Source organism: Saimiri boliviensis, chromosome 4 (assembly GCF_048565385.1).
Source record: "Saimiri boliviensis isolate mSaiBol1 chromosome 4, mSaiBol1.pri, whole genome shotgun sequence".
Lineage (NCBI taxonomy): Eukaryota > Metazoa > Chordata > Mammalia > Primates > Cebidae > Saimiri > Saimiri boliviensis.
Genome location: NC_133452.1, coordinates 83011401 through 83134881, shown reverse-complemented (window position 1 = coordinate 83134881; position 123481 = coordinate 83011401). Strand labels below are relative to the sequence as shown.

General features: G+C 37.9%; 1 protein-coding gene across 5 annotated transcripts; it reads right to left on the bottom strand.

Annotated features, from left to right (window-relative positions):
• Window positions 1-7887: 7887 nt before the first annotated feature.
• Window positions 7888-107662, bottom strand: SNX14 (sorting nexin 14). 5 transcript variants are annotated; one of them, XM_039467664.2, is made up of 29 exons: window positions 107110-107662; window positions 85563-85683; window positions 83710-83783; window positions 83540-83618; window positions 79344-79387; window positions 77098-77185; window positions 67393-67477; window positions 63325-63481; window positions 60928-61003; window positions 60108-60152; window positions 59919-59999; window positions 59714-59828; window positions 56157-56312; window positions 55688-55812; window positions 54402-54460; window positions 51174-51200; window positions 48791-48923; window positions 42882-43083; window positions 39503-39586; window positions 37923-38023; window positions 35475-35586; window positions 20195-20235; window positions 19950-20069; window positions 13807-13930; window positions 13389-13553; window positions 13116-13211; window positions 11090-11181; window positions 10373-10429; window positions 7888-9140 (listed from the first exon to the last, which is right to left on the bottom strand). In XM_039467664.2, the coding sequence occupies exons 1-29, from the start codon at window positions 107247-107249 to the stop codon at window positions 9102-9104; spliced, it is 2838 nt and encodes a 945-aa protein (XP_039323598.1). In that variant the 5' UTR covers window positions 107250-107662; the 3' UTR covers window positions 7888-9101. The 5 variants fall into 5 exon arrangements, with proteins under 5 accessions (XP_039323598.1, XP_003923008.2, XP_074253823.1 ...); XM_003922959.4 differs by having other exon boundaries at window positions 83710-83786; window positions 107110-107661; XM_074397722.1 differs by lacking the exon at window positions 107110-107662 and adding an exon at window positions 102718-107042 and having other exon boundaries at window positions 83710-83786.
• Window positions 107663-123481: the final 15819 nt, after the last annotated feature.

Sequence of the window (123481 nt, the reverse complement as noted above, 5' to 3'; positions counted from 1 at the left end):
GCCTATGAGCCTATAAAATCAAAAGCAAGCTAGTTACTTCCTAGATACAATGGGGGTACAGTCATTGGGTAAATACAGCCATTCCAAATGGAAGAAATTGGCCAAAACAAAGGGGATACAGGCCCCATGCAAGTCCAAAATCCAGCAGGGCAGTCAAATCTGAAAGCTCCAAAATGAATTCCTTTGACCCCACATCTCACATCCAGGTCATGCTGTAAGAGGTGGGTTCCCATGGTCTTGGGCAGCTATGTCCCTATGGCTTTGCAGGGTACAGCCCCCTCCTGGTTGCTTTCACAAGCTGATGTTAAGTGCCTGCAGCTTTTCCAGACACATGGTGCAAGCTGTAGGTCAAGCTACTATTTTCACAGCCCCCTTCTCACAGCTCCTCTTCTCACACCTCCATTAGGCAGTGCCCCAGTGGGCCCTCTTCTCACAGCTCCATTAAGCAGTGCCCTAGTACGGATTCTGCATGGGTGGGGTCCAACCCCACATTCCCCTTCTGCACTGCCCTAGCAGAGGTTCTCCATGAGGGCCCTGCCCCTGCAGTAAACTTCTGCCTAGACATCCAGGCATTTCCATACATCCTCCAAAATCTAGCAGGAGGTTCCCAAATCTCAATTCTTGATTTCTGTGCAACTGCAGGCTCAACACCACATGGAAGCTGCCAAGGCGTCAGGTTTGCACCATCTGAAGGCATGGTCTGAGCTGTACCTTTGCCCCCTTTAGCCACTAGAGCTGAAGCAGATGCAGGGCACCAAGTCCCTAGGCTGGCCACAGCAAGTAAGGGTGTGGTGCCTGGGGGTTTCCCTCCTAAGCCTCTGGGCTTGTTATGGGAGGGGCTACTATGAAGGTCTCTGACACGCCCTGGAGATATTTTCCCCATTGTCTTGATGATCAGCATTTGGCTCCTCCTTACTTATGTGCATTTCTGTAGCAGGCCTGAATTTCTCCCAGAAAATGGGTGTATCTTTTCTATTAGATCAGCAGGCTGCAAATTTCCCAAACTTTTTATCCCCCCTATTATTTGCTGCTGAAGCAAGTACAAATCTTTCAAACTTTTATGTTCTGCTTCTTCTTAAATGTTTTGCCACTTAGAAATTTCTTCTGTCCAATAACCTAAATCGTCTCTCTTAAGTTAAAAGTTCCACAGATCTTTAGGGCAGGGGCAAAAGGCCACCAGTCTCTCTGCTAAAGCATAGCAAGAATCACCTTTACTCTAGTTCCCAATAAGTTCCTCATCTCCATCTGAGACCACCTCAGCCTGGACTTTTTGGTCAAAACCATTCAACAAGTCTCTAGAAAGCTCCAAACTTTCCCACATCTTCCTGTCTTCTAAGCCCTCCAAACTGTCCCAACTTCTGCCAGTTCCAAAATCACTTCCACATTTTCAGGTATCTTAATAGCGGTACCCTATTCTATTGGTAACAATTTACTGTATTAGTCCATTCTCACAGTGCTAATAAAGACATATCCAAGACTGGGTAATATAAAAAGAGGTTTAATGGACTCACAGTTCTACATGACTGGGGAGGCATATCATGGCAGAAGGTGAGGGAGAAGCAAAGGCACATCTTACATAGCGGTGGACAAGAGAGCAAGTGCAGGGGAACTGCCCTTTATAAAATGGTCAGATCTTGTGAGACTTTCACTATCACAAGAGAAACATGGAAAAAACCCATCCTCATGATTCAATTACCTCCCACTGGGTCCCTCCCATGACACACAAGGGTTATGGGAGCTACAATTAAAGATGAGATTTGGGTGGGGACACAGCCTTCTGATATCAGGCTGCTAAAGTAAAATACAATAGGATGGGTGGCTTATAAACAGGCTGCTAAAGTAAAATACAATAGGATGAGTGGCTTATAAACAACAGAAATTTATTTCTGACAGTTTTGGAGGCTGGGGAATCCAAAAGCAAGGCACTAGCAGATTTAGTGTCTGGTGAGGGCCTGCCTCCTGGTTCATAGATGGCACGAACGGACTGTGTCATCACACAATGGAAGAGGCCAGGCAACTTTGGGGCCTCTTTTATGGGAAACACTAATCCCATTCAAACCCTCATAACCCAATTACCTCTCATAGGCCCAAACTCCAACATCATCACATGGGTGATCAAGTTTCAACACAGGAAGTTTGGGGGAAAACAAACTTTCAGACCATAGCAGTAGCTGCCTTCAGCAGTCTGCCAGAAGAGTAGGCTGGGTTTCTTAGAGGAAAATTTAGGCTGCTAATAGGTGTCCTTCAGAAGACGTTGTTACCTCTGTGAGTATGTAGTCAAATGGATGTTTGGTTTGGCAAATAGGTGTCCTTCAGAATTTTCTACCTCTGTGAATATGTAGTCCCATGGTTGTTTTGGTTTGGCAAGAAGCCATAACTGCTTGCCAAGATTAGGTAAAAGTTCCTGTATTAGTATTAGTTTCCTGGGGCCACCACAACAAAATACCACAAACTGGGTGGCTTAAATAACAGAAATGTATCATCTAACAGTTCTGGAGGCTAAAAGTCCAAGGTCAAGGTGGCAGTGTTGGTTTCTTCTGAGGGCTGTGGGGGAGAATCTGTTAAATGCCTCTTTCCCAGCACCAGGTAGCCTCTAGCCTCAGGCATCCTTGGCTTATATACTGGATTAGTGGCTACTCTATAATGACTTCATCTTAATTGTCTGCAAAATCCTATTTCTAGATAAGGTCACATTCATAGTTACTGGGGGATTAGGATGGAAGTCCCGTCACAGGCTTCAAGATCTTTTTGGAGGACACAATTCAGCAGATGAACAGTCCTCAGTACAACTCCATCATCAGCTGTGGCAGCCCTGGAGCAACCTACAGCTCTGTGTCCTATATACTTTGTAAATGAGTGCTTATCATTCATATGGGGTTTTGTTTTTTTTTTTTTGACCAGCAAAATCAAAGACATTTTAAGTTCCTTTAGCTCCTGACCAGCAAAAGGAACCAGTTTTGTTATCCAATGCAGTGAGAAGAGGAGCTTTGGAGTTTAATAATAAAATGGGAGGATCTCAAATCTCTAGTGAGTAGTACCTCTGAGGCCTCCAAGAACAATACTTCATGAAAGACATTGTTAACAAATAAGCTAGCTAGGGTATAAAAACAATTAACTCTAGTCCATGACAAGGATGGCTGGCATATTATTTTCAACTGTGAAAACTATACTATACACATTATTCATTAGGATACTTGGTTGGAAAAAAGTATATTCTGTTAACAGAGACATTATCAGAAGGGTATCAGCCTGTTCTCCAAATCAAGCAACTTGGAAAGCTAGCCTAGAAAATGGACAGCAAGCAAGAAAAGCGAGGCATGGCTAAAATCCCACCACAAGAAGAGTCTTAGTATCCCTGGTGCTGCACGTCCCAAACTAAGACTGGAGAGCTGCTGGGTTCACCTTCACCACAGCTAAAACGCAGAAAGATCTTTGACTATTCTTTTGCGTTGGTATGTTGCCTACATAGAGATGGGAACATCTAAATAGCTGAGCCTGGTTCAAGCCCAAGTTTATAAAGATAGAAGGCTGACTGAGGAATGAACTCTAGCCTTCTGGTTTCTGATATAGTTTGGATATGCATCCCCACCCAAATCTCATGTCTAATTATAATCCCAAGTGTTGGAGGTGGGGCCTAGTGGGAGGTGACTGGATTAGGGAGGTCAATTTCTCACAAATCGTTTAGTACCATCCCCTTGGTACTGTTCTTATGACAGTGAGTTCTCATAAAACCTGGTCATTTCAAAGTGTGTGGCATCTTCCTGCTCTCTTTCTCTTGCTCCTGCTCTGACCATGTGACGTGTCTGCTCCCACTTTGCCTTCCGTCATAATTTTAAGTTTCTTGAGACCTCCCCAGAAGCAAAGCAGATGCCAGCACCACACTTCCTGTACCACCTGTATGACTGTGAGCCAACTAAAGCCCTTTCCTTTATAAATTACCCAGAAATGGCCCCATGAAAATGAATATGAATTCATATACAAAAATATGTAAAAAATAACATTAAAAACAAATAAAATTACCTTCTAAGTCTTTCTTAAAAACTACATTTTAACTTTCCCTCCAACAATGTATATTCACATGTGAGATATCCAGATTTGTATGAAAGTCAAAAATGCCAGATAAGTAAACAAAATAACCTTTTTTAGTAAGACAATCATTAAATAATTTGTAAGCATGTGAGTAATAAAATGAACCCCTAAGATATTTCAAAGCATTACTTTATAACAATAAATAAATATGGCTAATCAATTTTTTTTTTTTTTTTTGAGACGGAGTTTCACTCTTGTTACCCAGGCTGGAGTGCAATGGCACGATCTCGGCTCACCGCAACCTCTGCCTCCTGGGTTCAGGCAATTCTCCTGCCTCAGCCTCCTGAGTAGCTGGGATTACAGACATGCGCCACCATGCCCAGCTAATTTTTTGTATTTTTAGTAGAGACGGGGTTTCACCATGTCGACCAGGATGGTCTCGATCTCTTGACCTCATGATCCACCCGCCTCGGCCTCCCAAAGTGCTGGGATTACAGGTTTGAGCCACCACGCCTGGCGGCTAATCAAATTTTTAATTTGATTAAGAACATCAGCACTGCGCTTGATGTTCTTAATTGGATGTTGATTCTTTGTTCACTTCTAAACTCCACAGATGAAGGAAGGAAGACTATAAATTTGAAAGCTAAACATGTTTTATTTTACTAGTAAAATCACAATGCATAGACTTTATATATTAGCATTAATACAGTGTTCCTGAAAATTTCACTAACTCATCACATTGTGAAACGTTGATTATATGATCACAAATTTTGTTTCATCACTAAGAAATATTAATAGCATCATGCCTGCTCATTTACAACATAGATGTATCACTACTCTGCTTAAATCTTTATCTAGCCTTGCCTTATTCCTCATTGAAAATCTATCTCTGGGTAAAACTGAAAAGAGATCCCACATACTACTGGAGAATAAAAGTCATAATGAACAAATTAGTATTGTAACCTTAGTAAGTGCTGTTCTCTAGAACTACAGTACTGATAACATAGGCTTCTGGTCCCTTGATTATCTATCACTGCTTAAAATTCTACACATCCCCATCCCATTCAGGAAAGCCCACAACATGCAAATAAGTGAGAGTAGCATTAACTCTTTATAATAATACCTAGCCTGAAACACAAACACATTGTACAGCTGTAAAAAAAGTATTTTCTTTTATTATATTTTTATTCTATAAGCTTTTTTCCTATTTTTAAATTTTTTTAAAGACAGGGTCTCACTCTGTCACTCAGGGTAGAGTACAATGGCATAATCACTGCTCACTGAAGCCTTGACCTCCTGGGCTCAAGCAATCCTCTCACCTCAGCCTCATGAGTAGCTGGGACTACAGGGATATGTCACCATGTCCTGCTAATTTTCCTATTTTTTTGTAGAGACAGGGTCTCACTATGTTGCCCAGGCTGGTCTCAAACTCCTGGGCTCAAGGGATCCTCCTGCCTCAGCCTCACATCTGTATTCCCACCTACTTGGGAGGCTGAGGCAGGAGGATTCCTTGAGCTCAGGATTTCAAGACTGCAGTGAGCCGCAATCACGCCACTGCACTCCAGCCTGGGTGACAAAGTGAGATTCCATCTCATAAAAGTTTAAAAAACAAAATCTAAGACACACACACAGTAGTGTAAGCCTACACAGAGACAGAATCATCAACAGCACTGTCTTCCACCTCCACATCTTGTGCCACTGGAAGGTATTCAGGGGCAATAACATGCATGGGGCTGTCCTCTCTTAAGATAATGATGCTTTCTTCTGGAATTCCTGCTGAAAAATCTCTCAAGTTGTTTTATAGTCAACTCTTTTTTTATAAGTAGACGGAGTACACTCTAAAGTAATGCTAAATAGTATAGTAAATATACAATCTAGTAACATAGTGGTTTATTATCCATTTTATATGACTAGAAATACTGCAGGCTTACTTCACACTAGCATCACCACAAACATTGTGCTATGACATTAAGATGGCTACATCACCAGGTGACAGGAAATTTTCAGCTCCATTACAATCTTGCAGGGCCACTGTCATATATGCAATCCATCACTGACCAAAACATCATTATGCAGCACATGATAGTACTGATTTTCCTATACATACATACCTATGATAAGATTTAACATAAAATTAGGCACAGTAAGAGATTAACAATAGCTAACAATAAAACAGAACAATTATCGTAACATATTGTAACAAAAGTTATGTGAGTGTGCTCTCTCAAAATATCTTCTTGTACTATACTCACCTATTTTCAGATCTTGGTTGATCTTGGGTAACCGAAACCTTGGAAATCAAAACTGCAGATAAAGGAGTACTACTGTATAGTGGACTAAGAAGACATACTCATTTGTTTCTTCCTTTGGTCAGTCATTTGTTATTTTAATGTTGATTGTATCTGAAATTATATCTTGTACATACATCATTATACAGTCTGCTAAGAACAACAGTGGGCAAATTAGACTTCTGTTTATACTTTTTTTGTAAAAACATAAATTTTTTAGGAAGTCAATAAATGGCAATTTAAATGTTACCTTTCACCATTTTGCAAAATCGTCTAATATATATATAACTATTATCCTCAGCAAATTAACACAGCAACAGAAAACCGAATACTGCAAGATCTTACTTACAAGCGGGAGCTGAACAAGGAAAATACATAAACACACTGAGGGGAACAACACACACTGGGGCCTGTGGCAGGGGACCAGGAGGTAACAGAGGAAGGAAGAGCATCAGGAAGAATAGCTAATGGATGCTGGGCTTAACACCTAGGTGATGGGTTGATCTGTGCAGCAAACCACCATGGGGCACACGCTTACCTATGTAACAAACCCATACATCCTGTACATGTACCCCAGAACTTAAAAGTTGCAGGAAAAAAAAGTAATACTTTTAACACAATCTTACAATGTCCTTTATAAATTTCAAAGTGTTTTCACCTCTGTTTAACTTCACTGTATCTCCCCCAACCAGAAAAACTGACAGACAGCTCTGTTTACGTAAACAAATTTAAAAATGTGTTCTTTATGAAGCTCATACACTAGACACATACAAAAATAAATAGAAAGAAATATGCAAAGCAAAGGGATCCAGAAAGTGACTACATATAAAAACAAATTCCTTTCATGGTGCAACAGTGACAAGAACATGAAGACTAGAGAGATTTAAGTCAAACTCTAACTTTACCATTCTTTCAGGCCCCAATATCCTCACCTATAAAATAGAAGAAACACCATCTCAGAGTTGTTGTGACGATGTCTATAAAATGCCTGGCAAATTAAATAGGGATTGCATTTTAGTTCCTTTCCCCTTTCACAATATGATTAATTTTAAATGTTCAGACATGTATACATAACATCTTCTTTAAATAGAGCTCACCTACTGTTATGAATTGAACTGTATCCTCCTAAAACTCATACGTTGAAACCATAAATCCCAATTTGACTATATTTGAAGAGAGAGCCTTTAGGAGCTAATTTAGGTTAAATGAAGTCCTAAGAGTCAGATCCTAATTCAATAGGATTGGTGGCCTTTTAAGAAAAGGAAGAAAGAATGAGATTTCTTTTTACCTCTCCACATGTGTACAAGAGGTCATGTAAGCACATAGCGAGAAGCCAGCTACCTACAAGCCAAGAAAATAGTCCTCAGCATAGAACCTAATTTGCAGGCACCTTGATCTTAGACTTCCCAGCCTCCATAACTGTGAGAATTACATATCTGTGGTGTAAGTCACCCAGTGTCTGGTGTTTTATTATGGTAACTTGAGCAGACATGATACATCCACAGCTTTTTTCTTATCTAAACAAAGAGAATACCACAGTTTAAAGAAGAACAGGTAAGGATGACATAAAAAAGGCTGTAAAATATTTTATTTTTCCAGTTCACCTATTACATTTTAAATAATAAAAGGGCTATGGATTTAAATGTGAATTGTTTGTTTGATCAATTTTCCACCTGCCCCTGAGAAATAACTTTTTATTAAAGCTTGGTATTAAACCATTGATTCATGGAACCTCACACATATTCTAGAACTTTCAAGTATTTAAAAACTATAATAGAACTGCTAACAAAATCTTTTCAAAAATCTGTAACACCTATCATTTTTTGAAATCTTGAGAAAAATTAATGAATGGTAAAATTAAATTTATTTTTCTAAATCAAATTCAGCATTCTCACGTTACCTAGCTTAGTGTCTAATACATGAATGAAGCTCAATAAATATTCTGAATAAACATTACAGCCAATAATCTAACGCAAAATGCTCAATCCTGACAAACCTGTTTCAAGGATAACTGCATAACATGGGAAGGAATTGCAAGAATTTTGAAATATTGATTCTTTAAAAAGAAATCTTTTAACTTTCAAAAAGTATAAGCAATTCTACATTTTTCTTTTAAAGAGATAAGAGACAACATAAACCAAAAATCTACTTGCCTAAATTGTTTATATGAGCTTTGGGAATATATTATTAATTACAGACAATTCAGTGAAACTTAGTGGCAACCACACAATCACTAATATCTGTAAGTATTCGGTTTTTACACAAAATAGGGCTACAAACCTGTCAGACACCCAGCAAGAATAAGGAGAAATCCCTTGTTTATTATGCAAAACTCATATAGGACATATTATTTATAGGTACAACATTAAAAAAAAGGAAAATCAATCTACTTAAATATGTTAACTCTAAATAAGAAAATCAGATCTAACTCCTGTTTCTCCATACCAGGCACAATTATTTTCAAAGTTATACAATATGAAGGTTATCAGTCTTAACTGTTTGCCCTAACATCATTATGTATTTTCTCTTTTAAAAATGGCAATAACAAGTGACACATGCTCTAATAAAATCTAGATCACAGATAGCAAATGACAGGCTATGAGATTCAATCACTTTTAATTATTATTAAGTTTGTGTTAGTCTTTATTAAAAACAAAAAAATAATTAAAATTTAAGACAGTGATGTACATGATATATATAAAAGAATATAACCAAAAAAGTACATTTCTACCACCCTACCACAGCAGAAATTTCAATGGGTTATCCTATACCAAATCCAAGTGTTTACATCCAAGGTGTCACAGAGGTAGCTTCCTTTTGTACCTAAAGTAAAAATAAATCCATTTAATAGAAGATAATAAGATACGAGTTCATTTGTGAATTGCCTAACAGCTCTAGTGTATTAAAATTCTAACCTAAGACATACATATACTGTACACCAAAAGAAACTGGCTGGCATATAGAGCAGGTAATGTCTACTTTGTAAATGAGAAAAAAAAGGCAACATTTAACGACAGACCTTATGAAGTCTCAAATAGAGCTAAAGGTTTCCTGCTTTTGATTTTTTTATATCTTTATAAAGATATAAAGTCTGTAACTGCCACTCTGTTTTAATAGGCACTTAATACCATGATAACTTGAAAGTTTATAATAGGTAGAGTAGTCCAAATCTGGTTTCCTCTACTCTACAAAAGTGACACTTCATTGCAATACCACAGCACTGAACAACAGTTGTTTCACCCAACCAAAAGGATTAGTCAAAAAGTAAGATAGAAAATAATGAATTTGCCAGGCATGGTGGCTCATGTCTGTAATTCCAGCACTTTGGGAGGCCGAGGTGGACGGATCACGAGGTCAGGAGATCCAGACCATCCTGACCAACATGGTGGAACCCTATCCGACTAAAAAATACACAAATTAGCTGACATGGTGGCATACGCCTGAAATCCCAGCTACTTGGGAGGTTAAGGCAGAAGAATCACTTGAACTAGGGAATCGGAGGTTGCAGTGAGCCGAAATCACACCACTGCACTCCAGCCTGGCGACAGAGAGAGATCTGTCTCAAAAAAAAAAAAAGAAAAGAAAAGAATGACTTAAACCATTGCTCAAAAGTCAAAATCCTCAAGATTCAATACAGTAATAATATAACTATGCTCTAATTTTAGTTTATTTTGTGCTTGGGTTTATATAAAAATTGCTTCAAAAAATATTCAAGTTTCTACTTACACAGCATACAATATTACAGATGACAACTTTGAGGTTGGCCTTTTCTAGGACTTAAACTCACTTCTTTCCGTGGAAAGACTGTAAAGGGTCCCTATCTGCTTGTAATTAAAAAGGGATGAAGTCAAAGCAGAAGCTATTCAATAGCTGTCCCTCAGAACTGTTGGGGCATTTTTAATAAAGAAAATATAAATAGCAATTTGCTGAGGTTAATTTTTTAAATAATCACAGAGAACAGAGTCAAGGGTTTTCTTACATTTATGTACCTAATTAAAATAAATGTCAGCATACCATTAAGAAAACAATGAATAAAATTACTGCTTTTCAGTTACCTTATTGAGCTCTGGAAACAGCTCCTGTATCACAATGTCCAATAAAACATAAGTAAGCTAAAGCACCAAAAATAATAATAAATGTTAAGGCACTGAACATAAAAACCATAAAAATGATGAACACAAAATTAAAGATTGTGGTGACATCTAAGTGCAAAGGCAGGGAACAGCACTGATAATATAATACAAGCACAAAAGTAGCCTCAGTAGTATCAATAATGTTCCATTCCCAAAACAGGTAATAAGTACACATGCATTTGCATGAGGACACTTCATCATGCCTCACTAATTCATTTTTATGTTAAATATTTTATATGTAATAAAAATTTTTAGGTAAACAAGAACACAAAATTACAACTGCATTAAGATCTCAACAGAATATATAAAGTTTATATATAGTTTATATAAACCATAAACATAAAAATGTTAACTGGTTATTCCATGTGACTTGAATAATGGAATTACCAATTTTTAATTTTTTACTGTATTTCATGAATTTTCTACATATTCCAAATTTTCTGCAATGACTATGTATTGATTTTAAATCAAAGTAAGAAAAAGGTAACTGACATAAAAAGAGTAACAAATAAAACTTTTTTATCTGAATATTTAAATTATATTGCCTTGATTTAGTGTAGTGTCATTTATAGAGCTAATAATTTACCAGAAACCCTACTATGTCATTCACCAAACTTAGCTAACACAAATGAGTTTTACCTGCTTGTTGAGTACTGGCTGCTGTAAGCCATCAAACAGAAGTCTGATGCTTTCATACTTGGTTTCTTCACCAATACACTTGACTAACAGATCTAAAAAAAAAGGCACACGTGAAATTATTTTATTTTTATAAAGTGACTCACCATTAACTGGATCATAAAGCAAAATCCCCACCCTGTTTCCAGATATTAGGCAAAATCTGACAATCAGTACTCCCCAAACCAATGTTTCTGTTAAGAGGCTCCTGGACAAGAGGTTTCTACGGTCAAGTTGACAAATACAGTATCATGTATCCCATTTTTGGAGATTTACAATACACAAAGCCTAATGCAAACTCTGAGAAATGCCGCAGCAAAAAAAAAAAAAAAAAAAAAAAAAAATCTGCTTATACTATTAAATGATAAACGAGAGTTGGAAACTAATACTTATTATATTACCCCACTAAGGGAAAACCAAACAAATTAAACCCTAAAACGATGTTTGCACATTTGTACATACATGTATAGAAAGGCATGGAAAAATGTTTGTAAGGATTGACATTCAATTGAGCATAAGCCTACTCCTATACAGTGGGCAGAAGATGGCTTCTGATTTTTATTCTATATATTTTCAGAGTGCTTAATGTCAGAAAAAAAAAGTTTAATTTTTAAGGCAGACTTTTCTCAGTGAATATGAACACCTAATTTCTGGACTTTTGCATAAGTTACTATTAACCATCTTACAGACCAATCATTTTGGGAAATGTAACAAATATTTAAACAATTTTTCAGGGTCCAACAAATTCAGACTTGTGTCTGACTGTATAGATGTCATGTACCACTGATACCAATTCTGTTACCAAGGAAAGTCAATCCTTATTAAGATCTCCACTGACTGTTTTCCCAAGCAGAAAAAAGGTATTCTTAAGCAAACAGCGTGCTCAAATATTTATCCTTTCCCCCGATCATAACTAAACTCCTAGTGTTAGTCATAAAAAATTCCAACACTAGGAGGCAAAGGCCAAATTTAATTTACAATAGGCATAGGACATCCTGGGTATTTTCAAGATATGTGGCCCAATACAAATCTTTGCTAATCCTCAAATTCACCAATACTACATGGAATTTCCCAATTAATATGCATGAAACTAATGAATGAATATAACTGATTCTTTCAGATTCTTCAAGTGTCACCAAGAGTTGAGGAGTAGAGGATAATGGAAAAGCATGCCAAGCTTACTCAAGAGCTAAGTTACTCTCCCAAATAGGAGTCTTAAAGTGAATGTGGTTTGAAAATAAAAAATTATTGTATTCTCTGGCTCTCCATGTTGTTTCTGAGTAACAAAGCTGAGACTGTTTAAGGTATGAATGCTAAGGGTCACTATATCAGAGAACAGGTAAAAAAAAAATTATTTCATCATTTGCCTACAGAAAACTTACTCAAAAACAGCTTATGTTTACTTTTACATTCAGAACAGATATTTAACTTATTTTCACAAGGAACAGCAGAACTATTCTAAGACTAGTTCTTCAAAGTTAAGAATTCTCTAAGGTTCTGTCCTAAGTTCTCTTTTCTTTTTAAAATAGACTTTATGCTTTAAAGTAGTTTTGTGCTCACAATGAAACTGAGCCTGTCCCAAAATATGCTGTCTCCCCCACTATCAACATCTCCAACAAGAGTGCACATTTGTTACAACTGATTAGCATGCATTGTTACCCAGCATCCGTAATTGACACTGGAGTTTGTTCTTAGTGTTGCACATTCTGTGGGTTTGGAAAATAGATCATGTAACCACAATTACAGTATCATAGAGTAGCTTCATTGCCAAAAAATCCTCTTTGCTCTGCATATTCATTCCTCCCTCCCCTCCAATCCATGGTCTTCTTAGTTTTGCCTTTTCCAAAATATCAGATAGTTGAAATTATACAGTACACAGTCTTGTGTACATTTTGTAAAATGAAAACTCACAGTAAATATCAGCTTCAATAATTACTATACATTGTGACCTCAAAGGACTGCTAATCTGTATGAAATTGAGTTATTACACCTGGAATGTAATTCATCATTTCTTCAAAAGTCTGTTTTGCTCCTTTCTGCTTATCTTGGAGAGAGCGAGGTTCAGTGTTTTCACAGAATATAGCATCTAAAAAAAAAAGTAAAAAGAAATACTTCTGGAATTTTCATCTACTTATACACAAAGGATTTCCTCATAGTAGAAATACTAATAAACCAAAGCAAAACAAGATTTCTTTCTCTTTTAGATTCAATTAAAATCATAGAGTACACAAAACATGAAACAAACACATGAGAAAATACAAACCTCGAAGAAGTGTTATGAGTGAGACCAAACGGTGTTCCTGAAACAGCTGTTCTAGTTTACACTGAAGATAGTAATCAGTATACATATCCAGGGTGTTTTTAAAGAGGATTCGAGTTCCCATTAAGAGATGATGAAGCCAGTCAGGAACCTGGAAAACTACACGTCCTGAGAAAGGATAAAATGGGATATCTCATTGTTCCAGATAACATGTAGAAAACACAAAAGACAATGGTCAATATTTTATTTGTAAACACTAGCAACTTTAATATGACCAAGGCCAATTATACTGAATTTTTATATACGGTATCTTCAATTAAAAAAAGAGTTATGATGGGGCAATACTCAAGATGATTATTTGCATCACAGAAGAAGTAAGATGAATGAAAAAAAGTCTTAAAATAAACCACTTAAATCTTACCTACGTACATCAGGTAGTCATAGACTCCTTCTACAGCCATCACCTCCATAAAATAATTCTGATTTTGCTTTCTTTCTGTGTTTTCAGCACGGTTTGCATTATTTTTAAACAGATCATTGAAAAGCTAAAATAAAAGTTGAAATAATAAAGAGATATATAGTTCATTATATCTGCTGACAATAATCACTAAGGATGAAGTGATACACAGCAAAGGCATTTAAACCTTTTCCAATCAAAATAGAATATTAGGTTAATAATGCTTCTAAAATTCCCCATTTATGCCCCAAATTGGACTAAAAAATACATGTTCCCCAAAAATATTACATAAAAACAAAAATATTCATTTTAATTACAGCAGATAATTCATTATCCATAAAAGACCCCCTCCTTTGTTTTTATATACCACAAAAGCAAAGTAACGTAAAAAGATGTACAAATATATTATTGATAGCTAACTTTAAAACTAACATGATTTAGTCCAGGCGCGGTGGCTCACACCTGTAATTTCAGCACTTTGGAAGGCCAAGGAAGGTAGATCATCTGAGGTCAGCAGTTCAAGACCAGCCTAGTCAACATGGTGAAATCCCATCAATACTAAAAACACAAAAAAATTAGCCGGCTGTGGTAGTGCACACCTGTAGTCTCAGCTATTCAGGAGGCTGAGGTAGGAGAATAGCTTGAAAGTGGGAGGTGGAGGTCACAGAGAGCTGAAATCATGCCACTGCACTCCAGCCTGGGGGACAAAGCAAGACTCTGTCTCAAAAAAAAAAATCACCAAACATGATTCAAAGATTATAAATCACTATGAGCAGAGGTAAAAATCCAGCTTTAGGCAAAATTTATTTGGACAATATTCAAAGCCCAGAAAGGCCTAATCAATGTGAAAAAAAAAGACATAAAGAATCAATCATAGTAAAAACGATAAAATGTCACTAAATCTTATACCTACTTACTCCAAAAAGAATCCACTATCAATAATAATAATATATCCTAGGTAACTAATTTTAACAAAAACATTACTTCATTCATTTAAACATCCATTTAATAAATGTACTAAGCACTTTCTATGTGCAGGATGGTATGCCAAGAGCAGGGAATACAAAGATAGATCACTGTTCTCCAAAAAATTTAACATCTAATAGAAACAGGTCAAGAAACAAAATAATGCAAAACAGACACTATGAAACAAGTAAAGGAGGCCAGGCACGGTGGCTCATGCCTGCAACCCAGAACTTTGGGAGGCTGAGGAGGGTGGATCACTTGAGGTCAGGAGTTCAAGACCAGCCTGGGCAACATGGAGAAACTCCATCTCTACAAAAAATACAAAAATGAGCCTGGCATGGTGGCACATGTCTGTAGTCCCAGATACTCAGGAGGCTGAGGCAGGAGCATCATGAACCCAGGAGGTAGAGGTTGCAGTGAGCCAGAGATTGCACCACTGCACTCCAGCCTGGGTGAAAGAGCAAGACTCTGCCTCAAAAAACAAAAAAGAAAGAAAGAAAAGAAGAGTAAAAAGACTGTGAAGGAAAGGGTATTCAATTTTACCTGAAGATGAGTTTTTTAAAAGCTTTCTAGAAAACGATCCTGAGAACAAAGACTATATATTCTATCGGTTCTTATGTCAGATATATTAATGCAAAGGCATAAACTTAAAACATTTCCCAACCCAAAAAATAGGAAAAGGGCTCTTCCTTCTAATATATTATTTCCTCTACTCTTTTAAATTTTCAGTGTAATTTTTTTCATTAAAAAATAGTAATATTATATAATAATAAAGGGGAAAAACAACTGAATTTTGTTTTCCCTCTGTATTTTCAGCATGGTTTACATTATTTTTAAACAGATCACTGAAAATCTAAAAAGTCAGAATAATTATGAGATATATAGTATATTATATTTGTTGATAATAATCACTGAGTCTAAAGTGACACAGAGCAAAGGGGCATTTAAACTTTTAAATTAAAACTCAACCACCTAAGGGTATAACTATTAAACTTCTGTGTATTAACTTCTAGACTCTATGTACATAGCCACAAATCAATGAGATTCAAAAAATATCACATTCTACTTTTTCACTTAGCACATCATTTTATTAAACATGTTATAAGGTCTTTTATTATCTTCTCCCTGACAAATTCCTAGCATTCAGGTCAGGAGGTCAAAGAGCATAAACACCTGACTTATTTCATTCAATTTATTTCCCCCAAAATTGGGCCCATTTATAAGTCACCAGAAAAGTAAATATCCAGTTTGACCAACCTTTCATAAATTATTTTGCAAACATATCTCCTATATACTAAAATCCACACTCCAGTATAATTCTTCTTTCCCTATATTTAGCCTGGTTAATCCTCTGAAATCTTACCCATTAGGTCTTTCATATTCTATCATTCACAAAAGTATGCATATATAGTAAAGGCCACCTAGTCAAGAATTTCCTAAGAAACTCTCACATCTTTTCAAGTAGTTTTGAATGTAAGTCTCAAGGTGCATTTACAATAATCCTGAGAGAAAAGACAAATATTACTAAGACTGATGAATGAAACTATGTCTGTTTCTTAGGAGACAGAGCTATTACCGAGGAGGACTGAAGACTTACTCTAAGAGCCACTTATCATGCTTGAGCAGAGGAGAGGAAAAAGTTAGGGCCCATATCTCCATTTCTCCTCTCGAACATTTTAACGTTTTTACTTTATAATGATGTTTAATGGAATTTTTGTATTCAATAAAGATAAACATAAAGGATCCATTAAGGAAAGCAAAATACATATTAATATTGACAAACCACAAACAAAATTAACTTAAGCCAAGTTTTAAGTCACTATACTCTTCAGAACACTAGATAGGTTCTCTTCTCCTGCTCTTCCCAACCTGTGTGTGCATTTACTGCTCAAGAATACCAACCAGGGTTTTATAATGCAATAAATTTGTTTTGCCGGAAAACATCTGCAGCTAATAGTAAACCACATTTAAAATGATAATAGACCTGGGGGGAATACCAAACAAATTCTAAAAATAAAAAATGCAGTAACAATTTTTTTTTAGGTTTAGATAGGTTTATACAGAAGATCAGACAACACTGAAGAGGCAGAGCTGGAAGACAGATCAGAAAAAATAAACAAAGCAGCAAAAATGAAGACAGAAAATATGGAGGACGGCTTAAGAGATACAGAAAACAGAATGAGAAATAAATCTGTATTCCAGAAGAAGACAAGAGAGGGAACAAAGACAAGGCAATATCTAAGGAACAGCTGATAATTTTTCAAAACTGGTAAACTGAAGTAGACTGTTAAAGCAACAGCACCCAGTGATCATGATTCTCTACACCCACACTCTTGTGTAGTCCCCTCCCACATCAACTCTGGGCTTGGTTACATGACTTGCTTTGGGATAAATGTTGAGCAAAATGATGAACATAGTCCTGGAAAGTTGTGTGCTGGGGTGAGCCCTAGCAGAATGCTGGTACCATGAGAGCCCAGAATTGCTTGCTGAAGACATATGGCCCAGCCAAAAGGAAACATACACAGTCAGACGCATGAATGAGGCCATCTTTGGCCATCCAGTTCAAGAAGCTCTAAGACTGCAGCCCAAGTGAGACCAGAAGTAAGAGGCAGCTAAGCCAAGTCCGAATTGCTGACCCACAGTATCATGAGCAAATAAAAGCAGTTGTTTTAAACCGTTCACTTTTGGAATGGTTTATAATGCAACAATGTTTAAGTGATTTGTACCTAAAAGTAGGGTGTTGCCATAACATAAACCTAAAATACACAGTATTAGCTTTAGAAGCCAGGAGTGGGTGGAGGCTGGAAAAATGGAAGAAGTCTGTTATAAAACTTGGAAAAATGACAAGCTGTTAGTTAAGTCAGAAAGCAATGCGGTAGTTTTTCTTGAAAATGGAAAACTTACATCACATGGAATGTGTTCTTTGACTACAATGTAATTAAACTAGGATCAGTATCAATAAAGAAACAATTTGAAAATTCAAAAATGTTTGTAAACTAAAAAATTATAAATAACCCATAGGTCAAAAAAGAAATCATAATAAAAAATTCTGAACTGAATAACAAAAATACCACATATCGAAATCTACAAGCCACTGTTAAAAACAGATTTAAAGAAAAATGTATACATTTTAATGCTTATATTAGAAAAGAAAGGCTAAATTAGGCAATAACTCCACAACAAGAAGTTAAAACTATAATACAAAAAAAATCCCAAGGAAATACAAAAAAATTTTCAAAATAACAGAAATTAAGGTAATTTTAAAAGTCTGATAGAAAAGCTCAACAAGGCAAAAGATAAAACAGAATCTTTTTTTTTTTTTTGAGACGGAGTTTCACTCTTGTTACCCAGGCTGGAGTGCAATGGCACGATCTCGGCTCACCGTAACCTCTGCCTCCTGGGTTCAGGCAATTCTCCTGCCTCAGCCTCCTGAGTAGCTGGGATTACAGGCACGCGCCACCATGCCCAGCTAATTTTTTGTATTTTTAGTAGAGACGGGGTTTCACCATGTTGATCAGGATGGTCTCGATTTCTCAACCTCGTGATCCGCCCGCCTCGGCCTCCCAAAGTGCTAAGATTACAGGCTTAGCCACCGCGCCCGGCCGATAAAACAGAATCTTGTCAAGACTGATCAAATTTGAAAAAGAAAGAAGTTGTAAACAATGTCAAGAATAAAGAGACATAGCTACAGACATCAGAAATTACAAAAGAAAAATTATTGACAACTTCACACCAATAACATTACAAATTTAGATACAATACAAAGTTTGTCCAAAAATATTGAAAATGATTCATGAAGAATTTTGTAACTGTTAAAGAAATTAAATGAGTTATAAAAAATCTTCCTACAAACAAAACTGGAGGCCTAGATGACTTTACCAACTCTACCAAATATTTATAAAAAGTCTACCAAAAATAAAAAATGCTAATAAAACTTTGATATCAAACCTAACAAGAACAGAATAAGAAATTGCAGGCTATTTTTACCAATAAACATGAATGTAAACTTCCTTAATCTTTTTTTTTTTTTTTTTTTTTTTTTTAGCCAGAGTCTTGGCCAGGATGGAATACAACGGCACGATCTCAGCTCACTGCAACCTCCACCTCCTGGGTTCAAGTGACTCCCCTGCCTCAGCCTCCCAAGTAGCTGGGATTACAGGCACCCACCACAACACCTGGCTGAGTTTTGTATTTTTAGAAGAGGTCGGGTTTTACCACGGTGGCCAGGCTGGTCTCGAACTCCTGACCTCAAATGATCCACCTACCTCAGCCTCCCAAAGTGCTGGGATTACAGGTTCAAGTGAGCCACCAAGCCTGGCAACTTCCTTAATCTTATAAAGGTTATCTGGTAATACAAAAAGAGCTACACTATTCTATTCAGTGGTGAAATAATGAAACAATTTCCTTTGCATATAGCAGTCCTAGTCAGAAATAAAACAAAACTGCAATCATTTGCAGACAATTGTGTAAATATAAAATAATTAACAGAAATTACTAAAACTAATATAAGTCTAGCAAGATTACTGAATAAAGATTAATTGTATTTCTGTCTATATATAAAGTAATAAAATGAAAATAATATTAAAAATATTGCAGAGAATAATAACAAAAATAAAGATGGAGGTCTTCTGAGCTCCCATAGCTCCCAATGCTAGGCACTACACTTTGGCACTAAACAGCTTCAAGACAAGGAATTACATTCCCAATGCCCAGCATGCAATGGTAGGCACACAGTAAAATGTTTGTTTAATGAATGGATAAAATACTTTATAAGCCATTAAAATTAGGTAATGCCAACCAATAAACATAAATACAATATAGCAATTAATTTATTATTATTGGAAGTCAGTGACATATAAGCTAAGAAAATCACTTTTAAAAATCCCCCAAATACAGAAGTGGCATAAGTTTGCAAATATAGTATCCAAAGAAACATTTCCCACAGTAAAGCAAGTAAGAACCAAGTAATTCAAGTAATCACACACAATACCCTCTGTATACTGTGCAACTGATTTCCACATGAAGGAAATGTATAGCTCAATCCATTTCATTAAAAAAGGATTCATTGTCCCGATAATAAAAACGTCATCTCAAGTAGGGCAACTTAAAACTTAATAGTTCTTTAGTGCAATGTGCAATACCTTCTTGTTGTTTTCTGAAGTAGGGCTGAGAATGGTCAGTTCTGGTCTACTTGGTTTAGGCTTTGGAGATTCACAAGAATTAATGAAATTCATGATAAAAGGTTCCAAATGCTGACCTTTCTGTGGTGATAATTTTAAGAAAATAACAAATAAGGATGACTTTTTAGTAAATAATCCATCAAAATTCATCAATATTTAAATATTTATGATTATCATGTTATAGAACACATAAATCAGTTATTCACCTCTTTCATTAGTTTTCCAGGAACAGACTTTATAATTTTCCCTGCAATTGAAAGTAAAACGTTATTTTAGAAGACTCTTCATAATTGCTCATATGAATACTTCACCAGGTAATTTTAAACACAAAATAGCCAACTTAAAACTATAAAAAGTATTTATGATTGACCATTTCATACTCCACAGAAATTTTCAATAAATATGGTATTCTGAAATATTTATAGATATAATAGTTGGAATTTATTTTAAAATAATCCATTGAGATAGGTGGTGGGACAAGAGACAGAAAAGTCAAGTGTTCATAAGTCGAGTGAGAAGTTTATTATACAATTTTGTCTAATTTGTGTTGATTTGAAAATTTCTGTAGGAAACGTTTTCAAAAGATTTTTGGTAGCAGTGAATATATAACAGTATCTAAAGATATGCAAAGGCCAGTCAAAAAAAAAAGTTTTAAGAATTGCCTCAGTTTCTTGAACCAAGATGGCCGATTAGGAGCAGCTCAGGATTGCAGCTTCTAGCCAAAGTGTGGAGGATGAGTGGACGCCGGATTTCCAGACGAATTTTTATTGCCCACAGACCAGGAGATTCCCAGGCAGAGGAGCCCCACAGGTCGCCAGAATGGCTGGTTTGGCCGGCCAGCTGTTTTTACCCAGTGGCGCCACTGTTACAGCCGGTGCGGCTATTTTGCTAGCGCCCTGGCACAGCGGTTCTCCATACAAAATACATGGGTCCAGGTGCCATTTTAGCTGGTGATTGGAGCTCTGGGAAGGCAGACTTACCCATTCATCGGATTAAAAAGGGGACTGAAACAGGGGGCAAGGCCAGCAGATTGCCGGACAAAAGTGTCACAAATCTCAGTGCAGCTATTTCAGCCAGAGCAGTGGGTTCCCACACGGGAAATCACACAGATACCGGCACCTTTTCAACAGGCGACTGGAACACCTGGGAGACAGCTGACTGTTCAACTTAAAAAAAAAAAAAAAAAAAAAAGAGGGCTCTGAAGCACGGAGCCAGGTGATCAGGCTCAGCAGTCTGATCCCCACAAAAAAAACAGCAATCGGAAACGCTCTGGATTGAGAGTTTCACAGCAAGCACAGCTGAACCCGGGATGGTCCAGCTCTGTGGGGGAGAGGCATCTACCATTACCGAGGCAATCCACCATTACGGAGGTAGTTTGCCATTGCTGAGGCAGCCCGTCATTGCCGAGGCAGCCCATCATTAAAGAGAGAGTCCGCCATTATAGAGGTGGGCTGCCATTGCTGGGGCAGTTCTAACTATACCTGTATAAACAGGACTGCAGGGACACAGCAGCTGGGCGGAGCCCACAGCAGCTCAGTAAAGCCTCTGGAGGCAGACAGTGACTAGGCTACCTCCTCGCTGGGCAGGGCAGCCCTGAAAAAAGGCAGCAGCACAACAGAAACTCATAAATAAAGCCCTAACTTCCCAGGACAGAGCAACTGGGGGAAAAAAAGGGAGGCATCTAAGAGTTCTGCTGCAGCAGACCTAAAGGTACCTGCCTAGCAGCTCTGAATGAACAACGGAGCTCACAGCTCAGCACTTGAGCTCCTATAAAGGACAGACTGTCTCCTCAAGCAGTCCCCTGACCCCCATATATACAAAGAGTCACCCCATAAAAGACAGCTCAGACTGACATCTGGCAGGTATACTTCTGGGACAAAGATAGCAGAAGAAGAAACTGGCAGCAACGCTTACTGTTCTGCAGCTACTGCAGGTGACCCCCAGGCAAGCAGGGCCTGGAGTGGACCTCAGCAGTCCTACAGCAGAGGGGCCAGACTGTTAGAAGGAAAACTAAGAAACAGAAAGAAATAACTTCATCATCAACAAACTGGACGTCCACTGAGAGACCCAATCTGAAAGTCAACAAATACAAAGCCGACAGGTGGATAAATCCACAAAGATGGGAAGAAACCAGCACAAAAAGGATGAAAGCACCCGAAACCAGAATGCCTCTACTCCTACAAGGGATCACAACTCCCCACCAGCAAGGGAACAAGGCTGGATGGAGAATGAGTGTGATGAACTGAAAGAATCAGGCTTCAGAAGATGAGTAATAAGAAACTTCTGTGAGCTAAAAGAACATGTTCTAACCCAATGCAAAGAACTAAGAATCTTAAAATAAACAACTTAGGAATATAAGTGAATTAATGGAGCTGAAAAACACAACATGAGAACTTCGCAAAGCATACACAAGTTTCAACAGCCAAATTGACCAAGCAGAAGAAAGGATATCAGAGGTGGAAGATCAACTCAATGAAAAAAACAAGAAGGCAAGATTAGAGAAAAATGGGTAAAAAGGAATGAACAAAGTCTCCAAGAAATACAGGACTATGTGAAAAGACCTAATCTACGTTTGAGAGGTGTACCTGAATGTGATAGAGAAAATGAATCCAAGCTGGAAAATACTCTTCAGGATATTATCCAGGAAAACTTTCACAACCTAGCAATGCAGGCCAATATTCAAGTCCAGGAAATACAGAGACCACCATAAAGATACTCCTCAAGAAGAGCAACCCCAAGGCACATAATCGTCAGATTCACCAGGGTTGAAATGAAGGAGAAAATACTAAGGGCAGCCAGAGAGAAAGGTCGGGTTACCCACAAAGGAAAGCCCATCAGACCCACAGCAGATCTCTCAGCAGAAGCCCTACAAGCCAGAAGAGAGTGAGGGCCAATATTCAACATCCTTAAAGAAAATAACTTTCAATCCAGAATTTCATATCCAGCCAAACTAAGCTTCTTAAGTGAAGTAAAAATAAAATCCTTTGTGAACAAGTAAGTACTCAGATTTCATCACCACCAGGCCTGCTTTATAAGAGCTCCTGAAAGAGGCACTAAACATAGAAAGGAACAACCAGTATTAGCCACTCCAAAAACATACCAAATGGTAAAGTACATCAACGCAACAAAGAAACTGCATCAACTAACAGGCAAAACTGCCAGCTAGCATCAAAATGGCAGGATCAAATTCACACATAACAATATTAACCCTAAACGTAAATGGGCTAAATGCCACAATCAAAAGACACAGACTTGCAAATTGGATAAAAAGCCAAAACCCATCGCTGTGCTGTATCCAGGAAACCCATCTCACATGCAAGGATACACAAAGGCTCAAAATAAAGATATGGAGGAAGATTTACCAAGCAAATGGAGAGCAAAAAAAGCAGAAGTTACAATTCTCATCTCTGATAAAATAGACGTTAAAACAACACAGATCAAAGGAGACAAAGAAAGACATTACATAACGGTAAAAGGATCAATGCAACAAGAAGAGCTAACGATCCTAAATATATACGCACACAATACAGGAGCACCCAGATATATAAGGCAACTTCTTAATGAGTTACAAAGAGACCTAAGATTCACGCACAGTAATAGTGGGAGACTTTAACACCCCATTGTCAATATTAGACAGATCAACGAGACAGAAAATTAACAAGGATATCCAGGACTTGAACTCAGACCTGGATCAAACAAATCTAATAGACATTTACAGAACTCTCCACCCCAAATCCACAGAATATACATTCTTCTCAGCACCACATCACACCTACTCTAAAATTGACCACAGAATTGGAAGTAAATCACTCCTCAGCAAATGCAAAAGAATGGAAATCATAACAGTCTCTCAGACCACAGTGCAATCAAGTTAGAACTCAGAATTGGGAAACTAACTCAGAATCGCACAGCTTCATGGAAACTGAACAACTGGCTCTTGAAGGTTGACTGGATAAACGAAGGCATTAATATAGATTTTCTTTGAAACCAACGAGAACAAAGACACAACATGCCAGAATCTCTGGGACACATTTAAAGCGTCTCTAGGGGAAAATATATAGCAATAAATGCCCACATGAGAAGCAAGGAGAGATCTAAAATTGACACCCTATCATCAGAATTGAAAGATCTAGAGGAGCAAGATAAAAAAAACTCAAAACCTAGCAGAAGACAAGAAATAACTAAGATCAGAGCAGAACTGAAGGAGACAGAGACACAAAAAAAAATTCAAAAAATCAATAAATCCAGGAGCTGGTTTTTCGAAAAGATTAACAAAATAGACCACTAGCCAGATTAATAAAAAAGAAAAGAGAGAAGAATCAAATAGATGCAATAAAAAATGATAAAGGGGATATCACCACAGATTCCACAGAAATACAAACCATCATCATAGATTATCACAAACAACTCTATGCACATAAACTAGTAAACCTGGCAGAAATGGATAAATTCCTGGACACTTGCATCCTCCCAAGCCTAAACCAGGAAGAAGTCGAAACCCTGAATAGACCACTAACAAGCTCTGAAGTTGAGGCAGCAATTAAGAGCCTACCATCCAAAGAAAGCCCAGGTCCAGATGGGTTCACAGCTGAATTCTCCCAGACATACAAAGAGGAGCTGGTACCATTCCTTCTGAAACTATTCCAAATAATCCAAAAAGAGGGAATCCTTTCCAAATCATTTTATGAGACCAACATCATCCTGATACCAAAACCCAGCAGAGACTCAGCAAGAAAAGAAAACTTCAGGCCAATATCGATGATGAACACAGATGTAAAAATCTTCAATAAAATACTGGCAAACCGATGGCAACAGCACATCAAAAAGCTTATCCACCATGATCAAGTAGGATTCATCCTGGGAATGCAAGGCTGGTTCAACATACGCAAGTCTATAAACATAATTCACCACATAAACAGAACCAAAGACAAAAACCACATGATTATTTCAGTTGATGCAAAGAAGGCCTTTGACAAAATTCAACAGCCCTATATGCTAAAAACTCTCAATAAACTAGGTATTGACAGAACATATCTCAAAATAGTAAAAGCTATTCACAACAAACCAACAGCCATTATCATACTGAATGGGCAAAAACTGGAAGCATTCCCTTTGAAATCTGGCACTAAACAAGGATGCTCTCTCTCACCACTCCTATTCAATAAATTATTGGAATTTGTAGCCAGAGTAATCAGGCAAGAAAAAGAAATAGAGGGTATTCAAATAGAAAAGGAGGAAGTCAAATTGTCTCTATTTGCAGACAACATGATTGTATATCTAGAACACCCCATCGTCTCAGCCCAAAATCTCCTGAAACTGATAAGCAACTTCAGCAAAGACTCAGGATACAAAATCAACGTGCAAAAATCATAAGCATTCCTATATACCAATAAGAGACTTAAAGAGAGCCAAATCAAGAACGAACTGGCAGTCACAATTGCTACAAAGAAAATAAAATACCTAGAAATACCACTAACAAGGAACTTAAAGGACCTCTTCAAGGAGAACTACAAACCCCTGCTCAACGAAATAAGAGAGGATACAAACAGATGGAGAAACATTCCATGTTCATGGTTAGGAAGAATCAATATTGTGAAAATGGCCATACTGCCCAAAGTAATTTACAGATTCAACGCTATCTCCGTCAAGCTACCAATGACCTTCTTGACAGAACTGGAAAAAGCAACCTTAAACTTCATATGGAACCAAAAGAGAGCCCGCATAGCCAAGTCAATTCTAAGCAAAAAGAACAAAGTGGGAAGCATCACGCTACCGGACTTCAAACTATACTACAAGGCTACAGTAATCAAGACAGCATGATACTGATACCAAAACAGAGATATAGACCAATGGAACAGAAAAGAGGCTTCAGAGGCAACACAACACATCTATAACCATCCAATCTTTGACAAACCTGACAAAAACAAGCAATGGGGAAAGGAGTATCTGTTTAATAAATGGTGTTGGGAAAACTGACTAGCCACGTGCAGAAAGCAGAAATTGGACCCCTTCCTGACACGTTACACTAAAATTAACTCCAGATGTATTAAACACTTAAACATAAGACCTAACACCATAAAAACCCTAGAAGAAAATCTATGCAACACCATTCAGGACATTGGCGTAGGCAAGGATTTCATGACCAAAACACCAAGGGCATTGGCAACAAAAGCCAAAATAGACAAATGGGACCTAATCAAACTCCACAGCTTCTGCATAGCAAAAGAAACAGTCATTAGAGTGAATCGGCAATCAACACAATGGGCAAAAATTTTTGCAGTATACCCATCTGACAAAGGGCTGATATCCGGAATCTACCAAGAACTACAACAGATTTACAAGAAAAAACAAACAAGCCCATTCAAAAGTAGGCAAAGGATATGAACAGATACTTTACAAAAGGAGACATACATGAAGCCAACAAACATATGAAAAAATGCTCATCATGACTGGTCATTAGAGAAATGCAAATCAAAACTACATTGAGATACCAACTGACACCAGTTAGAACAGCAATCATTAAAAAATCTGGAGACAACAGATGCTGGTGAGGATGTGGAGAAATAGGAACACTTTTACATTGCTGGTGGGAGTGTAAATTAGTTCAACCATTGTGGAAAACAGTGGTGATTCCTCAAGGACCTAGAAATAGAAATTCCATTTGACCCAGCAATCCCATTACTGGGTATATATCCAAAGGATTATAAATCGTTCTACTATAAGGACATATGCACACGAATGTTCACTGCAGCACAGTTTACAATAGCAAAGACATGGAAACAACCCAAATACCCATCGATGATAGACTGGACAGGGAAAATGTGGCACATATACACCATGGAATATTATGCAGCCATCAAAAACGATGAGTTTGTGTCCTTTGTAGGGACATGGATGAACCTGGAAACTATCAATCTCAGCAAACTGACACAAGAACAGAAAATCAAACACTGAATGTTCTCACTCATATGTGGGTGTTGAACAATAAGATCACAAGGACACAGGGAGGGGAGCATCACACACTGGGGTCTGTTGGGGGGAAATAGGGGAGGGACAGCAGCGGGTGGGGAGTTGGGGAGAGATAGCATGGGCAGAAATGCTAGATATAGGTGATGGGGAGGAAGGCAGCAAATCACACTGCCATGTGTGTACCTATGCAACAACCTTGTATGTTCTTCCCATGTACCCCAAAACCTAAAATGCAATAAAATTTAAAAAAAAAAAGAATTGCCTCAATATTTAAAACTATTTCAGTAGTTTATATTCGAAATTTTAGATTAAGAACTTCTAGCCTAAATCCTATGTTTGCTAAAATTACTTCTTGAGCTCCAGGTTCCCTTACTGTACAACATCAAACATCTTGAGATTTTCTCCAGCATTTAGAAATGACCGCTAAAAATTAATCAAAATTGATAAATAAACTGCTTTCCAAACAACTCAGAAGAAAGTACATTATGGCAATAGAAGGGGATATTAATAAAGAATAAAAATACTGTTTTTGACAGGCAAATCACCCAACCTTCCTACTTCCCTATTTCTGGTATTTTTGGTTCTCATAACACCCCTTCCTTAGAATGTTCCCAAAGTTCATTAAACTATATGGCCTTATCCTATTCTTTTCTGTCTTCTATGTGTTCTTACTGAGCCAAATTATTTGCTCCATCTGATTTCAAATAAAATTAAAATCTCTAATCCCTTCCTGTCTCCTGGCCTAACCTGTCTTATAAAGCTTGTTCAACTGGATTCTACAAGTAAGTTCAAAACCGCTTTTAATGTACCGTCTATCCCAGGCGTCCCCAAATTAAGCCCGCGGGCCACATGCGGCCCCCTAAGGCCATTTATCTGGACCCCGGTGGCACTTGAGGAAGGGGCACCTCTTTCATTGGTGGTCAGTGAGAGGAGCACAGTATGTGGTGGCCCTCCAACGGTCTGAGGGACAGTGAACTGGGCCCCTGTGTAAAAAGTTTGGGGACGCCTGCTCTATCCCAATAAGTAACAGCATTCATCCAGTTATTTAAATAGAAACTTGGATCATCCTTGATCATTTCTTCTTCAACCAAACCTAGTCAGTAACCAGGAATACCCAATCTTCTAAACACCATATATATTCAAATATTTTTTCCTCACGTTTTCCCCTAATAAAAAGATACACACACACTAAATATTTTGGCTCAAAAAAAGGTATTAATTTGGGAGGTGGGGGTATAGACAGAAGCCAAATGTCCACTTGCACTATTTAATCAAATGATTTAGTTCCACATACATTACTTCAGATTACATCATATAAAATATATTTAGAGGCTAGGTAGGGTGGCTTCATGCTTGTAAGCCCAGCAATTTGGGAAACCAAGGTGGGAGGATCAGTTAAGGAGAGGAGTTCAAGACCAGTTTGGCAACATAGCAAGATCCTATGTCTACAAATATTTAAAAATTAGCTGGTGTGTACCTGTAGTCTTAGCTACTTTGGGAGGCTGAGGCAGGAAGGATCACCTGAGCCAGGATTTGAGGCTGCAGTGAACTATAATTGCGCCACTGCACTCCAGCCTAGGCCATAGCATGAGACTCTGTCTTTAAAAACCATGAGTGGCCGGGAGTGGTGGCTCACGCCTGTAATCCCAGCACTTTGGGAGGCCGAGGAGGGTGGATCACGAGGTCAACAGATCGAGACCATCCTGATCAACATGGTGAAACCCCGTCTCTATTAAAAATACAAAAAATTAGCTGGGCATGGCGGTGCGTGCCTGTAATCCCAGCTACTCAGGAGGCTGAGGCAGGAGAATTGCCTGAACCCAGGAGGCGGAGGTTGCGGTGAGCTGAGATGGCGCCATTGCACTCCAGCCTGGGTAACAAGAGAGAAATTCCGTCTCAAAAAAAAAAAAAAAAAAAAAAAAAACATAATAAAAAAATATATGTAGAAATATTGCTTTTATCCATTATTATTATTATTATTATTATTATTATTATTATTAGAGATGGAGTCTCACTCTGTCACCCAGGCTGGAGTGCAGTGGCATGATCTCAACTCCCTCCACTTTCCAGGTTCAAGCAATTCTCCCTCCTGCCTAGGCCACTCAATAGCTGGGATTGCAGGTGCATGCTATGATGCCAAGCTAATTTTCATATTTTTAGTAGAAATAAGGCCTCATCATATTGGCCAGGCTGGTCTTGAACTTGTGATCTCAAGTGATTCACCCACCTCAGCCTACTCAGGTTATAGGTGTAAGCCACTGAACCTAGCCAATGCTATGTTATTTTTTAACAATTGTTTTTTTGTGGAGTCTCGCCCTGTCACCCAGGCTGGAGTACAGTGACGCAATAGCAGCTCACTGCAATCTGCCTCCCTGGTTCAAGCAATTCTCCTGCCTAAGCCTCCCGAGTAGCTGGGACTACAGGTGCCCACCACCATGACCAGCTAATTTTTGTAATTTTAGTAGAGATGGGGTTTCACCATTTTGGTCAAACTCCTGACCTCAGGTAGTTCATTCATCTCAGCCTCCCAAAGTGCTGGGACTACGGGCATGAGTCACCACATCCACCAATTTTTTAAAAATTTATTTAAACTTTTTCAACTTATATTAGTTTGGTATGTTTTGATGTTTACATAAAAAGAATCAGGCTGTATATATTCTTTCATGTCTTGCTTTTTTCATTCAACATTTTTAAAAGTGTATCCACATTGTTGCTAGTAGCCTCATGATATGGGTATTCGATGTTATGACTTTACCACAGTTTACCTGTCCATTCAACTGCTGATGAACATTTGTGCTGTTTCTAGTTTGGGCTATACAAACAATGTTACTCTGAACCTTCTTAAACATAAACAGAGTCTCCAAAGTATATATCTGAGAGAGGAACTGCTGGGTCCTTCATCTTCATACCAAACAATTTTTCAAGTACTTTTTCAATTTATATTCCTGTCAACAGTGTATAAGAGTTCCTGTTGCTCTACATCTGCACCAATACTTAGCACTTAGTATTATCAACTTTTGAAAACTTTGGTGAATGTGGTATTTCCCAAATATGATTCTAATTTGAATTTCCCTATTAATGAAATTAGGCACCTTTCCATATATTTATTGGCCATCTGATTTCCTCTTTGGTTTTAGAGAAAGGGTCTCACTCTGTCACCCAGGCTACATTGCAGTGGTATGATCATATAGCTTACTGTAGCCTCAAACTTCCTGGGCTCAAGTGATCCTTCTGCCTCAGCTTCTTGAACAGCCAGAGCAACACATGCACACCACCATTCCCAGCTAATTTTTTATTGTTGTTTTTTTGTAGGGATAGGGTCTCACTTACGTTGCCCAGCCTGATGAAATTATTTCCTTCTGTCCATTTTTCTAATGGATTGTCTTCTAATTGAATTTGCAGTATTTGCAAATATTTTCTCCCATTGTACAGGTTAAATGGTTGTAAAACATACAGGTGAAATACCCTCAAATATTTCCCCCCATTCTACAGGTTGTCTCTTCACTCTGCTGACTGTTACCTTTGTTGTGTAGAAGCTTTTTATTAGGTTGGTGCAAAAGTAAGGTTTTGCTGTTTAAAAGAAAAAAAAAAAAGGCAAAAACCACAATTACTTTTGCACCAACCTAATAGTTCAATATAGCTCCATTTGTCTTTTTTGTTTTGTTGTCTATGCTTTTAAGTCTTAGCCATAAGATTTTTTTTTTTTTTCAGACAGGGTTTCACCATGTTGGTCAGGCTGGTCTTGAACTCCCGACCTCAGGTGATCTGCCCGACTTAGCCTCCAAAGTGCTTGGATTACAGGCGTGAGCCACTGCGCCCAGCCAGCCATAAGATTTTTGACTAAAGTCTTCCCCTCATTTTCATCTAGTAGTTTTATAGTTTGATGTTTTACATTTAAGTCTTTAATCCACTATGAGTTTTTTATTATATGATTGACAGTAGTCTAGTTTCATTCTTCTGCAGAGATATCCAGTTTTCCCAGCACTATTTATTAAAGAGGACATCCATTCCCCCATGTATGTTCTTGGTACCTCTGTCAAATTTAGTTAACTATAAATACATGGATTTACCTCTGCAATCTTCTAAAATCTTTACAGGTTTCTATATAGGACTCTAGTCTACTTAAGTGTGGCTACTTTTTAAGAGTTCAAATGGGCCGGGCGCGGTGGCTCAAGCCTGTAATCCCAGCACTTTGGGAGGCCGAGGCGGGTGGATCACGAGGTCAAGAGATTGAGACCATCCTGGTCAACATGGTGAAACCCCGTCTCTACTAAAAATACAAAAAATTAGCTGGGCATAGTGGTGCGTGCCTGTAATCCCAGCTACTCAGGAGGCTGAGGCAGGAGAATTGCCTGAACCCAGGAGACAGAGGTTGCGGTGAGCCGAGATCGCGCCATTGCACTCCAGCCTGGGTAACAAGAGCGAAACTCCGTCTCAAAAAAAAAAAGAGTTCAAATGTATATCCAATGTCCCAGTAGCATTTCTTGAAAAGTTGACTCCCTCCCCATTCTGCAGAACCATGCTCACAAATCAAGTGTCTACAGATGTACAGATCTGTCTGGGGCTCTCTGTTCTGTTCCACAGATCTACCGATTAATTTAGTGTTAGAAGTCAAGACATATGATAGAGTTCTCCAACCCTGTTCTTCTTCTAAAGTGTGTTATCTACTTGATCCTATGCATGTTTATAAAAATTACAGATTCAGCTTCAAGGTATACACAGACACAACCTGTTTGATCTTGATTGGGACTGTACTATAGCTTGAAATCAACTTGGGGATACATTTACATCTTTACAATATTGTGGTTTCTAAACAATGATTACGATTTCTATTTACTTGGGTCTTCTTTAATATCTCTCAATAAAAGTTTACAATGTTCTCTGTAATGGTCATGTACACACATACTCTACTAGGTTTATTCCCAGATACTGATTCTAAGTACCTTTAGTATCATCCTTTAAACTGCTGCCAGAGTTGGATTTCTGAAACTAAAATCTTATTTGGTTTCATTGTTTAAAACATACTAATATCTCTTTCTTCCTACTTAGATAATCAAGTCTGAATTCCTCACCCCTTACCATGACACATTTGACCATAACTTATTTTTCTAGTCTCACTCTCTTATATGTATTCTACCTTCAAGATACTCCAAACATTACCAGCTGATTCCCTCTTTCATGCCTCTTGTACATGCCAGTCCCTCCAACTGGAATGATTTCCTTATCTGTCTCCTGCCGATTTCTATTAATCTTTCAAGATTAGACAAATGATGCCTTCCTAAGGCTTCCCGGTTTCCCTAAGAAGAATCAGCAGTCCCTTTCCTTCAGCTGGATTTTCAAAGACAGGTAATACGTAAACATAGAGCTAGAGTGGAATAGCATTTAAAGTAGAAGAAAAGAGTATAAACAAAGGCACTGGAGCAAAAGAATGTAAGGGATTCAATTTTGCTAAAGTATGAAAGGAAGTAGTAAGAAATAATACTGGTAAGATACACTGTTATCAAAGCACATAGTGATTTTCAGAGGGTTCCATACACAGATTTCCTAAGTTAATAAAGAGAGAGAAACAAAAGGATTTTAGATATGGTCAAACGTGTACTTTAGGAAGATTAATCTTACTGTGTTATATAAGACAAACTGATAGAGGGCAGGAGGAGGACTGAAATCTTGGAGACTAGATAGGAAACTTAGTACAGTCCAAATAAGACACAATGAAAACTGAATTAAGGAAAGAGTAAAGGAGATGAAGAGGAAGCCATAAATTAGACACCAAATAGGAAAAACTTACAGAATCTGGGAACTAAAAAGATGTGTAAGGCAGGGCATGGTGGCTCACACCCGTAATCACAGCACTTTGGGAGTCTTAGGCAGGTGGATTACTTGAACTCAGGAGTTCAAGACCAGCCTGAGCAACATGGCAAAACACTATCTCTACTAAAAATACAAAAATTAGCCAGGCATGGCGGTGCAGACCTGTAGTCCTAAGGAGGCTGAGGTGGGAGGACTGCCTGAGCCCGAGAAGCAGAAGTTGCAGTGAGCTAAGATCACGCCACTACACTCCAGCCTGGGTGACAGAGAGAGACTTCATCTCCAAAAAAAAAAAAAAAAAAAATTTGTGTAGTGAGAACATGGGAGAGAAAATCCAAGAGTTAATGGTAAAATTGCAAATGACTGAAATGACTGTAATACCATTAACAGAATTACATTTTGGTTCTGAAAAGATGACAGGAGATCAGGCGGTGATGTCTGACTGGATATTAGAAAAGTACAACTAAAGGTCAGACTACATTTAGAAACATTTACATATAGCTAAAAATTAAAATAATAGATTTTGTGGAAACTGGCAAGAAGAAAATTAAGGACAGAGCTTCGAAAACACCTATATTTAGGTGTATAGAGATAAGGGATGATTGTGTAGGATGGAAATGCAGTGATAGGACTGGAACAGTTAAGAGAATAGTATGTATTAATGAATCCCAAAGGCAAAGAATTTGTAAAGGAAAGAATGCTGCAGAGGAGGTCAAGAAGACTGAGGAGTGAGAAAATGTCTCTGTTAACAATGAGATCACTGGCTGGACACAGAGGCTCACTCATGCCTGTAATCCCAGCACTTTGGGAGGCTCAGGAGGATGGATCACCTGAGGTCAGGAGTTCAATACCAGCCAGGTGAATGTGGTAAAACCCCATCTCTACTAAAACCACAAAAAATTAACTGGGTGTGGTTGCGGGCACCAGTAATCCCAGCTACTTGGGAGGCTGAGACAGGAAAACTGCTTGAACCCAAGAGGTAGAGGCTGCAGTGAGCCAAAAATCACACCACAGCACTTCAGCTCAGGTAACAGAGCAAAACTCCATCACAGAAAAAAAAGAAATCTAATTACTGATAACCAGCAGGTAGAACAGTAATTAAGGAACAGTTTATAAAACAGAATGGAGGCATGTGAGGGGGGTTGTAAGAAGATTCTTTGGAAAATTTCAGACTACCATTTATTTAATTGAATCATTTTTTATATTTTTATTTTTTAATACATATACTTTTTTTTTTCTTTTTTTTTTTTGAGATGGAGTCTCAATCTGTTGCCTAGGCTGGAGTGCAATGGCATAATCTCAGCTCACTGAAACCTCTGCTTCACAGGGTCAAGTGCTTCTTCTACCTTAGCCTCCTCAAGTAGCTGAGATTACAGGCATGCGCCACCATCCCTGGCTAATCTTTGTATTTTTAGTAGAAACGGGGTTTCAACATGCTGGCCAGGCTGGTCTCGAACTCCTGACCTCATGATCTGCCCACCTTGGCCTCCCAAAGTGCTGAGATTTCAGGTGTGAGCCACCGTGCCCGGACTATACATGCACTTATAATGTATATACTATATTAGTGGTTAGAGAAGATGATATATCTGGATTTCTGTTGACCTTGTTGCTATTTAGACAAACTATAATATAAATACTTCATCCAAAGGTGACAGCTGAAATTAGGTGCTCGAGTATTACAACAAAAAAATGCTTTCTGAAACATCATCTTTAGGAAATACTAACTTCAATCTCTAATAGTAAAAATATAATAATGTCTTCAGTATCCCAGCAGATTGTGCCTTGGCCACAGATTTTTTATCTGTCATAATAAACATTAATATTTGAAAAACAGAGCAAATATAAGCTTTCTGACACATCTTAATTTCCTTTACAACAGTACTAATAGAAATGAGGCAATCTACTAACTGCAAAATGGTTTTACTAATTACAAAGTTACTCTGAAATTTGAAAAAAAAGAACCTAAATTATTTTTCTAAAATACTAATTAAAAATTCAAAACAAGTGAAAAACAATGATATTTAAAGCGGAAATGTTTCTACAATCTCAGGTGTACATGCCATGCCAGTTTTACAGACAACAATTCAACTTTAAATAAAATCCATGTACAGAAGTACCATGAAATGAAATTTGTTCAGAATGACATTAAGATTAACTCAAGTTAACTAAAAGCCAATTATACAAAGTTTACTTACCTAAATTACTACTACAAGTGATCCAAAAATTAGGTTTTAAAGATATTTATAGGCTTTAAAATACAAAATAAGAAAGGACACAATAGAACTGAAAGATGAAGAAAAAATCAACTGTTTTTACACTAAGTCAAACGCCAACAGAGCTAGTCTTTTTGAGATACTTAATGAGACATTTCAAATACCACAACTATTCATATACTGTATGCTGAACACACTCATTCACATATGCTAAAAATACTATCTCTACTTTTCTTATATTTAAATTTAAAAAAATAAATTTATAAATATATTGACTAATATTATTTTCTGTCATGAGGACATACGGCTAGAAGTGACTGCTTAAATAGTCAGAACTCAGAATGGACAGAGTAAGGTCAATCTACCTCTAAATGCAGAAATAAGAGCCTTGGAGTTCACCAGAGGCTATACTATATAAACTATTTTTCTAAATTAATTTGAAAATGCTGATTCTTTTCAGCTTATTCTCTTATAATGATTCTTTAAATTGACTTACCAAGATTTACATCTGGTAGTATTTTATCATGAAACTGTGTTTCCCCACCATTAGGGGAAAGAAAGTCTGCCAGAAGTTGACTATTACTCAGTTCTGGATGCTGCAGAAGTTTCTTGAATGAACAAAAAAAAGAGGGGGGGAAACAATTTAGATATCTAGAAGAGTAATCAAAACTGTATTTATATGTTTTTTTGATTTTATTTTTATCCCCCAAAGCTACTTTATATTTAAAATAATAACAAAGCAATTGCATTTTTAGAAAGAAGAGTATAGGATAGTAGGTAAGACCTTGGCCTTTACAGTCAGACATGAATGAGTTTGAATTCTGATTCTTCCACATGCTAGCTAAGTGACACCAGAAAAGTTCCTAAATTGCCCAAGAGTCAGTTTCCTCACCTATAAAATAAGAATAATGACACTACCAACTTTATAGTGTTGTTATATAAAGCATTTAGTACAGTATTGGACACACAGGAAGTAAAACTAAACATAAGCTACTATTATTTCCCAGTTCTCAACTATAAAAAGAGTACAATAGCATGATACAACTTTCTTAATAATTTTTAAAAGTCAGCATAAAGGGTTTTGCAGAAAACTAGATGTGGAAATGTGAAATAACTTAAAAAATCTGTTGTTTGTTCTTCCTGCAACACTATTTTCTAATAAGATAAAATCGGCCAGGTGCAGTGGCTCATGCCTGTAATCTTATCACTTTAGAGGCCGAGGTGGGTGGATCACCTGAGGTTGGGAGTTCGAGACCAACCTGATCAACATGGCAAAATCCCGTCTCTACTAAAAATACAAAAATTAGCCGGTGGTGATGGCCTGTAATCCCAGCTACCTGGGAGGCTGAGGAAGGAGAATCGCTTGAACTTGGGAGGTGGAAGTTGCAGTGAGTCAAGATCATGCTGTACTCCAGCCTGGATGACAACAGCGAAATTCCACCTCCAAAAAAAAAAAAAAAAGACTTAAAAGCCAAAATTAACCCAGTCTTAACCTAATAGTTTTCTAACTATGAAACACTAACAAAACATAAATAGAAATCTACATTTAAAAACCAGTACAGCAACCTCTAATTTAAATCCACATTAACAGAAAATATTTCTTATACAGTGAAGTACTCTAGTTCGTAGAAATAATTAGCTGGTTCAAATAATGGGTTAACAGTATCAACAAAGACATAGCTTTATGTTTTATCCAAACATCCCTGCAGTAGTTAATTATTATTTCATATTTCAATTTTCACATCACCAAAAAAATGTATATAGAAAATATAGATCTATTTTTTCAACTTGGCGTTGAAAGCATTCAACAGTTCAGAGAGAGGAAATAAAGTGTAAATAATCCTTTACACTGCTGAGTATTTTTAATTTAAAAGTATTTCTTTTTTGGTAGGAAGCATTCAAATTTGACTGAATCAACAATTTTTTAAACATAAAAAATTCCATGCCCAAATAAAATATTTTTTAAACAAATATAAGTATCCTCTCTTATAAGCACTTGATAAAGAAAGACGGTTATTAATCTTGGAGAGCCTGATGTCTCAAGTAACTTTTACACTGACTGTATCAGGTATTGAAATAACATACCAATTATATTTGAATGTAATGTTATGTGCACATATAACACTATGAAAAAAATGGAATTCAATTCCATGTAGCAAATAGTAGAGTTGCTCCCAGGAAATTGGAAAAACATCTATGAACCCAAAAGAAAAGGTACTCCAAAGTTCAGAATACGCTAAACACAAAATCAAACAGAAAACAGAACAAACAATAACAAATATTCTAAGAATACTATCCAGTGTTCTTCAAATGCATCTAATCTTTTACACCAAATGTTTCTTTTTTAATGTCCTATACAAAGTTTTAATCGGCCTAAAACTAAAGATTTTTCTGGACTGGGTGCAGTGCTTCATGCCTGTAATCCCAGCACTTTGGGAGGCCAAGGAAGGTGGACCATGAGGTCAGCAGTTCGAGACCAGCCTGGCCAACATGATGAAACTCCGTCTCTACTAAAAATACAAAAATTAGCCAGGCGTGGTGGTGTATGCCTGTAATCCCAGCTACTAGGGAGGCTGAGGCAGAAGAATCACTTGAAACCAGGAGGTGGAGGTTGCAGTGAGCCTAGATCATGCCACAGCACTCTAGCCTGGATGACAGAGTGAGACTTAGTCAAAAAAAAAAAAAAAAAAAAATTTCTTCTCCTAAGAAAATATCTTATATTTTATTCCATTTTGGCAGGGACGCGGACGGGGGAGAGAAGGTAGATGGAAGTAATATACTCTTGACAAAAATTCATTCTAAAATTCACATGGAAATTTTTTAAACTTAAAATCCACATGGACAGATATTTATAGAGCAAAGCACAAATGTACAAGAGAAAAAGAGACAAATTAGAGAATGCTATAATTAGCAACTTTTGGAATTAATATAGTTGACGTTCTACCTGTAGATATTCCTGGAACTCTTCCCTCTTTGACTTTAAGAATTCATAATTTTTGGGGCCAATAATCCTCTTAGAAGGAAGCTGGGCATCAGGAAATGTACCTGAAATTAGTACATATTAAAGTTATTGCTGTGTTCTGCTATTATTTTTAAAACCTTAAAATAGGTTTTAACATTTACTACGGCACTTTCAGATTAACAACACTGCCTTGTAGAGATGTGACATTATTCTTTGAATAACCTTCACAAAATCAGAGAACTTCAAGTCAAAAGTCCAGACGAAAGAACTTGAGTCTACTGATTAACAAATATCACTCATAACAACCACGGTTTGACATAGATTTTTTTAGCTTTCTATACTAGTAAAACAGCTTCAAAAATTATTATGAGATTGTTTTGAAATTGGTGAGATATATTAGATAAAACCTTAATAAAGAAGTAACTAATTTCTCATACGGAAAAAAAGAATAGCATTTTGTAAATGCTACATAAATAGTTTAAAATCAAAACGTAAGCCGGGTGCAGTGGCTCACACCTATAATCTCAGCACTTTGGGAGGCCAGGGTGAGCAGATCACTTGAGGTTAGGCGTTTGAGACCAAAATGATGAAACCCCATCTCCACTAAAAATACAAAAAAATTAGCCAGGCATGGTGGCATATGTTTGTAATCCCAGCTACTTAGGAGGCTAAGGTGGGACAATCACTGGAACCTTGGAGGCAGAGATTGCTGTGAGCCGAGATCACACCACTGCACTCCAGCCTGGGTGACAGAGCAAAACGCCATCTCAAACAAAAAAAAAAAGAAAGAAAAAAAAATGTAAAAACTATGAATGTATTTTCTCAGATAGGACTGGCTTTAGAAATTTTAGTATCAAAAAAGTATAAACAAAAAAAGTTTTCAAAGAAAACTCTCAGCCTTAAACAAAAAAAGTTTTAAGAGAAAGAATAAGGATGGTACTGTACCAGATTGGTAGAGAGAAAAGAAAAACCATTTCGATACACATACAAACTCAAAATCCAGGCACAAACACAGAGTGGGACCTTTATTTTTCTATAATAATCATCCTTATCACAGGCTTTGTTCTTATAGCAGGGAAAGGAATGTTCCTTACTCTTCTCAATTCAAAATCAACCTGAATTTGGATCAGGAGACACTCTACAGAGCTTTTCTAAAATAAAAAGATTTAGAACACACAGGTAAAACTCACCAAGCTACAAACAAACAAAAAGCTGGAAATTGTTTATAACTATATCCCTGATATTAACCAAAATAAATAAATTGATGAGACAGGAAGAACAAAAAAGAATAAATAGAAAACCCTTTCTAAAATACAGTTTTAAAATACTATTTTTAAATTTTTATTATTAAAAAAGCATAAAAGTGCATTGCAAGAACTTTAAATACAGAGATAAGTAAAAATAAAAAGATAAACAGTACACTTCTGTTATCAATAAAAGTGTACATAGTGCCACTGTTGTATTTCTTTGGTATAATTATTTAAAATAAATTAATCTGGTATCATAGCTTTAAAGAATAGTAATGCTGAAATGCAATGTTTTATCCAAAAAGAATAACATACCATGAAATTCTGTTAATTTTGATTCAAGTACATAGAATTCAAGATATCTTCTATAGACAGACCAGTGTTCAGGCTCATGTCCAACTGTAAATTGAGTAAACACACAGTGAGTAACAAATGATTTAACACCCTAAAAGAATACCATATTTAAAACATTAAGAATACAAAGCTGGCTGGGCACAGTGACTCATGCCTATAATTCCAGAACTTCGGGAGACTGAGGTGGGTGGATCATCTGAGGTCAGGAATTCGAGACCAGCCTGGCCAAAGTGGTGAAACCCTGCCTCTATTAAAAATATACAAATTAGCCCGGCATGGTGTTGGGCGTCTGTAGTCCCAGCTACTCAGGAGCCTCAGGCAGGAGAATCGCTTGAACCTGGGAGGCAGAGGTTGCAGTGAGCCAAGATTGCATCATTGCACTCCACCCTGGGCAACAGAGTGAGACTCTGTCTCAAAAAAAAAAAAAGAATACAAAACTGGAAATTATTCCACAGTCATCATTTGTTATTTTTTGCATAACATTATTAACAAATTTTATCCCATATTTTAGTTACCTAGAAGTGACTAACAAATTTTATCTATTATGAAGTTATCTCAAGAAAATATACTTTTTCTGTATGGAATCAGAGCTGACAGAACTTTAAAATATCATGCAATTATAATTATTTTTAAAATGTCACCAAAATAATGTATTTCACAAAAAATTTTTTTACTGATTTTGGGTCTCTCAAATATTTACCATGTTGTCCTAATTTAACATAGTACAGAGCAGTACTATCCAATAGAAGTCTGCAATTATGAAGATGCTCCACAGATCTGCATTAAAACAGCAGCCACTAGCCACATGTTGTCACTGAGTACTTGAAATGCAGCTACTGCAACTAAAGAACTCAAATTTTAATACAATTTAATTTGATTTTAATTACCACATGCAGTTACTGGCTACCAAATTGGGCAGCACATAGTAATGGTTTCAAGAGTGAGTCTGGAATCAGACTGCCTACTCTAATCCCAGTTAACCCTGCCCCCATTTACTATGTGGTCTTAAACAAATAATACCACCCTACCTTACAATACTTAGATGTAGAATAAAAATAATTGTGTCTATTACATAACATAATCTACATAAAGTACTTTTGTACAGTGCATGGCACAGAGTACATACCTCATAAATGTTAATTGTTATTGTTAACATCTAACATCATGTGTTAGAGTATCAAGTCAATCAATACCACAACCATCCAAAACAATACTTCTATTTAGAAAAAACCAACCTGATCACAACATATAAAACAAATCCTAGTTTTCTTCTTCAACACTAGTCTTAAAAGATCCATAGGATATTCGTTACGTTTTTAATGCCGAAATTGTTATTTTGTTATCCATATAAAATCAGCATAGTAAATGATACACTTTTTTCTCCCTCATAGATCATGGTTTCTAAGTGCACATTACATTGACAGTAGAAGTCTGCAGCATTGTTGACAAACATTATCTTTAAAATACAAGCTTTTGGTCCAGCATAGTGGCTCACACCTGAAATCCCAGTACTTTGGGAGGCCACAGTGGGAAGACCGCTTTGAGCTCAAAAGTTCAAGACCAGCCTCAACAACACACTGAAACCCTGCCTCTACAAAAAAATTTTTTTAATTAGCTGTGTGTGGTAACATGCACCTATAGTCCCAGGTACTCAAGAGACTGAGTTGGGAGAATCACTTGAGCCCAGGAAGTTGAGGCTGTAGTAAGCCACAGTCATGCCACTGCACACCACCATAGGCAACAAAGCAAGATCCTCTCTCAAAAAGAAAAAAAATTAAATTAAAAAATAAAATACAAGTTTTAAGATCTTGGGGGTTTTATTTTTAAGTTACTGAGCCATAAATTACTATTATTTATGTTAAATAATTAACCTTTTAAAATAAAGCATAAAAATTAAAGGCAACTGTCATAAAGCAAAACCAAAAGTATATTCCAAACAAAACTAAGTTTGAAACAGTAATCAGACTCTATTATTGACAATGGTTTGGCTGTCCACCTGTCAGAATGCTGAGAGAACACCAACTACTAAGACTAAACAGCAACTCCAACAAAATCAGGCAGTATAGCCTAAGACCTGGACAGAATAAGATTCTGCCTGGTATTTAGTTATGACAGAAAAAATTATAACTAGCTACTCAGGGCATTCTTCCTTCCCAATTCCTGTGTCCCATGTTCTTGAAACAGAATCAGCTTTTGAAGAAAATCAGAAAACCTAATACTTTTTGAAAAATAAATAAGAATAATTAGCACTGATCTTCACACTACAACTTAGTTATCCTCTCAAAACCATTTTCTAACAGTCACTTTTTTTCCTTCTTTCCTCATAACTCCCTCTTTCTGAGCTCAACTTTATTTTCTGCTCATCATTCTCAAAATATACATGACTTTGTGCTTTTCCCTACACTGACTGACCCACTTCTTGGACAAAGTGCAAAGTGGTGACTGTTTTATTTTTTAATTTGATTTCTTTTTATGAAGTTACAAGTAGGACTTGAAAGTGGTGACTTTATCCTGCTACAGATGCTGTTAACCCTTATCTCTTCTACACTCTATACCTGAAATAACCAAAAGAAAAAATATGGCTAAACATGAAGAAAACTTGTAAAGTTTTAATCATACTTTCATCAGTTCTGTTTTTTTTTTTTTTTTTTTAAGACAGGGTTTCACTCTGTCTCCAAGGCTGGAGAGCAGTCACGAGATCTTGGCTCACTGTAACCTCTTCCTCCTGGGTTCAAGTGATATTCATGCCTCAACCTCCTGGGTAGCTGGAACTATAGCACATACTACCATGCATGGCTAATTTTTGTATTTTTAGTAGATACGGAGTTTCACCATGTTGGTCAGGCTGGTCTCAAACTCCTGACCTCAGGTAATCCACCCGCCTTGGCCTCTCAAAGTGCTGGGATTATAAGAGTGAGCCACCATGCCTGGCCATATTTTCATCAATTGTAATTAGCCCACAAAATGGGTGCGAGAAAATACTGCCTTAATTAAACAAATATAATACCTGATACAGTGCTGTATGGATTAATGATAATTAAGTAAGTATAATGGCTAATGATGGCAACAAAACCATTAAAAAAACATTACATTAAATGCCTGATGGACGGTCAGGTGTCTAGCAGGCTTCACTCAATAAATGTTGATTGAATGAGTTAGTTAACTGCTAACAAAGATAATCTGGGACAGCCTAAGCCTTCTTTCAATTTTCTGTTTTGGACACTCTCTTTTGGACATGCAGCTATATTTGTTAGACTGAAGTGGCAAAATGTTTATTGTACCTGAAAACAATACTCATTCATGGGCACCTTTTAAGAAAGGTGTTCAGAAAGCTTCCTACCTGCTCTTCTATCATTTCTTTCAACATCAATACAAAACACAGGAATTCTCTCTTTCTTCTCCTTCCTTTCAGAGGAGGGATCCTCAAAAAAGTCTACATATGGAATGCTAATTTTCCATGCAGCAAGGTTTCGGGGAGTATTAGGTGTGCTCACAGCCTCCACTGGAGAATCATCTTCCATTACAACAATACCTTCTTCAATCTGGAAAAAAATTAATGGGATGAATTTAATATTCCCAATACCTTTAGAATTATAGCATATGAGATACAAGTAAAAAGTATTATGCCCTTATCAACTGATAATTTTTTAAGACTCTGAAAGCTAGGTAATATTAAATTTTCTACTGAAAAAATAAAGACAAAAACTTAAAAACTAAGTTACTAGCATTAACTCTAAGTTGTGCTGTATCATCTGTGTATGAAAATATAATAGGCCAGGGACAGAGCCTATAATCCCAACACTTGCAGAGGCTGAGGTGGGAAAAATGCTTGACCCAGAAGTTTGAGACTAGCCTGAGAAACACAGCAAGACTTCGTTGCTACAAAATATTTGTGAAAATTTACTTGGGCATGGTGGTGCGGGTCTGTAGTCCCAGCTACTCAGGAGACTGAGGTGGGAGCATCACTTGAGTCCAGGAGGCTGAGATTGCAGTGAGCCAAGTTTGTGCCACTGTACTACATCCTGGGTGACAGAGGAAGACCCTGTCTCAAAAAAAAAAAAAAAAAAAAGGAAAATATAATAGAAGATAAAGAATAAATATCTTAGAGACTATGGAAGAAAATATGTAAAACACACAAATTCAGAAAACATTCAACCTTTGTGATAAGAAATAAAAATTAATGTACTGGTTTTTTCATTTTGAAAAGTAAAATTTTATAAATGACAACAGTCACTGACGGAGACTGCACAGATAAACTAGATCTGTGACACACTGCTGGTTACAAAGTATACCAGCACAACCCTTCTGGAAAGTGTTTTGGCAATATTTATCTATAAAGAGTCAAAAAATGATTTCAAACAAGTAATTCCATTTTTGAAAATTTATTGTAATAAAAATATTTACTTCAAAAAAATTTTTAACTATAAAAACGACCCAAGTAAAAACTGTAGCAGTAACGTAAAATTGGAAAAAAGGTCGGAATAAAACCAACCTCTACAGAATTAAAAGTTTTTCTGTTTCATCACTCTAAAACTAACATAAATGTTTAAATGCTAAATATTTTCAAATACCAAAAAAATAAAGTAACAATTATTTTAAAAAACAAAACTACATGTTCTAGAAATAGATACACAGGAAGAAGGAAACAACTGTTTTTTAAGTTGAAAGAGTCCATTTGAATCTGGCATATTATAAACATCGACTCACCTAGACATCTCTTATTCATGTTTAAAAGGACAAAATGTTATAAATAAAACGCATTCATCTTGAACACACCTTTTTAAAAGCAATGAGTCAAAGTTTGCAGCACTTAAGAGAATTCTGAGTAGCCTAGTCAGAGCGAACCACTAGTATGGAGGAATTTATTTCCAGATTTCTAACCCTACCTTCACTCTCAGTTCTTTCCTCTCAACCCTGGTACCCACCTCTCTTCTAAGAAAATTCCTTTCCTCCCCCACAAACTTCCTTTCCTTTTTTCTGTCCTCATCCTAAATTGGCTTTCCATAATCTCTAATAAGATTCTTACTGATCTTAGGAAGACTTTTTTTTTTTTTTTGCGACGGAGTTTCACTCGTTACCCAGGTTGGAGTGCAATGGCGTGATCTCGGCTCACAGCAGCCTCCACCTCCTGGGTTCAGGCAATTCTCCTGCCTCAGCCTCCTCAGTAGCTGGGATTACAGGCACGCGCCACCATGCCCAGCTAATTGTTTGCATTTTTAGTAGAGACGGGGTTTCACCATGTTGACCAGGATGGTCTCGATCTCTTGACCTCGTGATCCACCCGCCTCGGCCTCCCAAAGTGCTGGGATTACAGGCTTGAGCCACCGTGCCCGGCCTGGAAGACTTCTTAATGCTCTGTTGAAAACAACTTGAAGACCTTAAGAAACAAAACTATAAAAATAGATGACAGATGTTGGGGTTTGCCTTTTAAGAGGCAAGATTATCTCCTTATAATCTTGGAAGAAACACAGAGAGATAGATGTATGATGGAAACACCCAACGTTTAATACTTGAGGTTTAAGGTAGCATCTTCCATGGTTACTACAAATATATTTTTGTTAATGGATCTGGCTTCTGAGGAGAAGAGAAAGTGAATCATACAATGACGGAGAATTAGTTGAAAATGCTGACTAAAAGCCAGAAGAAAAAAAAGACATTCTTCAATTAAAAGAAGCTCCTCAGAATCAAATCAAAGAAACAAAATGGGAGAACAAAATTCTTAGCAATGAAAAAGGACAAAGTTTAATAATTTATTACTGTTACTACTTAAATGGTATTTTTATCAACAAAGTCTAAAGAAAAATCTCTAGGGAAATATTTCTCTAATAACTTTCAGGGCATCCTTTAACGCTGTTTGAAAATAAGTAAATATTGTAAGCAAAATGTTAATAAGGGAAAACCAAGTACTTTAAACACTTTTCATTTCCAAATAGCTGTTCTTTCTACGAAGAGGATGGTGATTATGGAAGGTGGAGATAAAAGATTAAATGTCCTTCTATTTCCTTAAGAAATGTTAGTATTTCTGATTATTCTTTCCCTATACAGAGATAATTCCCAAGTTATCTCTGTATATATCTTTGTATAATATGTACAGGCATATTATATTTTGTAACTATATTTGTAAGCCATATTTCTGAACTTAAGACAGAAATGCATTTTCTGATACATCAACCCATTTTTTGTTGTTGAGACAGGGTCTCACTAGGTTGCCAGGCTCACTGCAACCTCCTCCTGGGCTCAAGTGATCCTCCTTTATCACTCTCCTGAGTAGCTGGGACTATGGGAACCCACTACCACACCGAGCTAATTTTTGTGTTTATACAGACAGCATTTCACCATGTTGGCCAGACTGGTCTCAGACTCCTGAGCTCAAGTGATCCTCCCGCCTCAGCCTCCCAAAATGCTGGGATTACCAGTGTGAGCCATCAAACCCAGCCCCAACCCAATCTTATATAACAGGCTATCAGAATTGATGTGCTTACAGGACTTACTCTATGTGCAAGGCACTGTTCTCAGTGCTTCATATATATTACTTGGTTAATACTTCTTACAACATCTCTATGTAAGATAAATAGTATTATCTCCATTTCAAGGTGACAAAACAAAATCACAATAAAATTAACCAACATACCCAAGATCACTGAGCAAGTAGGCACTGCTGCCAAATGATACAACAAGGGTTCTGAAAGACATCTTCTACATGTCTAATAAGACATCCTAAATGTCTCCAATTTAGGATCACAAACCACTTTATTCCTGGCAGTGAAACTTGCAACTTCTCTTTTCCCTCAACTTCCTAAACAAGACAAAGCGGATTCCCCTAGTACCCACAGCTTGGAACTAGCACAGTGTCTTCTAAATCCTAAGTGGCATCATCTTAGTCTGGGTCAGCACCTTACTGTCCCTGTATTTTCCTTTGATAGTATTAAACATAGTTTGCCTGCTTCTCCAACTTTCTGTTACTACTGTCTTTACTCCCAATCAAGAATTTCCTTCTTCCTTGGGTCACTACAAAACAGAGCAAACTCTCTCAGCTTTTTAAAGATATCCTCCTATTACTGAAGCTGAAATACAGCCTGTGTATCAAGCAATTGGGAAGGCAAAATACAACTTCCTCCATAAAAAATATGTTTTAAAAGTTCAGGATAACACGAGTAAATACTTTTGTTACAATATCAAATGGGGAGAAAGGATAGCAAACTATATTTATAATGTAGTCTAGTGAAAAGGAAAAGGTTTTTATGTTTGGGGGATTTTTTTTCTTTTTTTAAGAAAATCACCAAACTATTAATAGAAGTGGTCACTGGGTGGTAAGATTATGGGTGTAAGTGGCATTTAAATTTTTTCCCACTGTTCTATATTATTAGAAAACTGGCTGGGCGCAGTGGCTCACACCTGTAATCCCAGCACTCTGGGAGGTCGAGGCAGGCAGATCACGAGGTCAAGAGATCGAGACCATACTGGCCAACATAGTGAAACCCCATCTCTACTAAAATATAAAAATTAGCTGGGCATGGTGGCGTGTCTGTAGTCCCAGCTACTCGTGAAGCTGAGACAGGAGAATCGCTTGAACCCGGGAAGTGGAGGTTGCAGTTAGCCGAGATCACGCCACTGTACTCCAGCCTGGCGCCTGGCAACAGAGCAAGACTCTGTCTCAAAAAAAAAAAAAAAAAAGAAAAAAAGAAAACTGATAATATGCTTAAAATTAGAAAGCATAAACATTATTTTGAAAAAGACTTTCTCTACTTTCTTCTACCCACACACTTTTTTCTTTTTCTTTTCTTTTTTTTTTTTTTTTTGAGACAGGCTTTCACTCTGTTAACCAGGCTGAAGTGCAGTGACACAAACCCAGTTCACTGTAGCCCTGACCTCCTGAGGTGAGGTGATCATCCCAAGTAATTAGGACTACAGCTGTGTACCATCATGCTCAGCTTATTTTTTTTTTAGTTTTTTGTAAAGACAGGGTATCACCATGTTGCTCAAGCTGGTCTTGAACTCCTTGGCTCAAGCAATCCTCCTGCCTCAGCTTCCCAAAGTGCTCAGATTACAGATGTGAGCCACCAAACCCTGAACAAAAATACTACCCACACTTATAGGGAAAAATAAAGGCATAAAAAAATGCTGTATTTGGATTAATAAAAAAGGTCTTATAAATAAGATTTTCTTCCATTTAAATTATTATGAAGAATCAGTTACCCTTAGTAATTTATCAAGGCAATGGGACAAAGGTCAAAAGGATGGGGTAAAGAAACGGGTTTACTCCTGTCTCCCCACCTTTCCTCCTTCTTGGTCATAATCAGTCCAATCAGGACTAAACATCCCTTTTAGACCTGAGTTAGTGAATTTCTTAAGGCTGAGGTCTACATGTAATCATTTCTTCATCCCCAGTGCCCAGGGTCATTAAAAGGCAAATGAGAATCCAAGATCTGTATTCAATAAAAATTAAAAGTACAAACGAGACAATACTTGCCTTTATGGGACTACGTGATAGGAAAAACAATCATAAACACATAACTTCAAATACATTATGGTACAAGCTTTAACATATGATATGATAGAGACATAAAAGGATAAAATGCTCAGTTCAACTCCGGGATTCACATAAAGGTTTATGGGGAACACCAGCATTCTGAAGGATGCATACAAATTTTCCAGGTCAATAAATGAAGGAAGGGCATTTTAAGCAGGACAAAAATACAGAGAAATAAAATAGCATGGTAAGTAAAATGTACATGTAAGTTAACTAGAAATCTTATTAAAATGCAAATTGATTCAGTAAGTCTAGGATAGGGCCTGAGATTCTGTATTTACACAAGCTCCCAGGTAATGCCAATGCTGCTTGTCCACAGATCACAGTTTAAGTAGCAAGGAATTAGAGTATCTATTAACAGCTCTGTATACCTGGAACATACGACTGGAAAAAGTTAACATCAGAATTTGAAGCTTAACCAAAAGATGGTAAACTGTTTGACTACTAGAAATACCTCAGCTTAACAGAAACCATTCTGCCTTAATAAGCAGTAACACAGTTCTCAGAAATTTTAAAAATTAGATTCACATCATGAAACTATCATAACTAACGAAGGAATGAGAAATACAAAGGAAGTCTGAAGTAAGAAGATAGAGGGAAAGTATTAGACAGAACACAGATTCCCCAAAAACAAAAGAAAACAATGAGTATATCTAATTTTTTTATGTTATAGTAAGTCTAAAGTTGTACACAAATCAAATTGATACATTTTTACTTACAAAATCATCTTCACCTTCAGCTAAACCATAATTAGGCAACATAGCTCCCTCCATTGTGGTGCTTTTGAATACTCCTTTAATTTTGCTACCTATTCTGCTGATTCCAAATGATTCTCCCCTTTTCTGTGTGTTCCTGAATATTAAACAAAAATGTATCAAGTACATAGCAAATCATCACAACAGTCTAGTTTATTGTAAACCACTATTTTAAAAAAAGAAAAACAGTTTTTAAAATGTAAACTAAAGGTATAGCTAACATTAAGTTCTGGAGTTTTCATCCATGGATTAAGTATCAACATCTCAGAAGCGAAAAATGACACAGTATTTAAGGTTTAAATTTCATAGATGAATAAATGGGACAATATATATATTTATAAACACTCAAAATTTACCTAGTATTAACTTCAAAATATTAACGGGATTAAAATTTTTAAAACATGACAGCCCCCTAGTGGAATATAGTTCTTATTGCGATATTTTGAAATAGAAAAATGCCTAAGATCTGTTCAAAACCGAAAACATCCCTTTAGAGTAACTGTACTAAAATAATGCAACAGAAAAAAACATTAAGATACTACTTTCTCAGTGCTTCATTTTCAAATGGAACTTTAAAAAAAAACTGTCTATGACTGACAAACGTTCAAGCAAAATTCAACTTTATAAGCATACAAATACTCAAAAAAGGCATGAGGTACAAAACGGATCTTAAATTATTTAACTTCAAAGTAAGAAAAAGAATAGTGCCAAAGAGAAAGGTTAGCAATGAGAATAGGGATAAAAGCAAATGTAGCCCTAGGAAGCAGTCTGCTCTGCCATAAATATTAAATGTTAGTTTTGCAATTTTTTTAAAGCTGAATTTCTGAAAGCAGAAATAGTTGGAAAGCAACAAAATAAATAAGCTAAAAGTAGCAAAAATGTCTGTTAGCCTACTGCCCAATGTTTCAGCAATTAAAACCATAACTTTTATTCAACTTAAAAGTCATGCTCAAGGCTGGGCACAGTAGCTCACACCTGTAACCCCAGCACTTTGGGAGTCCAAGGTGGGCAGATTTCCTGAGGTCGGGAGTTCGAGACCAGCCTGGCCAACATAGAGAAACCCTGTCTCTACTAAAAATACAAAAATTAGCCAGGCATGGTGGCGGACACCTGCCATCCCAGCTACCAGGAAGGCTGACGCAGGAGAATCACTGGGACCTGAGAGGCAGAGGTTATAGCAAGCTGAGAATGCACCACTGCACTCCAGTTTAAAATCATCAAGTATATAGCTATTACTCCTATGAGGAAATTTTAAATTATCTACTGAAATAATACAATTAAAGAAAAAAATTAATGAAGTTTTAAATATACCAATATGCAGTAATGTGTATTTTACACATGCCCAAGAAGTAAATCAAACTTCTGAAAAAACTGGAAAAACACTAATAGTAAGCAGTAAGCACTAAAAAGGGTACTTAAACTAGATTATTCTATTTTTAAAAACATTAAATTAGGTTTTTTTTAAATCCAGAATTGTAGACACAATTGTCCTTGATTTAAAAAAAAAAATGCTTCCCAAAACACAAAAATGTTAACAAAATATTTTTAAAATCTCTAGAATCTAGATAATTTATTCTAGTCTCTACAACATGGAAATTATACAACAATGGGGGTTGCTGAAATATGAATTTTTTTTTTGAGACGGAGTTTCGCTCTTGTTACCCAGGCTGGAGTGCAATGGCGCAATCTTGGCTCACCGCAACCTCCACCTCCTGGGTTCAAGCAATTCTCCTGCCTCAGCCTCCTGAGTATCTGGGATTACAGGCATGAGCCACCATGCCCAGCTAATTTTTTGTATTTTTAGTAGAGACGGGGTTTCACCATGTTGACCAGGATGGTCTTAATCTCTTGACCTCGTGATCCACCCGCCTCGGCCTCCCAAAGTGCTGGGATTACAGGCTTGAGCCACCGCGCCCAGCTGAAATATGAAATTTTAAAACTGCCATTTGTGATTATGCCCAGAAATACAAAAACATCATTATACTTCTTACTAAAAAAAAAAGTTATTTAAACCATAAACAATTCTAAAACTAATTTAGTAAAATAAAGAAGAAGAACAAAAATGAGTCAGCCTTAAAAAACAAGATACTGACAAATTAAATAATGAAAATATCTTGAAAGTATCAGGACATTTTTATTTTATAATCACATATCATGCTATATCAAAAAGGAGATATCTAGAATCAATGTAGGTATTCATTTTAAAAGATTATCCTAAATAACTAGGATATAATGGCAGTTAATACCACAGTGTTTCATTTTTTTCTTTTTTATTTGTATTAGGTTGTTCACAATGTACTTTCTAAAAACATTTAATACTGAAAAGAATCACATGCTCAAGACTTACCGAAAATCATCCAAACTTAGGCTACCTCTGCAATAACAGATATGTGAAATTATATAAAAAGAGGAGAGAAAGAAAGCCCAGATATTATATAAACTTCAATTTAGAACACAAAACAAAATTTATAAGCTTCAGAAGTTACACAGGTGTATAACATTCATCTTTGCAAAGGGAGGAAATCCTCATGAATAAGGTGATATAGGTAAGAGAAATAAATGCACATAGTTGTCTTTTGTGTTTGGAAGTTTATATACTAAAAACAGTTCTTAAAAATTAAATATGTTATAATCTTGGGTGACATGAAAAAAATTAGATATGTCAGGAAAAAACTTTTTTCTGCATTATTAAAAAATGTTCTTAGAAATTAAATATCCAGAAATAATTCTATCTTTTGTCCTTAGGCATACCACTTCTTTCACACAGTGAAAAGTATAAAGAGACTGAGTCACCAAATACCTGACACACACACACACACAAATTCGTATTTTCCAACATGAAATTTGTGTCCGTATTAGATATAATCACTTATGTTTCGCATTTTAGCTTGAGTAAAAAAATATGTTTTACCACATGTTCTCACTCATAAGTGGGTGTTGAACAATGAGAACACATGGACACAGGGAGGGGAACATCATACAGTGGGGTCTGTTGGGGGATACGGGGCTAGGGAAGGGATAGCAGGGAGTGGAGAGATTCGGGAGAGATATCATTAGGAGAAATACCTAATGTAGGTGACAGGGGGATGGAGGCAGCAAACCACCATGGCATGTGTATACCTATGTAACAGTCCTGCAATATCTGCACATATACCCAAGAACTTAAAGAAAAACAAACAAATAAATAAAAAAATATATGTTTTAAGCTAAGAAGCACAGTTAACAAAAGATCTCTAAATATTAAAAAAAGTTGTACTTTGAGTGTACAATGAAACAGAGAACGTAATAAACAATATGCATTAGAATTTTACTTTGAAAATATAAAATGTAGATATAAAGTATATGAATAAATACTTTACATATTTTAAGTCATTTAATAGCAAATTAACAAAGCTATTATAAATGTCCAATGAAATAACGTTAAGAACTCTTTTAACGTATTAGACATAGGTAAATAAATCATTAAGTATCACAGAAGCAAGACTGATAGTTACTATTAGAATCAGATTACCATAAAGAAAAATACACCTTAAAAAGCCATAATCAGTATCCAGAATGGAAAAAACCCATATAACCTGTCTTTTATATATATTTTAAAGCCAACAAAATTAGTGCCTTAACATGCTGAAAATAATCAACTGTTCTCAAAGCAGCAAAGAAAGATTTTAGTCTCCCAAGTTATGACCCTGATTTAGATTTAGCTATCAAGCTAGTTTTTTTGTTTGTTTGTTTTCTTTGTTTTGTTTTTTTTTATTGAGGCAGTGTCTTATGCCCAGGCTGGAGTACAGTGGTGCAGTCTCGGCTCACTGTAATCTCTGCCTCCTTGGGTTCATGTGAGTCTCCTGCCTCAGCCTTCCAAGTAGCTGGGATTACACAAGTCTTCTACCACACTCAACTAATTTTTGTATTTTTACTAGAGGCGGGGTTTCACCATGTTGGCCAGGCTGGTCTCAACCTCCTGACCTCAAGTGATCCACCTGCCGAAGCCTCCCAAAGGGCTGGGATTACAGGCATGAGCCACCATGCCCGGCCAGCTACCAAGCAGGCTTTTAAGATCACAGAACCACTTCCCCTTAAATGGTCCTAGAAAAAGGCATTTCATTAGCTCCGTATCCTGGTATGAGACTCCAAACATCGAAGGATAAATTCTACCTGTTTCTCAAGTATGTCAGCAAATTTGATGAAACTCCTTGGGAAAGTATTCAAATGCAAGAAGAGGCATGTGGCCTGGGCAAACAATGCTATTTTAAATAGCATAAATATGATTTTTGTTAAATAAAGTCTATATTGCGTGGCTATAACACATAAATTTTTAGGAAAAAGCAAAAAAGAGATATTTTTACAGATAATCCTAAAGGTATTTCCTACCTTTCAGAAAAGTTATTACATGTGTACTACACATTTAATGTCTCTACTGAGGCATTAAATCAGAATTAATATTCAATGGTCAAAAAAAATTTATTCTTGTAACGCTTATGTCAAGAAATACAACATATTCTCCTCATGGTAAAGTTTTCACATTTTTCTTTGTACTAACTATCTAAAACACTGTCCCATTTCTTGACTTACCTACCTCTCTCTTTGTAGTATATATCCAATTTATTTTTATGTTTACTAGATACTTGCTCAAATTGGAAGGTGTTGAGATGTCTGTCAATTTTGTACACATATAAAGTAAGTGAAATGAAATGATTCATTTACCTTATATATAGTAAATTAAAAGAGTTTCTTAACATTCTTTTTTTTTTTTTTTTTTTTGAGACAGAGTCACCCAGACTAGAGGATAGTGGTGCAATCTCAGCTCACTGCAACCTCCGCCTCCCAAGCTCAAACAATTTTTCTGTTTCTGCCAGGCTGGTCTCAAACTCCTGACCTCAAGTGATCCACCCACCTCAGCCTCACAAAGTTCTGGGATTACAGGTATGAGCCACCATGCCTGGCCATTAACATTTTTTCATTGGAAATTTAGAAAAGCTTTGTTGATTTGCTATTAAGTGACTTAAAATATATATTTATTCATATATTTTATGTGTACACTTTATTAGTGGAAGGTGTGTCAATTTTGTACATGTAACCTTGCCAAGATAAATCAGAACATTATCCAGTATATAAATGGATAAAGCTTTTTTCTTCTATTACCTTTCTTTAGATCATTTAACTATAGATTTCCAGAGAGCCAAAAAAAAGTAAGAAAGAAACATCCTTCCACTTTTGTACCCAGTAAGCACTCTAACAAGTAGTTTCCTCTAAAACAAAAACTGTCTAAATTCTGAGTTATCTGTGGATGCCACGTACACATGCTCTAGTCTCCAATAAGGCAGGTATACAAAACTAATATATATTAATTATGAGATTAACAAGGCCACATATATCTTGTTAAATTTTTCTAAAAGAATTTTAGGCATTTTCAGATCACTATATATAACACAGTTCCACAATTCACTAGTAAAATCCCTTGTCTACTCATATTAACAATGGACCCACATACTCATTCAGAAAAATAGCTAATAAAGACAATGATGCTATCATAGAATGATTAGCATCAGCAAGTTATAAAACAAAACATACAACCTACCTGTTGAATTTTGAATTGCGTGTTGGTGATTCTGCACCTCTTAAAAGTTGTCTAAAATACTTTAAAATAATAAATAATAATAATTATGTATTATAATTAACATTAAAACATGCTACCTTAGCTTACTACTTTCCAGTTTTGGGAAAAAAGCTATCTCAATCAAGGGAATACAGACATGGTCAAATAGGGTAAGGATGAAAATACTGCAAATGCAGATGATTGCCACAGTTTTGTAAATAATGTGTATACAATGAGATTTCTGCATCACTGCAGCACTACAAAGCCACTCAGGCATATGGTAAATGAGGCAGACCTATTTGATCCTAATCTATCTACTCACATAAATACAAACAGATTTTGGTATTGATAATTGTTTCTACAATTATTTTTTAATCTTCACTTAATTACATAGTAGAAAAGAATATTCACTTTCTTAATCTTGGTTTTTTTTGTTTTGTTTTGTTTTTTACTGAGACTGAGTCTTGCTCTGTTGCCCAGGCTCAAATGCAGCAGTACCCTCTCAGCTCACTGCCACTTCAGCCTTTTGGATTCAAGCTGTTCTCCTGCCTCAACCTCTTGAGTGACTGAGATTACAGGCATGTGCCACCATATCCAGCTAATTTTTTGTATTTTTACTAGAGACAGGGTTTCACCATGTTGGCCAGGTTGGTCTTGAATGCCTGAACTCAAGTGATTCACCTGTCTCAGCCTTCCAAAGTACTGGGATTAGGCCGGGCACGGTGGCTCATGCCTGCAATCCCAGCACTTTGGGAGGCCGAGGTGGGCGGATCTCGAGGTCAAGAGATTGAGACCAAAGTGCTGGGATTATAGGCATGATCCACCACGCTCGGCAATCTTGTTTTATTTTTCTATTTTATTTTGTTATTTGAATCACTCATCTAATGATATCAGAGCTACTAATAAATTCTGTATAAAAATCCTCAAACAAGGCCAGGCGCGGTGGCTCAGTGAGCCTGTAATTCCAGCACTTTGGGAGGTAGAGGCTGGCAGATCACGAGGTCAGGAGTTTGAGACCAGCCTGGCTAATATGGTGAAACCTCGTCTCTACTAAAAATACAAAAATTAGCTGTGCATGGTGGCGTATGCCTGTAGTCCCAGCTACTCAAGAGGCTGTGGCAGGAGAATCACTTGAACTCAGGAGGCAGAGGTTGCAGTGAGCTGAGATCATGCCATTGCACTCCAGCCTGGGCCACAGAGTGAGACTCCATCCCCACAACCCCACCCCCCAAAAAACATTCTCAAACAAGGTGAATAGTTTGACTTACCTCATCACTATGGCAGAACATAGGGGTAAATACATTCTCCAAGAGGGAAAGAACATGTTCATATGCTTCAAAAAGACATCTCATAGTTTGAAGTTTCACAACATCTATGTATGGCCCTTCAGCAACTATTAAAAAAATTCTATTTTAGAAATTATGTATAAATAGCATAAATGTATGTTAATTTAAAAGTCATTATAGTGAAGAGCATATAGTTCTAAAACTATGTTTTACTGAAACTCCACTGTAAGATATATACTAGAATGAGAAATTACATCAACCAAGGTCTAGTTCTGACAAATATGTAAAGTATGAATACATTTTTTCCTCAAAGCTTTCATCTCATTAGTAAAAGAGAGTAACAGCTGCCCATGTACTGCACATAGCCACTGCAATAATAAACAAAATAAATGGGAAAACTCTGAAAACTGTTGAAGTGCTAAGTAATTCATTCTCATCATCTTTGACTTACTTCTTTGAATCTCTTCTACAATGAAGGGATCAAATCTAATTTTGTCAATACTTTCATCCAAACAGTATGTTTTATAAATCTTCTGCAATTCTTCATGAAGAGACAGCATTTCATCATTTGATAATTCTGGTCGTAAAATTCTATCATTAAATTCCTCTAACAAACGAGGAAAAGAAGAAAAAATAATTTTAATATAAAACTATTTATGAAAACTTCACAGTCCCATTCTAATTGCAGCCAATATTAAAAGCAGCAATTAGAAGCAATCTAATTCATCTAAGTTTTTAAAAAATTTTTGAGAGTAAAATAACTACTCAATAAGAGAAATACCATCAACCAATTTTTATAGATTAATAGAAAATAAGTAAATACATAAAAAGCAATACAAATATGCAAAAATTCAGAACACTAAACACACTTCTAACAGTTTCCTTAAAGACCAATATTAGATTAATTTATGATACCAAAAGTCTTTCATTATTTCAAAATCTGTTTTACTAATTAAAAATAAAAATGATGACTTTAGTTCCAATCAATGTTTGTAAACAACATTTTTCTCCACCATGAACGCTGCAAACTAGTGGCAGAAGTGACAGCTTGAACAAATGAATGTTTATTCAAAAATAAAAGATGATAGTATTAGGATAGCCAAAATGCCAATTGTTTTTTCTTTTTATTCTAAGCTGTTATAATAAGGAGTTTACCTTTTACTTCTTAATCATTCACACTGAAACATAAAGTGGAAAAAAGGGATTAAAAAAAACTGAAACACAGCGTATAAGATTTGTGAGGCAATAGAATACAACTGTCATTCCTGTATGACTTAATAAGCATATAACTGGAGTTGTAAAAGACGAGAAAATGGGGCGGAATATTTGAAAAGAGAGCCAGGAATTTTCAAAATTGATTAAAGGTCAGGTTTGGTGTCTTATGCCTGTAATTCCAGCACTTTGGGAGGCTGAGACTGGAGGATCGCCTGAGCCCAGATGTTCAAGACCAGTCTGGGCAACATAGTGAGACCATGTCTCTACAAAGAAATTAGCCAGGCATGATGGTGTCCACCTGTAGTCCCAGCTACTTTCGAGGCTGAAGCAAGAGGATTATTTGAGCTCAAGAAGTTAAGGTTGTATTTTATGAGCCATGATCATGCCATCTTTTCAAACAGACAAAAGCTAAGAAAATTTATCTCCAGCATATTTGTACTATAATAACTATGAAAAAGATTTCTTTCAGCAGAAAGAAACAGCATTAGAAACCTGGTTCTGCAAAACTAAATTAAGAATACTGGGACAGTAAATACGCCAATAATTATAAGGACTTTTAAAAATGAATGTGTGTGTGCATTTCACATGTGTGTAGATTTCTGATGACAATTTAATGAAGAAACAATGTACTGTGGGTTTATAGCCCATGCAGAATTAAAATAAATAACAAAAGGAGCACAAAAGGCAGGACGGGATGATCTGAGGTACACTGAGGTTCTTACATTGCTCCTGAAGCAGTAAAATATTTTTAAATTCATTCTATGATAAATGAAAGAAACATATTATAATCTCTAATCAATGACTTAAAAAAGGCCAGAACAGACTTGAAAAGTCAATAGGAGAGATAAAACAAAATACAAAAAAAATTTCAAGAAAGTCAACAAAGGAGGAAAAAAAAAGCAATGAATATACAGGACAAATATAAAACAAACACCAAGATGGAAGCCCTAACAATAAACATATAATAAATACATCAAGTGTAAATGTACTACAGATACCAATTAAAAAGCAAAGATGACTTAGTTTTTTTTTTTTAAAGCAAGAGCAGCTACATGCTGCTTACTAGAAATACATTAAACATTTCAATCAGATAGAAAAAGATATACAAATGCACACCTAAGTATAAAGAAAGATGATGTGGCCATATTAATATCAGACAAAGTAGACTTCAAGACTGAAAATTAACAGATACAAGAGAGAAGCATTTTATAATGATAAAAGGATAAAGTTATTACGAAGATACAACAATCTTAAACGCGTGTGCACCTAGTAATAAAGTTTAAAAGATATATGTTTTCATACAATGGAATACCACTCAGCAAAGAACAAACTACATATTTATTCATCTATTTTTGAGACAGAGTGTCACTCTGTCACCCCTGGATGGAGTGCAATAGCATGGTTTCAGCTCACTGCAACCTCCACCTCCCGAGCTCAAGCGAGTCTCTTGCCTCAGCCTCCCAAGTACCTGGAATTACAGGCATGAGCCAACAGGCCCAACTAATTTTTGTATTTTTGTCAAGACAGGGGATCACCATTTTGTCCACATTGGTCTTGAACTCCTGACCTCAAGTGATCCACCTACCTCAGCCTCCTGAAGTGCTGGGATTACAGGAATGAGCCACCACGCCTAGCCCAAATTACTTATTTAGACAAAAACATATATGAACCTTAAAAAGCATTATCCTGAATGAAGGAAGCCAGGGACAAAAGACTATATGTTATGTGATTCCATTTATATATTTAAAAAAATTATACAGGCAAAACTAATCTGTGGTGAGAGAAATGAGACCAGTGATTGCTTTGGCAGGAGTAGGTGGAAAGGGTGGATCTCTTGGGAAGGAGCCTAAGGGAACTTTCTGGGCTGACGGAAATAAATGTTCTGCATCTTGATAAAGATGCAGGTTACATGGATGTACACATGTGTAAAACTGATCAAACTATACGTTTAAATTCTACGAGTTTCACTATATAAATTATACCTCAATTTTTTTAAGTTATATTTTAAAAAGAAATTAAATGCATTAAAAATAAACTTCATAGTTTATAAAGTTTTTTGTAAATCCAATGATCTATAATGCTAGAGAGCTTATAATCAAAATCAGACATTTTTATACTTGATATTTTAATCAAAACAATACTATACAAAAACTGTGAACAAGTGATATTGATAAGGGCTACAGTTTGGGTCTTTGATATATGTTCTATATATATATATGTATATGTGTGTGTATGTGTATATACATATATGTATATATTTTATATGGAGTTTTACTCTTGTCGCCCAGGCTAGAGTGCAGTGGCTCAATCTTGGCTCATTGCAAACTCTGCCTCCCAGGTTCAAGTGATTCTCCTGCCTCAGTCTGCCAAGTAGCTAGGATTGCAGGCACCAGCCACCACACCCAGCTAATTCTTGTATTTTCAGTAGAGACAAGGTTTCACCACATTGGCCAGGCTGGTCTCGAACTTCTGACCTCAGGTGATCCACCCCCTTTGGCTTCCCAAAGAGCTGGGATTATAGGCGTGAGTCACTGCACCTGGCCTTATATTGTATTTTTAGTAGTTTTTTTCTTTTTCTGCTACTAGGATTTGAACAAAGTCAATGACAGATTATTTCCCAATATGGAAAGGAGTGAGCACTTGAGAGAAACTCACAGACGCTCTTAGAAAATCTAGTATATGAAATTTAGTACATTGATAGATGGGTACCACAACATCAGATATGATTTAAAATATTCAAGTACATTAAAAGGTTTAAAAATGACTTTCGTAAAATACACAGGTAAGCCTCACCCACAGTCAAACAAAACTGCAACACGTGCACCGCTCCTTCTTGTTTCAGAAAGTTCATAAAACGAAATAAAAGATCTTGTTGCTCTCTGATTTGCTTCAATTCTAACTTCAGCACCTTAATATAAGAGAAAGAGTAGGTTTAAGCTATATAAATGAGTTCTAAAATTGTTTTTATCAAAAAAATGTTACTGCTGAAAATGCTTACAGATGGCTTTTTATTTCTAGGTTCTGCAAATTTCTGCAAGAATGGAACCAAAGGAGAAGCTGGTTCAGTTGCTTTTTCAGGCTTTGAAAGAAAGAAAATCATTAACTCAGTAAAATTCCCACCTGATTTGACATATACAATCAAAATTCAATGCAATCTAAAGTGTTTTCTAATATATTCAATACTCACTGGACTGTCATCTATGAAGATGATAAGCAAATGATTCACAGTATCCTAATGGAAAATAATAAATGTAAATCAAAATAATTCCATTACTGCATTTTCCCCAAAATTCTCCTAACTTGTATCATTATTATGAAAGTTTCTAGAAAAATGAAGAAACAAATGGAGCAGTGGCAAAAAATCTGCACATATGTATTATAGCAGGAGTTTTTTTTACATCTACAAAAGAGGTTCTTAACATTTGTGAAAATCAGCAAATAAAAGCTATTCTAATTTTGGCATTTAAAATATTTCTAAATCATTCTTGTTTCTTCAGAATCTTACTGGTTTAAAAGTAGAAGCATCTGAAGTACCCATCAATGGATGAACATCCAAAGTGTCCATCAATGGATGAAAATAAAACATGTTATACACATACAACAGAATACTACTCTGCCTTGAAAAGGAAGGAAATTTTGACACATCCTACAACATGGATGAATCTTGAAGACATTATGCTAAATGAAATAAGCCAGTCATAAAAAGACTAATACTGTATGATTCCATTTATATGTAGTACCCAGAGTAGTCAAATTCATGGAGACAGAAAGCAGAATGGTGGTTACCAGGAGGGCTGGAGGGAGGAAGGAATGAGGAGTTATTGCTAACAGGTGTAGAGTTTCAGTTTCATAAGAAGAAGAGTTCTGGAGATGGAGAGTGGGGATGGTTGCACAACAATATGAATGTTTTCCGTATCACTGACTATACGCTTAAAAATCTTTAAGATAGTAAATTTTATATTAAGTGTACTTTGTAACAATTAAAAAAAAAAATGTTTAAGTCTTACTGGATCAGCTAGGAAATCCAAAGAAGGAAGGAACACAGAGCCAGACAGGATCTCTCTTATAAGTAAGGTCAGAGATCTGAAAAAATAAATAATAATAATTGTTTACATTTAGTAATTTATAAAGTTCTTAACTTTCAACTGCATATAAATTACCTAAGATTCTGCATTTCTAACAAACTGTCAACCAACATTCATGCCACCGGTCTGCAGACCACATGTTGAATAGCAGAGAGTCAGATTTCTTACTTGGCCAAAAGAGAATATTATTTAAGAGAAAAAAAGTATTCCCTTAACAGGAACTTGGGGGACACTAGAAAATACTTTCTATCGGCCAGGCACAGTGGCTCACACCTGTAATCCCAACACTTTGGGAGGCTGAAGTGGGCGGATCACGAGGTCAAGAGTTCTAGACCAGCCTGACCAACATGGTGAAACCCCGTCTGTACTGAAAACACAAAAATTATCTGGGTGTGGTGGCACATGCCTGTAATCCCAGCTACTGGGAGTCTGAGGCTGGAGAATTGCCTGAATCTGGGAGGCAGAGGTTGCAGTGAGACGAGATCACATGACTGCACTCCAGCCTAGGCCACAGAGCAAGATTCCATCTCAAAAAACTTTAAAAAATTTTTAAAAATCAAGAAAATACTTTTCTAAGAATACTTAAATGTTTAATATATATTTAAATTAATGCTTAAGATAATTATAGTAATTACCTTATAATCCTATTTGTTACTATTATAAACTAGTGTAGTATAAAAATCATGTAATTCAATACATTAAAATTTTTTTTTTTTTTTTTTTTTTTTGAGACGGAGGTTTCACTCTTGTTACCCAGGCTGGAGTGCAATGGCGCGATCTCGGCTCACCGCAACCTCCGCCTCCTGGGTTCAGGCAATTCTCCTGCCTCAGCCTCCTGAGTAGCTGGAATTACAGGCATGTGCCACCATGCCCAGCTAATTTTTTGCACCTTTAGTAGAGACGGGGTTTCACCATGTTGACCAGGATGGTCTCGATCTCTTGACCTCGTGATCCACCCGCCTCGGCCTCCCAAAGTGCTGGGATTACAGGCTTGAGCCACCGCGCCCGGCCTACATTAAAATATTTTTAAGAACAAAATGAAAATGTGAAAACAAAAAGTAATATTTAAAGCACATCACTAAATATTTTAGTGATAAAATACTTATTTTAAAATATATTGATATGATAAATATTTTAGTGATAAATAAGTATTTTAGTGATATGTAAAGTACATCACTTTACATATCATTACAAATAAGCCATGGTTGCCAGGTGCCGTGACTCATGCCTGTAATCCCAGCACTTTGGAAGGCCAAGGTGGGCAGATCATGAGGTCAGGAGTTCGAGATCAGCCTGGACAACATGGAGAAGCCCCATTTCTACTAAAATTACAAAAATTAACTGGGCATGGTGGTGCTTGCCTGTAGTCCCAGCTACTCAGGAGGCTGAGGCAGAAGAATCACTTGAACTCGAACCCAGGAGGTGGAGGTTGCAGTGGGCTGAGATCATGCCACTGCAGTCCAGCCTGGGCAACAGAGTGAGACTCTGTTTCCTCTAAGGGCTATTACGGTAAGAGTAACAAGGTAACTTATGGAATAATCTAAACATGGTCCAGCCAGAAAAAGGGAGAAAAGACTAGACGATCTCCAATTCTTCTTCCCAGCTGGATACCTTGAAACATAAACTTACCTATATAGGTTGTTCAAGTGTGTCTGCCTATTATCATGTACATATCTTTAAAGGGGAACACATGAAATAAAATATAATGTATATTTTAAAATATAAAATAACAAAAATAATTTTCCTCATATTTATCTTTTATGTCCAAGATCAGTTTGTTTGTTTGTTTGTTTTTCTTGAGACAGTTTTGCTCTTGTTGCCCAGTGCAATGGCATGATCTTGGCTCACTTTAACCTCCGCCTCCCAGATTCAAGTGATTCTCCTGCCACAGCCTCCCAAGCAGCTGGAATTACAGGCAAGCGCCACCATGCCCAGCTAATTTTGTACTTTTAGTAGAGACGGGGTTTCTCCATGTTAGTAAGGCTGGTCTCAAACTCCCAACTGCAGGTGATACACCTGCTTTGGCCTCCCAAAGTGCTGGAATTATAGGCATGAGCCACTGTACTGGGCCATATGTCCAAGATCAATTTTAAAGAAAAATTCTAAGCAACACAACACACCACAAATAGCACTTAAATTGGCATTTTAAGACCATAATAAATAATAAATTATACATTAATAATTTAATAAATTTTTTCCAAATGAAAAGCTGTTCACAGGCTAACCTCAAGTTTTAGTATACTTATATCATAGTAAAAAACAGCAATATACATACGGCATGATATGCAAATACTACTATATTGTCTAGTCTTTTTATACCTGCAATCTGTTGCTTTAGGAGGCAAAATATAAGGAAAAAGCAGTTCCGTAAGTTTCCTTAAATAGTGTAATTCATCTCTTCGACTTCTCAAAGCCACATGAAGCTCTGGACCATATTCTTCTAAAGCAGCTTGCTGTAAAAACTCTGTATTTTTTACTATAAATAGAGATTAAAGATAAATATTGAAACAAGTTAAGTGACATTAAATACTTTCGGTCATTTCCACTAACAATAGAAGAGCATGGGCTGGACATCTTGGCTCGCGCCTGCAATCCCAACACTTTGGGAGGCCAAGGTAGGCAAATCACTTGAGGCCAAGAGTTCAAGACCAGTCTGGCTAACATGGCGAAATCCCATCTCTACAAAAAATACAAAAATTATCCAGGTGTGGGGGCACATGATTGTAGTCTCAGCTACTCAGGAGGCTTAGGCAGAAGATTCACTTGAACCTGGGAGGCAGAGGTTGCAGTGAATGGAGATATATTTTTTTTTTAAAAAAAGCATGAAACCGAGTCATTCCTTTCCTAGCCTCTTTTCAACGTGCATTCTTTGAGAAGCCTATTTACTTTGAAATAAATTGATAAATGGACCCTTTGTAAACAGGAATTTAAACTCATGTCTCTACAAGTTATAAAATAATAGCAAATGATTAAGTGGAAAAAATTGGAGAAAACAACTTTCACAACTTCTAGCACACATAAGGCTTTTGTTACCAAATGCTGTATCTTCTTTATCCTCTCCAAAAGCAAAACCTATCCTACACAAAATTATTATTTTTTTTGAGACAAGGTCTCGCTGCATCACCCAGGCTGGAGTGCTGTGGTGCAATCTCAGCTCACTGCAGCCTCGACCTCAAGTGATCCTCCCACCTGAACCTCCAGAGTAGCAGGGCCCACAGGTACTCCTGTGCCCAGCTAATTTTGGTATTTTTTTGTAGAGATAGCGTTTTGTCATGTTGCCAGGCTGGTCTCAAACTGAACTGAAGCAATCTATTCACCTTAACCTCTCAAAGTGCTGGGACTATAGGCCTCAAAAGTCTTTTTTTTTTTTTTTTTTTTTGAGACGGAGTTTTGCTCTTGTCCCCCAGGCTGGAGTGCAATGGCATGATCTCAGTTCACTACAACCTCCACCTTCCAGGTCCAAACAATTCTCCTGCCTCGGCCTCCCGAGTAGCTGAGATTACAGGCATCTGCCATTACCTCCAGCTAATTTTTATATTTTTTGTAGAGAGGGGTTTCACCACTTTGGCCAGGCTAGTCTGAACTCCCGACCTCAGGTGATCCACCTGCCTTGGCCTCCCAAAGTGCTGGGATTCCAGGCATGAGGCACTGCGCCCAGCCTCAAAATTCTTTAACTGCATCTGCTTCACATCTATGTAACCTTTTAAAGCACTTACAGTATCAAAATATGCCCTCAGCCATCAGACAAAACAAACTCCCCCTAGCTAACTGAGAAACTCAAATTTAAAATACAACTAGGTTGTAGCTGGTAAGGTAGCACTTACATAGGCTGTGTTCTCAGAAAGATGCTGTGAAATTTTTTCCATAGGACCTCCCTTTCGACAATCAAGCAAAACCAGTTCCTGCTGTTGGATGCTAAGATAAACTGTGGCCAGAAACCCCAGCCCCTAGAAGCTATTTCAAAGAAACATCTGGCAGATTTCTGGTTTGGGGCCTGGAAACCAAACAATCAGAGGCTCACGTGAACCAAACAACCTAAGCTCACCTGTCCCAGCCAATCAGGATTCAGCTGTATCAACCAATCAGAATTCAGTTGCACTGACCAATCAAGATTTCAATCCTTCATCTGCATAAACAGGCCCGATTGGGAACCTGGGGAGGAACTTTTGCTATAAAACCAGGAACACTCTCTTTGTTCTCTGAAATGCACCTTTGTTTTACACTGAAGGCTATGTTTTCCTGGTTTGCAAACTGTCCCTGAAACAAAGTGTATACTCCCAAATTCCTTTTCAGAGAACTTGTGTTCACAGTAAAATGTGGCTTCACTGGTTAAGTTGTGGCTCTTCAGCCCAGAGCATAGGACATCAGAAATATAAAACTGTTTCAAGTAGAAGCCCATGAAAGGATAGATTTCTTAATAAACATTAACTGATAATAAAAGTTATGTTAACAAAGTTTTTTTTTAGGCCGGGTGTTAACTAATATTTTCAAGTGTAAAATTAATAGTATTGTCTCCTTTTTACAGACCTGAAAAGACTAAGTAGAAAGGCAAGTGATGCTTTTCCCTTTCTGCACTCTGTGTAGAGTTTTCACATCATGGAGTTTGTGTTGGGAATCTTAACCCTAACTCAATGGCATTTATTTTAGAACTATTTCCTTCTATTTTTATTGAAATAGAATGCAAGCATATTCATATACACAAAAAGGCATTATATGCATTCCAACAGTGTGAATACTGAAATGGAGCAGTAACTCCTCTTAGGAGCCTGCCAGGAACCCCAGCAGGAAAATAAAGGAAAACGTTTGAGTCCCTTTAAGGGAAATTGCAGGCACCTAGCTAACCCTACAACTAGCAATTAGGAGGGTGAGTGTGTGGCTCATACCTGTAATCCCAGCACTTTGGGAGGCTGAGGTGGGTGGATCGCCTGAGGTTAAGAGTTCAAGACCAGCCTGACCAACATGGAGAAACCCTGTCTCTACTGAAATACAAAATTAGCCTGGTGCGGTGGCATATGCCTGTAATCCCAGCTACTTGGGAGGCTGAGGTAGGAGAATCGCTTGAAACCAGGAGGTGGAGGTTGCAGTGAGCTGAGATTGCGCCACAGCACTCCAGCCTGGGCAACAAGAGCGAGACTCTGTCTCAAAAACAACAATAAAACGGCATTTGCTGAGCACCTTGTATATTCATGCACTGTGCCAGAACTGAGCATGTGACTGATTGGTTTCACAATGCAGCTCTTCTTGATTTAATTGCTTTAATTTTCCAGAAAAAAAAAGCGGGGGAGGGAGGCAAATAAACTGATAATTACATTTAACTTCAAATCTACCTATAGAATAATTTCTCAAAATGCTTTCTGATTAAAATAATTGATACTATGTGGGAGGGATAAATGGTTCCATGCTCAAATGAATTTGGAACGTGCTAGGTTGAAGTTAAAGCTATTTCACTACTGCAAAACTACCCAGAGCTTTTGGTGTGCTCCTACCTATGGGAATTTTTACAAGGGGAATACAACAGTAATTAACAAAAGATATGACCATAAAACCTCTTCTGGTCATATGGTCTTGTATGTAGAGTGGTATTCTGCAGAACATACTTTAGAAACCATTGACAAAAAAGAATACCAAATGTAAATACAAAGGAAATCTCAGTTTCACAAAGAACTTAGTGCATAGAAGTAGTTTTATTAAAAAGAAACATTTTAGAGCTTGATCTTAGAGCATGAAAAGTTTCAAATGAAGATTCCACTCACTCAATCAAAAAAGATCCTGCAGGATATGATAAAAAGAAAAGGAGGAAAGGAAGGAAGAAAGGAAGAAAAAACATTTAATGAACACTTGCTGTGTGCAAATCATGACCGTAAAAAGGACAGAACACACGTAAGAACCAGCAAATAGGTCGTCCTGGCTAAAGCATAATACCGAAGACTGGATCTAATATCTGACTAGATAGAAAAGGAATCAAATACACAATTTAGATGTTATGATAGTTATTAAATTTTTTTTTTAGTAGAACGACAACATGAGACTTGTCATATCACGAAAGTAAACTAGAGCAATGTATAGGATGGGCTAGAATAGGTCAAAACCATTGAAATTAAGGAGGAAGGGAGAGGAGAAATGAAAGATACCAGAGAGAAACAGATTATCATTCAAAAAACGATGAGAGTGTAAACAGTAAAGTTAACTTTTATTTTAATTTTCAAAGGTTCTCGAGTTTTCACACATTATTAGAAAACTACTGAAAGAGATTTCAGTTTAAAAGAATACTCTAACAGCAACTGTGAATATATAAGTTAATGAATTAGTACTCATAATTAGATATTTCAGGTAAAAAATGGTGTATAAAAACAAAATCACTCGAATTGTAGTAGAAAACTGTATTACCTTTCTGTCTGGCTTTAACTATCACTTCTATATGCTTCATTGCTGCTTTTAATAGTTTCTTGGTTATAATGGATGGAATATCCACCTAGAAAAATTCAACATTAAAACTTTTTAAATAATTATCACCAAGTTATAATGGCAGGTACACCACAATTATGATATTGCAATATATCTTAAAAATTAAGTATTATTCAGAATCTTTCAAAAATAACACTTTATATTGCATCATACTAAAACTGTAACATTACTTTTTTAACATCAGAACAGTAAATTAATCTTAATATGCATACCCTAAATACTAAACCTTTCCCACAAAATAATTATCTTTATTCCCAGCTTGTTTCTGTATGTGTTCTTTGTATTAAATGCACTCAAGGAAAACTCCAGTAATTTATTAACCCTTGATGCTGAAATTTGTAATTAGTAAGAAATTACTTGAAAATAAACTTCATTAAGCTTACAAGATAAATCCTGCTTTGTTTTTTTGGGTTGGACAGGTTCTCACTCCGGCTACCCAGGCTGGGGTACAGTGGCACCATCTCGGCTCACTGCAGTCTCCATCTCCCAGGCTCAATTAAATTGAGAAAAGGAGGATTCTCCCATCTCAGCCTCCCAAGTAGCTGGGAACACAGGAGAATGCCACCACACCCAGATAATTTTTTGTACTTTTTAGTAGAGATAGGGATTCACGACGTTGCCCAGGCTGGTCCCTGACACCTGGACTCAAGTACTCCACCTTAGTCTCCCAATAGTCTCCCAAAGCGCTGGGATTAAAGGCATTAGCCACCGTGCCCAGCATGAATCCTGGTTTTAAGATATATGGAGCCAGGTGCAGTGGCTCACGCCTGTAATCCCAACACTTTGGGAGGCCGAGACGGGCGGATCACGAGGTCAAGAGATCGAGACCATCCTGGCCAACATGGTGAAATCCCGTCTCTACTAAAAATATAAAAATTAGCTGGGCATGGTGGTATGCACCTGTAGTCCCAGCTACTCGGGAGGCTGAGGCAGGAGAATTTCTTGAACCTGGGAGGCAGAGGTTGCAGTGAGCCAAGATTGCGCCACTGCACTCCAGCCTGGCACCTGGCAATGGAGCAAGATTCTGTCTCAAAAAAAAAAAAAAAAAAAGATACATGGAAACACTCTATTTTAGAATAAAATTAAGTTTCATTATTACCCTCCAAGATTTTTCAACCTAAAGGCTAGAAGCTGCAGTGATCATAGGAGGTTAGTGAGGGAGGGCTGAGGGCTTATATGCACACACAGAAAACAAGAAAAAAGTTACTAAAAATAAATTATAAATAAATCACTAGAAAGCATATTTATTGAACTTCAACAGGCTTATCTTCCACTATAAAATTTAATACATTATATATTTCCTCTATCAAAGGAATGAGAAAATTCCATCACAATAACGTCAATTTTTGAATTCTTTTTAAATTCCACATTAAGGAAAGGAACAAAATCCCAGGGTGATAAATCTAGTAAGTATGATGGATCATAAACCCCCAAATTTAATGACTTGCTGATAAAACCCAGATCAAACGCATTCAGTAAGAGGGGATATTCTTGCTAGTATTGCTAGCCTCACTGAAAGTAACATCACTCTGCATTTGCCCTTGGCCACTTGGTACTCGCTTATAAATTACTCTCATATTTATCAAATAAGCAAGATGTTTTAGTTTTCAAACATTTTGTAAAGTCTTGTCTTCTGAGAATACTCAGTAAGATTTTTATTTGTTAAGTTCCACTTTAGGGAATTCAGGTCAGAATTAAAATGGTAAAATAATGGGTTTGTCACTAAACTTTGATTTTTAAAAAATTCTATACCCTAAATGATTCTTTGTTTTCATTATCCCCAAACTTCCAATTTACATTACACAGTCAACAAAAATCACAAACAGAACACTGTAGAAGTTGTAAGATCATCCAGGCCTAATTAATCTTTTGCCCATTAGCAACTGCTAACACTTTGACAAAGTTAATACCTTTCTATAAAATGAATATAATAATGACCCATTTACCTTCCAGGATAGTGATGCAGATAAAATAGGAAGAATTTATAGTATAATTCAGAAAATCGCAGAAAATATTTTGCAAATAATTTACCTGATAAAGGACGTATATCAATATAAAGAACTTTTACAACTCAGTAATAATAATAATTTTTAAAAACCCAGTTAAAATGCAGGTAAAGAATCTGAATGGACATTTCTTCAAAGAAGACCGACAGATGGCAAATAAGCATAAAAGTTGTTGAACATTACTGGCATCAGAGAAATGCAAATCCAAGCCACAGTGGAATACTATGTCACATCTACTAGGATGGTTAGAATAAAAGAGTGAGATAATAACTAGTTCTGGCAAGTACGTGGAGAAGTAAGAGATTCTCATATACTGCAGATGGGAATGTAAATGGTGAAGCCACTTTGGAAAATAGTCTGGCAGTTCATCAAAGTGTTAGATATAGAGTTACCATTTGATCCAGCAATTGTACTCCTATGTATATAACCAAGATGAGTGAAAATATATATCCAACAACAAAAAAAATCTGTACACAATTGCTAATAGGTATGTAATACACAAAAGGTGGAAACAATACAAATGTCCATCAACTGATGAATGGATAAAAAAAATGTAGTACATTCACACAATGGAATATCAGCCATAAAAAGAATGAAATATTGTTACATGCTACAACATAACATGGATAACTCTTGAGAACATTATGCTGAGTAAAAGAAACCAGTCACAAAAGGCCACATATTGTATGACACCATGTGTATAAAATGTCCAGAACAGATATACAAATCCATAGATATACAAAGCAGATTTGTGGTTGGCTATGAATGAAGGGATAGAATGGTTGGTGTTTATGGCCAGAGAGTACAGGTCTCTTTCTGGATGATAAAAATGTTCTAAAATTGACTATGAGGATGGTTGTACAACTGTGCATATGCTAAAAACCATCAAATCATACACTTTAAGTGGGTGAATTACATGATATATAAATTATAATCTCAATAAAACCATTCTTAAAATACAAATACATACATATAAAACACTCCAAGTATGAGGTACTATTAATTTGAATCCACCAAGCTATCCCAAAGCCTAACATATGTCTGGCACAGTGGTTCACACCTGCAATCCCAGTACTTTGGGAGACCAAAGTGGGTGAATCACTTGAAGTCAGGATTTCGAAACCAGCCTGGCCAACATGGTGAAACTCTGCCTCTACTAAAAATATAAAAATTAGCCGGGCGCACTGGCAGGCACCTGTAATCCTAGCTACTCTGGAAGCTGAGACAGGAGAATCACTTGAACCCGGGAGAGAGAGATTGCAGTGAGCCGAGATGGCACCACTGCACTCCAGCCTGTGTGACAAAGTGACACTCCATCTTAAAAAACAAACAAACACACTTTGGGAGGCCGAGGCGGGTGGATCACAAGGTCGAGAGATCGAGACCATCCTGGTCAACATGGTGAAACCCCGTCTCTACTAAAAATACAAAAAAATTAGCTGGGCATGGTGGTGCGTGCCTGTAATCCCAGCTACTCAGGAGGCTGGGGCAGGAGAATTGCTTGAACCCAGGAGGCGGAGGTTGCGGTGAGCCGAGATAGTGCCATTGCACTCCAGCCTGGGTAACAAGAGCGAAACTCCGTCTCAAAAAAAAAAAAAAACAAACAAACAAACAAACAAAAAGAGGCTGGGCATGGTGGCCCATACCTGTAATCCCAGCACTATGGGAGGCTAAGGCAGGTTGATCATCTAAAGTCAAGAGTTCCAGACCAGCCTGGCAAATATGGTGAAACTCAGTCTCTACTAAAAATACAAAAAATCTTAGCTGGGCAGTACTGGCACACACCAGTAATCCCAACTATTTGTAAGGCTGAGGCAGGAGAACTGCTTGAACCCAAAACGCAGAGGTTGCAGTGAGCCAAGATTTCTCCACTGCACTCCAGTCTGGGTGACAGAGTAAGACCCTGTCTCAAAAAAAAAAAAAAAAAAAGCCTAACATAGCAGAATTGTTCTATTAACTATTGTTTATTAGCTAATTGTAATATGGTAATCAAAATTAATTTGATAAATCAATTTTTACTTATTCCAAAGTATAACTTAAATGGTTTGACATCAAACCTGACAAAAACAAGCAATGGGAAAAGGAGTCCCTCTTTAAAAAACGGTGTTGGGAAAACTGGCTAGCCATGTGCAGAAAGCAGAAACTGGACCCCTTCCTGACACCTTACACTAAAATTAACTCCAGATGGATTAAACACTTAAGCAGAAGACCTAACACCATAAAAACCCTAGAAGAAAATCTAGGCAAGACCATACAGAACTTAGGCGTAGGCAAGGACTTCATGACCAAAACACCAAAAGCATTGGCAACAAAAGCCAAAATACACACATGGGACCTAATCAAACTCTACAGCTTCGGCACAGCAAAAGAAACAGTCATCAGAGTGAATCTGCAACCAACAGAATGGGAAAAAATTTTTGCAATCTAACCATCTGACAAAGGGCTGATATCCAGAATCTACAAAGAACTAAAACAGATTTACAAGAAAAAAACAAACAAGCCCATTCAAAAGTGGGCGAAGGATATGAACAGACACTTTACAAAAGAAGACATATATGAGGCCAACAAACATTTGAAAACATGCTCATCATGACTGGTCATTAGAGAAATGCAAATCAAAACTACATTGAGAGATCATCTCATGCCCATTAGAATGATGATCATTAAAAAAATCTGAAGACAACAGATGCTGGAGAAGATGTGGAGAAATAGGAACACTTTTACACTGTTGGTGGGAGTGTAAATTAGTTCAACCACTGTGGAAGACAGTGTGGCAATTCAATGACCTAGAAACAGAAATTCCATTTGACCCAGCAATCCCATTACTGGGTATATAGCCAAAGGATTATAAATTGTTCTACCATAAGGACACATGCACACAAATGTTCATTGCAGCACAGTTTACAACAGCAAAAACCAGGAACCAACCCAAATGCCCATCGATGATAGACTGGACAGGGAAAATGTGGCACATATACACCATGGAATATTATGCAGCCATCAAAAACGATGAGTTTGTGTCCTTTGTAGGGACATGGATGAACCTGGAAACCATCATTCTCAGCAAACTGACACAAGAACAGAAAATCAAACACCACATGTTCTCACTCATAGGCAGGTGTTGAACAATGAGAACACACGGACACAGGGAGGGGAGCATCACACACTGGGATCTCTCGGGGTGGGGGGGAAATATGGGAGGGACAGCAGGGGGTGGAGAGTTGGGGAGAGATGGGGAGAAATGCATGGGGAGAAATGCCAGATGTAGGTAATGGGGAGGAAGGCAGCAAATCACACTGCCATGTGTGTACCTAAGCAACAATCTTGCATGTTCTTCACATGTACCCCAAAACCTAAAATGCAATTTAAAAAAATGGTTTGTCATCAACTAATTGATATTTCTTACTAAATCTTTCATTCCACTTAAATATTATGAGACAATTATCCAAGACTTTTTAAAACAATGTGATTACTGTTTATCGACTATTTTCAAAAGTGATAAATGTTAAATACAATAGAAAAAGACAAATATAAAGAAGTGCATGGAAAAAAAACAAAATCAGCATCAGCTCACCATCACAATAAAAGTTAACAGTGATAAGGAGGTATATGTCCTTAATATATGTATTAACAAGCTTCAATATATGAACTTTGTTTTCAAAGTAGAAATATAACACATATTAGTTTCCAAACTATTCCACTTGATTGTTTCTTTTTTCTTTTGTATATTTGATTTTCCCCCCTTTTTATTTCCAACTTTTATGTTAGGGTCAGACAGTACATGTGTAGGCTCGTTAAATGAGCAAACTGCATGTCATGGGAGTTTGGTCTACAGATTATTTCATCATGCACGTAATGAGCACAGTACCCAGTATTTTTTTATCCTCATCTTCCTCCTACTCTCCACCCTCAGTAAGCCACTATGTCTATTGTTCCCTTCTTTATGTCCATGTGTACCCAATGTTTAGCTCCTAAATGAGAACCTCTAATATTTGATTTTCTGTTCCTGTGTTAATTCATTTAGGATAATGGCCTCCAGCAGCATCCATGTTGCTGCAAAGGAGAAGGTTTCATTCTTTTTTATGGCTGTGTGGTACTCTATGGTGTATATGTACAACATTTGCTTTATCCAGTCCACCACTGATGGGTATCTATGTTGATTTCATGTCTACAATTTATATTCATTTGAATTCTGTTCTAAGTTATTTTAGAAATCTCCTAACTGCTTTCCAGAATGGCTTAACTCATTTACTTTTCCACTAGCAGCATATACACATTCCCTTTACTTAACAATTTAAGATGAATATGTTCCCATGAAAACAAGTATTATTCTACAAAATGATTGTTCATGGTTGTATAGAATTCTGTAATTAGGATGTATTATATTTACTCTAACAATCTTAGTAGCCATTAATTTTTCTTTTCGGTTTTACTTATAAATTATACTGCAATAAATCTTTGAACATACCTTTTTATACATATCTTTGATTATCATAATTTTTTTTTGAAATGGAGTCTCACTCTGTAGCCCAGGCTGGAGTACAGTGGCATGATCTAAGCTCACTGCAACCTCCACATCCCAGGCTCAAGCAATTCTCCTGCCTCAGCTTCCCGAGTAGCTGGAATTACAGACACACAAACAGCTAATTTTTGTAATTTTTAGTAGAGATAGGGTTTCGACATGTTGGCCAGGCTGGTCTGAAACTCCTGACCTCAGGTGATCCACCCACCTGGGCTTCCCAAAGTGCTGGGATTACAGGCGTGAACCACCGCACCCAGTCAATTTTTTTGTATTTTTAGTAGAGACAAGGTTTCACCATGTTGGCCAGGCTGATCTCAAACTCCCGACCTAGAGTGATCTGCCCATCTCACCCACCCCAATTATAGGCGTGAGCCACCATGCATGGCCTGGAGTATAGACGTTTTTAAGTCTTAATAAAGATTACCAAACTGCCTTCAAATGTGAGAATTATACCAATTTGAATTTGAACTTGCTTTCCATACTTCACCAATACTAGATATTAACACTCTTTTTTACCTTTCCCAGTCTGATAAGTAAAAGAACAATATCTCATTAAAAAATTACATTTATTTGCCGTAAGACAACCTACTTTCAAGTATTCATTGGCCATTTTGTATCTTTTTTTGTGAACTACTATTTATGTTTTTTGCACATCTTTTCTACAGCAGTTGACTATACTGTTCATTTCTCAAATAGGTATAGAATCATTTAACAAGATTAATCTTTATTACTAGTGGAAGAGATTTTATATATATATGTGTGTGTGTGCGTGTGTGTGTGTCTGTGTGTGTGTGTGTCTGTGTGTGTTTTGAGAAAGGGTTTCACTCTGTCACCCAGGCTGGGTGGCACAATCTTGGCTCACTGAAACCTCTGTCTGCCTCCTGGGTTCAAGCAATTCTCCTGCCTTAGTCTCCTAAGTAACTGGGACTACAGGCACACACCACCATGCTTGGCTAATTTTGCTTGTATTTGTAGTAGAGATGGGGTTTCACCATGTTGGCCAGGCTGGTCTTGAACTCCTGACCTCAGGTGATCCGCCTGCCTCAGCCTCCCAAAGTGCTGGGATTAAGGCATGAGCCACTGCATCTGGCAAGATATTATATATTAATACATTGTCAATATAGTCAATTCTATTGAACTGACAAAGCAGTAGACAAGTGTGTCTAAGACAATGTTCTACAAATACATACAGGCAAAGATCCAAATATGCACAAAATATAGCTTGAAAAAAATATTTGTTTTGTTTTTTTGAGACAGAGTCTCCCTGTGTTGCCCAGGCTATAGTGCAATGGCGCAATCTTGGCTCACTGCAACCTCCACCTCCCAGGTTCAAGTAATTCTCCTGCCTCAGCCTCCCAAGTAGCTGGGATTACAGAAGCCCACCACCATGTCTAGCTAATTTTTTGTATTTTAGTATAGAGATGGGCTTTCGCCATGTTGGCCAGGCTGGTCTCAAACTCCTGACCTCAGTGATCCGCCCACCTCAGCCTCCCAAAGTGCTAGGATTATAGGCATGAGCCACCTTGCCCAGCCAAAAAAAATATTTAAAGTAGATCATAATCATTGCCGTTTACTCAATAAATTCATCTAACTGGGGCCAGGCATGGTGGCTCATGCCTGTAATTCCAGTACTTTGGGAGGCAATGGAGGGTGGATCACCTGAGATCAAGAGTTCAGGACCAGCCTGGGCAACATGGTGAAACCTTGTCTTTACTAAAAACACAAAATAAAATTAGCTGGGCATGGTGGCAGATGCCTGTAGTCCCATCTACTCAGGGAGGCTGAGGCAGGAGAACCACTTGAACCCAGGAGGCAGAGGTTGTAATGAGCCAAGATCGTGCCACTGCACTCTAGCCTGGGTGACAGAGGGAGACACCATCTCAAAAACAAAAAACATCTAACTGGAACATGACTTTTTTTCTATAGCTGTCTTTTCATTTCTAATTTCTATAAACCGGGAGATAGGAATTAAAATGAAAGAAAGCAAAACTGGGCCGGGTGCAGTGGCTCATGCCTGTAATCCCAACACTTTGGGAGGCTGAGGCAGGTGGATCACAAGGTCAAGAGATCAAGACCATCTTGGCCACCATGGTGAAATCCCATCTCTACTAAAAATACAAAAATTAGGTGGTGTGGTGGCATGGGTCTGTAATCCCAGCTACTCAAGAGGCTGAGGCAGGAGAATCCCTTGAACCAGGGAGACAGAGGTTGCAGTGAGCTGAGATCATGCCACTGCACTCCAGCCCAGGCAACAGAGCAAGACTCCATCAGAAAAGAAAAGAAAGGAAAGGAAAAGGAAAAGAAAAAGGAAAAGGAAAAGAAAAGAAAAGAGAAAAGAAAGCAAGCAAGCAAAACTGATCAATGGGCTGGGCACGGTGGCTCAAGCCTGTAATCCCAGCACTTTGGGAGGCCGAGGCGGGTGGATCACGAGGTCGAGAGATTGAGACCAACCTGGTCAACATGGTGAAACCCCGTCTCTACTAAAAATACAAAACATTAGCTGGGCATGGTGGCGCATGCCTGTAATCCCAGCTACTCAGGAGGCTGAGGCAGGAGAATTGCCTGAACCCAGGAGGTGGAGGTTGTGGTGAGCTGAGATCGCGCCATTGCACTCCAGCCTGGGTAACAAGAGTGAAACTCTGTCTCAAGAAAAACAAAAACAAAAACAAAAACAAAAACAAAAAAAAACTGAAACTGATCAATGGATCAAAAATTATTCACTAATTTTTTAACCTGAAAAAAATGAAGATAAAACAAACATAAATGGTATAGGAGAAAGTAAAAATTAAGATTTAAAATAATCTCCTACAAGATACACTTAGAAAGAGTAAGATCCAATATTTGATAATACAGGGCGACTATACATTTAAAAACAACTAAACGATTATAATTGGATTGTTTGTAACACAAAGATAAATGCTTGAGGGATGAACACCCCATTTTTCATGATGTGATTATTACTTACTACATGCCTGTATCAAAGTATCTCATGTACCCCATAAATATATATACTCACCATGTACCCACGAAAAATTGTTTTAAATCTCGTTCATTAATAATAAAGCCCCAAATCCCCAAATCTCTCATTAAAATATATACCTTGTGAATCCTTCTTATTAAGACAGATGCAAAAAACCGCAATGTTATTCTCAGTTCATCAACAAAGGATTCGTCATCTGTCACATCCCTTCAATAAGGAGAAAAACAAATATTCAGAAGTTCAGAGAAATACACAGTTTCACCTTCAAGAAAACAAGCGAAAAATTTCCTTTTTTCTGTTTACTTAACCTACTTTCCTTTTTCATTTACAAACAATATATTTCATTATAGAATAAAAGAAATGTACAAAAAAGAAAACAAACATCTACCATAATTCTAGCATCAAGACATAATCACCATTAACTAAATTGTAACATTTATTTCCTTGCACATATATGAGTACATAGTTTTATTTTTACAATACTGAGATCATGTTCTAAGCAACATCAAAGAAAGTTTAAAGTAAAACAATGAACAATTTAGGAGAAGCAATAGAATTAAATTAATACAAAATTTTTAAATAGTTTAAAATACGTAAATTCTGAAAGTTAAAATAAAGGTGTGCTCTATTTGAAAAAAAAATTAAAAGAAACTCAAACATTTTGTAAAACAGAAATTCTGACAACCTTCAGCTGAGGAGTTGCTTTCATTTTCCTGATGTTTTGAGGTCCCTAGAATTAAAACACTTCCCTAATCAAAGGCAAGAAAAGAAAGAATGATAATATCTTAAAACTTGAAAATGGTGCTAATTGTTAACTTTCTTGGCAGAATAGGAAAGATAATTGCATCAACCATGCCGCCCACTATTAACCCTAAAGAGGGGGATATTACAGCATCAATAGCTACCACTTAGAAGAAAATATATACTTTCACACTTAGAAATACAACCAACTTTTGTCTAAGTGTCATAACACAGAGATGCGAGAAGGTAAGGGAGTCTTCACAAAAGGATTCATTTCACAAAAGGCCTCACCATCAACTTTAATTAAATGGTAAATGCCAGACATTTAAGACAAATGTAAAAGATTAATTTACATAGCTTTTACATTTACATTTTTACACAGCTTTTACATGTCTTTTTACATTAACACAAATGTAAAAAAATAATTTACATAGCTTTTCAAGAAAATATGGCATAGAAACTGGATATTGCATTTGTCATAACACATTCTGGAAGAATTCAACTAGTAGCATTTTTTTTTTTTTTTTAATTAGAAAATTCAGCCAGGCGTGGTGGCTCACTTGAGGTCAGGAGTTTGAGTCCAGCCTGGGCAACATGACAAAATTCCATCTCTACTAAAAATACAAAAATTAGCCAGGCATGGTGGTACATGCCTGTAATCCTAGCTTCTTGGGAGGATGAGGTGGGAGGATCACTTGACCTGAGAGGTGAAGGTTGCAGTGAGCTGAGATCGTGCCACTGCACTCCAGTCCAGGCAGCAGAGCAAGACTCCATCTCACAAAAAAAAAAAAAAAAAAAAAAAAAAAAATTTCAAAATATACTTAATCAATATAAAATTGGGGCAGATGTCACTAAATGTCACATGTATAAGCCATAGAGATGCAAATGTTCAAATACATATACATATATATTAAACACATGATGCTTATTTAAGAAAATGTGTATTTATTAAATAAGTTGGATCTCTCTGATTCTAAAAATAAATTTCTTTCAAATCTATTTTCTGTATCTTCAAAAGTACAAGGCCCTTGTACATACGTGGCATACACCAAAAACAAAGGTACTCTGGGGCAAAAAAAAAAAAAAAACATTAATTCTCCGGGAAAACTATTGAAGTTCTCTTTCAATTTAATGAAATATGTGAATATAGATTCCCTTTCAAAAGGTACAATAATTTCAAATGTGAAAACTGAATACAAAATTATTAAATCACTACATCCAGGAGGGATAAGGAATTCTACAAGTTACTTTTGTCTCAAAATGCAGCCTAAGTTTTCTTCCTCTTTATTATCACTAAATTATTAATTAACTGATGCCTGTATCAGTGGTTCTTAACTAGGGCCAATTATGCCTTCCACGTCATATCTGGCTACCTCTGAAGACACTTTTATTGGTCAAAACTGGTGGCAGAGAGGTCTGCTACTACCTAATGGGAGAAGCCAAGGGTGCTGCTAATGATCACATAATGCACAGTACAGCCCCCACAACAAATAATTATTTTGCCTAAAATGTAAATAGTGACAAAGTTAAGAAATCCTGGTCTACACCAAAAACACATCATTAGCATGCTCAACTTAATAGTATTCACTGTATCAAAGAAAAAGATCTTATAAAAAGTACATACCTGTACCATGGATAAACAAAGTTTTCCAACACTAATTCAAGAACCTGCATAAAAATTATTTTTTAAAGAAACATTAATTAGTTTCTGGAAAATAAATGGTACTATTTGGTAATACATAACATTACCAAGAACCAATTTTATTATCACAAATAATGACAGTAGGCCAGGAGTGGTGGTCCACACCTGTAATCCCAGTACTTTGGGAGGTCAAAGCAGGTGTTCACTTGAGCTCATGAGTTTGAGACCAGCGTAGGTAACATGATGAAACCCTGTATCTACAAAAAATACAAGAATAAGCCGGGTTTAGTGGCATGCACCTGTAGTCCCAGCTATTTTGAGAGGCTGAGGCAGGAGGATCACTTGAGCCTGGGAGGCAGAGGTTGCAGTGAGTCGAGATGTTGCCACTGCACTCCAGCACGGGCGACAAGTGAGCCCTGTCACAAAAAAAAAAAAAAAAAAAAAAAACAAATAATGACAGTAAAATAAGGCTTTCACATGACAAAATGTATATTTCAACCTTATATGATTTTGAGGATCAAAGAGAACATATGAGAAAACACTTGGAAAACCATAAAAATTCCACAAATAGGAAAACTTATTATTAGAATAACATGCAAGTATTTCTAAATATTCTCATAATCAAACAAAAAGTTAAATAAATTGTTCCTGAGTCTGAAGCTTAACTGAACCAAAAGTGTGCTATGGAAAGAAGAAAAAGAGCAAGTTAGTCCTTTGCATTCCTAACTTTGTAAGTCAGTATTTTCAGAATACAATGAAGAAACAAGCAGCAAGATTTATGTAAGGGGTCAAAATTAGGTGTTATTAGGTACCTCTGAAGGAAGTATAGTGGCTAGAGGGGAACGTGAAGGGGTATTCTGGGATGCTGATAATGTTTTGTTTCCTGATCTGAATGCCAGTTACACAGATATGCTCACCTTGTGAAAATTTTACCTATACACTCAAAATCAGTACGTAAGCTAGAGGAATGAAAAAGTAACAAAATGAAATAAAACAAAACAAATCCTGGGTGTTATATCTTCCATTTCTTGGATTTGGGTGTAGCAGGATGTCATAATTTTTACAAGGAGTTGCAACATTGGGCAGTAACTTAAAAAAGCAGTAGGGAGGCCACAAAACGGCATATCTAATTTAATCCTTCCAAAATCAGATCACATACTTCTCTGGCAGCAGTAACAAAGGCTGTGAATTCTCTACTTTAAATATTAAGAGAACAATAATTTAGATTTTTTAGTACAAAAACTAAGCATTGTTTATATGAGTTGGGAAATGAAGATACATATAAACAGGGATAACAATGAATAGGATAGAGAGAAGAGACTAGAAAGAGTTATCATTAAACATTTGTTCTTCCTTTATTCCCCACATCCAATCAATCACCAAGTCCTACTGATTTTATATCCTAAGTAGTGCTCTTCTACAGCACCATTGCTTGGGTCCTCATTTTCTTACCCCTCATACTGCAGCAATGGCCTCTCACCGCCCTGCTTTCAAGCTCACTTCCCTCCATCCTAAATAGAGCTGCAGAAGTAACCTAAAACATGTATCTGACCACATCATCCTCTTTCACGAAATCCTCAATGTATCAAACCTGAATACATGAAAATAAGAAAGGTGAAACTGCACTGATTTCGAAGGGCAGCTGCTGGCATGCAGCAGCTGCATTACTTCCTTTTCACTCCCAGTGCACCCTATAAGTCTCATCTGAAAACTCAAGAAAATCACTGACTTGTAGGATCAATTAATCTAAACTCCATCAGCATAGCCCTTAAAGTCATTTGATAGTGTGATTTCTAAAGGGCCATATAAAATAGCGATTAAGAACTTAACCAGATCTGAGTTTCTGATTGAGTTCTACAATCAACCAAATATGAAACTTGAGAACATTATTAAAACCCTAAATTTCATTTACCTTTGGTAAAATTATCAATAATAGTACCCACTTCATAGGTTATATGTGGATTACATAAAATAATGCATGACCTTAGCACAGTGCCTAATATATAGTAAATATATCACTAAATATTAGCTACTAGAATATTGTTTCCTCATTGGCCACATCCTCCCTCACATTTTACTCTCCAGTTTGCTGAACCCTCTACCTTATTTCAAGCCTCTCTTTCCTTTTGAAAACTCTACCTAAATCCTGAAATACTCTTTCCCAAGTCTGGCAAATCTCTAGTTATCCGATCTGATTGTCCCTCTCAATAGTTATGTACTTCTCCTCTATATCAAGTCTATATATCTTAATTTTTTTTTGCCATTATTGCCTGCGTTAAGTTACATTGTGAATACCTGTTTATATGCCTGCCTTCGCTTCTAAAGTAGAAAGGGACCATATCTTATTTCACTTTTAATCACTACAGCCTAGCCCAGTTCCTACCTGTGAAACCTCAAAATATATTTTTAAATGTGAGAGCTAATATTTATTGAACATCAATATGTGACAGGTACTGGACCGAGAGTTTTATAAAAGTCTTTTCATTTTTTTATTTTTTTGAGACGGAGTTTCACTCTTGTTACCCAGGCTGGAGTGCAATGGCGCGATCTTGGCTCACCGCAACCTCCGCCTCCTGGGTTCAGGTAATTCTCCTGCCTCAGCCTCCTGAGTAGCTCGGATTACAGGCATGTGCCACCATGCCCAGCTACTTTTTTTTGTATTTTTAGTAGAGACGGGGTTTCACCATATTGACCAGGGCGGTCTCGATCTCTTGACCTCGTGATCCACCCGCCTCGGCCTCCCAAAGTGCTGGGATTACAGGCTTGAGCCACCGCGCCCGGCCCTAGTCTTTTCATTTTTATGAATGAATATCTGACATGTTAAAGACACAAATAATAGCTGTCAGAAGTTTTCTTCAACAGACCTCAACTTGGCACTCTCCAACAGAAATGTAAGTCACATATTAATTTTAAATTTTCCAGTAGCTACATGTTTTACAAAGTAAAAAGAAATAGGTGAAATTAATTTTACATTTCATTTAACCCAACATATCCAAAATGTTATCATTTCAACATGTAATCAGTATAAAAAATGAGATACTTTACATTCCGTTTTTCTGAGTCTTTTCTTACTAAATCTTCAAAATCCACTATATATTTCACACACAGAGCACATGTTAACTTGGACTAGCACACTTGCAGTGTTTATTAACAGCCACATGTGGCCAGTAACTACCGTATTAGACAGAATCTTATGTCAGGGTATCTTGAAGATGAAAATGGCCTTAGAGAAGAAAAGAAAAAAATGCCAATTTTAATGGGCTTTTATGCAGGATACAAAATAGGATAAAGAACAACTAAGTGGGAATTAGATGCCTACTGCTCTTCTTCAACTAATTAGCATCCAGTTTAATTCAATACACTTTGATCAGCTACCAAAAATATTCATGACCAATACTTGGTGCTAGGAACAAATGAGACCTCATTCCTTCCCTTCACGGACTTGAGTGTTTTGTCAAAACCACTGAGAAGACAAGTATCTAAAACACAGCTGGGCGTGGTGGCACATGCCTGTAATCCCAGCTACTAGGGAAGCTGAGGGAGAAGAATCGCTTAAACCTGGGAGGCAAAGGTTGCAATGAGCCAAGATCATGCCACTGCCCTCCAGCCTGGGCAACAAAAGCAAAACTCTGTCTCAAAAGATAAAATAAAAAATAAAACATGTTACCAAAAAGATACATATAAAATTTAACTATAATAAAGATATGAGAACATGCTTTCCATTCCAGTATTATGCAGAAGTAGTGAAAAATATCCCATTCCTTACTCTATACTTCAGTTAGGGTCAAAACTGGGGTCATAATTCAGTAAGATATATATCTATTTGCTCCTTGCAGTCCAGGGTTCCTTTTGGAATCACAAAATGATATTTCTACTGCCTTTATCATAAAGATTACTATCTTCATCTTTATGACTGTTTCAGGTAAAGCAGTGCTTCCCTGACTGTTTCAGGTAAAGCAGTACTTTCCTTAGCTAAAATGTATAAATTAAACATGAGATTCAAAAACATTTCTAGCTTACTATTCAAGTGGCTTAGTTTGCAATAATCAACTACCTAACCCAGAACTGATTTAGGTGATGTGTATTAATTTGTTCCATAATTAAATTATTTGGTAAAAAAATTCTGGAAAATTTTTCCACAGGCATTTAACAATTTCTGTTAATATTAAATCAGTTACCTCTGAGAGAGATGCATCAACTTTGGAAGAAATTTTCAGGTCTAGCCATGGCTGGTAGTTTTCAAGTAGCAAAGAAGGCCTAAAGAAAAATAAAAGAAAAATTATGCAACTAAATTACTTGAAATCCAAATGTAATTAGAAAGATCAACAAATAAAAAAATTTAACTTACCTATGTCGTTTACATTTCACTTTACCACAAACAGCACAGCTATGACCTTGAGGAAATAATTCCTGAAGTCCTAACTGCTAAAAAAGGAAAACAAGAGGTGGTGGAGAGAGCTATCTTTACATATTTCCAACCTTAAAGTTAAAATCAATTGTTATGTTCACTTAAAAAAAAATCTGTCTACATTTGGAAATGATAACTTGGCCAGGCACAGACAAGTGGCTCATACCTATAATCCTAGCAATCTGGGAGACCGAGGTGGGTGGATGACTTGAGCCCAGGAGTTTGAGAGCAGCCTGGGAAACATGGTAAAATCCTGTCTCTACAAAAAAAATACAAAAATTAGATGGGTATGGTGGCACATGCCTAGTCTCAGCTATCCAGGAGGCTGAGGTGGCAGGATCACCTGAGCTCAGGAGTTTGAGGCTGCAATAAGCAGCGATCCTGCCACTGCACTCTAGTCTGTGCAAATCTAGCCTGTCTCAAAAAAAGAAAGAAAGAGAAAAGAAACTGACACTCTACCTCAGAGGTATAATAAGAAAAAAACTATTTTTTCTTTCTCTAAAATCTTGAATTTAATGAAAAAGTTATGAGGTAACTACTATAGTTTCTGATAAAATACGGGGCACCACTTTCAGTTGTGTTTCCTCTGAGTAGAAATACCAACAAACCTGAGACAAGATACAACAACTTAAGGAATTATTAAGACTTAAAGATACCCCACTTGCCTTGGCCTCCTTGGGAGGCCAACACTTTGGCCTAACACTTTGGGAGGCCAAGGCAAGTGGGGTATCTTTAAGTCTTAATAATTCCTTAAGTTGAGGTAGTGCCTTGTCTCAGATTTGTTGGTATTTTGAAGGTTATGTAATCATAACACTTTAGGAGGCCAAGGCAAGTGGATCACCTGAGGTCAGGAGTTGGAGATCAGCCAAACTGGCGAAATGCCATCTCTATTAAAATTCAAAAATTAGCTGGGCATGGTGGTGTGTGCCTGTAATCCCAGTTACTTGGAAGACTGAGGCAGCAGCAATCACTTGAACTTGGGAGGCGGAGGATGCAGTGAGCCAAGATGGCACCATTGCAATGAGCCAAGATGGTGCCACTGCACTCTAGCCTGGGCAAAAGAGCAGGATTCTATCTCAGAAAAAAAGATACAACACTAAACCTTGATCTACAGACCAGAACCTTGCTTTACAGAGATAGATTCAACACATTACCACCCTTCTTTACATTTTAGAAATAAATTACTTTGGTTATGCAAACTGCCTAATTATGTTTCTATGCAACATGTAAACATTTAAAAATTTAGTATGATTAGATCATTTAACCTCAAATTTCCTGAGTCTGTGCCTCAGAATCACCCGGAAAGCTTCTAACAAGTACTGATTACATGGCTCTAACCCAGAGCTAGTCAATCAAAATATGGTGATACAGCCCAGCAATCTGTATTTTTTAATTCCCCAGGAGATTTACTATACAACCAACTTTGGGAACCTCTGATTTCATTTATTGTCCTCGTGGTTAATAGAGGACACCCTTAAATTGTGGATCCCCACTTTCTGAAAATTTTGTACCACATTTTCTTTTTACAGCTCCTCCTAGGAGAATTGCATGCCTTAAAAGCATACACATATACACATTATATTTTGAAAATTTTCTAGTAGACTTCCATTATTAAGTAATATTAGACAGATTTTTTTAAATCACTGCTTTTAGCATAGTACCTGAAAAAAGAAGAAATTTTTAAAAAATAATTTTTATAAATTAAGAAAAAAATACACTGCTTTAGCAGGCTTTCAAATAATAAATAGCTGAGGCTGATACATATTGAACGCAATAAGAACACATAATTTTACCTTGGGTTTGTATTTTATTGTGAAGAATATATTTGGCAAGAGAGAATCAGGTCCTAGTGAGCAGTAGAATGTGACAACTCCAGCAACAAATGACCAGAAGATCATTAAAACATGAAGATACCTTAAAAATAAAAGAAAATAATCATTAGAACCAAAGAAAAGGCATAATTCTAACTTACTGCTTCATGGATTTAACAAGCAGCTTCACTGATTTAACAAGCACCTACAATATCATATGAAGCAATTTTTCCAATTATGATTAATTTTCTGTAATATAGTTTTTATATACAAGAGTCATAAAATGTATGCTATCAAATATTTCATTTAAAGTATAAGGAAGCATAAATTATCAATATTTCATAATTCATATGATTAAATAGTCTACATGTTCAAATAGTCTATGTTTAAATAGTCTATACTATACCTTCTTATGATATTGTAGTATACATACTCCACCAAAATTCTGAGTATTTTTCACTACATCAAAGGAATTTTACTAGGTACCTATTTTGTTCTACACAGTGCTAGGCCTTGGGAATATAGCAAGGAACTGCACGGCATAGTCTCTACCTGCATGGAAAACACTGTCTAGTAGTGGTGACAAGTAAGTAAAAAGAACAATACAATGTGATCCATATGTGATATTACAACAGAAATTCTGTGTAATATGGGAACATCACAGGCTGATTAGTTAATTCAAATTTGAAAGAACAGAAAAGTTTTTTCAGAAAAAGCAATGTCTTAAAGAAAAAACTTAAAGGGTAAGTAGGTGCAAACAAATAGAAGAGGATGGTATAGAGGTATGGAAGACTGGGGAAGAGGCAGGGGAATTCAAACTTGAGAGAAATGCATGGGCTTAGGTCTATGTGCACATAATTCTAAGGAAGAAGGCCTTAGGTGAATCTAAAAACAAAAGCAGAAGCCAAATAATATAGTGTCATATAATAGGCAATGTATGTCTTAATACAGGCAGTCCTCACATGGCACAGTTCTGATATGCAAAAATTTCAGTTATCATGATTGTGTTAAATGACACCAGTGCTCCAGTTCAAATGCCAACGACCCCAGTATATTTGTTAACTGTGAATAATTGCTTGAAGTACAAACTTTGCTGCCAACTCATCAGTCCATAAATCACTATATAAATAACAGATGTGCATCATGATCATTGACCAATCACATCAGTTCTGTCAGTGACTGGTCACTCACTGTACATTGTTGTTGTTCAGTGCATGCACAGACAGCAAACTATGGAGCTATGTTACCTCCTTGTCTTCCAATAATAAATAGGCATGACATTTTACAAAAACGGCCATTATCCCACAAATATTAAAGAGAAACAAAGAAACAAACAGTGATAATGCAAGAAGTAAAATTCAAATCAAACGTAAATTAAGTTACAGAAGAAACAGCTGACTGTGGGAATGATGACAGTGCTGCTGTTCAACAGATTCTATGCAGCCAGAGAAAGATAGTGAAGGGAACTTATTGGCATTAATGAGAAAAGTGGTTACAGCATAAGGATGAAAGTGTCCCAGAAGAAGTGGCACCAGCAAAGGAACTCTTGGAGATTTCACAACATTGGATAAAACACTGAAGCTCATCCAAACCTAGAGTATGGTACTTCACCTACGCATGAAAAAGATATTCGCTCTGTATCCTATGTCATAGGATGAGAAGAGGACAAGCTCTGTTTAAGTTACTCTTAATATATATTTTTACAAAGAAATAAACCACTTTAATTCTCAATGTTTCTAATGTTTAAAATTAATGTACTACTCACTTTACTATTTTTTTCATTTCCCTATACTATTATAACTGACGAGTTTTCAATTGTTTGACAAATTTTGTTAAAAGTCCATCATAATCTTCCCATTGATTAAAACCACTTTGCACAGTTTCTGCTTGCACAATCGTTTTTACAGACTCTCACTATCAGACAAAGCAGGGACTGCCTGTATTATCTTACAAGCAAATGTACTTTAGGGATCTAATACTTTGTAGCCTCAATAGAGACTACCATCCCTTCTGCAAAGTGTTCTTTCTTTACACTCTATTCATGAAGTCCAAATGGAAACAAGAGCTTTTATCTCCTTAAGATTCTATCTCCCTCATTCAAGACTGGATTAAGAATGAACAAAACAGTAACAACAACAAAATAGGCCAATCATAGCATCTTCTTCCCTATCTACAGCTGACTGGTTCAGAGATGGACACCATCTGAGACAACCTAGGAGATAACAGGCATTTTAAACAGAGTGAATATTGCATGAACTAGGGTCCAACCAGTCTCGTTCATCTCATGACAACAGAAACATGAAGCTGTAATAAAACTGATAGCCCATAAGCAAGAAAGAGGAGTGAGAAGAGAATGAAGCCAGAATTCAGAGAGGAGAAAAAGCAAGGGGAAGAAAGTATTCGCAGTATTCCAAATCCTGCTTCCATGTGTCTATGGGGCCCAGCTACACGCGTTATTTCTGCACTTACAAAACCTTCCAATCTTGTCCTCTTTGTTAAACCTAGTGTGAGCTGAGTTTCCGTTATCTACCATCAAGAGTCCTTAGTAGTACCTAGGAGACAAGAAATTTAAGAAGCTTTTTAAGAATTTTCGAGAGTTTTAAGAAGGATATCATTAGATTAAACAACTGGAAGTCCACTCTGGCTGAAATATGGAAAATGGTCTAGACTGGAAACACACAGCCTAGTTAGAAAACTGTTGCAGTAAGCTGTGAGAGTCAGTGACGGCCTAAACTAGGGTAGAGACTTAAGAGATTTTAAAAAGTGAATTATTTTGAGAGACAATGGGAGTAAAAATTGAGAGGATTAAGTAGTTGATTAGATGTGAGCAGAAGGAGCTGTGTAGGAGGAGCTCATGCCTATAATCCTAACACACTGGAAGGCCAAAGAAGGCAGATCACTTGAAGTCAGGCGTTCAAGACCAGACCGGCCAACACGGTGAAACCCCATCTCTACTAAAAATACAAAGAAAACAAAAAGTAGCTGGGCATGGTGGCATACACCTGTAATCCCAGCTACTCAGAAGACTGAGGCAGACAATCACTTGAATGTGGGAGGTAGAGGCTGCAATAAGCAGAGATCACACCACTGTACTCCAGTGAGACTCCTTCTAAACCAATGAATGAATGAATGAATGATGTAAGGGGAAAGGAAAGATGAAAAATCAGTTCCCTTTGGACATGTTAAGCTTCAGATACTTTAAAACATGCTACACAGAAATGTTCCACAAGCACCTAAATATTGGGTAATATAAATATCTGGAGAGAATATGGGCTAAGGATAAAGGTTTAGGAATTATCAACATAAATATCACTGAAACCATAGGAGTAAATGACATGACCCAGGGAGAATCTACAGAGTTAAAGAAATGAGCATAAGGTATTTAAGAACTAGGCAGAGGAAATCTATAAAGGAATCAAGTAATTAGAAGAGTTGGAAAGAAAATCAGGGGTCAAGTCATAAAAACTGGCAAGGTAAAAAAATATATATGTGGACAACATGACCAAATATTTGTCAGAAGTAAAGTGGTCAACATAACCAAATATTTGTAAAATAAAGTGGTCAACATGACCAAATATTTGTAAAATAAAGAAAAAAATTGAGATGTGTTCATTAGTTTTCACAATAAAAGAGGCACTGATTAACTAGGCAAAAGCAATTTTAGAATGGCAAATGATTGACAATGGATTGAGGAGTGAGATGGAAGTGAGGAAGTGGAATTGATAAATGTGGATAATTGTCTTTCCAAATAAAAGAAGAGCTAACACAGTAACTGGAGGGGGACAATAAGTTAAGGTTTTTGGTAAAAACCTGATCACATTTGAATGGTGATATAGAAGAAAAGGAGGTAAGAGGAAAAGAAGTAGAAAAAAAGAAATAATTGAGTGAATAATATCTTATAGAAGATAGGTGTAGTTAGGATTCAGAACCTAAATGGAAGAAACAGTTATAAATGAGAGAGATGTCTCTTCCTCAGTACTACACAGGATGCATAGAAGGATGAATATGCACATTTGAGGATTTCGTAACAAGAATTAAATGCCATATAATGGCCTTTATATAAAACAGGAGATGCTTAGAGTAAATGACACAGGTGGCATGACAGAAGTTCTAGAAGACAGGAGAAGTTCTGACACAGTTGCCACATAGAAGGGAAGAGGGGGGTATTCTGGGGGACTGCTGGACATTACTGAGGCTGAAGACAACAAACTTTCAGTTGTGAGATCTTTTCCAGCAGCATTCAGTTTTCAGAACATGAATCTTTAAAAAAGCAAACAGCATCACCGATCCCAGATTTTGGTTTTGACAGGTGAGTATAATGGAAAGGATAGAGTTAAGGATACCGGAAATAGATTGCATGAAGTGACTGATGGAACAAGGTATCTTAGCTGGACTGACTCTAAACTGCATCACAAAGTAATAACAGAAGGGAACAACATATAGAAAGAGAGTCAGGAAATTGAAATGTCAAGAAGCAGGAACTGTGTGACTGACTAAATGAAAGATGCTGACACTGGCCAGTAACTGAGATTTTTGATTCTTAAGATTTCAGAGGCAGTCAGGTACAGTGGCTCAGGCCTGTAATCCTAGCACTTTGGGAGGCCCCGGCAGGTGAATCACCTGAGGTCAGGAGTTCAAGACCAGCCTGGCCAACATAGCAAAACCCCGTTTCTACTAAAAGTAAAAGAAAATTAGCTAGGCATGGTGGTGTGTGCCTGTAATCCCAGCTACCCGGGAGGCTGAGGCAGGAGAATCACTCAAACCCAGGAGGCGGAGGTTGCAGTAAGCCAAGATCATGCCATTGCACTCCAGCCTGGGCGACAGAGTGGGTCTCCGTCTAAAAAAAAAAAATTCAGAGGTAAGCAGCTGGCATGCCACATACTCATCGATGGCCTGACCATCATCACCCGTGACCAACCCCAATGAGGACAAGAGCCAGGTGTTGGCCATGGGCAAGAAAAATATCTATTCACTACAGAGATAACTGAAATGACAGCCAAGCAAAAAGCAAAAATAAGTAAACAAAAGAATGATAAGAAGAGAGGTAGAGCAAGATAGCCAAATAAAAGCCTCTGGTGGCCGGGTGCGGTGGCTCACGCCTGTAATCCCAGCACTCTGGGAGGCCGAGGCAGGTGGATTACGAGGTCAAGAGATTGAGACTATCCTGGTCAACATGGTAAACCCTGTCTCTACTAAAAATATAAAAAATTAGCTGGGCATGGTGGCGCATGCCTGTAATCCCAGCTACTCAGGAGACTGAGGCAGGAGAATTGCCTGAAGCCAGGAGGCGGAGGTTGTGGTGAGCCGAGATCGCACCATTGCACTCCAGCCTGGGTAACAAGAGTGAAACTCCGTCTCAAAAAAAAAAAAAAGCCTCTGGTCAGCCTCCCCACAGGAACACCAAATTTAACAACCATCTAAACAAAAAAAGCACCTTCCTAAGAACCAAATCCCAGGTGACTGATCACAGTACATGATTTTAACTTCATAAGCTGAAAGAGGCACAGAGGAGGGTAGGAAAGGGTAGGCAATCTTGAAATGCCAACACCCGCTCTCCAGCCCCCAGAAGCAGCCAAATGGCAAAGGAAAGCACATGGCTTGAGGGAGGGACAACACAGTGTCTGTAGGAATTTGAATTGAAACTCAATGCTGCGAACAGGAGGCAAAACTTAGCGTACACCCACAGAGTGGGCATTTACACATGTCCTGGCCAGAGGGCAACTGCTCATCCCAGTAGTCCAAATCTGAGGTTCGGGAAGCCTTGACATCACAGGTTAAAGTGCTCTGAGGTCTTAAATAAACTTGAAAGGCAGTCCAGGCCACAAGGACTTGTAATGCCTAGGCAAGTCCTACTACTGTGCTCAGGCTCAAAGCCAGTGGACTTGGAGGCATGTGAACTAGTGAGTTATCAGCCAGGGCAGGTTAAGAGAAGGCTTGTAAAACCCCTCCCCAAGTGCCAGGCAGTACAGCTTGCAGGTCCAAAAGAGACCTTTTCCTCTGCTTGAGGAGAGGAGAGGGGAACGTAAAGATGACTTTGTCTTATAACTTGGATACCATCTCAGCTATAGGAAGAGAGGAAACTGGGCAGAGTAATGAGGCCCTCCTTCCAGGCCCTAGCTCCCAAACAACATTTCTAGACACACCCTTGGCCAGAAGAAAATCCACTGCCTTTAAGGGAAGGACCCATCCTGGTAGGATTCATTATCTGCTGACTAAAGAGGCCTCGGACTCTGAATAAGACAGCAGTGGTAACCAGGTCACACAGTAGGTCTTGGGTGAAACTCTGAGATGTGCTGGACTCAGGTGTGCCTAGCATATTCACAACTCTGACAACTACAAGGAGAAACAACTTCTGCTTCAGAAAAGCAGAAGGAAGAGTAAAGGGAATCTTGTCATAACTCAGGCACGAGCTTGGCCAAGTAGGGTAGAGGACCAAGAGGGCTCTTGGGCTACCCAATTCCAGGCCTTGGTTCTTAGATACCATTTCTAGACCTATCCTGGGCCAAAGGGGAGCCAACTGCCCTCAAGGGTGAGTTCCAGGCCTGGCACCATTCACCACAAGTGGACTAAAGAGGTTTTGGGCATACAGTAAGCACTGACAGTAGTGGTTAGATAGATAGAGCCTAGCAGCACTCCCCTTGGCTTATGGTGGTAGTTGACATGGGGAGAACTCCTCTGCCTGGGGAAAAGGAAGGGAAAAGTGCTAAGGATTTTGTCTTCCGGCATGGGCACCAGCTCAGCCACAGTAGAATAAAGTACCAGGTAGATTTCTAAGGTTTCCAACTCCTGGTCCTGGCTCCTGGATGGCATCTCTGGACCCACCCTATATCCAGGGGAACTTGCCACCCTGAAGGGAAGGATACAAGCCGGGCGGGCTTCACCACCTGCTTATTATAGAGCCCTAGGGCTCAGAGCTAACATAATCAGTAGCCAAAGAGTGATTATAGTGGACCTTGGATGAGACCCAGTGCTGTGCTGGCTTCAGGTCTGACAGAGCACACTCCTAGTGGTGATGGCCACTTGTGTCACCCCTCTCCCTGCTTCAGTCAGTTCAGCACAGAGAGAGAGGCTCCACCTGATTGGTGGAAAGTGAGAGAAGAAAACAGGAGTCTCTACCTGGTAATCCAGAGAATTCTTCCAGATCTTGTCCAAGACCACCAAGGAGGTAACTCTATAAGTCTGTAAGTACCACAGCATTATTGGGCTTGTGGTGCCCCTTAATGCAAATACAGCTGCAGTGACCAAAAACTTACAAGACACCCAAGTCCTTTTGATTACCAGGAAAGCCCTCCCAAGGACAGGATACAAACAAGCCCAGAATGCAAACACTACAATAACTAACTAACTCTTCAATACCCAGACACTGAAAAATATTCACCAAGCATCACGACCATCCAGGGAAACATGGCCTCACTAAATGAACAAAATAAAGCACAAGGGACCAATCCTGGAGAAACAAAGATATGTGACCTTTCAGAAAAAGAATTCAAAATAGCTGTACTAAGGAAACACAAAGAAATTCAAGATAAAGCAGAGAAGGAACTCAGAATCCTATCAGATAAATTTAACAAAGAAATTAAAAGAATCAAGCAGAAATTCTAGAGTTCAAAAATGCAACTGACATACAGAAGTATGCATTAGAGTCTCTCAATAGTAGAATTGATCAGGTGGTAGAAAGAACTACTAAGCTTGAAAACAGGCTATTTGAAAATGCAGTCAGAAAAGACAAAAGTACAAAGAACAACAACAACCAAAAAAAAACACATCTAAAAGATCTAGAAAATAGCTCAGAAAGGGCAAATCTAAGAGTTATTGGCCTTAAAGAGAAGGTAGAGAGACAGATCAGGGTAAAAAGTTTATTCAAAGGGATAACAATAGAGAACATCCCAAACCTAGAGAAAGGTATCAATATTCAAGTACAAGAAGATTAGGAACACCAAACAGTTATAACCCAAAGAAGACTACCTGAAGAAATTTAATAATTAAACTCCCAAAGGTCAAAGATAAATAAAGGATCCTAAAGCACCAAGAGAAAAGAAACAAATGACATACAATGGAGCTGCAATACATCTGGCACCAGATTTTTCAGAGGAAACCTTACAAGCTGGGAGAGACGTATGACATATTTAAAGTGCACAGCATATTTAAAGTGCTGAAGGAAAAAAACTTTCACTTTAGAATAGTATATCCAGTGAAAATATCCTTCAAACATGAAGGAGAAATAAGGACTTTCCCAAGCAAACAAAAGCTCAGGGATTTCATGAACACCAAACCTACTCTTCAAGAAATGCTAAAGGTAGTTCTTCAATCTGAAAAATAAAAGGATGTTAATGAGCAACAAGAAATCATCTCAAGGTACAAAACTCACTGGTAATAGTAAGTACACAGTAAAGCACAGAATATCATGACACTCTAAGTGTGGTGGGTAAACTATTGACAGCTTAAGTACAAAGACAAAAAGATGAACTGATCAAAAACAATTACAACTTCTTAAGACACAGACACTGCAATAAGAAATAAATAGTAACATCAAGCATCTAACCGCCAAGACTGCAAGAAGACTTAGAAGAAATGGATAAATTCCTAAACACATACACCCTCCCAAGACTAAACCAGGAAGAAGTCAAATCCCTGAATAATAACAAATTCTGAAATTGAGGCAGTTAATAATAGCCTATCAACCAAAATTAAGCCCAGGACCAGATGGATTCACATTCTAATTCTACCAGAGGTACAAAAAGGAACTGGTACCATTCCTTCCAAAACTATTCCAAACAATAGAAAAAACAGGACTCCTCCTGAACTTATTTTATGAAGCTAGCATCATCCTGACACCAAAACCCGGCAGAGACACAAGAAAAAAAGAAAATTTCAAATTTCAGGGCAATATCCCTAATGAATACAGATGCAAAAATCCTCAATAAAATACTGGCAAACCAAATCCAGCAGCACATCAAAAAGCTTATCTATCACAATCAAGTCATCTTCATCCCTGGGATGCAAAGCTGGTTCAACATATGCAAATCAGAACCCATGACAAAAATCACATGATTATGTCAACAGATACAGAAAAGGCCTTCTATAAAATTCAATACCCCGTCATGCTAAAAACTCTCAATAAACTAGATATTGGTGGAACGTATCTCAAAATAATAAGAGCTTTTTACAACAAACCCATAGCTAATATCATACTGAATGAGCAAAAGCTGGAAGCATTCCCTTTGAAAACCAGCACAAGACAAGGATGCCCTCTCTCACTACTCCTATCCAACATAGTATTGTAAGTTCTGGCCAGGGAAATCAGACAAGAGAAAGAAATAAGGGTATCTGAATAGGAAGAAAGGAAGTCAAATTGTCTCTGTTTGTAGATGACATGACTGTATATTTAGAAAACCCCATCGTCTCAGCCCAAAATATCCTTAAGATGATAAGCAACTTCTCAGGATACAAAATCCATTTGCAAAAATCACAAGCATTCCTATACATTAATAATCGCCAAAATATGAGAAAACTCCCATTCACAATTGCTACAAAGAGAATAAAATACCTAGGAATACAACTTACAGGAAATGTGAAGGACCTCTTCAAGGATAACTACAAACCACTGCTCAAGGAAATAAGAGAGAACACAAACAAATGGAAAAACATTCCACGCTCATGGTTAGGAAGAATCAATATCATGAAAATGGCCATACTGCCCAAAGTAATTTATGGATTCAATGCTATTCCCATCAAGCTACCACTGATATTCTTCACAGAGTTAGAAAAACTGCTCTAAATTTCATATGAAACTAGAAAAGATAGATACGTATAGCCAAGACAATCCGAAACAAACAAACAAACAAAAAAACAAAGCTGGAGGCATCACGCTACCTTACTTCAAACTATACTACAAGGCTACAGTAACTAAAACAGCATTGTACTGGTACCAAAACAGATATACAGACCAAAGGAACAAAACAAAGGCCTCAGAAATAACACCCCACATCTACAACCATTTGACAAACCTGACAAAAACAAGCAATGGGGAACGGATTCCCTATTTAATAAATGGTGTTGAGAAAACTGGTTAGCCATATGCAGAAACCTAAAACTGGATCCCTTCGATAAACCTTATAAAAAAATTAACTCAAGATGGATTAAAAACGTAAACATAAGACCTAATACCATAAAAACCCTAGAAGAAAACGTAGGCAATACCATTCAGGACATAGGCATGGACAAAGACTTCATAACTAAAATACCAAAAGCAATGGCAACAAAAGCCAAAACTGACAAATGGGATCTAATTAAACTAAAGAGCTTCTGCACAGCAAAAGAAACTGTCATCAGAGTGAACAGGCAACCTACAGAATGGGAGAAAATTTTTGCAATCTATCCATCTGACAAAGGGCTTATATCCAGATTCTACAAAGAACTTAAACAAATTTACAAGAAAAAAAACCAATGAAACAAATTTACAAAACAGTTTAAGAAGTGATGACATTTTGCATTATGAATGACCTCATTTTTAGCCACCAGGTACCCTTTAAACAGTTTTTCTTATCAGAGGCCCTCCTGTGCTGGTAACCCAGCATCTGATTTAGTTAGGTTCCGGCACCAAAGTGCTGGGAGGGCTGAGAATTCTTAGCATACATTCAGACTTTTTTTCTGCACAATAATACGTCCATCTGTCACTTGCATTCCACTTTCTTTTTGTTATACAGAAAAAGTTGACTCTTTAATCAAAAGTTCTTTTTACGTTGTGAATGCTGTGGGAAGGCAATTTCTCTGCACACAAGAGGCTATGTTTTAGATGTTCTGGCACGTTACTTGATCATGGAAAATGAATTGTAAATGCTCTTAAGAGTAAATTCCTCTGCTAACCAAAATCATACTTTAAAAAATCTAATAGCATCAAAAAGTGGGTGAAGAATATGAATAGATACTTCTCAAAAGAAGACATTTATGTAGCCAAGAAACATATGAAAAAAAGTTCATCATCACTGGTTATTAGAGAAATGCAAATCAAAACCACAATGAGATACCATCTCATGCCAGTTAGAATGGCGACCATTAAAAAGTCAGGAAACGCCGGGCGCGGTGGCTCAAGCCTGTAATCCCAGCACTTTGGGAGGCCGAGGCGGGTGGATCACGAGGTCGAGAGATCGAGACCATCCTGGTCAACATGGTGAAACCCCGTCTCTACTAAAAATACAAAAAATTAGCTGGGCATGGTGGCTCGTGCCTATAATCCCAGCTACTCAGGAGGCTGAGGCAGGAGAATTGCCTGAACCCAGGAGGCGGAGGTTGCGGTGAGCCGAGATCGCGCCATTACACTCCAGCCTGGGTAACAAGAGCGAAACTCCGTCTCAAAAAAAAAAAAAAAAAAAAGTCAGGAAACAACAGATGTTGGAGAGGATGTGGAGACACAGGAATGCTTTTACACTGTTGGTGGGAATGTAAATTAGTTCAACCATTGTAGAAGACTGTGGCAATTCTTCAAGGATCTACAACCAGAAATACCATTTCACCCAGCAATTCCATTACTGAGTATATACCCAAAGGATTTTAAATCATTTTACTATGAAGACATAGGCACACATATGTTTACTGCAGCACTGTTAACAATAGCAAAGACTTGGGGGCCAGGCACGGTGGCTCAAGCCTGTAATCCCAGCACTTCGGGAGGCCGAGGCGGGTGGATCACAAGGTCGAGAGATTGAGACCATCCTGGTCAACTTGGTGAAACCCCGTCTCTACTAAAAATACAAAAAATTAGCTGGGCATGGTGGCTCGTGCCTGTAATCCCAGCTACTCAGGAGGCTGAGGCAGGAGAATTGCCTGAACCCAGGAGGCGGAGGTTGCGGTGAGCCGAGATCGCGCCATTGCACTCCAGCCTGGGTAACAAGAGTGAAACTCCGTCTCAAAAAAAAAAAAAAAAAAAGACTTGGAACCAACCCAAATGCCCATCAATGACACACTGGATAAAGAAAATGTGGCACATATACACCATGGAATACTATGCAGCCATAAGAAATGAGGAATTCATGTCCTTTGCAGGGACCTGGATAAAGCTGGAAACCAGCATTCTCAGCAAACTAACACAGCTACAGAAAAGCAAACACCACATGTTCTCACTCATAAGTGGGAGTTGAACAATGAGAACACAGGGACACAAGGGAGGGGAACATCACACACCTTCGCCTGTCCGGTGCTGGGGGAACTGGGGGAACTGGGGGAGGGATGGCATTAGGAGAAATATCTAATGTAAATGACAAGTTGATGGGTGCAGCAAACGAACATGGCACATGTATGCCTATATAATAAACCTGCACGTTCTGCACATGTATCCCAGAACTTTTAAGTATTTAAAAAAAAAAACAAAAACACTGAAAACCAGTAAGTTGAGCATTCATAACTTCAAACTCAGGAAAACAGTCAAGAGCAGTAATCAACGAAATAGACAATGACAACAAATTAACATAATATAAGCTAGTTCTTGGAAAAATTAATAAAACAAGCAAACTTCTAACTGGATACTTATTGGGATTCACTCAGAGTGGTTGGCAAAATATTAAGGGAAATATTAGGGAAAGTTATAAGATAGAGTCTCATACCTTTTAGAAGGCCGAAAGGTTTTCATAACTTGTAATCATGGAACAGGCTGAAGGCAGCCAGTTCCTAACTTAGAGCATTAGGTCATAGGGTAAAGATTAGGGATAATAGAAGCCTCTGAAAGCAGCTAACACCCTCCTTAGCCCACTCGTTCACTGTACTCTGAGTGTATTTATTCATCGCGGAGTCAGGGTTTGCAGGACAGACGCCCACAGGTGGTGATTAACTCACGTGGTGACCCCGACGTGATCATCGTCACAGCTACTAATGGAGGTTAGTATGGCACCAATTATTACTCTAAAAATTGATAAAGAATAAGCATTTATCCTACTTTTCCAATTTGAACTGTGTATCAGAGTAATTAAATAGACCTAATGAATGGAGTAAAGAAATTCTACAAAAAAGAATTCAAATTTAAAAATACAGAAAGAGCCGGGCGCGGTGGCTCAAGCCTGTAATCCCAGCACTTTGGGAGGCCAAGGCGGGTGGATCACGAGGTCGAGAGATCGAGACCATCCTGGTCAACATGGTGAAACCCCGTCTCTACTAAAAGTGCAAAAAATTAGCTGGGCATGGTGGCGCGTGCCTGTAATCCCAGCTACTCAGGAGGCTAAGGCAGGAGAATTGCCTGAGCCCAGGAGGCGGAGGTTGCGGTGAGCCGAGATCGCGCCATTGCACTCCAGCCTGGGTAACAAGGGCAAAACTCAGTCTCAAAAAAAATAAAATAAAATAAAATAAAAATAAAAATACAGAAAGAATGAAAGAATTAAGGGAATAACCATGTTGTACCCCATAATAAAGTAACTGATTCAGGAAATAGATAAATGGTAAAACCAGAGTAAGTTTGTTGGACACAGTATCAGCTGACATTTACAAAATCCATTAAAAGTGAGGCAACCCCATCTTACATATCCACTGATGTGATGCAACGGAAAATACACGGCATCACTAAAGTCTTCTTGCAGCACTCCCCCCATGGATTAAAAAAAAAAAACAAGGCCGGGCGCGGTGGCTCAAGCCTGTAATCCCAGCACTTTGGGAGGCCGAGGCGGGTGGATCACAAGGTCAAGAGATCGAGACCATCTTGGTCAACATGGTGAAACACCGTCTCTACTAAAAATACAAAAAAAATAGCTGGGCATGGTGGTGCGTGCCTGTAATCCCAGCTACTCAGGAGGCTGAGGCAGGAGAATTGCCTGAACCCAGGAGGCGGAGGTTGCGGTGAGCCGAGATCGCGCCATTGCACTCCAGCCTGGGTAACAAGAGCGAAACTCCGTCTCAAAAAAAAAAAAAAAAACAAAAACAAAAAACTAAATCTAACTGAGCCTATAGATCAAACACTCTGACTACCCAAAATACAAATGTGAGGTTTAAAAAATAAGACACTACAAGGAAACCAACAAAACCCAGAATGTGAACAAATGATCCCGTTTCCTCAACAAGTTAATAGCAAGGAGAAAAAAAGGTGAGGTGAGATCTTGCAGATCAGCAGTTGAAAAATGATGGCCCGTGAGCCAAAGTATACCTGTTTTTGTATGCCCCTTATACTAAGAAAGGTTTTACATTTTTAAAGGGTTTTTTTTAAAATAGAAGAATACGCAACAGAGACCTAACAAAGCATACAAACCCTAAAATATTTACTACCTAACATTTTATAGAAAAAAAATTTATCAACCCTTGTTCTAGATTATAAAACATTTAGAAAAGCTTGAGATATAGCAACCAAACAGAAGTAGAACTTGTTTAGATACCAGTTAGAAAAACTGCACTATGTACTTTTACTCAATTGAGAAAATTTTATTTTGGAGTAGTTATTAGATGTTATTAACCAATTGTTAATTTTTTAATATCCTAGTTCTGTATAGAAGGGATTTTTTTTTTTAATTTCTATTTTTCATAGAGTCAGGGTCTGCTCTGTCACCCAGGCTGGAATGCTGGGGCACAATCATATCTCACTATAGCCTCAAACTCTCGGCTCCAGCAATCCTCCCACCTCAGCCTCCCGAGTAGCTAGGACCACAGACGTGTGCCACCATGCCTGGGTTTTTTGTTTTTGTTTTTGTTTTTGTTTTTGTTTTGTAGACACAGGGTCTTTCTGGCCAGGTGCATAATCCCAGCACTTTGGGAGACCGAGGTGGGCAGAACCTCATGTTGGGGTCTTTAGTAAAAACACAAATTAGCCAGGCATGGTGGTGCATCCCTATAATCCCAGGTACTTGGGAGGCTAAGGCACAAGAATCTCTTGAACCCGGGAGGTGGAGAATGCAATGAGCCGAGATCATGCCACTGCACTCCAGCCTAGGCAACAAAGTGAGACTCCGTCTCAAAAGAGAAAGAGAGAAAGAGAGAGAGAGAGAGAGAGAGAGAGAGAGAGAGAGAGAGAGAGCGTGTTTTTCGATGTTGCCCATGTTGTCCTCCAATTCCTGGCCTCAAGTGATCCTCCCACCTCCACCTCCCACAGAGCTAGAATTACAGGCATGAGCCACCTCACCCACCCTTCAAGATATTTTTTAAAAAAGATTAGGCCAAAAAAGACTGGCAAAATAAGGATAGTTGTTAAAGTTGAGTAATGGGTGCTTGGAAGTTTTTTACACTCTCTTATGTATGCTTGGACATTTTCAAAATCAAAAATTAGTAAAAAGACAAACCTCAGCCAGGCACAGTGACTCACACCTGTAATCCCAGCACTTTGGGAGGCCAAGGTGGGCAGACCACCTGAGGTTGGGAGTTTGAGACCAGCCTGACCAACATAGAGAAACCATCTCTACTACAAACACAAAATTGTAGACAATCTCTACGACAAATACAAAATTAGCCAGGAATGGTGGCTCATGCCTACAATCCTAGCTATTCGAGGGGCTGAGGCAGAATCACTTGCACCTAGGAGGTGGAGGTTGTGGTAAGCCAAGATCACGCCATTGCACTTCAGCCTGGGCAATAAGAGTGAAACTCCATCTCGCCGGGCGCAGTGGCTCAAGCCTGTAATCCCAGCACTTTGGGAGGCCGAGGCGGGTGGATCATGAGGTCAAGAGATCAAGACCATCCTGATCAACATGGTGAAACCCCGTCTCTACTAAAAATACAAAAAAAGTAGCTGGGCATGGTGGCGTGTGCCTGTGATCCCAGCTACTCAGGAGGCTGAGGCAGGAGAATTGCCTGAACCCAGGAGGCAGAGGTTGCGGTGAGCTGAGATCGCGCCTTTGCACTCCAGCCTGGGTAACAAGAGAGAAAACTCCGTCTCAAAAAAAAAAAAAAAAGAGTGAAACTCCATTTCCAAAAAAAAAAGGACAAATCTCTAACAAGACAGATCAAGAATACAAATATATAAAATACAGAAAGAAAAAAGTAACCATGGCTATAATTGAAATAAAAAATAAGACTATGAACAACTATATATTAACAAATGGAAAACCTATATAAAATAACTTTTTAAAACATTTTTGAGGCAGAGTCTCACTCTGTCACCTCAGGCTGGAATGCAGTAGCATGACCAGAGGTTACTTACTACAGCCTCAACCTCTTGGGCTCAAGCAAGTGATCCTCCCACTTCAGCCTTGTGGGTAGTTGGGACTACAGGCACACACCACCATGCCCAACTACTTGTTTGTAGAGATGGGCTTTCGCCATATTGCCCAGACTGGTCTTGAACTCCTCCTGGGCTCAAGTGATCCTCGCCTTGGTCTTCCAAAGTGCTGGGATTACAGGCATGAGCCACCACACATGGCCTTAAACAAATTTTTTAAAAGACAAAAATGCTAGCAACTAGTAAGTGAAAAACCAGAGAATTTGAATAGATCAATTATCATTAAAAAACTTAAAACACTAATTAGAATCCTAGTTGCCAATAAAAGGCCCCTGGACCAAATGGTTTTACCAAAGTTTCATGAAACAGATACCTACCTTATACGGATTGCTTTAGGGGCAAAAACAGAGAGAGAAAGAGAGAAAGAAAACTGCTCATTTAAAAGTGCTAGGCCAGATGTGACCGTTCACACCTGTAATCCCAGCACTTTGTGAGGCAGAGGCAGGAGGATTGCTTGAGTCTAGCAGTTCAAGACCAGCTTGGGCAATATAGTGAGACCTCGTCTGTACACGAAAAATAAACTTAAAAAATTAGCTCAGTAGGGTGGCACATGCCTATAGTCCCCACTACTGGGAGGTTGAAGTGGGAGGATTGCTTGAGCACAGGAGGTGGAGGCTGGCTGCAGTGAGCCAAGATCATGCCACTGTCTAGCCTGGGTGATGGAGTGAGATTCTTTATCAAAAAAATAAATAAAAGGGCTAAAATAATGTGAATTCCTAAATCAGATAAAGACAATATAGGGACATTGGTCTTCCTGTAGTCAACAATCCACATATAAATTTTTACTCCCCCAAAACTTAACTCCTAATAGTCGACTGTTGACCAAAAGCCTTACCAATACAATAACAGTTGATTAGTACTTATTGTATATATCATATACTATATTCTTACAATAATGTAAGCTAGAGAAAACAAAATGCTATTAGGAATATCATAAGGAAGAGAAAATATATTTACTATTAAGTAGAAGTGGATCATCATAAAGGTCTTCATCTTCATTGTCTTCACATTGAGTAGGCTGAAGAGGAGGGGTTGATCTTGCTGTCTCAGGAATTACAAGGGTAAAAGAGATAGAAGGGGATGCAGAAGAGGCAGGCACACTCCGTGTAACTTTATGGAAATACAACATAATTTCTGTCCAACTTTTTTGCTTTTTCATTTCTCCAAAAACATTTTTATACAGTACTAATCTTTATTCTACCATTTGCTTTAGATTCAGTGTCAGTAATCAAAGAAGGGTCCAAGTCACAAAAGAAGTCAAAAGCAGTCTTGATAATCAAAAACCTTCTGCCATATTGTCTACTGTCAATTTGTTTTCTGGCACCACTGCATTTTTTTTTTTTTTTTTTTTTTTGAGATATAGAGTCTCACTCGTTATCCCAGCCACAGTGCAGTAGTAGGTACTATCATGGCTCACTGCATCCCAGGATCAATTGATCCTCCCCACCTCAGCCCTCCAAGTAGCTGGGACTACAGATATGAACATCCATATCCACCTAAATTTTTTATATTTTTTTTTGTAGAGACAGGGTTTCACCGCGTTACCCAGGCTTGTCTTGAACTCTTGGGCTCAAGCAATCCATACACCTTGGCCTCCCAAAGTGCTGGGCTTACAGGCATGAACCACTGCATTCGGCCCCTGGCACTGTTTCTTCTAAGTCTTCTTCCTCAGTGTCTAGCACTAGTTGCAAAGCACTCAATTATCAAGTTGTATTCCGTTAATTCCTCTGGTGTGATGTCTACTGGCTCTTGAATTTCTCCAAGATCCTTATCCTGAAACTCTCTAAACTCAAACTTTTTTGTCATAGCCACAATCTCTTTCATGATTTCCTTGATTGGCTCTGCTGTAAATCCTGTGAGGTTATGTACAATAACTGGGTGTAGTTTTCTCCATCAGTAATTTATTGTTTCAAACCTGATGACTTTTATGGCTTTAATGACTGCATCTTCAATGGTGTGATCCTTGCAAACTTTCATGTTCTCTCTATTGGAGTTCTCTTCCACAGCACTGACAATGCTTTCCATAAAGTACCACGTATAATGAGCCTTAAAGGTCTTTATTACACCCTGGATTTAGAGGCTGAATTAGAGACGTTGTATCTGCGGAAAAGTAGACCACTTCGATGCCTTTGGTGTCAAACTCAGGGGGTTCTGGGTGTCCAGAGCCATAGTCTGATAGCAAAAGAATCTTTAAAATCAATCCCTTGCTGGCAAGGTACTTCCTGACTTCAGGGACAAAGCATCAATGAAATTAATTCAGAAAGATTCTTGTTGTCCAGGCCTTCTTGTACAACTAAAAGGCTAGCAGCTGGCACTTACCTTTTTCCTTCAAAGCTGGGAGTTAGACACTTCACAAACAAGGAACCCAATTGCACTTGCATAAAACAGTAGAATTAGCCTATCCCTTCCTGCCTTAAATCCTGGTGCTCATTTATGTTCCTTACTAATAAATGTCCTTTGTGGCATTTCTTCCAAACCAAGTCACTTTCATTGCAGTAAAAATCTGTTCAGGGCTGTTCTGTGTATGTAGGGTGTAGCCATTCTTTTATTCTTTTGCTTTCTTAATAAATTTGCATTCATAAAAAACAGCCTTTCGGGAAGATATATTTAATACTTTCTCCTCAATGATTTTCTTAATGGTGTGTGATAACTCATCTGCTGCCTCTTGCTTGGTCAGCAGAGGCTCTTTCTTCGGTTTGCTTGACATTTTTCAAGTCAGACCTCTTCCTAAAATTATCAAGCTATCCTTTGCTGGCATTAAATTATCCAGTTTTACATTCTTCTCCTTCCTTTTGCTTTAAGCTGTTATAGGATGACTTTACCTTTTTTTTAATAGTATTAGTCTATACATATGCCTTTCTCATAGCAATTCTGCCCCCACATAAAAGCTAAATTTTCAGCACAAGATAAAAAGGTATTTTACAAAAAGTGCAGTTTTCACACCTGCTGGCATAGTTGTAGCAATGGCTTCATGAATGTCCTTTTCTTTTTTCACAGTGGTCCACAGGTAATCACAGCTGCAAATCTCAATCTATAGTACATATCAAGCATTTCAGCTTTTTCTGTAATTCATTACTTTTCTCTGCTTCTTGGGAGCACTCCCAACAACATTAGTAGTACTTTGTATGGCTCTCACGGTGTTCAACTCAGATTTTTTCACTTCATAGGGGTCAGTGTCCTAATCTCGGCACTGTTCAAGAATCAATTTCATCTACAATTGTTTATTTCAGAATAGATGTACCTAGTATACCTCATCTCAGAAGGGCGCATGTTTTCTTGTATAATAACATTTCAGAGATACTCTAAGCATCTCTCTCTGTGTGTGTGTGTGTGTGTGTGTGTGTGTGTGTGAACACACACACAATTTTTTTTTAAATCACACGTATAGACTGAAAAGCACGCTATATACACCATCCGGCACCTTCCAAAAGACTTTTCCTAGAAAAGGGATACATAATCATTGTTTTATTCAAGACAGTTCTATAGTGTCTAAGATCACTTTTGCTGATTACAGAATAACTGAAAAACACCAAAATATATGTAAAAACAGCTTCACTCATAAACGCAACCGGTCAGATAACATTTATGTGTATTTCCTACCTTCTCTTCATAAAAGAAATACAGGGTACAGGTTAGATGGTATACAGATCAGATGGTATACTATAACTTCTTAATAATACATAACACTAAATATTATGATTTCATAAGCAGATGACCTCAGAAATCTAGTTCAACCTGCTCCTAGTACATGGCTGTCCTATCTTAGAAACCTATACTGACCCAGTTCCCAAGAGGCAGGCAAGAATCCATGGACAAAAGTTAATCATATGGCCATGTTCAGTGGCTCATATCTGTAATCCCAGCACTTTGGGAGGCCAAGGTGGGTGGATCACTTGAGGTCAGGAGTTCGAAACCAGCCTGGCCAACATGGTGAAACCCCATCTCTACTAAAAGTATTAAAAAATCAGCCGGGCATGGTGGTAACCACCTGTAGTCCCAGCTATACTAGAGGCTGAAGCATGATAATCGCTTGAACCTGGGAGGTGGAGGTTGCAGTGAGCTGAGACCGCATCACTGCACTCCAGCCTGGGCAACACAGTGAGACTCCACCTCAAAATAAAATAAAATAAAATAAAATAAAATAAAATAAAATAAAAATCATATGAAACTTACATTTCTTTCATACTAAACCTGTTTGTCTAGCTTGGAATACCTTACAGGTGACAGAAAGCAAATAATAATTAGGTTTCCCTCTGTTAAGGATACCATTTCTCCTTAACAGTTCAAACATTTCACCATCACAAAGCACAATTCTTAATAAATATCAACTACTATTTAAGCTCAATAATATTTAAACCGAGAATCAACAAGAAAGCAATGCCACTACTAGGGAACTTCAACATAGTCACAAATAATGGTTATGCTAGAGCAAAATGAAGTAACCAAATTCCTTGTGCATTCCTCTCTGTTGCTATCCTTGGGTATCAATTACCTTAAGATAAAGAGTTAAGAATGGTTGCCAGTTCAAAACATCAGAGAAAACAGCATGCAGACGCTGTCAATGACAACTGTCTCAGATTTCTTTCCACCAAAAGCAAATCTGGTATTAATTTTAATGGATAAGTATCCTTTGCTACCTATTGCATCGCAACAATTGCCAAAATGAAGGGTAACAAGTTTCTTTTGTGGGCAGAATCTTCTGATTTTAAAATGTCAATTGAATTTACCAACTTTAACCTTTCGGAATATTTCAGAGTTTGTGGTTTTTTGTTTTTTTTTTTCTTTTCCTTTTTTTGTCATCAAGTCCCCTTAAGAATATTCTAGGGATGTTAAGACGGGTGCCACTTTGCTTTCTGATTTCTATCCAACAAATCTTTATGACTATTTTATTCAACAATACTGAGGGAAAAGCTTCAGCTGCAAGCGGAAGGCGGGGAGAGGAATGAAGGAACGCGCAGGTGGTGTGCGGATTCCCCCTAAAATTGCGCTTGCGGACTGGACTTTGAACCCTCCTCCGTCAGCAGACTCGACTGCCTCCGTACGGTCTCAATTGGAGACGACACACAGATTTATTTCACTTCTGAAAAGCCCTTAAGATGAAGGACTCGTTTTCAGAAATGCATAAGAAGCTAGCTCAGATGAAGCCTCGGGAAAGGAGGCAATCAACCCCACCCCACCCGCCTGTGCTTCTGGGCCCGATGCCCAGCCGAGCTCCCCGAGGCCGCTCCTCTGCAAAGCTCGCTCTCCTCAGCGGCCCCCAGTCCCGCAGCTACGCGGCCTCCACACGGTGAAGCAGCACGGGCCGGGCGTCCGCAAAGCCGCAGCCCAGGCTCCGCGCTGGGGCGTTACCTGTTAAGCAGCAGGGAGGCGGCGCTGAGGCAGAGCAGCAGGAAGCAGAACAGCGGGTACTGGCGGCAGATCTCGCGCCCCACGTCCAGCCGCAGCCGCCGCTTCAGTTTCTCTCCCATCGTCCGCACCGAGGGCACCATTTCCGTCCGCGAGGCCGAGGCTGTCCTACTGGCTGAGGCCGAGGTCAAGGCGATCCCCCATCCACACCCCGCGTCCCAGCCCCGTCAGCTCGGCGGCGAACACACACAGCCGCCTACCCGCAGTTCGCCGCCGCAGGCTGCGATCGCGTCAAGCAGGGCCCAGTCCCACGCCCCCTGCCGCGCGTGCGCGGCCGCTGTACCCCGCCGACGAGAGGAACGGCCGTAAAACGTGACCGAGGTCGTCACCCAGCGCAAGGCTCCTTAGCGTCCCGCCGCTCCGCCCTCCAGGCCGGAGTAGCTAGCAGTCTTGCGCGGAAACTGACTCCACAGGCGACCGGCCTATTCCGGAAATCGAGGGAAAGCTCCAGCACCCGGTAACTGCCTGTTTTGCGGAGGTGAGGGAAGAAGGTTGTGGCGAGACCGGAAGAAACTACAGCCCCCACCGCCCCCCGCCGTAGCAGCCGGGCGCCGTCTGAGGGGCACCCGGAGCTCGTGGAGCCTGCTGGGAACTGTAGTATTCGCGACACGAACTCGCTTAGGGACGGAGCGAGTGGTCGCTTTCCCCCGACGCCACAACCCTCCGCGCCTCACCTTACTTTCGGCTCCGGGTAGGGGCAGGTGCGAGCTTTGCGTGACGCCTAAGGGAAAGGTGGATGGGAGGACGCCTTTGAGTCCATATTTTAAAAGGGGCGTATTGTGGATTGCGAGTGTGGCGAGTAAAACAGCCCTGGAATAAATACAACCCACCAGGCCGCCACCCCACCAACATAATCTTTTGCGTGCTCACAGGCAAGGTAAAGCTCAGTTCACGCCGGTTTCGGGAGCCCAATCAAAATCCAAGTGCTTGGAAGAGGCAGGTTGGCAGATCAGGTGAAATCTCTCTTACAGAGAGTCTCACGGGGTTTTCCGTTTGCTAATTCATCGCATTTCTAAATTTTTATTTCTGTATTGTCCGCTACAATGAAAGATGCAGAAAGACTATTACCGCTAAAATTTACTCCGGTGCTGCTGTAAGCACGTTCATTTAACCTCCATGTATTTACTCCATGGTGTAGGTACAGTACTATAGTTTCAACCATTATACAGGTATTGAGACAGGGGAGGCCGGGCGCGGTGGCTCAGCCTGTAATCCCAGCACTTTGGCAGGCCGAGGCGGGTGGATCACGAGGTCGAGAGATCGAGACCATCCTGGTGAACATGGTGAAACCCCGTCTCTACTAAAAATACAAAAAACTAGCTGGGCGTGGTGGCGCGTGCCTGTAATTCCAGCTACTGAGGAGGCTGAGGCAGGAGAATTGCCTGAACCCAGGAGGCGGAGGTTGCGGTGAGCCGAGATCGCGCCATTGCACTCCAGCCTGGGTAACGAGAGCGAAACTCCGTCTCAAAAAAAAAAAAAAAAAAAAAGAGACAGGGGAACTTAAGATCATACAACTCACAAAGCCGGGATATGAATAGGTTCTAAGGCCAGAGACTGCCCCTGTCGTCTTTCTTTCCTAGGATCTTACCCTTCAAAGTAGGGAAACAGTCAGAAATGTTTTTTAATGTTGTATGTGGTTTCATGAATATTTTCCCATATTATAAAAATATGTATCTTTAATTATGCATTATCTTCCTTTCTCAGAATGTACCACCCTTTGTTCCATTATTGCTAATCACTAAAGTTCATTGATATTATGACCATCCTTGATCATAAATCTATGCACATTTCTATATTTTTAGGATGAACTTTAATACAATTACTGGGTCAAAGAGTAAGAACATAAACATTCTTGATATAGTCAAACTGCTCTGTAGAATGGTGGCACCAATTCCACAGTGGTGTATAAAAGTAAACAATTTCACTGCTCCTCACGATTAGACAGTATTGTCTTAATACCACAAATAAACTTTTCCATTTGTGACTAAACCATTTCAAAGACCACAGTGTAACATTACTGGAAAGCTTACCACTTTTAAAAACTGTTTTTAGATACATATTAGGTAACTAAAACAGATTTTGGTACCTAATACTAATTTAGTAGAATACCTACTTTAGTAGAATCTGTTTATTCTAAAATATTCGAGATGTATGTTGAGTGGATCTACATGTATCAAGTGCCTATGGACTTTAGTGGTTTATGGTTTTGTAAATTACTTTTTTAAATACTCTAATTTCATGACAAATAATGTAAATTACCCTATTAACTTGTCTGATAAATTATATTACCTTTTATTCTGTTTAAAACTTTTGCTTCCTTAAAGACTTATTTTGAAATTACTCTCTTCACCAAGAGCCAGTATATTTTAGACAAAATGTCTTGAATTCTGTTCAAATCAGACATCATTACAAAATCCAATTAAAAGACTTCTTTCCTATCTGATTTCTTAGAGGCAACTAGAATAAGTTAACTAGACAATAGACAACTTAAATTTCCTAATTGCTCTTCATGATTAGAAAAGGAAAATAAAATGTAGTACTTCTTCCATAAGGAAATTATTTATGGCAGAGAATTTCCACACCTAAAGCAAGAAATGTAATTAAATTTCTGTTGCTACAGACCCCATCTGAGGAAATAAAATAACTTATTTCTTAAATGTTCTCTCTTTAGCCTGTGGTCTAGAATCCACCTTTACATCCACAGAGCTAGAAATTTTTTCCCCAAGCTTATTAAGTTTTGAACTTTCAAGGGGTTATATGGAATATCCACAGTCAATCCTGGTTCTGAAACTAGCTTTATCTCCTACTAGCAACATGTTAGCAAGATTAACTTGATTTATCTAACTCCTACCTCAACTCTAAAACAGAGCTATCTTATAAAATTGAGGGCCTGGGACAATTAAAATGGGTGGAAATTTGGAAAGTGCCTGTTAAATATCTTTGTATAATGCTTAATACAAAATTGTTTTTTCAAATTTTACAGCTTTATGAACATGACAATAATGAGCTAAACCAATTAGCTTTTATTTAGATACACAACCGAAAATGAAAATGACATATTAAGATACCTGATTTCTAGGAAAACTGAGATCCAGAAATGTTGAGATCTATGGAAACTACCTACCCTACAGTTCTGCATCAGCAATGTCCAGTACAAGTCAGTAGCTCAGTTGAGCTCACTGAGCACTTGAAATGTGGCTCGTTATTTCAAAGACTTAGCATGAAAACAGTATTAAATGTAAATTAAAATTAGTTTTAAAGCGATTACACCTTGTTTTGGAAATAGTTGCCTACAAGTATTTAATGTAGCCAGAAAACTTGAAATTACATATGTAGTATGCATTGTATTTCTGCTAGTCAGTGCTGTTATAGACTGCTAGCCTTGGAGATTCAGTACAATGAAATGTGTAAATTTTTAATAAATGCTACAAGTGTCACACATGTGCTACGTGTACATGGACAAAGTGTAGAAAGTTTAAAGTTTGATGATGCATTCATTTAAAGGGCTCAGACATTAAATTGCAATCCAGTAGTATGTCCATTATTTTAATGAATATATTTATTGAATAGCAAGTAAGTGTAAGGCACTGTCCTAGATGTGGTGGCAGATACAATTAATTTAGATGCATTTTTTTTTCTGACCTCCAAAGGCTTACAATCTAGTGAAACAAACAAGTCACATAAAATGTTATAAAGGGCAGCAGATTTATACATAAAGGCTGTAATCGTTTTTGTTTTTAATGACAGGGAAATTTTTAACTATGAGCATCTGGAAAGGCCAGTGTGAAATAATGTGAGCAAAGAATAGGACTTATCTGTACTTTCACTTCTAATTTTCAGAAATCATGCAATACTAGGCAAAGTATCCAAAATGCTTCCACTAAATTTAACCTGATTCTCCCAACCACACTAGCAAAATGTTTTTTATGTTCATACAAGAATTTTGCAAAGTAATGCTGAATACCTGAATTGCAGAAATTAGGCCTAAACTCTGATGACCCTGAATGTAAACCACATTTTTTTTTTTTTTTTTTTGAGACAGTGTTTCACTCTTGTTACCCAGGCTGGAGTGCAATGGCGCGATCTCGGCTCACCGCAACCTCCACCTCCTGGGTTCAAGCAATTCTCCTGCCTCAGCCTCCCAAGTAGCTGGGACTACAGGCATGCACCACCACGCCCGGCTAATTTTTGTATTTTTAGTAGAGAAGGAGTTTCACCTTGTTGACCAAGATGGTCTCGATCTCTTGACCTCGTGATCCACCCGCTTTGTAAACCACATTTTAACATGTTGAGGGTCATTATTTCTATGGCACAAGTATATCAGGAAGAGAATGGATATACTACCCCTGGGAGCCATTTCATTCCCTCCCTCACAGATGCCTCCTGTCACATGATGCATTTTCAAAGCTGTTTTTCCCTTGATCAAGGTTTATTTCACCTTTTGTGGCAACCCTAATGTTATTTTCACAGCCTTAATTTTACATTTCGTAACACCCTCTCCTCCCCACAACCGATCCGTATGTATCAACCTCTAGATAAAACACCTGCTAAAGAGGCCATTGAACTGCCTTCTTCAAAAAATGTTCACTTCCTTGGTTTTCAAAATAGGAACTTATTACAATAGAAAATATGTAATTCAAGGAAGAACAACGTTAAATAATTATTGAGTGGAGGGACTGAGATGTTCAAAATGCAGTTATTATTTTCACATTTAACCCTCTTTTATTTTTATGGCCATGAGATAAAAACCTCCACTGGGGGAAAATACAAACAATGTTATAGAGCCAGTGGCTCAACTACAGATACTCCCTGGGCAAATGCCGTGTTTTGATCATAAAATTCTGGATGGTTTCATTATCTTAGTACCAAAAAAAAATTAAGCACTTCATATTTGTCATCTTTTTCTAAATTAGGATGAAATAGCCATCCTTTTAAGCCTCACTTTTGGGGAAGTAGGAAACTAGCCATAATTTCAGAAAATGTAAATTAATAACTGCTTGGAAACTGAAAATATACTCACCTGTTGTTGAATACTAAAGATAGGAATAGGCACTTATAATCCAACACCACCATTCTCTTGTAGGCCAATGCTTTTGTTTACTTTTTAAATAACGCCTTAAATAAGTAAAACACTCCATCTTATTTCTCAACTACAGACAGTGGTTTACCTTCATTTAAAAAAATGTTAACTGTATCACTTCAAATGTTTAAGTAGATTTCAACTGGCTTCACTAACTTCAGAAAATATTTTGGAAAAACTTTGCAATCCTGCCTACCTCACAAGCTATTTCCCAAAACATAAAAATTAAAACTCTTTGAAGTTGTCCTAAAAACCACCATGCAATTTGGAACTGTGAGAATCACTAACATAGGTACTACAGCTCGTATTCTTCTAGTAAGGGTTACTACCACCAAATAATTAAAATCAATTCTTACTTTCACTAAAAATAAACTTTTCGGCCGGGCGCGGTGGCTCAAGCCTGTAATCCCAGCACTTTGGGAGGCCGAGGCGGGTGGATCACAAGGTCGAGAGATCGAGACCAACCTGGTCAACATGGTGAAACCCCGTCTCTACTAAAAATACAAAAAATTAGCTGGGCATGGTGGCGCGTGCCTATAATCCCAGCTACTCAGGAGGCTGAGGCAGGAGAATTGCCTGAACCCAGGAGGCGGAGGTTGCGGTGAGCCGAGATCGCGCCATTGCACTCCAGCCTGGGTAACAAGAGCGAAACTCCGTCTCAAAAAAAAAATAAATAAATAAATAAAAATAAAAAAAATAAACTTTTCCTCTTTTGGCAAGCTGACTCCAGAAAATAAACTCAAGATAACATATCTAAGTATAGGCCGGGCACAGTGGCTCAAGCCTGTAATCCCAGCACTTTGGGAGACCGAGGCGGGTGGATCACGAGGTCGAGAGATCGAGACCATCCTGGTCAACAAGGTGAAACCCCGTCTCTACTAAAAATACAAAAAAAAAATTAGCTGGGCATGGTGGCGCGTGCCTGTAATCCCAGCTACTCAGGAGGCTGAGGTAGGAGAATTGCCTGAACCCAGGAGGCGGAGGTTGCGGTGAGCTGAGATCGCGCCATTGCACTCCAGCCTGGGTAACAAGAGCGAAACTCCGTCTCAAAAAAAAAAAAAAGTATAAATCTTGAATCATAATTTTAAAAATTTTATTGAAAAATGTTTATTGGTAAATTTCCCCTATATATTCAAAGACAGGTACTATTTGAATTTTGGTTTAACTCACGTGAACACAAGATTCTAAAACAGTCTGAATTTTTAGCGTTAAGGCCTATACTCTTCAATTTTGTAAAACAATTCAAGATGTATCCTTAAGTACTCAAGACAGTGAAGAATTCTGCTGTCCCCAGATGTTCAGAGAACAGTTCTATCACTTCTATTTTTAGTTAAAAAAAAAAAAAAAAACATATTTTAAAACATCAATTTTCAGATCTTTATTTCCTGTGGCTAAAAAGAAAACTTTAAGAATACTGACAGAAACACTGATAGCAGAACTAGAGCAATTTTTGTGGGGCACTTAAGTAGCTTCAGAGTTAAGACATGTATGACCATTATCCCTATGTAAACAGTCCCTTGCAAATACTGAGTTTTCAAATGTTAACACAATTATTTTGAGATTCCATCGTATTTTCTACTATGTAAAGCAACATATGAAACTATCATTTACCATCGTGAAGGAAAGAAGACTGTAATTACCACATACACACTGCCAAAAAATAAATTGTAAGGGGAGCAGTAATTTAAGTGATTCTGAAGTTTCCTGCTATTGCAAAGCATAGAAAGAGCAGATTTTCTAATGGTGTCAGATGTTTTAAAACTGTGGCTTTCAGCCTAGGCAACATGGTGAAACCTCTACAAGAAAAATAAATAAATAAATAAATAAATGAAATAAAAATTAGGGGCCAGGCACCGTGACACATGCCTGTAATCCAGCATTTTGGGAGGCTGAGACAGGCAGATCAGTTGAGACTAGGAGTCTGAGACCACCCTGGGCAACATGGTAAAACCCCGTCTCTACTAAAAATATAAAAACAGCCAGGTGTGGTGGCGCATGCCTATAGTCCCAGCTACTCAAGAGGCTGATGCAGGGGAATCACCTGAACTCAGGAGGCAGAGGTTGCAGTGAGTTGAGATCATGCCACTGCATTCCACCTGGGATGACAGAGCAAGACTGTCTCAAAAATAAAATAAAATAAAATAATAAAAATAAAAATTAGCCGAGCGTGGTGGAACACACCTGTGGTCCCAGGCTGAGGTGGGAGAATCCCTTGAGCCCCAGAAGTCCAGGCTGCAGTGAGCCAAGATGGCACCACTTCAACCCAGCCTGGGCAACAGAGCAAGACCTGTCTCCAAACAAACAATAAAACTAAACTTTTGCTCCTAAAGTTACCTTTAAACAGAGGTTGATAAATTTTTTGTTATCACAAACCTATAGCATAAATAATAAAAGAAAGCTGGGTACAGTGGTGCATGCCTGTCATCCCAGCACATTGGGAGGCCAAAGCTGGCAGATCACCTGAGGTCAGGAGTTTACCAGCCTGGCCAACACAGCAAAACCCTGTCTCTACTTAAAAATACAAAAATTAGCTGGGTATGGTGGCACGTGCCTGTAACGGGAAGCTGAGGCTGGAGAAACCCTTGAACTTGGGAGGCAGAGGTTGCAGTCAGCAGAGATTGCACCACTGCACTCCAGCCTGGGTGACAAAGTAAGACTCCATTTCAAAAAAAAACAAAAGAAGAAAAATCAGCTAATAGCCTTATTTGTCCCCAGAAGGCAAAGTGAAGACTTTTATCTTGATGTTCTCCTATCTGTACTTGTTCCTCAGGGATACAATGTTGGATTTTTTTTTTTTTTTTTTTTTTTTGAGATGGAGTCTTGTTGCTCTGTCACCCAGGCTGGATTGCAATAGTAGCATGATCTCAGCTTACTGCAACCTCTGCCTCCCAGGCTCAAGCAATTCTCCTGTCAGCCTCCCGAGTAGCTGGGACTACAGGCACATGTCACCACACCTCGCTAATTTTTGAATTTTTAGTAAAGACGGGGTTTCACCATATTGGTCAGCCTGGTCTCGAACTCCTAACCGCAGGTGATTGACCCACCTCAGCATCCCAAACTGCTGGAATTATAGGCATGAGCCACTGCACCCAGCTGATGTTGGTGATTTTAAAGAGCCTATAGTAAGATAATGTTAACCTATTTTGGTTGAAGAAAATGGGCCAGAATTCAAGACATCAGAAACTGTGAGATGAGCCAAAGAAACACAAGGCAGGCAGTTTCTTTACAGACATTAATGGAAGATAACTCTAGCATTAACTGGGGCCAAACCATAAAACTTTAAATAAATTACATATGTGGCTTTCATTTCTATTCGACAATACTGTTGTAGACTCTGGAGCTAGATAGAAAGAACCAGTAAAATTAAATGTGCCATTTAAAAGTTTAACTTATTTATAAGGAGTTATACCAGATCTGAACTTCCTAAAGGACTAATAGGACTTGGATAGAGAGGACATTTCGGGCCTCTTCAAGTAAATTATCAAAATGTGACTGGAGGTGATATGAGAAATTAATGAGACAGTTGCTGGTGGAGAGGAGCACTTGAATGTGTACAGCAGGCAGCTGAAATGCCTAACTGCAGTTAACAGAGATCAAGGAAGCCTTGACACTAAAACAGGAGTCCACACAGATGTGATTCAGGGCTGTAATGTAGATGTGATCAAGGAAACAACAGGTAAGGATGGAAGATGAGACAACCTGGCAAAGTGCCAAGATTTTTCAACAAAGTAAAGTAAATTTAACAAATGCCATGGAGTTAAATCTTTCAAATATACAATTTTCACATGGGGACACTGGTATCCTGCGAAGAAAGAGAGGCCAGGAGCAGTGGCTCACCTGAAGTGGGGGTTCAAGACCAGCCTGGCCAATGTGACGAAACTCAGACTCTATTTAAAATACAAAAAATTAGCCAAGCATGGTAGTGCCTATAATCCCAGCTACTTGGGAGACTGAGGTGGGAGAATCGCCTGAACCCAGGAGGCGGAGGTTGCAGTGAGCAGAGATTGCACCACTGCACTCCAGCCTGGGGGGAACAGAGCAAGACTGTGTCTTAAAAAAAAAAAAAAAGCGGGAGCAGGGAGGAAAACCCACTTAAAAGAGGTATCATTCCAAAACCACCAAGTTCACTTTTAGAAAAGGTGCAATGAAATAGTTTACTGATAATATTTGGGCTTTCAGTCTAAATTAGACACTTGGGGAGTCACTGGTACAACACCAATGCTATTTTGGACTATATGGTGGTCCTCTAATTGTTAGAGAACAATATTAACATAAATAAGATTTAGGAGATTGGTGTAGCAGCTAGACTGTCTTGTATTTCCTTATCAGGTTCATTCATCGACTACCATTGAGAATTTTGACTGGAATTTCAAACTAAGAAACAGAATAAATGAACACTTTCTCCAAAACTTTTTAAAATGTAGTTACCACCACAAAAGTAGATCCATCTACTAACATCTTTAGTTAGTATAAATCATAACATGATTAGCTAACATCTATGTGATTCTGGTTAACTCCCAACTCGTGCATTAACATGGTAATTTAGGGAATTTGGGAATAACTGGGAATAATGCTTTGTGAACTAATGACCCAGCTTGATAGTTTCCTTCCTCAGAACATAAGGGCTTCAGTGATAGCTTCAACTTTAGGAGTCACATTACCCTGTCTTTCCCTCGAAGAGCTATCACAAAAATAACGTACCAAAATGTTCATACATTTATTACAGGGTGAATTAAGTCTACCTTTTAATGTAACGTTTATTTTGTGAAAATAAACCTCCATATAAAAGCATGAAGGCAAAAAGGTCCTCTAGGCAGAATTAAAAAAAAAAAAATTAAAAACAGGATCCTACATACCCTATTCATAGGATATGTTGAGAGCTGGAAAAATTTATTATCTTTTTACAGGGAAACTCCGGCTCAAAGAGGTTAAATGTTTGTACGTAACTGCTTCCATTAAATGCCCCAATGACTAATAGATTTTGTTTCTCATCTGAACTCCTGAAAAAAAATTTAAGTTGTTGAAATAAGGAAACTATATTAATGCACATAGAGCATTTTATTTCAGCAATCCCTTTCTTAGTATATGTGGAAAATGAATATACAAGCCAGATCATGCTTGTTAGAATGGGAAAGCCAAGGCCAGGGACGGTGGCTCACGCCTGTAATCCCAGCCCTTTGGGAGGAGGCAGATCGCCTGAGGTTGGGAGTTCGAGACCAGCCTGACCAACATGGAAAAACCCCGTCTATGCTGAAAAAATACAAAAAATTAACCAGTTGTGGTGTTGCATGCCTGTAATTTCAGCTACTAGGGAGGCTGAGGCGGGGTAATTGCTCAAACACAGGAGGCGGAGGTTGCACTAAGCAAAGATGGTGCCATTGCACTAAAGTGTGGCCAACAAGAGGGAAAACTCCATCTCAAAAAAAGAGAAAGCCATATGAATAAGACACTAGTGTGAAAAATCAAGTGTTTTATGTCCTTAAATTTTAATTGAAAGATCTAGGTCTACTACTTGACTAAGATGATTTATTTCTCTCTTTAGTTTCCTATTATATATATATTTATATATGTATGTACATAAATTTATATGTGTGGCTGACCAGATACTATTATCATTAAAAACTTAGCCAAGACTGTTCGTACCAGACACCTTGAAAGTCAGTTTCTTCCTTGGTATCACTCAATACTTAATATCACAAAACCTAATTAAGAACTGTTTTGATATCTTGATGAGGTAAGAACAGCCAGAATGACTCAAGAAGTTTGACTTGCCTTTATGTAGAAAATTAGACAACCTAATCACCAGAGTTGATAGAAATATAGAATATATTCCACAAGTAAATTCACATGGACTCCCATCAAAATCTGGAAGGTAGGTTTGAGATACCTGCCAAAATAATTAAGTTTCATTACCTGTCAATAATTTCACCTTGCTAAAACAAGACACAAAGGCAAACTGTTAAATGTAATGGGGAAAAAGAAATTCTCAATGGTTTATTTTTAAATGTTCAGAAACTAAATGCTGAAACATTTTCTGAACATATTTCCAAAAAGGACTTTCAGGCCAGGCACAGTGGCTCACGCCTGTAACCCCAACACAATGGGAGGCAAGGTGGGAGAATCACTTGAGCCTAGTTCTGAGACCAGCCTGGGCAACATAGGGAGACCTCATCTCTTCAGAAAAATAAAAAAACTGGCTGAGAGCGATGGGTCACACCTATAATCCCAACAGTTTGGGAGGCCGAGGTGGGAAGATCACCTGAGGTCAGAAGTTCAAGACCAGCCTGGCCAAAATGGTGAAACCCTATCTCTACCAAAAATATAAAAATTAGCTGGGCATGGTGATGGGCGCCTGTAATCCCAGCTACTCAGGAGGCTGAGTTGGGAGAATCGCTTGAATCCAGGAGGCAGTGGCTGCAGTGAGCCAAGATCACGCCATTGCACTCTAGCCTGGGCGACAAGAGCCAAAACTCCATCTCAAAAAAAAAAAAAAAAAGCCAGGCGTGGTGGCACACATTGATGGTCCCAGCTACTTAGGCTGAGGTGGGAGGATTGCTTGAGCTGGGGAGGTTAAGGCTGCAGTGAGCCATGACTGCACCACTGCACTCCAGCCTGGGTGACAAGAGATGCTATCTCAAAAGCAAATAACAACAAAAAAAGGCCTTCCAAGATAAACTTTTTCCAGTTAATGTCACTAAATTTGCATCCTTAAGTCACAAAATGTCCTCTATGTACTCATTCTCTTTCCAAGTAAAACTTACTTTTCCAAGACAATATATTTTAAATAAGCAGTGATACGAATTTAATACAGATTTATCGTAATTCAGGATGTGCACCATGCTACTGCGTTTTACCATCAGTTCTATTTTAAAACTAGCACCTTTTATACTAAATTGCACAATTTAGATAAAAAAGATAAATTCATATTCCTTCATACAAAAAATGAAGAAATGAGGCTCATATTAATTTTGCACTCAGCGCTACAAACTGCAGGAGCCATTTTCCAGGGGAGAAATGAGTGGATAGGAAAATGGAAGATCTCTTAGTTTGTAGGAGTGAAAAGGCTGAGACTTGAGTTGTAAAATTGCTTTTAGGGTCTACCTCTGAGAAATGAGTAACCTGGGAGGGGTCAGAGCTCCTGCAATTGAGAATTCTTCTGACACTGGAGAGGGTACCCTACTTGCCTCGCTGCTCTCAGGAAAGCTAAAAATAAAAGGCTGTTAGGCCTCATTTTCTCATTCACATCAGAACTTGCCATAAGCCTTCTCAGTAGGCAAGTCCAGGCCACACCAGTTTTCCTAATACCATTCTTTGATCAATATGAATAATCACCAAATAGCTGAGAAAATCAGAAGCACAAAGAGAAAACTGATGTGAACTAATACTTCAATGCATCATAAAAGAAACTGGTAACTTCTTAAATTTCTACAAGAGTGAGCAAGACAGTGCACATATAAAATAAACAGCTGTGACGGATGAGGATGGGTAAGCACATTATATATGTCGTTTTGCCTCTCTTTAGTCTACAGGCAAGTATAAGGTAATAATTCTGACAGTAAGAAAGGAAGGATACCTGAAAATGAAAGGAAATTACTCAGTGTACTATTTCCTTATGAAGTCAGAGATTCTAAAATTCATCTAAATGGAGGGTCAAGTGTATTTCAAGTAATAAATGTAACCAAGAGGCTGGGCACAATGTAATCCCAGCACTTTGGGAGGCTCAGGCAGTATTGCTTGAGCCCAGGAGTTTGAGGCTGCAGTGAGCTATGACAGTGCCAGACTTCCACAGCCTGGGTAACAGAGCAAAATCTTTTTGAGATGGAGTCTCACTCTGTTGCCCAGGCTGGAGTACGGTGGCGCAATCTCACTGCCGCCTCCACCTCCCAGGTGCGTTTCTCCTGACTCAACCTCCTGAGTAACTGGGACTACAGTCGCATGCCACCATGCCCAGTTTTTTGTGTGGGTTTTTTTTTTTTTTTTGTATTTTTAGTGGAAACAGGGTTTCACTATGTTGGCCAGGCTGGTCTTGAACTCCTGACCTCAAGTGATCTGTCCGCCTGGGCCTCCCAAAGTGCTGGGATTACAGGTGTGAGCCCTACACCTGGCCAACCCACTCTCTTAAATCAATAAAAGAGATAATAGAGGAGGTTATCTGGGAGTGGACTTCACAGACAGGTCTTTCTCTATTTTAAAAAAATAACTATCAAGTTAAGACATCAACCAAGCATATGTAAACATAAATACCACTTCTACTCATACTACCGATATTAGAAGGTATATATAATGTAGTGAAATAATGCCTTAAATCCAGAGCCTCACTTTTCAGGTTATTGAATTTCAGCTACCTATCAATTGGGAGGTAAATAAAAGGCTATTCATATCGATGTAACCATTTCTCTAACTTATTTTAAGATAGAGTAAGCAATATACACTACCCTCAGAAATAGCTGTCAATACATCATTTTTAGTTATCTATGCTTCATGCTTTTTCTCAAGTATCATTAGTCTGTCATCTTCAAATTGCTATGTAAAAGAACCTTTTAAAAACTTTAGACTCAAAACCAACCAGACCCTCATTAGCAAAATTCCATCTTCAAGTACCCTCTCCTCACCTCATTAGGAAATTATAAACACGGGGCTTGTAGATTGATACTATCTTGTTCAGCAGCACAGATTAAACCACACATCAGCATAAAGAAAAATTGATGCAATGGATTTTGTTAAGTTCACTGCTAAAGACAGATGACTTATGAGCACCCTTTTTCTCTTAATTTCAAATAAGGAAAACAGTCACTTCCACATAGGGTTGGTTTAACATATTAAAAAAATGTCTATAAATCACAAGGCCAACTGTTCCCTCAACTTAAGACAATTTTATAATTCTTTAAAATGTCACATTGATAATTTAAATGTGGATCTCCATCTTAATCATTAGCACTTTGTGATCATTTTTAAAACCTTTCCATGCCATAAATTAAGTGGTTCAAAATATTTGATTCCCTTTTTCAAGTTCTCATGTCACAAGCCTCATTTGGCAAATAAACTTCCACCAAACTGAACATTTTGAATACTTTTAAATGCCTGCCTACTCAAGATTTCCCTGCCCTTCAAGGAGCTTCCATTCTAAAAGGAGGTAAAATAATCATGAAGAAATTTACCATAAAATGTACTAAAAAGACTAATCAAAAGATAGATACTAAGCAAAAATAAGGGAAAAAATAATACTAACTACAGTATCTGCTTGCTGTGCCCCTTTGTTGATCCTCTCCTAAATGCTAAATAAATCTCCAGGAAACCAGAGATAACTAGGATTTGTTACCTGACAATTTTACAATAAAGGCTTTTCATCTTTTAATTCTATGTTTAACTGTACCTGAAGTTAGACAGGACACCAAAAGGGAACTGAACCCGTCTTAAATTTCTGCAAATTTAAGTGAATTTTTACTATTTCAAGGAAAAATGCAAACGAGGTAGATATATGAACCAAATTTGCCTAAACTACACTGTATTACATATATATACATGGTTCTAGAGTGAAAATGAAGTGTATTGTGGGCCAGGCACAGTGGCTTACGCCTGTAATCTGGGCACTTTGGGAGGCCAAGGCAGGTGGATCACAAGGTCAGATGAGACCATCCTGGCTGATGTGGTGAAACCCCATCTCTACTAAAAATACAAAAAAGTTAACCAGGTAGGGTGGGATGTGCCTGTAGATCATTAGTTGAGAGGTTGAAGCAGGACAGTAACTTGAACCCCAGAGACAAGTTGCAGTGAGCCAAGATCGCACCACGCACTCCAGCCTGGGTGACAGAGTGAGACTCTCTCTCTCTCAAAAAAAAAAAAAAAAAAAAAAAAAAAAGTGTCTTCTGCCAATTTTTATAGATGACCTTTGATGTTTATTTCTGGTTTTCCTCTAAATATATTCCAAACATTAAAAACTGAGAAATAAAATGTGTACATATGCTTTTCTAATTTTTCATGACACATTAAATAAACCAAAAGCAACTGTGGAGGCCCAATTCCTGAGTCTTCCAATTAAAGCAACCAATTAACATACTGACATATTATTCTCTTGAAAGCGTCTTGAGTTTAACATATAAATGCACCTAGCTTTAGCAATTTTGTGTTTCAATGATGCAGTACTTATATTGCACAAATTCCATGTTTTTCAAATTTCAACTCATTTAAAGTTAACACCATTAAATGAGCCATAACATGTATGTTGAAACTCTTCTTGTATGTCATGGTGTTTCTGTATTTACAAAACCTAATTTTATCACATGGAATCTACAAAAGACTTCTTATTGTCAGCAAGCACTGGTCTTACTCTTTAGTCTTTGGCAACAACTTGTCCACACCAAATACTTTGCCCTTCTGCCCTGAAAACTCAAAAACTGCAGATCCAAAATGATGTAAGATGCCAACTCCCTTAGGCTTCCTAAAATCCTCTCCAAAACAAGTTGAGTTTGTGTCACAACAATCTCCTTTTCAGAATGAAGGTGAAAGCCTAAAAGCAAGAAATGACAATTCACAAACATTACATAACCTTTATAACTCCCTTCTAGATTAGAACTTGTTGTAAGTCACTTTATAGACAAAGTAGAAAATTAGGCAATTAAGCTTACAGTATATTATTCTAAAATAATCTTACTCTGATCCCATTGTGTTAAAAACCTATTTTAGAAAGCTATAACATTTGGGAGACGCTAGTTTCCAAAATGGTTTATTAGGACTTCTCCCACACTCAAAGTCTTAATCAGACTTCCTTGACTGTTCTGAAATGTGGAGAGTCTGTTCTCAATAATCAATATAAATCTTGTTAATCCAAAACAGAAACTAAACCCTGCACTAAGTAACCCTAAAAGTAGTCTTGTCCTGATGGAAGTGGCCAAAACAGCTCCTCCCCCAAACTCCCCAAAATCCTAGGGGTATAAGCCAAAACCCACAAATATATTGACAAGTCCCCGATTCTTTCCAAATGACTACCTTTATATCAAATCCAATGACAAGTATGTGACCACAGAATATTTCTATCAAAAATTAAGACCAGCCTAATACATTTATTCTATTTATCTTCCAGTAATGTGATTGCAACTGAAGATATTTTGGGGAATTTTTCATCATTGGCTAGTTATTTCGAATGTATGGGTAATCACAGGGCGACAGACCTCTAAAGATTCCAAGTGTCTACTTAAAAGCTGTTAAGTGAAAAGTGATGAAATGGAGGACACTCAC

Excerpts from the sequence above, each read along its gene's own strand:
- SNX14 (XM_003922959.4), bottom strand. The coding sequence starts at position 107,249 with ATGGTGCCCTCGGTGCGGACGATGGGAGAGAAACTGAAGCGGCGGCTG. Across the intron at positions 77,186-79,343 it reads TTTGTTTATCCATGGTACAG|GGATGTGACAGATGACGAAT; the intron begins GTATGTACTTTT and ends TCCTTATTGAAG. Across the intron at positions 10,430-11,089 it reads AGCCAGTACTCAACAAGCAG|CTTACTTATGTTTTATTGGA; the intron begins GTAAAACTCATT and ends TTGGTGCTTTAG.